General features: G+C 44.2%; 2 protein-coding genes across 2 annotated transcripts; both read right to left on the reverse strand.

Moving 5' to 3' along the window:
- Window positions 1-20,474: 20,474 nt before the first annotated feature.
- On the reverse strand, window positions 20,475-24,299 carry LOC138645859 (uncharacterized). Its single transcript, XM_069735364.1, has 2 exons — window positions 24,071-24,299; window positions 20,475-22,088 (listed from the first exon to the last, which is right to left on the reverse strand). Exon 2 carries the CDS (start codon window positions 22,069-22,071, stop codon window positions 21,175-21,177), a length of 897 nt encoding a protein of 298 aa, XP_069591465.1. The 5' UTR covers window positions 22,072-22,088; window positions 24,071-24,299; the 3' UTR covers window positions 20,475-21,174.
- A 14,827-nt stretch (window positions 24,300-39,126) lies between these two features.
- On the reverse strand, window positions 39,127-108,065 carry LOC138645860 (uncharacterized). The gene is made up of 6 exons (XM_069735365.1): window positions 107,911-108,065; window positions 51,101-51,264; window positions 50,793-51,006; window positions 45,232-45,332; window positions 44,133-44,270; window positions 39,127-41,214 (listed from the first exon to the last, which is right to left on the reverse strand). The coding sequence occupies exons 1-6, from the start codon at window positions 108,019-108,021 to the stop codon at window positions 41,127-41,129; spliced, it is 816 nt and encodes a 271-aa protein (XP_069591466.1). The 5' UTR covers window positions 108,022-108,065; the 3' UTR covers window positions 39,127-41,126.
- Window positions 108,066-144,179: the final 36,114 nt, after the last annotated feature.

Genomic DNA, 144,179 nt, shown 5'->3' on the forward strand with positions numbered 1-144,179 from the left:
AGTATATAAGGGGACAATACAAATATCTCGCTGAGGATCTGTTTATACCAAGGAAGGTGACGGGCACAAGGGGGCATTCTTTGCGTCTGGAGGAGAGAAGGTTTTTCCACCAACATAGAAGAGGATTCTTTACTGTTAGGGCAGTGAGAATCTGGAATTGCTTGCCTGAGGAGGTGGTGATGGCGAACTCAGTCGAGGGGTTCAAGAGAGGCCTGGATGTCTTCCTGGAGCAGAACAATATTGTATCATACAATTATTAGGTTCTGTAGAAGGACGTAGATCTGGGGATTTATTATGATGGAATATAGGCTGAACTGGATGGACAAATGTCTTTTTTCGGCCTTACTAACTATGTTACTATGTTACTATGTTACTATGTTACTATCTCCCTGCAGTAATCTCAGCCAGGTATGGCAGGCAGCAATAAGGAGTGGACTGATGCACAAATTAAATAAAAAGTGTGGACAAACAAACAAGATAGCTGTGCAGAAAGGAAGGAACAAGAGGATTTGTGCTTTGAAAAAAGCAGTTGGTTTGCACAGCGGCGTACACACAGCAATGCAGCTATCAGGGAGCCTTCTAGGGCAGCCCAATGAGCTACAGCGCTGAGGGGAAAAAAAAAAAAAAATGTAGCTTCCACTGTCCCTGCACACCGAAGGTGGTGTTGGGCAGTGGAAATCGCTACAGCACAAGCGGTTTGGTGGTTAATGGACCCTGCCTAACGCTATCCCTGCTTCTGACGAAGCGGCAGCAACCTCTCCCTAGGCTCAGATCAGCAGCAGTAACATGACGGTCGGCCGGAACGCCCCTTTATAGCCCCTGTGACGCCGCGGACAGCAAGCCAATCACTGCAATGCCCTTCTCTAAGATGGTGGGGACCAGGACCTATGTCATCACGCTGCCCACACTCTGCGTTTACCTTCATTGGCTGAGAAATGGTGCTTTTCGCGTCATTGAAACGCGACTTTGACGCGAAAGTCGCGTACCGCATGGCCGACCCCGCACAGGGGTCGGATCGGGTTTCATGAAACCCGACTTTGTCAAAAGTCGGCGACTTTTGAAAATGTTCGACCCGTTTCGCTCAACCCTACCTACTATTATTAAAAGAAGAAGCTAGATGGATACATTGCCTTCGCACCATGAGCCCAGCCAGCTTGAATGAAGGTTTTTCCTTCAGCGCTTTTCTTTAATTCCAGATCTCACTACATTAATATCTGTATTCGCTTTGTAGTTTAAAGCTAGAATGATCTCAAATTTATGATAACATATGGGTATATGATTTGATCTTTTTTGTTTTTAAAAGTGCACTATTATATTTGTCTTGTGTAGCTGCTTCTGCTTTGAGGACCTGACTAAAAAACTATTTATTATTTGATTAAGATTGAACAAGCTGATTTCTCAGTTTGGCAGACATCATGAATAATTCTCTCTTGTTTTTTTTAACTTAAAATAGGCTAATGACTGTGATTTAAATAATTTCCTCCCACTATACTCAGTATAATTTTAAAATATTTAAGGAAATATTTCTACTGCTGAATCCTATATGAACCTCTTTCAATATATGGAGCACTATGTGTTTAACATCTTGAAAGACGTATATGTAGGTTATGTGTAAGCTACATGTAGTCTATGGTTAAGCTATATATAAGCTACAGTGAGTACGGAAAGTATTTGTACCCCTTTAAATTTTTCACTCTTTGTTTCATAGCAGCTGTAAGGAAAACACACACGAGAGAGAGCTGGGGATAAGGATTTCCCCCTGCTGGCAACAATTTGTGACAGCGCTTACACAGTCGCAGCTCTCTGGCGATCCCATTACCCTCAGGTCAGTCAGGGAACTGCATCTAGGATAAGTAGTCACCAGAGAGGCCGCCCTATCACGTACTGGTTATCGGGGCACTCTGCAACGAGGGTGGTATAAATATCTTCAGTCCCTGGCCGGGAATATACAGGGTGTGCCATTTATATGGATACAGCTAAATATAATGGGAATGGTTGGTGATATCAACTTCCTGTTTGAGGCACATTAGTATATGGGAGAGGGAAAACCTTTCAAGATGGGTGGTGACCACGTTGGCCATTTTCAAGTCGGCCATTTTGTATCCAACGTTATTTTTTCAATGGGAAGAGTGTCATGTGACACTTTAAACTTATTGAGAATTTCACAAGAAAACCATTATGTGCTTGGCTTTAATGTAACTTTATTATTTCATGAGTCATTTACAAGTTTATGACCACTCATAAAATGTGTTCAAAGTGCGGCCCATTGTGTTGGATTGTCAATGCAACCCTCTTCTCCCACTCTTGGCACACTGATAGCAACACCGCAGAAGAAATGCTAGCACAGGCTTCCAGTATCCGTTGCTTCAGATGCTGCATATCTCATATCTTGACAGCATTGAAAATTGCCTTCAGATGACCCCAAAGATAAAAGTCTAAGGGGGGGGCAAATCAGGAGACCTTGGCACCATTCAACTGGCCCACGACGACCAATCCACTTTCCAGGAAACTTCATGTAGGAATGCTCGGACCTGACACCCAAGATGGTGCACCACCACTTTATGGGTGAGAAGTTCGAGTATTCCTACATGAAAAATTTCCTGGAAAGTGGATTGGTCGTCATGGGCCAGTTGAATGGCCAACAAGGTCTCCCAATCTGCTTCCTAGACTTTTATCTTTGGGCTCATCTGAAGACATTTGTCTATGCTGTGAATATACAAGATATGCAACATCTGAAACAATGGATAATGGAAGCCTGTGCTAGCATTTCTTCTCCAGTGCTGCTATCAGTTTGTCAAGAGTGGACGAAGAGGGTTGCAATGACAATCCAACACAATGGGCAGCACTTTGAACACATTTTATAAGTGGTCATAAACTTGTAAATAACTCATGAAATAATAAAGTTACGTTAAAACCAAGCACATCATTGCTTTTCTTGTGAAATTCTCAAAAGGTTTGATGTGTCAAATGACCCTCTTCATTTTGAAAAAAAAAAAGTTGGATCCAAAATGGCCAACTTCAAAATGGCCGCCATGGTCACCACCCATCTTGAAAAGTTTCCCCCTCCCATACACTAATGTGCCATAAACAGGAAGTTGATGTCACCAACCATAGCCATTTTATCCATATAAATGAACCACCCTGTATATATAAACCTCCGATATATCACTGCCAGGATCCCTCAATAACACAAGAATGGTATGCTGCCACCAGTTCCTCGTTAGATATAAGCCTGGTCTATTAACAAGCTTATATCGGGTCAGAAACCAACCCTAGTTAGCGTATAAGTACTAGCCGAACTTATGGACGTGGGAAATCGGGTTTCGAGATAAAAAAGCAGCCCAAAATTAATTGATATTTTATTTGCCAAAAGGCACACTAGAAACTACAAATATATACAGGATATTATACAGATAATACAGCCAGAAGTTCATATAAAAATTAGGGTACGGGTTGGGAATAGCAGTTAGCGTATGTGTCACATTACTGGTCCGTATATCTTGTTGATGGAGGGGAAGCTCTCTCTTCTGTCTCTTACTTCATCCTTTGGACTTACTCAGTGGTCCTCCGCAGCCAACCACACAGACGGACATACACTAGACCTTGTCTTCACCCTTCTCTGCTCTCTATCTAACTTCACCACCTCCCCTCTTTCTCTATCCGACCACCATCTGCTCACCTTCTCATCCCTGTCCTCCTCACCGGTCACCCATGTACAGAAACATGCGCACCCCAGCAGAAACCTCATACACCTAGACATCCACACACTCTCTGACTCTATCCTACCACTGGCATCCATATCCTCACTCCACGACACAGACAGTGCTGCTGCTCTCTACAATGCCACTTTTGCATCAGCTATTGACACGGTTGCCCCTCTCGTCCATGGCAGAGTGCAACGTATCAATAGACAACCTTGGCACAATAACACCACTAAAAAGCTCCAGCAAGTGTCTAGGGTTGCAGAACGGCATTGGAAGAAAACACACTCGCAAGATGACTTCACTGCATTCAAACAGGCAACACTCGCTTTTAAATCTGCTCTCACCTCTGCTAAACAGCCCTACTTCACAACCCTCATATCGTCCCTATCCTAGAACCCCAAACAGCTATTCAAAACCTTTAACTCCCTCCTCTGCCCCCACTGCCCCCTCCAACGTCCCTCATCTCTGCTGAGGACTTTGCCACACACTTTAAAAATAAGATCGACCAGACAAGGCAAGTCTTCATTGTTCAACCACCACAACCCCTTTGCATACCAGACCAATGCCCAAACCCCCTAACCTCCCTAGCAAACATCACTGAAGGGGGCTTAATTGTTTCCTCTCCAAATCGCACCTCACCACCTGGGCGCTCGACCCCATCCCATCCCCCCTCCTCCCCAGCCTCACCACCACACTTATCCCATCCCTAACCCACCTCTTCAACCTATCACTAACTTCTGGCACCTTCCCTTCTGCTTTCAAACATGCCACAATCATGCCTATCCTTAAAAAGCCAATCCTCGATCCAACTGCTATGTCCAGCTATCGCCCAATATCGCTGCTCCCATTCACTTCCAAACTCCTGGAGCAGCATGTCTGTTGTGAATTCTGTGGCAGAGCTCCCTCCTGTGGTCACAAGTGGTAATTCGGCTGATTCTCTCTGGGAGCTTCCGTTTGTGGAGGAAACTGGTACTGCTGCTTCTGAGTTTCCTCCCTCAGGTGATCTGGTGAGGTCGTTAGGTGCTTCTCTACTTAACCCCACCTAATGCTTTGATTCATGCTTCCTGTCAATGTTCCAGTGTTGGACTTGTGTTTCTCTGGATCATTCCTGTGGCCTGCTGCTCTGCATAGCTAAGTGCTTCTTTGCTATTTGTTGCTATTTTTTCTGTCCAGCTTGTCCATTTTGTTTTGCTGGAAGCTCTGGGATGCAAAGGGTGTACCTCCGTGCCGTTAGTTCGGTACGGAGGGTCTTTTTGCCCCTTTGCGTGGTTTTCTTTAGGGTTTTGTGTAGACCGCAAAGTTATCTTTCCTATCCTCGTTCTGTCTAGAATATCGGGCCTCACTTTGCTGAATCTATTTCATCCCTACGTTTGTCTTTTCATCTTACTCACAGTCATTATATGTGGGGGGCTGCCTTTTCCTTTGGGGTATTTCTCTGAGGCAAGGTAGGCTTATTTTTTCTATCTTCAGGCTAGTTAGTTTCTCAGGCTGTGCCGAGTTGCATAGGGAGCGTTAGGCGCAATCCACGGCTGCCTCTAGTTGTGTTTGGAGAGGATCAGGGATTGCGGTCTGCAGAGTTCCCACATCTCAGAGCTCGTTCTATTATTTTGGGTTATTGTCAGATCACTGTATGTGCTCTGACCTCCATGTCCATTGTGATACTGAATTGCCTATCATAACACATGTCCACTCTGAACTTTCCTCCCACCTCTCATCTAACTTGCTCTTTGACAATCTTAAATCTGGTTTCCGCCCCCATCACTCAACTGAGACAGCCCTGACCAAAATCACTTACAACCTACTTACCGCCAAAGCTAACAACCAATACTCTATACTCCTCCTTCTAGACCTGCCCTCTGCTTTCGACACAGTTGACCACTGCCTCCTACTACAGATCCTCTCCTCCATTGGCATCAAAGACTACGCCCTATCCTGGATCTCCTCGTACCTTTCCAACCGCACATTCAGCGTCTCCCACTCCCACACTACCTCCTCATCCCACCCTCTCTCTGTTGGAGTCCCCCAACGCTCTGTTCTAAGACCCCTACTCTTCTCAATCTATACACTTGGCCTGGGACAACTCATAAAGTCCCATGGACTCCAGTACCACCCCTATGCTGATGACACTCAGATCTACCACTCTGGCCCAGACGTCACCGCTCTGCTGTCCAGAATCCCAGAGTGTCTATCAGCCATATCCTCCTTCTTCTCTTCTCACTTCCTCAAACTCAATATGGACAAATCTGAACTCATCATCTTTCCTCCATCCCATAGATGTTTCTTACCTGACCTATCTATTGCAATCAACAACATCATGCTTTCCCCTGTACCGGAAGTCCGTTGCCTCGGAGTAACCTTTGACTCTGCCCTGTCCTTCAAACCACACATCCAAGCTCTGTCCACCTCTTGTCGCCTCCAGCTCAATAATATCTCCATCCATCCTTTACTCAGCCGTCAATCTACTAAAATGCTTGTGCATGCTCTCATCTCCTGCCTTGACTACTGCAACATCCTTTTCTGCGGCCTCCCTGCTAACACCCTTGCACCTCTCCAGTCCATCCTTAACTCTGCTGCCCAACTAATTCATCTCTCTCCTTGCTACTCCTCCACTTCCCCCCTCTGCAAATCTCTTCACTGGCTCCCATTCCCTCAGCATAACTAGTTCAAATTACTAATACTGACCTACAATGCCATCCATAATCTGTCTCCTCCATATATCTCTGAACTAATCTCCCGATATCTTCCCTCACGTAATCTCTGGTCCTCCCAAGACCTTCTTCTCTTCTCCACACTTATTCGCTCCTCATCCACCGCCTCCAAGACTTCTCCAGAATATACCCCATCCTCTGGAATTCTCTGCCCCAACACGTCCGACTATCAACCACATTTGGATCCTTCAGACGTAACCTGAAAACACATCTCTTCAGGAAAGCCTACAGCCTGCACTGACCCCGCTGCCTCCTCATCACTACCGGAGATACTGCCTCACCAACACCGGAGCTCCAGCAACCCTCAACCTATTGTCTCCTTCCCCATAATCCCGTAGAATGTAACCCTGCAAGGGCAGGGTCCTCGCCCCTCTGTATCAGTCTGTCATTGTTAGTTTGTTTACTGTAAGTGATATCTGTAATTTGTATGTAACCCATTCTCATGTACAGCACCATGGAATCAATGGTGCTATATAAATAAATAATAATAATAATATCCACAGGCACCTTCTTAGTTCCTGGTCCATCTCCACATGTGACATGACGTGGCTTCTATGGCAGGATAAGGACGGGGCTAAACATGTGTAGCTAGCTTTAAACACTTAGTGCACCCCCTCCCATATTTGCCACCGCCCCTCTGGGTTGGGCTGAATTCTCCTCCCTTGACCACCTAGCTGACCACACAGCAAGGGCTTCCAGTAGCTTCTTTTTGTGAGGTAAAACATTTCTGTGTCTGCTTGATTTATCACAGGAGCCAGTGTTTCTGCTGTCTATCAGAGCTGTGAGCTCATCGTAAATCATATTAGTGACATAAAAGTTCAGTGGGCACCGGATCTTGTACCTCAATTTTGGGACTGTAGCCATTTTAATAGTTTCATGTGTTGGAATTTTCTAGAATAGAATTTATTCTGCTTAATAGCTGCAATTGAAGACTCATTTTCTTACCACTTTGCATCATTTTAACTAATAGAGCACAATGCAATGGAAATTATCTTTCTGGTGTATTTATATTAATTATTTTATCTTAGGCATACATACCCTAGTTATAGACCATATTCCTTGATGTAATAGAACTTCACTTGAACTTATACTTATCTTGAACAAGAGTTGTTGGCACTTGTTTTTCCAAGCCGAATCAGATGGAAAAAAACCCTCAGTTTTGCGGTGTCACAAAATGTAGTACTTGCTTGCATTTGAGTCTGAGAACAGATAAAAGGAAGGCAGAATATTAAAGAAGCAGAGATGTAACTTTATGGGTACACCTGCAGACAAGGTAACTAGGTGCAGCTGTAAGAACATAAGCAAATGCAAAACATGTTTGACAAGTCATCTGAGGCAACAGTTTGCCTGGGAGGAAAACTTCAACAAGATAAAACAGAAACCAGAGAGAAAGCAGGGCCTGGAGACTTGCAGGAGCCTGCCATATTGCAGATGATAACAGGAAAAACTCAGGAATACCAAGACAAGATAAGCACTTGGAAGTTAACTGCTTCACTCTCAGGCAATTTTTACTTTTTTCGCTTTAGTCCTCTCCCCCTTTTTCCAAGAGCCTTAACTTTTTAATTTTTCCCGTCAATTTTAGGGCTTGTACTTTTGAATGACGCTATTGATTTTACCATATGGTGTACAGGAAAATGGGAAATGCTGTGAATTTGCAAAAAACATGCAATTCCACAATGTTTTTGTTTATTTACCATGTTCACTATATGGTAAAATTGACCTGGTAATATTATTTCAGAGGGTTGAACGAGTATGCAGATACAAACAAGTTCTTTTTTATTTAAGTGGTGAAAAAAGTTCAGAAATTTATTTGAGAAATTTTTTTGCGTTTGTTGCCATTTTCAGAGTGTAGCGTTTTCATTTTTTGAGATCTTGAACTGTGTGATGGCTTATTTTTTTGCGTCCTATGCTGACGTTTTTATTGATATCATTTTGGAGTAGATATGATGTTTTGATTGCCTCTTATTGCATTTTATTGCAATGTTGCAGTAACCAAAAATAACATAATACTGGTATTTTGATTTATTTTTCTCATTATCCCATTTACTGATCAATTTAATTTGCTTTATATTCTCATAGATCAGATATTGCTGAATGTAGCAATACCAAGTATGTGTTTTTATTGTTTTATTTTTAATCGGGCAAAAAGGGGGGATTTGACCTTTTTTTGCTTTTTTAATATTTTTTTAATTGTTTAAAAACTTTTTACTTTATGTAATAATCCCCTTAGGAGACTAGAAGTAGGGATCATCCGATCTCCTGTTTTATACAGTTGTGCTCAAAAGTTTACGTGCCCCAGCACAATTTTTGCTTTCTTGTCCTGTTTTCAGAGAATATGAATGATAACACCAAAACTTTTTCTCCACTAATGGTTAGTGGTTCAGTGAAGCCATTGATTGTCAAGCTATTGTGTTTTCTATTTTTAAATCATAATGACAAGCCAAACATCCAAATTACCCTGATCAAAAGTTCACATACCCTGGTAATTTTGGCCAGAAAACATGCACAGAAGTTACACAAAGGGGTTTGAATGGCTACTAAAGGTAACACCCTCACCTGTGACCTGTTTGCTTGTAATCAGTGTGTGTGCATAAAAGCTGAGTGAGTTTCTGAGATCCAGACAGACTCTTCCATCTTTCATCCAGCTACTGATGTTCCTGGATTTGCAGTCATGAGGAAAGCAAAAGAATGTCAATGGATCTACGGGAAAAGGTAGTTGAACTGTATAAATCAGGAAGGGGATACAAAAAGATATCCAAGGAATTGATAATGCCAGTCAGCAGCGTTCAAACTGTAATTAACAAATAGAAAATCAGAGGCTCTATAAAAACAAAACCACTGTCAGGTAGATCAACAAAAATGTCATCCACAACTGCCAGGAAAATTGTTTCGAGATGCAAAGAAAAACGCACAAGTAACATCAGCTGAAATACAGGACACTTTGAAAACTAGCGGTGTGGCTGTTTCAAGATTTACAATAAGGAAGCACTTGAAGAAAAATGGGCTGCATGGTCGAGTCGCCAGAAGAAAGCCATTACTGTGCAAAAGCCACAAAGTATCTCTCCTACAATACGCAAAACAGAACAGAGACAAGCCTCAAAACTTCTAGAACAAGGTAATTTGGACTGATGAGACAAAAATTGAACTTTTTGGCCACAACCATAAACGTTACTTTTGGAGAGAGGTCAACAAGGCCTAGGATGAAAGGAACACCATTCCTACTGTAAAGCACGTAGGTGGATCGCTGATGTTTTGAGGATATGTGAGCTACAAGGCACAGGAAACTTGGTCAAAGTTCAGGAAATACTGGAGGTAAATTTGCACTCATCAGCTCGGAAGCTGAGTATGGGATGTACTTGGATGTTCATACATGACAACGATCCAAAACACAAGGCCAAGTCGACCTGTCATTGGCTACAGCAGAACAAAGTGAAGGTTCTGGAGTGGCCATCTCAGTCTCCTGACCTCAGTATCATTGAGCCACTTTTGGAGAGATCTCAAGCACACAGTTCATGATACACAGTCCAGGAATTTACAGGAACTGAAGGCTTTTTGCCAAGAAGAGTGGGCAGCTTTACCATCTGAGAAAATAATCAATATCATCCACAACTACCACAAAAGACTTCAAGCTGTCAGTGATGTTAGAAGGGGCAATACACAGTATTAAAACATGGGGTATGTGAACTTTTGATTAGGGTCATTTGGATGTTTTGGGTTGTCATTATGATTTAAAAAGAGAAAACACAATAGTTTGACAATAAATGTCTTCACCCAACCAATAACCATGAGTGGAGAAAAAGTTTTGGAGTTATCATTCATATTTGCTTAAAAAAGGCCAAGGAAGTAAAACTTCTGCTGAGGTATGTAAACCCCAAGCTGTCATGACAACCCATCGGTGCCCCTTGATGACGTGACAGGGGTGCCGATGGGTAGGGGTTGTGATGCAATTCTGGCCGACAAGTGTTAAATGCATTTACTAAGAAGAAACTCTGTGTGCACTGCTATAGACCGGTGAAGAGACTAGGTACCCAAACCATAAAGTGCAATATGAAAAAAGTCTCGCACTCAACTTTAGTATATTTCGTAGATTTATTACTAGAGGTAGCACTGGAAACGTTTCACTCGTCTGCGGTGGACTCCGCGTCTGAGAGGACTATCCAAGCACCCCAGCGGCTTCACAACAGCCCGGGTCTCTTATTTGGCCGTACTAGGTGATAACCTCCATCCATCTACACGTAATTCTAAGTAACATTCCACTAGCAACTGCATCCTCCTCTCATCTACTACTATAATTTTCCCTTAAGGGGTCATCTCCTGCACCGTATTCAGGTTTGCATCCTAAATAAAAGGACTCTTTGCCACAAACTAGTTGGCACAAGCACGAGACTGATGAAAGCCCACTGTGGGGCTGAAACATTTCCAGTGCTACCTCTAGTAATAAATCTACGAAATATACTAAAGTTGAGTGCGAGACTTTTTTCATATTAAATGCATTTACTTACATAACTGCTGAAATACATCCATGGCTGTCAGAGGCACTTGATGGCTAATTAAGTCAGCCATCAAGTGAAGGGAAAGATGCGGGCTCAATGCTGCAGCCCACATCAAGCTTAAAGAGGTTAAAGGAATTTTACCATGAACAAAGTACATTTTAATTAATAAATCTTTGAATAATAATACGATTTACAATTTTATGTGTTTAAAAAACAATGTTCCTGTGCTGTGATCTTGTGAATGTGCCCCTACTACATAAAGTCGTTTTTCCGGTGTTCAACCAATGCAAAGTTGCTCCAGTGCATGATTGGAGCATATCACAGCTCTTGGCCAGTGGGAGTAGCATAAATTAAAATACTGACCATACAGCAGTGGCTTACAGATGCGTATTTTTGTGAATTATTACATTATCCTATCAGGAATGAGTGTTTCTGTTGATCACTCTGTGTGACAGCAGACTTTTCTGAATTTTCACAGAGCACACATGCACGCTGTCAGGATTCTCCGGTACTGACGGCAAGAGTGGGCAATCAAGTGACCACACATATTTTATTTGTATACCTCCTGCCACATTCCAACTAGACATATGCGGCCCATCTTAATATAAATAAATTGAGTGTGGCCAAGCATGTCTAGTAAGCACTTGACCACATTTATGCAAATTCCATACTTGCGATCTCATACGCACCTGCTCTCCCTGCTTTCTCCAGAGAATTCTGACAGAGTGGTGAATGCATGTTGTGAGGATTCAGAAGTCTGCAGTTACACAGAGTGACTGCAGACTTTCATCCTAAACCTGGACACCCCTTTTATATTTGGGGGATATATTGAAGTGAATTTTGTTCAAGGACTTCTTTAACGAAAGCTTACTGGATTTAATGGTTGTACTTGTTGTTAATGGATTTGTTTCTTTATAGTTAGTGTTGTTAACTGGTCACAAGATGTCACTATTGTTTAAGCATGGTTGAAAGACTGTGATATGCTTACAAGTTGTCAGAGGAGGGATTAATGTGAGACACAGGAAGAGGGAGTGCGGCCATCTTAAGCAGAGTCTGCAGCAATGAGGAATTGGAGATGATGTTCTGGATAGGGATCTGATAACATCCTCTCGTGAGAGCACTCCACTGAGTTAACAGCAGTAGCAGATTGGAGCTGAACTTGTCTGTGATCAGAACCTATCTCGATGCGAGGATATTCCTGCCAGGAAAGCTGTTAAGGAACAGAAGAGGTCATGATCTGAAGTAAGAGGTGCTTCTCACTGTTGAAGAGTTAAGCCACAAGCACCCTCGGCATTGCTCACCTGTTGGAGGAGCTCCGCATCTGCCTGTGTGTACTGATTGTTTTGTTCTGAGCAGACCCGGCGGTAAGAACACTAAAGCCCACTGCGATGCCGCAGTAAGTAACTGTGCACGCATCACGCTATATTTTGGCCCCTGAAGAACAAGGCTGGAATAATGCCAATAGTTAGGTATATTGCGTGTTCAGACCACACTACCTGCTGGAATCAGCAGCCAGAACTTCCAGATTTGTTGCTACGTTTTCTTTTAGCTCAGTAAGTAAGGATTCTATACTACACTTTGGTGCTGACACAGCACGCAACGAACCCCAGACAAGACTTGTGCTTCCTCTTTTTTTCCTGGAGGGAGAGTTTCTGTAGAACATTCTAATATGGAGCAGTGGCACAGCTCCAATAGACTTTGTCAATGGCAACTTTGCTGATATGTATATATATATGGTTAATTTTGGAGTATTCTCAATATAATTGACGTCGGACTATTCCTCTAAGTTCCATGAAATTATACTGAGGTAGGAGGGGAATATTTGGTTGAGAAATAGAAATACATATTTGGAAGATTGTAAGCACTGTGTTGAATCGCATGCGAGCAAATGCATTGCACTCATTTAATTAATCCAGTTTTCCAGGGTGTAACCAGGTAACGAGTGGCCAGTTCAGACAGGCACATCAACAGGTAAATATACTTAAAGAATACAGTAGATACAGTTCTCTTGGGTGCCGAGCTGTTCAGCACAGGAAATACAGCCTTCTGGAAAAGTGCAGTGTGTCCGTAAAGTCATGGTGCTCTTTTATAGTTTACATTTTGGCACCCTTTCTCTGGCCCAATCATATCAGACTTGTTCATGAGAAGAGATAACAAGAACCAATCAAACAACACAAACTCAATTAAGCTGTTGCTGAGCCCCCAGTCAGATTAACCCCTGATAAATTGAACTCTGATTAATACATTGCCAGGTCTATGACATCATGCAACCACAAGCTTATGCCAGCAGTGTGGTTTTCCATGCCAGTCGAGATGTGTAATGTACAGAGGAAAGTTCAGTGTGTTCTGTGGCTCGCTAAGTTTGAATCCGTGACCAAAGTGCTATGTGAATATTGGTGCGTTTATAACGAAGCGCCACCACATAGGAATAACATTGTTCAGTGGGATAAGCACTTGAAGGAAACCATCTGCAGTTTGGTGGAGAAACCCCATTCTGGTAGGCCATCAGTCAGCGATGAGTCTGTAGAGGCTATACGGGATAGCTACCTAAGGAGCCCTTAAAAATTTGTGCTTGCGTATGCTCGACAATTATACCTATGCAAGACTACAGTTCATAAGGTGTTAAAGAAACATCTCTGTTTTACTGGGTACAAATTGCGGCTGTTGCACACTATCAAACTGGTGGATAGACCCAAACGATGCCCGTTTGCTACAGATATGCTTCATTAGATCGACAATGATGCAAGATTTTTGAAGAAGATTGTGTTTAGCAAGGAGGCGACCTTCCATATCTGTGGACATGTTTATCGCCATAACGTCTGAATATGGGCTGCTGAACATCCTCATGCCTATGTTGAGTACAAATGTAACACACCTAAAGTGAACATGTGGTGTGGCCTGATGCATGATAATGTGATAGATATGAAACTGGGAGAGTTTTTTTATTTGGAGCAGATTTTTCATTTCTATCGATTTTTGTTGCTTTCCAGTGACTTGTCAAAAGTGCACCATGACTTTACGGACATACTGTATTTGTAGGATGTGTTTTCTTTGTGTGTTTATCAAAGCTGCGTAGAAATATCTTCATTACTCAGTAAATTAGTTGCGGAGATTGGACTGTGTGGAAATTGTTTCTTTTCTCGCTAGTGACTTCACACTACACTGTATCTTGAAGAACACTTTCGGTGCATGATATACAACTTGGTGTAGTCAGCAGGATACAGTGATCGTTGTGGACCGGAAAACTGCAGGAAACAGTTCCTCAAAGCTGGCTCAGGGCCCCTTTCAAGGTTTCCCAGTCCTGCAGGGTCAGCTTGACCCAGCGCAGCCTAGCCAACTAGACCAGATAGGAGATCAGCCTGGATTTATGCCAAAGATGTCCAGCCAAGGAAGACTCCAACAGTGGAGTGGAATGGCCGGGTGATCATGGATCTGATGGGGGTGGACTGCCAGACCTTGACTCCAGGACAACAAGAGCTTCTCGAAGAAACTTTCTGGAAATTTAAGGAGGCCTTCTCAAGACATGATAAAGACATTGGGTGTGCTACCGCTATTAAACATGAAATCCCTACCAGCGATGCTGCACCAATCCAAGAGAGGTATAGGCAAATCCCACTGAAGATGTACCAAGAGGTGAAAGATATGGTGTCCAACATGTTGGAAAATCAGGTTATTTAAGAGAGCTAGAGTCCTTGGGCTACTCCAGTGGTCTTGGTGCAGAAGAAAGATGGGTCCCTCCAGTTCTGTGTGGATTACCAGAAGCTGAATGTCCAGACTTTCCACTATGCCTATCCTCTTCCACAAATTGAAGAGTCTTTATCTGCTCTGACTCATGTGAAATTCTTCTCAATTCTTGACCTGATCAGAGGATACTGGCAGGTACCGGTGGCTGAGAAAGACAAGGTGAATCCCATGGGATTCTACGAGTTCATCAGGATTCCATTCTGCTTGTCCAATGCCCCAGGAACATTCCAACTGTTGATGGAGCTTTGTTTGGTGATCTCAACTTTGAATCGATGTTGATATATTTGGACGATATGATGGTATTTGTGGCCACCTTTAAAGATCACTTGCAGAAGTTGTGACAAGTCCTGAAGCAGTTGCGAGATCACAGGCTCAAGATCCCAGGAAGTATCAACTGTTTTAACACCGGATAAAATACTTGTGACATGTGATCACTCCAGAGGGGGAGCAGCCAGCTACCAGCAAGCTGGACATTGTCCAAAAATAGCCTCGGCCAAATACCCTTTTTTAGGTCTGGCAGGATACTATTGAAGGTTTATACCTAAGTTTGCCCATTTGGCTGGCCCACTAATTGAGCTACTGAGGGGCATGAAAGGGGAGCCCAAAAATTGACCCAACAAGTGGGGACCGCAGCAGCAAGAAGCCTTTGAAGCTTTGAAAAGGGCAATGACCAGTGTCTGATCTTGGCATATGCACGATCCGATGCCCCCTTCTTGCTGTACACAGATGGGAGCTTACATGGACTGGGGGATGTGCTCAGATGTTCAAGATGGATGCAAGAGAGTGATTGCTTATGGCATCCGGTCTTTGAGAGAGTCAGAGCGCAACCCCAACAACTATAGCTCCTTTAAGTTCAAACTTTTGGCATTAGTATGGGCATGACCAAAAAGATTGTGGAGTATCTGACAGGTGCTGAAGTGACTGTAATGATAGACAACCACTAGCCCACCTAGAAAATGTACCAATATTGCAACCATTTCCGATCGGGATGAGAGAAAGGCAATGCTGATGCACTCTCCTGAATTCTGATTGGATCGCCAATTCAGCATGTTGACAAGGAGCTAGAAGGCACTGAAACCCCGAATCTCAGTAGATTACCTGCATTCCAAAACCTGACACATTCAAGTGGGCTGGCTTCAGGGATTCCGGTAGTGTTGGGCAAGACCTTGGCTGAGTGGGGAAAAGTTCAAGAAGATTGTCTGAACCTACGGAGAGTGAAAGAGTGTGTCTGGATCAATGTCTGACCAGGGTCGGAGGAATAGGCCCATCTCACCCCAGAGGGTCAGAAGCTATTGAGACAGTGCGATAAGATGAGTGTTACTCAAGGACTGCTGTGTCGAGCTGTTTACCGTCATTGAGGAACAGTGGACGATTCTGAGAGATGCTATTTATAATACTGCTCTGGAGCATCTTGGATCAGTAGCCAGAAATAATTAAGATTGGTTCGATGAAAATGATGAGGAAATAAAGGCACTCTTAGAAGAGAAACATCAGCAGTACAAGGTGTATCAAAATGACCCCACGTCGTTAGCTAAGAAAGATGCCTTTACCAACATAAAAAGAAAATTACAGACAAGCTACACGAGATGCAGGATAACTGGTTTAGCAAGAAGGCTGATGAAATTCAGGGCTATGCAGATACCCATGACTAGAAACGCTTCTATGATGAGCTCTAAGCTGTATTTGGACCCCAGTCATCAAGCTCTTCATTTCTGCTTAATGCAGATGGAACTAAGCTGCTTTCAGAAAAGAAACAAATTCTGGAATGGTGGGCTGAGCACATTAATAATATTCTTAATCGCTGTCAATATCAATGATGACGCTATTGCTCGCTTGCCCCAGGTAGAAATCAACAAGGACTTTGATGTTCTTCCAAGTGGAGATGAAGTCAGGAAAGAAGTAAAACAACTTTCTTGTTGAAAAACACCCGTAAATGATGCTATACCTGCTGAGGTAAATACAGCTGGTGGCCATACTCTGATGCAAATGGTAACCAAACTATTCCAGTATATGTGGAAAAAGGAACAGGTTCCGCAACTTCTGAAAGATGCCAGCTTAATTCACATATACAAGAGGAAAAGTAATGGCCAATCTTGTGACAACCATCAAGGCATCTGCCTTCTGTCAACTGCAGGAAAGATATTAGCTCATCTCTTGCTCAACTGCCTTTTACATCACCTTGAGCAAGGCCTATTACCTGAAAGCCAGTGTGGTTTCTGTGCTAGACGTGGAACAGTAGATATGATCTTTGCAGCACACAACCTTTATGTAACTTTTGTTTATTTGACCAAGGCTTTCGACACAGTCAGTAGAGATGGCCTGTGGAAGATCATGGCAAAATTCGGCTGCCCAAGCAAGTTCATCTCAATCATCTGGCAGTTTCATGATGGCATGATGGTGAAGGTTCTGAATGATGGAGATGAATCTGAGGCTTTCCCAGTAACAAACGGAGTAAAACAAGGCTGGATGCTTGCTCCAACCCTGTTCAGTATGCTATTCTCTGCCATGCTAAGTGACGCCTTTAACAACTGTGACATGGTAATTCTGGAACAAACTGGGCTCTGCAGCGTTTACACTCTCCTGCTGAAAGTCCAAGCCAGGTGGGCAGGATATGTGGTCAGAATGCCTGACAGCCAACTACCGAAAAAACTGCTGTACGAAGAACTGTGCCAAGGAAAGCAAGCAGTTGGGGGGCAGAAAAAGCGCTATAAAAACCGCCTTAAAGTGTCTCTCAAAAACCAGGAAGTCAACACCAATGAATGGGAAGAGCTTGCCCTGGATAGTCCAGGTTGGCAGGGCATTATCACCTCAGGAGCAAGCGCAGCTGAAGATAGGAAAATCGTTAACACAAAAAGAAAGCCTGCTGTCCACAGACACAAGTAGAATCTGGTGTACTGACTACATCTGCTTCCTTATGTCAAGTATGTGGGCGAACCTTCAGGGCCCGGATTGGACTCATCAGCAACCTCCGGACCCATAACTACTAATTCTTTTCTAACCCTGAAGTCATCATCATCTTTGACTACGAAGGACGAACATCATCACAATCACTTACCATCGTAATTGCAGTACCGACAGCAGATAGTCATTCCAATGTCACTGGAGCCTGCAGCTGCCCGGGATGCCCATGAGAGAGACACCCATTTTGGAAGCCACAAGACATGTACAAATGGCTCAAGCCCGAACAACGGGCTCCAGTTCAGACCATTCAAACGTCTGCACCCTTAGAGATCCTGATGATTGACTATGTACAGATTGGGTACTCTGACATGGGACACTCGTACTGTCTGGTCATGACAGACCATATCACAAAATACGTGGTGGCCATATCCACCAGTGATCAGACAGCAAAGTCAGCCCCTGAGGCAGTCTGCAAATACTTTATGCAAGTGTTCAGGTGTCCACAGAGAATTCATTCAGACCAGGGAGAATGCTTCCAGGGCACCCTGATGACTGAGCTGTATCAGCTTTATGATGTAATTCGTTCCCTCATGACCCCATACCACCCCCAAAGGATCGGGGCATTCAAATGGTTTAACTGCACTCTTCTCCACATGCTGAGAACTTTGGAGGACAGTGAAAAGGCTCGCTGGCCAGAATATCTACCCAAGTTTATGCGGGCCTATAACAACAGGGTACACAGCACTACTGGCTACTCCCCGCATATGCTCATGTTCGGGAGGGCAGGCTGGGAAATCAAAGATCTCCAAATGCCTGATCCAGTGAGCCCACCACTGAGAAATGAAACCATGTCGGCCCAAGAGCATGGCTGGCCACTGAGGGCTGTGCACAAGGTTGTGGGTTAGTGTCTGAGACAAGTGCTACACCCCAGTTCAAGGCCCGTGCAGAAAGACGAGTATGTTCGGGTGATTGGATGATTCTTAAGGCCAAGAGGCCATTTGGAAAGTTGGATGTGCGGTGGGAAGCAATCCCATATGTGGTAAAAAAAATGGGTAGTCACGAACATCCCTGTCTTTGAGGTAAAGCTGGTAGGAACTGGGGGTCCCTCTCAGAACCTTCACCATAACATGCTGAAACGCTGTACCTTCAAGGAGCCTCTTCCCAAAAGGGAGGCACCTACACCTACCTAGAGTAGCAAAACCTCCAGTGGTTGACAGAAGGTGGGTGGGTCCAGTTCCGGTACCAGCAGAGCATTCGGATGTTGCTGGGCTCTCTCCAGAAGAGGAAGTTGTGCACATGGCAACTCCTTCTCCAAAGGATGAACTGACCATGTCTGATCCTATGACTCTGTGTAGATCAGCCAGATCTAATGCTGGTGTACCTCCACGGGAGTTGGAAGTTTCACCCCCAGCAGTTCGCCCCCAGCATTTCGCCCCCAGCAGTTCGCCCCCAGCAGTTCGCCCCAGGTACACTTCGCCCCCGAACATTTCGCCCCCAGCATTTCGCCCCCAGGATGTTTCGCCCCCGCACATTTCGCCCTCAGCAGTTCGCCCCCAGATGTTTCGCCCCCGGATGTTTTGCCCCCGTATGTTTCGCCCCCAGCAGTTCGCCCCCAGATGTTTCGCCCCCGGATGTTTCGCCCCCAGCAGTTCGCCCCCGGATGTTTCGCCCCCAGCAGTTCGCCCCCGGATGTTTCGCCCCCAGCAGTTCGCCCCCGGATGTTTCGCCCCCAGCAGTTCGCCCCCGGATGTTTCGCACCAGCAGTTCGCCCCCGGATGTTTCACCCCCGGATATTTCGCACCCAGCAGTTCGCCCCTGGATGTTTCGCCCCCAGTAGTTCGCCCCTGGATGTTTCAACTCCAGATGCTTCGTCCCCAAGCAGTTCGCCCCCGGATGTTTCCCCCCAGCAGTTCGCCCCCCGGATGTTTTGCCTCCAGCAGTTCGCCCCCAGATGTTTCGCCCCCAGCAGTTCGCCCCCGGATGTTTCGCCCCCAGCAGTTCGCCCCCGGATGTTTCGCACCAGCAGTTCGCCCCCGGATGTTTCACCCCCGGATATTTCGCACCCAGCAGTTCGCCCCTGGATGTTTCGCCCCCAGTAGTTCGCCCCTGGATGTTTCAACTCCAGATGCTTCGTCCCCAAGCAGTTCGCCCCCGGATGTTTCCCCCCAGCAGTTCGCCCCCCGGATGTTTTGCCTCCAGCAGTTCACCCCCAGATGTTTCGCCCCCAGCAGTTCGCCCCCGGATGTTTCGCCCCCAGCAGTTCGCCCCTGGATGTTTTGCACCAGCAGTTCGCCCCCGGATGTTTCACCCCCGGATATTTCGCACCCAGCAGTTCGCCCCTGGATGTTTCGCCCCCAGTAGTTCGCCCCTGGATGTTTCAACTCCAGATGCTTCGTCCCCAAGCAGTTCGCCCCCGGATGTTTCCCCCCAGCAGTTCGCCCCCCGGATGTTTTGCCTCCAGCAGTTCACCCCCAGATGTTTCGCCCCCAGCAGTTCGCCCCCGGATGTTTCGCCCCCAGCAGTTCGCCCCTGGATGTTTTGCACCAGCAGTTCGCCCCCGGATGTTTCACCCCCGGATATTTCGCACCCAGCAGTTCGTCCCTGGATGTTTCGCCCCCAGTAGTTCGCCCCTGGATGTTTCAACTCCAGATGCTTCGTCCCCAAGCAGTTCGCCCCAGATGTTTCCCCCCAGCAGTTCGCCCCCCGGATGTTTTGCCTCCAGCAGTTCGCCCCCAGATGTTTCGCCCCCAGCAGTTCGCCCACGGATGTTTCACCCCCAGATGTTTTGCCCCCAGCAGTTCATCCCTGGATGTTTTGCCTCTAGCAATTTGCTCCTGGATCTTTCGCATCCGGGAAAGAACTGCCTGAACTGAACATTGGCAGGTTTGCTTATCACTAATAATACACCATATGAGTCTAAGATATATAATTCTGATCAAATTAGTTTTTTTATTTTAAAACTTTGTTTTCTAGATGAGTCATTTTACAAACAGACAGGAAAATAGTAGGATTTCATTGGTTACTAAGGAGGTCGTGCCCCCTTGGTAGCAGAACGGATCCTGGCTCCCTATGATACATTCAGGGCTGCTTGTTCACAGCCCTATGCAAAGCTCCCTTTCACCCTCCGCTCATTTGCTCTTTCCTCTTGCCTGTTTAAAGCCATTACAGGATGGAACACACAGGGGGGCTTTGCAGAGGGCAGTAAACCAGCAGCCCTTTATACATCATAGGGAATATATTGTTAGTTGCATGCTCCTGTGCAGCCACACCCTCTAGAATCCATCCACAAGTACTGCTACTAAGGAGAAACAACCTCCTTAGCAACCACTGAAATCCTGCAGCACATGGAGCTTTAACTTGGATGAGACTTTTCACACAGAATTGAAGCTGCTGGAAGGTCTCCTTTGGAAATGAATATCATGGGCACAGGTACTATAACATAACATATTTTTTGTAGAGTTATGCTTTAACTGTATGTATAAAAACTGTTTAAACACGAAACATAAAAAGGTATAGAGGGGAAGGATTAGAGAAAAAGAGAAAATACAAATTACAGGTTATAATGCTTGAATTATTTTACAGCTAAGAACACTGCTCTCAAAACATACAATATGTGACCATGAACTAAAATTCAAAGCTGTAGGCAATGCCTCTCAGATAATCCATCAAGCTTCTATTACTGAAATCTTGCACGATACGTTTAACCCTTGCTGAAATTGCTGCATACTTTTTGTTTCTTGCAGCAATGGGATTTCCTGCTATTATCTGAATAATTTCAAAACTATGGAGCTCTTGCTGATGTTTCAGACAGTTAATGAACCGGTATATATTTTGGAAAAGAGTACCACATGTTTCTCGAAAGCTACGGTGCCATCCTTCGACATCATTATTTGTTCGCTGTTGATCATTCAATGTTCGCTCATACACATTCCAGAATTGAATTGGAAACAAAGGTGCTTGACGTCCTCTGCGATTCATTCGACCGATATAGCTGTCTTCAAAATAGTTAGCAATAGGTATTGCTTCTTGTGGAAAGTCAGGATCTTCCACCAACTCTTCAAATGATTGCACAACATTCTGTGGTGGTAGAAAGGCCAGGGCAGGTATCATGCGTATCCAACGGGCAAATTCATGGTCACCTTGGTATTGCATCTTGAGTCCTTCATTTTGAACTTTACGCCAAACCGACTGTGATAAGTGGAAAAAGCAACCAGTCTTCACAAGGTTGGGGAACTCACTTTCAAATGCCTGTATTGCAGCTAGTTCAAAATCCAACATCAGGTTGTCTGGCTGCAGTTCAGGCTGCAAGTTCTTCAGCTCTTGCAGCAACCTCTGGTATGTAGAACGCCTCTTGTCTGTCAGCAAGGTGTACACTAGCGGAACAACAAGGCCGCTGTGGACTCCATGGATTGTGTAAAGTTGCTTAAACAAGGCTGGTGTAGTGAAAAACATGCCATCAGCAAACCACTCTTTACTTTGTGCCAGTAGATGGAGATTGTCTCTTGTTCCAAATATCAACATACGGCTGTGTCCATTTCCTAATTTAAAATGAAAGTATTAGTAAAGGAAATAACAGAAAAAGTGTAACAAGCAGCAGACAGAGAATTTTGGGATAAATTCACAAAAAAAATATCCTAATCAGAAGCCTCTGTTCATATCTCACATTAAAAACTCACATTTTGCTCCAGATTTTCGGATTTCATAATAAAAAAACTGAAGCAAAATCTAGTGTGAAGGGGCCAACCAATAGTTTTTTACAACATATATTGTCCCAGTGGAAAATGATATATTTTTGTTTAAAATTAAAATTACTTCCAAACTTGAAATAGGTCACATTTTTAGGGTACCTTTAGACCCTTCAACTAGACGGCCGTTCAGCACGGCCGATCGCCGCCATGCTGAACAGCTGTCTAGTTGACAGCCGCATCCAGACGCGGCGTGCGGCTAGACGTCTGAATGAACGACTGGGAGGGCCGCCTGCCTGAATGAGGTGTTCCATTCAAGCGGATGGGCGCGCTAGTCGTCGGGTGGGCAGGGCGGACGTTCGTGACTATGCTGTCTCATTGAGAGGATTGTGCAGGATGCAAAAAACGCCAGTAAAATCACCAGTGTGCTTTTGGCCTAAGGCATAACTGAATGGTTCATTAGGCTGGGGTCATATGCAGCATTAATGTGTAAATCTCATCCACATGCTGATGAAAAAATTTTGTTTACAAAAATAACATGCAGTGCAGCATGTCAATGTATGCTGCCATTATACAAAGAAAATTCCAGCCAGTTAGATAAGAGGCTGAAATCCTACACTAAAACCTGCACCTAAATCCATAGAGTTAAGTGAAGATTTTGATACAGAATTAGGGTACCACAATACTGGCCACAATTGCAGGCACAAATAGATTCCTGTGGGATCTGCAGTTGCTACCGCAATTACAGCCGCTGCGGAGATGCCGCTCCGCAATCCCCTTCCATCAGTGGGCACGAGGCCTCAGGCTTTATCCAGACAAGCTGGATTTACAGGCGTATTCCGTGCTGTGTTTCCTGAAAGAAACCCGCCCTTTCATGTCTATGGTGCGGGTTACGGGCAGATTCCAGCTGGGGCCAGAAAACGCCCCACCGGCGGATCCCGTGCTTAACTTGCCCATTCAAGGGAATGGGCAAGAGGGAAACCTCCTGAAAAATGCCTGCAAACCACTGGAAAAACGCTCGGTTTAGGCAATAGCAAGGCATGGCCACGCCCATAGCAGAGCTTGGCCACGTCCCCTATTTGCAGAAGCGTTTTGCCAAAGCGCTTAAAAAGTGCTTGCAAGCAGCAGGCAAAATGCCTCTGCAAATCATGGCGTATCTCTCACCTGAGCTCCGGAGTTCAGCCCGACCTGTCCACGGATCTGCAGGACTGAACTACGAGAGCCGAGGAATCAGCCGGCGATGGCAGTTCAGCCCGTGCATGCCCCAGACAGGCGAGGCTGAACTCCGGGGCAGCATCCAGGACAGGTATGGCCAGTACAATGCTGCATATTTGGAATTAGTGCTGGCCGATCCGATCACTGAAGATCGTAATTTATTATGATTAACAGGCTGATCGTTATTTTAAATTATGATCCGATTTGTAGCCAGATCATGATGATGATCAGAATTAGAAATCGGAGTCCTCCGTAATCTGAAAACACTGTCCGGACATACATGCCCGATCAGTGTGCGTATATATATATATATATATATATATATATATATATATATATATATATATATATATATTTATATAGCTCTGGAGAATTAATCTTTTGGTATGATCAGCCCGATCTGATCCTATCTTTCCAGTGATCGGCCAACACTAGTTAGAATCAGTAGGCCTCACTACATTATATTACCCTCAAAGTTTCCCTTGAAGGCAAAAATCACATAGTATTTTATATCAGCACCTTACAGTCTAGCATTTTTCACATTTGTGCAAAATAAACTTTGCAATAATTATGCATAATGGAATTGTTTTAATACAATGTTAAATGGTTAAGTAGCTTACCAGAGTCATGCAGGAGGAACTGCTGCTGGACACCATCAATACTGATCTCCTGGAACTCCAGGGGGATAACAAGTTGATCAAGGGTTTGAGGTAACCTTGGGATATTGCCAAGTTGCCTTGCTAATCGTATTGTCCTCTTCAGTGATGATTTCCTTGGGAGAAGTGCTGCAACATTAGAATGGGCTGCTGAAACAACGTCTGTGAGAATCTGTTGTGGTGTCTCCTGTGTTGTCCTTGCCCTGGTGACTGCCTCATTAACAAGTCGGATTGCTTCAGGTCTTGCAGCTTGTGCTGCGTGACTGTGAAGATTGACTACTTTCACAACTTCGCCAGATTCTTCATTGGTCCAAACACGTCCCTTGCAAGTCGACCGTTTTTCACATACCCAGATGGAATGGACATCATCAGCGGTTCGTTTGGAAAATAAGTAAATGTGATTCTCATGGACCAACTTCCTCCTTCCACGTTTGGACAGAACTGAATTCATAGTTGTAGAAAGTGAATTGCTGTGGAAGCTGACTGATTTTTTGTGGCAGTACACTTCTCTCTTTGTGGAGATTTCAGACACTGCTATATTCTGATGTACAGGTGGAATAAAAGCTAGTCTAATGTAACTTGCAGGACATGTGACCTGCTACTTGTTACATCTGCAACAAAACTTGCAACAAAGCAGGTCAGTGCTGGGTCAGGTAAAAGTTCAAAATTGTTTAGATTTTAGGCCTCTTGCACACTGTAATTTTAGAGTGGTTTCACACTTGTGTTTGTGGCCGCCAGAGGTCAATCCGCTCTGGATCTGACATCCAGCTGACCCCAGGGCAATGCTGGCGGAATGCTGGCATTCCGCTCGCATTGCCCATAGAAGTGAACGGCTCGGTTCCGCGATCTGCAGCCGCCCGTTCGCTTTCATAATGCCGCATTCCGCTATCAGTGTCAGAATAAAAAGAAGAGCTTTTTCTTCTTTTCGTTCCACTGCAGGTTAGCGGAATGCAGCATCACAGAAGCGAACGGGCAGCCTGTAGTGCATATGTAGCGGAAGTGTAAAAGCACCCTTATGCTGCCACTGTTTTACAACTCCAAAGCACGTGCTTTACTGGCATTTTTCAGAGCGCTTTTGTGAGCGCTCTCGGTAATGACCCATAAGATACAGGCTATTGATGAATGCTAAGTGCTCAAAAATAGCTCCTGTAATAAAATAAAAAGAGGTGGCCGAAACAACACCTCGCTTTTCCAGCCATTGACATTCCTAATAGGAATATACTCACCCTCGGACGCGCCCTGCTTCTTTCCGGCAGCCTTCCTTCCTTCGAATCAGCCCTTCCAGGACCTTCGGTGACGTCGCGGCTTGTGATTGGTCGCGCGAGCGGTCACATGGGCGGCCTCGCGACCAACGACAAGCCGCGACGTCACCACGACGTCACCACGACGTCACCGCCAGGTCCTGGAAGCGCTGATTCGAAAGAAGGAAGGTTCCGGTTAGTACCAGGGCGCGTCAGAGGGTAAGTATTGCGATATTTTTTATTTTAATTCTTTATTTTACATTAAATATGGATTCTGATACCGATTTCCGATATTGCAAACATATCGGGAATCGGGATCGGAATTCCGATACCACATTCAGAAGATCGCCGACTTCATGGCGGACCCCACACAGGGGTCGGGTCGGGTTTCATGAAACCCGACTTTGCCAAAAGTCGGCGACTTCTGAAAGTGGCCGACCTGTTTCGCTCAACCCTAGTCATGGCAAAACGCCCACGAGCATTGCCACGACCAATCAGCGACGGTCACAGGCTGCCAGAAAAATGGCCGCTGCTTCACTGCCCTGCACTCACCGCTGACCGCTCACACAGGGTTAATGCCAGCGTTAATGGATCGCGGTGTACCGCACTCCGTTAATGCTGCTATTAACCCTGTGTAACCAACTTTTCACTATTGATCGCAGCATCAATAGTGAAAAGATGTAATGTTAAAAATAAAAAAAAATTTAAAAAAGTTATTCTCACCCCCTCCGATGTCGCGCTGTCCTCCGCGCCTCTCTCCAGTGCACGCTGTGCCTTCCGGTCCGAACGATGCTATGCGTCCAGGACCTGCGATGATGTCACGGTCATGTGACCGCAACATCATCGCAGGTCCTATGCTCAGACCGGAAGCCACTGCCAGCACTGCAGAGAGGCGCGAGGACTTCAGGGCCCGTGGCTGAGGTGAGTATATCTTTATTATTTTTTTTTTTTAACACGAATATAGTGCCCACATTCCTAGACTACGTGGGCAGTGCAATATACTACGTGACAAGTGCAATATACTATGTCGGCTGGCCAATATACTACATGTGTTGTGCAATTTACTACGTGGACTGTGCAATTTACATGCGCTGTCCAAAATACTACTTCGGCTGTCCAATATACTACATGGCCTGTGCAATGTACTACGTGGACTGTCCAATATACTACATAACCTGTGCAATATACCACGTGGCTGCACCTTCTAGAATACCCAATACGTTAGAATCGGGCCACCATCTAGTATATTCAAAATTGGCAATCTTCTTAGCGATTTTCCAGTGCTTAGCACTCGGGAAAGTGGCTACTGTGAAAGAGGTCTTAGGGCTAAAACACAAGGCCAAAATTCCCTGCCTAATTTGGGGCCAAAACATCTGGGGGGCAAAAAGCTGGGGATGAAACATCCGGGGGCAAACTGCTGGGCGCGAAACATCCAGGTGCGAAACATCCAGGGGCAAAACATCCGGGGGTGAACTGCTGGGGGCGAAACATCCGGGGGCGAACTGCTGGGGGCGAAACATCCGGGGGCGAAACATCCGGGGGCGAACTGCTGGGGGCGAAACATCCGGGGGCGAACTGCTGGGGGCGAAACATCCGGGGGCGAAACATCCAGGGGCGAACTGCTGGGGGCGAAATGTGCGGGGGCGAACTGCTGGGGCGAAACATCCGGGGGCGAAACATCCGGGGGCGAACTGCTGGGGGCGAAATGTGCGGGGGCGAACTGCTGGGGGCGAAACATCCGGGGGCGAAACATCCGGGGGCGAAACATCTGGGGGCGAACTGCTGGGGGCGAAATGTGCGGGGACGAAATGTGCGGGGGCAAAACATCCTGGGGGCGAAATGCTGGGGGCGAAATGTTCGGGGGCGAAGTGTACCTTGGGGGCGAACTGCTGGGGGCGAACTGCTGGGGGCGAAATGCTGGGGGCGAACTGCTGGGGGCGAAACTGCCTAAAACCGTACCTCCACAGTGCTATGCGCAAGACAAATTTGTATGGGGAGGGTTGCTGAGGATGTCAACCTCTAGTGGGGTGGCATGTGAGATATGTGCCGGCTCACTAGAGCCTTATAATTGAGTATACCTGTACTCACACCAGAATAATCTCTGTACTTGCTGTAAATGGATTTGTTTCTTTATAAGTAATATTGTTAACTTGTCTCAAGATGTCACCGTTGTTTATGCATGATTGAAAAACTGTGATATGATTATAAGATGTCAGAGGAGGGATTATAATGTGATTAATGTGAGACATAGGAAGATGAAGTGCGGCCATCTTAAGCAGAGTCTGCAGCAATGAGTAGTGGGAGAGGATGTGCTGGAGAAGGATCTGATAACATCCTCTCGTGAAAGCACCCCACTGACTTAAAAGCAGCAGCAGATTAGAGCCGAACTTGTCCATGATCAGAACCTGTCCGGATGTGAGGAAATTCCTACCAGGAAAGCTGCTAAGTAACAGAAGAGGCGGGGATCTGAAGTGAGAGGTGCTACACTCTGTTGAAGAGTTAAACTACAAGCACCCTCGGTATTGCTCACCTGTTGGAGGTGCTCCACATCCGCCTGCGTGCACTGATTGTTTTGTTCGGAGCAGATACCCAAAATTAAAGACCAAGAAAGGAGAATAAATTGATACACTTCCTAAATTAAGATAGCCCATAAAAAGGGGAAGTACAAGACCAAAAGTAAAACTAAGCAAAGTTTATTCATAATTAATTAAAATCAATAATCCTCAATATAAATAGGGAGATCGAACAAGGCAGGGTGAACTCCAAACAACCCACAAAGAGTAATAGTAACAACCACAAAAAATTATGTAAAACCAGAACACATGAGCTGCGCGCACAGTGCACAAGCCCGTAGAGACATGTTCACACCACCAAAAGACTTAAAAACACAAAAAAGCACAGTAAAACCAAAAAACACGCTGTCGCAAAAAAATCACAGTGAACAGCAAGCGCTAGTAAAAAGATGGACAAAACAGGGTATTTGGTTGATACGTTTTTTGCAAAAAATGTATATTAAACCGCTCTACGTCAAGGTATACCCGTATCAGAGCAGTCCTAACTAATGTATGTAATCCCTATCTGATGTATTTAAAACCTGGTCATATGTACAATACCTGTATGAGCAGGATTCAGAAAAGGAATGTCCATGTGAACACGCTGGACAGAACAGCTCCTGTGCGCACAGCTCAAAAAAAGAGGGGTGGAGGCCTCCCCAGTCTTGTGGACACAAGAAAACAATTATGTAAAACCAGAACACATGAGCAGCGCGCACAGTGAACAAGCCCGTAGAGACATGTTCACACCACCAAGAGACTTGAAAACACAAAAAAGCACAGTAAAACCAAAAATGCTCTGTTGCAAAAAAGGTTTTAAATACATCATATAGGGATTACATACATTAGTTAGGACTGCTCTGATATGGGTATACCTTGACGTTTGGTAGAGCGGCTTAATATACATTTTTTGCAAAAAACATATCAACCAAATACCCTGTTTTTTCCATCTTTTTATTAGCACTAGCTGTTCACTGTGATTTTTTTGCAACAGAGTGCTTTTGGTTTTACTGTGCTTTTTTGTGTTTTCATACCACAAAAAAATTGTAGGGACCAGTAAATCTCAAATGAATACAAATGTCCAGTGGTGTAGATGTATATAGGTATAACAGCAGGCTATGGGATATTAGGATAATTCAACTTCCAAAAGTGACAGTGTGCAAACTAAAGTGCAAGTGCATAACGAGTAAAAATGTCCAAATATCAAGATCTGAGGAGAAATATCCCATAAAAACTGAGCGTGATCAGTGCCATATTGCAAGGGCCAAATGCTAAATAAGTGGCAACACCACGTTGTTTTTACCCGCAGTATGAAGATTGTAGGGAGAGAGAGACTCCGATGCGCGTTTCGCTTGTCGCTTCTTCCTGGGGGATGGTAGCAGACCCGGCGGTGGTCAACTTTCGTAGCAAGTGAGCATTTCCGATACATACAGGTGATCAGATCATCTCCTGTATGTAACAGAGGCGATCAATATATTGCAGCTTCGAGACAATTGAAGCATGCAAAAAGTAAAAAAAAAAATGTTTTTAAAAATACTAAAATATAAAAAAATATATAAAAGTTCAAATCACCCCCCTTTCAACCCATTCAAAATAAAATGAAGAAAAAAAAAAATCAGACATACACATATTTGGTATTGTCAAATTCAGAATCGCCTGATCTATCAATATAAAAAAAGAATTAACCAGATCGGTAAACGACTTAACGAGAAACAAATTCAAAACGCCAGAATTACATTTTTTGGTCAACGCTACATTGCAATAAAATGTAATAACAGGTGATCAAAAGATCATATCTACACCAACATAGCATCAATAAAAAAGTCAGCTCTGCACACAAAAAATAGGCCCTCACCCAACTCCAAATCATGTAAAATGGAGACACTACAGGTTTCGGAAAATGGCGCCATTTTTTTTTACTATAGTTTTGATTTTTTTTTCACTACTTAAATAAAAAAGAACCTTGACATGGTGTCTATGAACTTGTAATGACCTGGAAAATCATACTGGCAAGTCAGTTTTAGCATTTAGTAAACATGGTAAAAAAATAGTGTGGAATTGCACTTTTTTTTGCAATTTCATAGCACTTGGTATTTTTTTCCCGTTTTCCAGTACACGATATGTTAAAACCAATTGTGTTGTTCAAAAATACAACTTGTACTGCAAAAAACAAGCCCTCACATGGCCATTTTGACTGGAAAATAAAAAAGTTATACTCTGGGAATAAAAGGAGCAAAAAATGAAAACTCAAAAATGAAAATACCTCCGGTCGTTTAGGGGTTCGCACTGCGCTGTATGCTAAATCCTCGACATCTGCACACTAGGCCGGGACTCCTGCCAAGCTTCTTCACGCTAAATCAGGAGTTCTGACCGAGACATCTCTGTGCATGCATGTAGTAAGGTTGCAGGAACATTATGATATTACTGTACAATGTGTGCCACAACCTTATGACTCATGTTCCAGGCCAGGACTTTCAAACACGACTAGATTCAAAATGTCAATGTGCATATACTTGAACATCCTGAACTTTGTCCCAACCCAGCGTGTGATGGCAGTAAAGACAGGTGCCAAGGACTGTATGGTAGACAGTGAGCAGCATAGGTGAGCTATGAGTTGAGTATTAGTTGTATTTTAACCTACATCTTCTATTAGTTATGCCATAGGGGCTCTCCAGAAACACGAGCATAATATGAGACATTCAATTTCAGGAGAATAATTTTGTTTCCAATTTAATTTCCCAGTAAAATCTGCACAATCTGGCGAATTTACATGTTGACATATCGGCCTTTTTCTACAACTTACATGATCGTTATCACTAGAATCTTTTCTGTTTTTTTCCATTTGGGAATCAGTCTATGTTCACATCACATCACTGAAAAAGAAAAATTGTAGCCATATTTGCAATACCATGTCCAGAGACAAATACACAAACAGAATGCAGCAGGTCCTCATGATAAAGTCAGCACAGGTGCAAAATACTAATAAAACAAACACAGGCTACTTTCACACATCAGGTTTTTACCGTCAGGCACAATCCGGTGAATTTTGAAAAAAACGTATCCGGCAAAAGTTGCCACCGGATCCGTTTTTTTCTCATAGACTTGTATTAGCGCCGGATTGCAACGGAAGTCCACACGTTTCATTTGTTTTTTGCCAGATCTGTCGAAAATTAGTTTTCCGGCGGCCGGAGAAAACATACAGAGGAACGTTTTTTCTGCCCGGCGAAAAAACGCACAGTGATGGTTCCAGCGAGAAACGGATGAAACGTGAGGTGAAATGATGAATCCGGCAACCGATTCCGGTTTTTCATGCATTTTTCCATTCAAATCATGCATTTCCCATCTCTCTCTCTTTCAAACAGGAAGTCCAAACTCTATCCCCGGATTTTTGTTGTTTTTTTTAAGCAGATCCAGCAAAAAAATGGATCCGTCTCATCAGTTTTTCACAATTTTTGCCTCATCCGTGTTTTTCAGAATTGGCCAGATTGTGCCTGACGGCAAAAAACTGATGTGCGAAAGTCGCCTTACTTTTTGATTTTGATGTGGATCCGCAGCGTTTTTGAAAGCACGGAATTGCATCAAATCCACAGTGTGGTACACAAGCAGTGTTAGCCAATGTGAAATTGACATTTGGTGTGCACATGCTGTGGAATAAAATGCGCAGAATCGCAGCTTTTTTTTGCAGCTTGTCAATTCTTTTTGTGGATCTGTTTCTGCACCCATTGACTTCCATTGTGTCAGGCCAATCCGCAGCAAAACCGCAGGCTTAAAAAAGATTGGCAGATGTGCTTGTGAGAAACTCTGCAGATCGGGAGGGGGAAGAGTGTGTGGGTGGAGTGTGGGAGGATACTGTGTGTGGGTGGAGAATGTGTGTGCGGAGAGGGAGTGCGAGGCTGTGCGGGTGTTTGTGTGTATCTGTGTGTGTATGCGGGGCTTTATGTGTGTGCGCATGTGGGTCTGTGTGTAGGCAGGCATCGTCCGATGGGACTACTAGTCCCATCTGGCTATGCCTGCTACAGTGACAGGAAGCCGGATGATGGGACAGTAATAGTCCCATTATCTGGCTTCTGTGTTCGTGTAAAAAAAAACAAATACACATACAGTATATACATATACACATACAGTACATACAGTACATACTCACCATACAGCTAATCCGAAAGCCCTCAATCACCTGTAAAAAAAAAAAATTAAAACTAATAAACCAACAGTATACTCCCTGATCCGATGTAATCCATTTAATAATGAGTGTCCCACGATAATCCCCTTTGGAGAGCTGTCACATTGGCAGATGCGACCGCTCTCCAGGGGCTCTGGGATACAATGACGGAAGATTTCCTTCTCACTGTATCCCTCTGCTGCTGTGAGTACAGTATAGTTCATACTGTCACTTGCGGCACCACTGCGTGGGAAAATTCTCATGCAGCAGTGCTGTAAAGTGAAAGGCCATTGAACACTCAGTGATAACACTGCAGGAGCCACTGTCTCCTGTCAGTGTGTCACTGGAGGCCTATAGAGCTGTCACATCTCCTGATGTGACAGCTCTATAGGGGAGTTTGTTGTGGGACACTCATTATTAAATGGACTGTGACAAACTAGGGAGTATTTCTGTTGGTTTATAATTTTTTTCTTTTTTTCCAGGAGATCAAGGGCGTCACATGGATTGGCAGAAAAATAAAGATGGCCAAACTGTGTGGTATTTTATTTCATTAAATGCTTTATTCTGCATGTGTTACAGATGCGCCATTTCTGGGGCGGTTGAGTGCTGGTGTTTGTAGCCGGGGGGCCTATATCCATGGTCCCTTCCTAGGCTATGAATATCAGCCCGCAGCTGTCTGCATAGCCTTTTCTGGCTATTAATTATAGGGGAATGTCATTTTTTGGGGGGTCCCCCTTTTTTAATAGCCAGTAAAGGCTAAATATACAGCTGCGGGCTGATATTCATAGCCTAGGAAGATCCATGGGTATTAATCCCTTCCCAGGCTATAAACATCAGCCCCTAGTCGCTGGCTTTCCCTATCTGGTGCAGAAAATTGTGCGGGAGACCACGCCATTTTTTTTTATAAATTAAACAGATATTGCATTTAAGGTCGGAGTCACACTTGTGAGAAACTCGCACGAGTCTCTCACATCAAAACCCGGCACTGCCGCCGGAATTTGGGATTGGAGTGTATTTCTATGCAGCTGAATTCTCCGGTCCCGAGTGCCGGTGGCAGTGCCAGGTATTGAGGTACGAGACTCATGCGAGTTTCTCGCAAGTGTGACCCCGGCCTAATGCAGATTTTGTGTGTGTGTGTGTCTTTATTTAACTCTTTATGTACCATTTTATTATGTTTATTACTAAACATCGGGCTTGGTATTATCTATCTATAGATATATCTATCTATAGATCTAAAATCAGAAAAAAACAGGCAGAACTCCAAAAATCAAAATGAAAGACCGTGGCTTTACTGATCCATTAGCAGCAACGTTTCCGAAGATTTCTCTGCCTTTCTCTGCCGAAATGTTGCTGCTAACGGATCAGTAAAGACACGGTTTTTCATTTTGATTTTTGGAGTGCTGCCTGTTTTTTTCTGATTTTTTACTTTGGAGGTTTAGACATCACCTTTAGGCTATATTCACACTTTGCGGTTTTTACCGCGGAACCGCCGCGATTTTGATGCTGCGGGTCCGCAGCAGTTTCCATAGCGTTTACAGTAACATGTAAACCCTATGGAAACCGCAAACCGCTGTGCACATGCTGCGGGAAAAACCGCGCGGGAAAGCAGCGGTTTACAACCCGCAGCATGTCACTTCTTTGTGCAGAATCGCTGCGATTCTGCACCCATAGGAATACATTGAACTGCTTACTTCCCGCATGGGGCTGTGCCCACGTTGCGGGAAGTAAGCGGATAATGTGCGGTTCCTACCCGGGGTGGAGGAGAGGAGACTCTCCTCCAGGCCCTGGGAACCATATTTGGGGTTAAAAAATAAAAAAATCATGTTATACTCACCCTCTGAAGTCTTCAGCGCTGCACGCGGCCGTCCGGTCAGAGTTGCTGTGCGACCAGGACCTGCGGTGACGTCGCGGTCACATGACCGTGACATCACGAAGGGTCCTTCTCGCACAGCATCTTTGGAACTGGACCGCCGGGTGCAGCGTCGAGGAGATCGGGACGTCAGAGGGTGAGTATAACCAATTTTTATTATTTTTAACATTACTATTGATACTGCATATTGCTGCATATGCAGCATCAATAGTATAGGCGGAAACCCGCAGCGGAAAACGCGGAACAAACCGTGATAAATCTGCAGGGAGAACCGCAGTTGTTTTGCCCTGCAGATTTATCAAATCCGCTGCGGGAGAACCCGCAGAAGGACAACGCAAAGTGTGAACATAGCCTTACAGGTTTTATTTTTGGTTTTTTTTTGGTCCCCTGATGTTCCTAAACATTGGAAACCCCCCACAAGTGATGGCATTTTGGAAACTAGACCCCTAAAGGAATGTATTTAGATGTGTGGTGAGCACCTTGAACCCCCATGTGCTTAACGCACAGGAGCATCTCACAAAATTAGAATATCACAAAAAACTTCATTTATTTCAGTTCTTCAATACAAAAAGTGAAACACATATATTAGTCATTACAAACAGATTGTTGTATTTCAAGTATTTATTTCTGTTAATGTTGATTATTATGGGCTACAGCCAATGAAAACCCCAAAACCCAAAAATCATTATCTCAGGTAAATTACAATACTTTATAACACCAACTTGAAATAACGATTTTAAAATCTGAAATTTTGGCCTACTGAAATGTATGTTCACTAAATACAGTCAATACTTGGTCGGAGCTCCTTTTACATCAATTACTATATCAATGCAGCGTGGCATGGAGGCCATCAGTCTGTGTCACTGCTGAGGTGTTATGGAAGCCCAGGTTGCTTTGAAAGCAGCCTTCAGCTCATCTGCATTGTTGGGTCTGGTATCTCTCATCTTCCTCTTAACAATACCCCATAGATTTTCAATGGGGTTAAAGTCAGACAAGTTTGCTGGCCAATCAAGCAGAGTGATACTGTTATTTTTAAACCAGGTATTGGTACTTTTGGCAGTGTGGACAGGTGCCACTGCCAAGTCCTGCTGGAGAATTACATTTCCATCTCTGAAAAGCTTGTCGGCAGAGGGAAGCATGAAGCGCTCTAAAATTTCCTGGTTTACAGCTGCGCCGATTTTAGTCATGATAAAACAAAGTGGACCTACACCAGTAGATGACATGCTTCCCCAAACCATCACTAATATTTTTCAATGCCTTTCCCACTTATTGGTGTAATTTTGGGACAGGTATGAATCAGAGTTTTTAACGCTTTTTTAACAATACAGAAAGACTTTGGTGCTATAATTCTGCAGGTAAAAATGCAACAGCGTTTTATTTTCATGCCTTTTTTTCAGAACAAGCCTACAGAAAAAATTCACCAAAACTGCAGTTTAGCAGAGCCTTCAGACCACAGAGGGCAGAGATTTCATGGAATCACATCCACTTTGCTTTGAAATTTGGACCGTGTTCATATGTAGCATAAATGCTGCATACTTTCTGCTGCTTTTTTTTTTTTTTGCACAAAAATTCTGCTGTTTTTAACTATCCAAGCAAAGTGGATGTGATTTCATGAAAGCTGTGCCTGCTCTTAGAATTCAACAAACAGTATTTTGCACTATTAAAAAGTAATTATTTATCTATATGCTTGTCTATTCACCTATTTTTACAGGTGTTTTTCCTTTCCCTTTCCTTGCCTTTCCCATTCCTTTTCTTCCCCTCCTACCAATTAAATGTTTAATGTTTTTGGATTTGTTTCCACTTTTCTCGTTTCTTTCGTAAATAAGAATCCTATTCTACACCTAGATTCCGACACAGCACAGAACAGACCCCAGACCAAACTTGAACTCCCTTTTGTTCAAGGACAGAGTGTTTCTGTGGAACATTATAGTACGGGGCAGTTTTTCAACTTCGACAGATTTTGTTCACAGCTAATTCACTGATACAGATGATTAATTTTGGAGTATTTTCAATATAATTGAGCACAAACTATTCCTCTGAGTTCATTGAGGTCACATTGTGGCAAAAGAGGGATATTTGGTTGAGAAATAGAAGTAAATGTTTTAAAGATTGTAAACTGCTGTGCTAAACCGCAGGCTACCACATACATTACACTCATATAATTGATCCAGTTTCCAAGCATTTTTCTTCAAAGTCAGCAAAATTTTGTCACAGATCGGTAAATCATTACATTTTCACTAATGCTTTTGTTATTACTTTGGCTAGGATAGTGGTGCTGTATGATGAGCAGGGGGACATGTGTGATGAGGGGAGGGGGTGTGGAAAGGTTAGAAGAGCGGTGCACTCTTTTTTTTCTCCACTTAACTTTATGTGTGTTGATTCCAGCAGCCAATCAGGGCTCAGATACCATCCACAACATCATGACACAAGGGCTTCTGTGATTGGCTGCCGAATTCACATGTTCCTGACTATATAAAAAGCGGACATCCTGTTTTGCTAGCGCCATTTTCTCAATGTCACAAAGCAGAGAAGCCGCTCCTGATAGTGCTGCAAGTGAACTTATCAGCTAGATTGGATCCTGTTTTCTGGGAAATTGATCTTCCAGCATCTAACTAGATTGAGCAAATACTGTGTTGCAGTCTCAGGAGGCCCCATTTGCCAACCCACATCATTTGTGATAAAACTGTATTTTAGTGACAAATCAGAAGGCCAAATTTCCACTTAAAAATCGTTATGCCTAATATATGCCTAATATTGGGGTGCAGCCAGGAGGCCCAATTTCCTAGTCTAAATCATTTATGATAAAACTGTGTTTCAGTGAGAAATCAGAATGCCAGATTTCCACTTAATAATAGTTAGGCCTAATATTGAGTTGCAGCTAGGAGGCCCAATTTGATCATTCATATTGATTGGGATAAACCTGTTTCAGTGAGTAATCAAAAGGCCAAATTTCCACTTAAAAATCATTAGGTCTAATATTGGGATGCAGCTAGGAGGCCCAATTTGCTAATTCAAATTGTTTGTGATAAAACTGTGTTTGAGTGAGAAATCAGAAGACCATATTTCCTCTTAAAAATCATTTGGCATAACAGTGTTATTCAGCCACACTATCTTAGAAAAAAAAATGTGATTGTTCATTTAGTGACAGGTGACTGACATGTGTGGGCCTAGGGTTGTGAAAAAGCAGGTTAAAAGAGGGAGGGTACATAAAATATGAGTGGGGAATAAGCAAGGTCATGGTAAAAGGGGGATTAAACCTGGTATTCGACTTGTTAGTAGGTTAGGTGTTAATATTAATGAAAGCTCCACTGAACTAAAACTGTCTCGTCCTATCAAAAGACTACTGACCACATCTGTTGCAGGATGGGCTACTCCACTTGCTCCTGATGAGACTCAGATACGAGAGGAGCATGTGGACTGCACTGTGGTGTCAGGGCAGGAAGAGGAGGAGGGTGACTTTCAGGGTGAGGAGTGTGAGAACAGAAAGGATGATGAGGTAGTAGATCTCACTTGGTGTGAACCCAGAGGTACGCAGGTAAGCAGCTCAGCAGAGGAAGTGGAGGAGGAGGAAGACGAGGAGGTTATGTTACAGCTTCCCACACAGACACAAAATAATGCAATTACGACCAGCACTGCATCCTCAGCCCCAACTCTGGATGTGGCCAGCACCAGCCATGAGTGTGCAATTCTCAGGGGCAACAAGGTCTGCCTAGTCTGGGCCTTTTTTGAGACCACAAAGGATGATCCCACTCACATGCCTTGCATGGCTCACATCCTTAACCTGATGGTACAGCAATTTCTCCACCACTATCCTGGCCTGGATGCGCTGCTGCAGAAAGAATGGTCACTGTGTGCTTATTTTTGATGATTGCACTGGTTTGCACAGGTAATTGATTTGCATCGCTGCAGAGTTCTTTCGACCTACTGATTAGCCGTTTAATTTGCTATGTTGCTAAGATGAAATTCCACTCTGCACATGTTGCAGCGACTGTGACAGCAGCGGCGAGCTCTGGTGCAGTATGTCCTTTTGCATAGCCTGGGCCAACGTAATAACGTAAAATGGATGTGGTGCACAGATGAAGGGCCTCAGCACCTTTCTGCACAGATTTGAAATGGCAACTAATATGGGTAGCACTTACAATGCCGTCATCAGCATCACTATTCCGGTAATCTACATGCTGGAGCACAATTTGAATAGTCTGCATGGGGAGGCGGTGGTCCCAGAGGAAGAGGTGGAAGCATAGGAGGATGCAGAAGGGATAACAATGTCTCAAATTTCTAGACTGTCATCGTACAGGCAGGTGCCATGGGAGGGTGGCTTACAGCAATCGACAGTAGCTCATGGTACCAGACAAACTGTTAGTGAATGTCCAGGAGTCGAGGAACAAATTGAGGAGTGGGTCAATTGATGCCACTTTTTATGGTGTCTACGGTCTACTCCTAATTTTAGCTGTTTGGGAAGCTTTATGTCACCTCTTAGGGTGTTGTGTATACAGTGGGTACGGAAAGTAGCCAGACCCCTTTAAATTTTTCGCTCTTTGTTTCATTGCAGCCATTTGTAAATTCAAAAAAGTTCATTTTTTTCTCTTTAATGTACACTCCGCACCCCATCTTGACTAAAAAAAAACAGAAATGTAGTAATTTTTGGTTGTCACTGTAGTGCACGACACTGGGGACATTGAGCAGTGGAGATAAGCAGTATTATTTTTTTTCTACATGTTTTGTTTATTATGTTGTCTAGTCTCTCAAGACCACAAAGCATAATAAGGAAAGCGGAAAATTGAATAACCTGGTAAAATCTGTACAATTCGGCAAATTTGAATCTCAAGTAATCAAGGAAGTCCAGCTTCATGGACTTAAAATCTTCATTTTTATGGGTGAGCACATAAAACATTATATAATCCAAGCATTAGTCCATGTTTGGAAATACGACACATTTTTGGCGCACAATGCACCTTTACTCATGGTTATTCGAAATCATGGTGATATCGAAAATGCCCTTAAATAGTTTGCCTTTCAGGTAAACAGACCGGTAACAGTCAGATGTTTTATTGATAATTTCATTTCACTTTTTCAATCAAGCTGATCTATTACCACCATGTCTTGATGAAGGAATATAGTCAAGAATAAAAATAAAAATATTTGTTATGTTTAAAACCATGGCAATAACAAAAACAAGAAAATGTGACAGGACAGGAAAAATTTAATGAATTTTATTGAATACAAATATATAAAAACATATAATAAAATCATATAATAAAATTCCAAATTACAGACACACAAATAACAAATTGGTGGGTGAGCTACTGTAGGAACCACATTGACATGAAAATTCAGTTATGGGGTGACACACAAAGGTATATATAAAGTGGGGGAAATAAGTATTTGATCCCTTGCTTATTTTGTCAGTGCCCACTGACAATGGCATGAACAGTCTAAAATTTTAAGGGTAGGTTAATTTTAACATTGAGAGACAGAATATCAAAAATAAAATCCAGAAAATCACATTGTATAAATTATATACATTTATTTGCATTTTGCAGTGAGAAATAAATATTTGATCCCCTACCAACCATTAAGAGTTCTGGCTTCTACAGACCAGTTAGACTCTCTTAATCAGCTCATTACCTCCATTAAAGACAGCTGTCTTACATAGTCACCTTTATAAAAGACTCCTGTCCACAGACTCAATTAATCAGTCAGACTCCAACTTCTATAACATGGGCAAGATAAAAGAGCTTTATAAGGATGTCCGGGACAAGATCATAGACTTGCACAAAGCTGGAATGGGCTCCAAAACCATAAGTAAGATGCTGGGTGAGAAGGAGACAACTGTTCGTGCAATAGTAAGAAAATGGAAGAAATTCAAAATGACTGTCAATCAACATCGATCTCGGGCACCAAGCAAAATCTCACTTCGTGGGGTATCCTTGATCATGAGGAAGGTGAGAGATCAGCCTAAAACTACATGGGGTGTACGTGTTATTGATCTCAAGACAACTGGGACCACAGTCACCAAGAAAACCATTGGTAACACATTACGTTGTAAAGGTTTAATTTCCTGCAGTGTCCGCAAGGTACCCCTGCTCAAGAAGGCACATGTGCAGGCCCTTCTGAAGTTTGCCAATGAACATCTGGATGATTCTGTGAGCGATTGGGAGAAGTTGCTGTAGTCACATGAGACAAAAATTGAGGTCTTTGTCATTAACTCAACTCGCCGTGTTTGGAGGAAGAGAAATGCTGCCTATGACCTAAAGAACACCATCCCCACTGTCAAGCATGGAGGTGGAAACATGTTATGGGGGTGTTTCTCTGCTAAGGGCACAGGACTACTTCACCGCATCAATGGGAGAATGGATGGGGCCAAGTACCATAAAATCCTGAGTGACAACCTCCTTCCCTCCACCAGGACATTACAAATGGATCGTGACAGGGTCTTCCAACAAGACAATGACCCACAACATACAGCCAAGGCAACAAAGGAATGGCTCAAAAAGAAGAACATTAAGGTCATGGAGTGGCCTTGCTAGTCTCCAGACCATAAAGCTATAGAAAATTATGGAGGGAGTTGAAGCTCCGAGTTGCGAAGCGACAACCTCAAAATCTTAATGATTTAGAGATGATCTGCAAAGAATAGTAGACCAAAATTCCTCCTGACGTCAGCAAACCTTACCATCAGCTACAAAAAGCATCTGACTGCTGTGCTTGCCAACAAGGGTTTCATCACGAGATATTAAGTCTTGTTTGACAGAGGGATCAAAAACTTATTTCTCAGTGTAAAATGCAAATAAATTTATATAATTTATACAATGTGATTTTCTGAATTTTATTTTTGATATTCTATCTATCAATGTTAAAATTAACCTACCCTTAAAATTATAGGCTGTTCATGTCTTTGTCAGTGGGCAAAGTTAGAAAATCAGCAGGGGATCAAATTTATGTTTCCGTCACTGTATATATGGTTAATTTAATGATTAGTTAAAGTATATATCATAAAGGCAGTCACCCAGCAACTATGACCATATGTAAATGGACATAGATGAATTATATATAATATCGCCTACATGTACACACTGTATAAGAAAATACATCAAATGTATAATATATAGTACAATATACTGTAGCATAGTATAAAATAGAGTATAATGACGCATTTCATAGTTGATTTGTCAGGTGGGTGTGTTATCAGGTCTCCATGTTAATGTTTGCAAGCAAAGACACAGTAGTGTTTCATATGAACATTCATTCTGACAGAATCAACCTCTTCTCCAAGTATATCTCGGAATCTGTAATGATAAGGTAAATTCAGCAACATCATGGAAATGTTGAAAATACTTTACATGATATGTGTACTTGGTAAACGTCATACTATGTTATGCTGTAAATCATTACAAAAAGAATCTTTATAAATTTACCCTGTGTACAGAGCAGATGGCGGGGTTTTAAGGGGGAGGGTGGTTCCTAAGTATAATTGTGTCCATTACAAGTTGCTAAATTCTCTTCCTTAACATGACATTTCTAATTTTACATTTTTTTTGCATACACCATCCTTAATAAGTGGGCTCACTGGAGAATGATGTGCCAAAGTGTTTAAGAAATGCATGCCGCTCAATGAATTAGGTGCATTTATTAATTGGAGAGCGCCTCCATTAGAAATGTACTCTGGTAATGGACTGCAGTACATTTCTGGAGTGAGTTACATGGCTAAAGAGGCTAAGTCAAAAAATAATTTGGACACTGAAAGTGTGTATAAATTTATCTCATTATTATTTTTGAATAATAATAAAAATAGGGTTTAAAAACGGAAAACACCATAGTGTTGCATAGGATAAATAGTACAATTACAGAAGATTAAATTATACTCCAAACTGCTACTGACCACCAGCTAACATACTGTGTGCACTGGCACAAGATTAGAGACGCTTGGATTTTTATAAAGCTGCAAAATTTGTATCTATCACCTGGCCATATAGTGGACAAGCCATAACCCTAACAGACTAATATATATATATATATATATATATAGAGAGAGAGAGAGAGAGAGAGAGAGAGAGATAGATATATATGTGAATAGGTATAGGAATAGTCCCGCAATAGTCAAGGAATTCTGCCCTTAATATGACAGTAACCACACTGTTGGCAGAAGAATGAATACTTAAAGAGTGTATTCGCACTGATAAATACTTATTTTTAGTAGAGAAATGCCCAATAAATATTGTAGCCAATGGTGGCATAGTATAATGGTAATAGCAGGTAGGGGATTGAAAAACACCATAAATATTACACCAATTCTGCATATACAGTTTTGCACAGTAAAGCGCCTAAAGGCATTCATTCTTAAAGATATTTAGTCTAAAAAATATTACCGGCCACAAGACATTACTAAACTGTCTATTACCGTATGAGGTATGCATTGTCCCAGCAATAGAGATCCTGGTGTCTGTCTTGGTATTCTGCCGATGTAGGCAGTCGGATGATGCGCAAAACTTTTTTTTTTTTTTAACTTTTTGCACGCTTCAATAGTCTCCATGGGAGACTATAAGCTGCAGTTTTCCAATTGGCTCTGCTACATACAGGCGATGATCAGATTGGCTGTGTGTAGCAGAATTGCTCACATGCAATAAGCGCTGACCACTGGGTGGTGCTCATAGCAATCCGGCAGTGACAACCATATAGGTCTGCTGGAGACCTCTGGTTGTCATGCTGACACATCAATGACCCTCAATCACATGACGGGGTCCCTGATGGGTAGGATTTCCAGCACACTTGCTGGAAGTGCGCGTTAAATCCCGCTGTCAGAGATTGAGAGCGGGATTTAACAGATTAAAAGCCACTGGTGGATCTCAATTCCTCCCTCGGGTGATAGAGGCACATGTCTGATGTTCAAAACAACTGACATGTACCGGGAAAGATGTGGGCTCAGCGATGGAGCCTACATCAAAGCAGGAGACACGACATGCGCAGTAATTGTGCGGCTCATGTTGTGAAGGGCTAAAGGCATAGTTATCCAGGACTTTTGCATTTTTTATTCTCTTGGGACTAAGAATTTGCAGGTTGGCTTTTTATATTAAAGGGAACCTGTCACCCCGAAAATCGCGGGTGAGGTAAGCCCACCGGCATCAGGGGCTTATCTACAGCATTCTGTAATGCTGTAGATAAGCCCCCGATGTTACCTGAAAGATGAGAAAAAGACATTAGATTATACTCACCCAGGGGCGGTCCCGCTGCTGGTCAGGTCAGATGGGTGTCTCTGGTCCGCTGCGGCGCCTCCCATCTTCTTTCCATGACGTCCCCTTCTGATCTTCAGCCACGGCTCCGGCGCAGGCGTACTTTGTCTGCCCTGTTGAGGGCAGAGCAAAGTACTGCAGTGCACAGGCGCCGGGCCTCTCTGACCTTTTCGGCGCCTGCGCACTGCAGTACTTTGTTGTGCCCTCAACAGGGCAGAAAAAGTACGCCTGCGCCGGAGCCGTGGCTGAAGATCAGAAGAGGACGTCATGGAAAGAAGATGGGAGGCACCGCAGCGGACCAGAGACACCCATCTGACCTGACCAGCAGCGGGACCGCCCCTGGGTAAGTATAATCTAACGTCTTTTTCTCCTCTTTCAGGTAACATCGGGGGCTTATCTACAGCATTACAGAATGCTGTAGATAAGCCCCTGATGCCGGTGGGCTTACGTCACCTGCGATTTTCGGGGTGACAGGTTCCCTTTAAAAGACTATCTTATGTTTTAAAATGGTTAAAATTGCAAAGTGCTTGTAAAAACAAGCTTATTTAACTTTTCATATAAAAAAACCAACTATTCTCAAGAACAAAGCGATTCATAATTTTGTAGTTTACAGCTTATTTCCTAGGTTACTGGACACCTATCCAATGGCTGATTTCCTAGATAGAGGACGCTCTTGTAAGCTGTTTGCTTTTCAGCTAATAAATACTGTTCTGAAGCTGGATGGATCACTGGATCTGGCCAGCTTTATTTCCCTTTGCCTCTGCTAACAACATCAAAGAGAACACAGTTCGGCCCAGCAGCTCATAACATGCCGCTAGTCAAAACGGTCAATCATCAGGAGCACGCCATTCCCTTGCTAGCAGGAAAAAAAATGGCAGGGTAGCAGTGCCCCCCTGCAAAAAAACATGAGACGTAATAGCAATCTATGAAATATAATGACCAAAATAAGGCTACAAAATCATGTATATATATTGTACCTTTTATTAATACGCATTATAAACTGCTCTGCTCTTTTCACATCTTTTTCTTTTAATTGCTGAAACATATAACTTGACTGAGTGAATCCAATCATTTCTGGAATAGTCAGTTGAACTTTGGCAGGTATATCAGTGATACTATAAGAGAAAAGAGATATAATTTATCTGGCAAAGTACAAAAAATGCATATTTTAATCAACAGTGGAAAATAATAACAATACTGAGAACAAAATATGTTTTTCCATTTGGTAACAAAGAACTTTATTCAGGCTTACTCACCATGGAATACTTCCCTATCTATTTAGCTCCCTGCTTCACTCAGTAAATGCTGACAATGCATACTTACTCAGAGCAGATGCCGACAAATTCTGCCTTAATTTGTATTATTTTAGTTTTACATCTCTTGGATTCTGCTTCAAAATTCTCTATAATGTACAGTAAAAAAGGTGAAAACCCCAACCATGTATAGCAGAAAAATGCCAACGGCGACTCCGGTTTCCCATCACACTCCAAAGACATACTGATAGGGAATTTAGATTGTGAGCCCCATCGGAGACAGCGATGATAATGTGTGCAAACTGTAAAGCGCTGTGGAATATGTTAGCGCTATATAAAAATAAAGATTATTATTATTATATTATTATGAAAATGTGTAGGGTTTTATCATCGTTTTTTCCTTCCTGCAATGCATTGCTTTAAATATGTTGAAATTCCATAGCAAAATACAAATTTAGTCACTTATTTCCACGAAAATCTGCATAGAAAATGATCTGTGGGGTCTAATTTCAGTCTGTCTCTTTTCTGTTTATGACACTGGGCTCCATGAGCACAAGGTACCATAGTGTGTCCATTGTCACAGAATCTTTAGCTTTTCAAAGGAAAGTTGAACGAAAATTCTTCTCAAGTCCTTAGATGTAAAACAGTTAGAGCAAATTAACAATGTGATTTGAAACAATTTTAAAATAAATAAAATAATTATGGAATTAAAAAATACTACATCTGAAGGGATCAGTATTTTGGTAGACCTATAAAAAGTGATTTATTTATTTTTTTTTACAAACTTTTTGCATGCATAGAAAAGTGGACATCAAAAACTTACCGTTGCTTGTCTTTTAGTGGAATGGCTTCATATAAATTTTGGTACCGACAAAGCATATCATCTGTTGAGTTATCAACTTGCTGGAACAATGTATCCCAGACCTGTAAATATTTAAAAAAAAACTTTTAGTAATAAAAAACGTTACTGATGTCTTTAACATGGATGAGATGTCCACAAACCTTTGTGGGTCCAAAACTTTGACAACATAATAAGCGCCCAATACAGCAGGTTTTTAAGCCTACGGCACAGGTCAACCCACCTTAGATCTATTGACATGCCACTTAAGTCTATTTCTTATTATGTTATTCACAAATTACCTATTAGATGTTACTTATACAAGGTTTAGCCTGTGCTATGATGCCAAAAATTGCAATTTAAAGTGGCACTGCACATGAAGTACAGGTCCTTCTCAAAAAATTAGCATATAGTGTTAAATTTCATTATTTACCATAATGTAATGATTACAATTAAACTTTCATATATTATAGATTCATTATCCACCAACTGAAATTTGTCAGGTCTTTTATTGTTTTAATACTGATGATTTTGGCATACAACTCCTGATAACCCAAAAAACCTGTCTCAATAAATTAGCATATCAAGAAAAGGTTCTCTAAACGACCTATTACCCTAATCTTCTGAATCAACTAATTAACTCTAAACACATGCAAAAGATACCTGAGGCTTTTATAAACTCCCTGCCTGGTTCATTACTCAAAACCCCCATCATGGGTAAGACTAGCGACCTGACAGATGTCAAGAAGGCCATCATTGACACCCTCAAGCAAGAGGGTAAGACCCAGAAAGAAATTTCTCAACAAATAGGCTGTTCCCAGAGTGCTGTATCAAGGCACCTCAATGGTAAGTCTGTTGGAAGGAAACAATGTGGCAGAAAACGCTGTACAACGAGAAGAGGAGACCGGACCCTGAGGAAGATTGTGGAGAAGGACCGATTCCAGACCTTGGGGAACCTGAGGAAGCAGTGGACTGAGTCTGGTGTGGAAACATCCAGAGCCACCGTGCACAGGCGTGTGCAGGAAATGGGCTACAGGTGCCGCATTCCCCAGGTAAAGCCACTTTTGAACCATAAACAGCGGCAGAGGCGCCTGACCTGGGCTACAGAGAAGCAGCACTGGACTGTTGCTAAGTGGTCCCAAGTACTTTTTTCTGATGAAAGCAAATTTTGCATGTCATTCGGAAATCAAGGTGCCAGAGTCTGGAGGAAGACTGGGGAGAAGGAAATGCCAAAATGCCTGAAGTCCAGTGTCAAGTACCCACAGTCAGTGATGGTGTGGGGTGCCATGTCAGCTGCTGGTGTTGGTCCACTGTGTTTCATCAAGGGCAGGGTCAATGCAGCTAGCTATCAGGAGATTTTGGAGCACTTCATGCTTCCATCGGCTGAAATGCTTTATGGAGATGAAGATTTCATTTTTCAGCACGACCTGGCACCTGCTCACAGTGCCAAAACCACTGGTAAATGGTTTACTGACCATGGTATTACTGTGCTCAATTGGCCTGCCAACTCTCCTGACCTGAACCCCATAGAGAATCTGTGGGATATTGTGAAGAGAAAGTTGAGAGACGCAAGACCCAACACTCTGGATGAGCTTAAGGCCGCTATTGAAGCATCCTGGGCCTCCATAACATCTCAGCAGTGTCACAGGCTGATTGCCTCCATGCCACGCCGCATTGAAGCAGTCATTTCTGCCAAAGGATTCCCGACCAAGTATTGAGTGCATAACTGAACATTATTATTTGATGGTTTTTTTGTTTGTTATTAAAAAACACTTTTATTTGATTGGATGGGTGAAATATGCTAATTTATTGAGACAGGTTTTTTGGGTTATCAGGAGTTGTATGCCAAAATCATCAGTATTAAAACAATAAAAGACCTGACAAATTTCAGTTGGTGGATAATGAATCTATAATATATGAAAGTTTAATTGTAATCATTACATTATGGTAAATAATGAAATTTAACACTATATGCTAATTTTTTGAGAAGGACCTGTATATGGATAGATGGCAGACCCATTGTATAATTTTTTCGGATGGTAAACTGATCGTATCTATAATATAACGCTGGGAGCGTCACTCTGTCCGAAGCCTTTATAGACTGCGCAGGCACAAGCGCCGGCGCAGTCTGGGCCTCACAGAGTGACGCTCCCGGGAGAACGCGGTATGCGTTCACACTGAACGCACACCGCGATCTCCAACAGAGAAGCAGGGACCGCCAGGAGGGTGAGTATCGGCTATATTCACCTGTCCTGCGTTCCACCGCTGAGCGCCGCCATCTTCCCGGTCTTCAGCCTGTGACCTTCAGTTCAGAGGGCGCGATGACGCGATTAAAGTGGTGGAACGCAGGACAGGTGAATATAGTAAGTGCTGGGGGGCCTGAGCTGGCGGCGATACCGGCTCCTGACCCCCACAGCGCGCCGTGTCCCCGCCTGCTCAGGCCCCGGGATGGGTGCAGCACATGACAGGATGGGGACGCAGGATGGGTGCAGCACATACCAGGATGGGGACGCAGGATGGGTGCAGCACATGACAGGATGGGGACGCAGGATAGGGACGCAGGATGGGTGCAGCACATGACAGGATGGGGACGCAGGATGGGTGCAGCACATGACAGGATGGGGACGCAGGATGGGTGCAGCACATGACAGGATGGGGACGCAGGATGGGTGCAGCACATACCAGGATGGGGACGCAGGATGGGTGCAGCACATGACAGTATGGGGGCGCAGGATGGGTGCAGCACATGACAGGATGGGGACGCAGGATGGGTGCAGCACATGACAGGATGGGGACGCAGGATGGGTGCAGCACATGACAGGATGGGGCGCAGGATGGGTGCAGCACATGACAGGATGGGGACGCAGGATGGGTGCAGCACATGACAGGATGGGGACGCAGGATGGGGACGCAGGATGGGTGCAGCACATACCAGGATGGGGACGCAGGATGGGTGCAGCACATGACAGGATGGGGGCGCAGGATGGGTGCAGCACATGACAGGATGGGAACGCAGGATGGGTGCAGCACATGACAGGATTGGGATGCAGGATGGATGCAGCACATGACAGGATGGGGACGCAGGATGGGTGCAGCACATGACAGGATGGGGACGCAGGATGGGTGCAGCACATGACAGGATGGGGACGCAGGATGGAGCAGCACATGACAGGATGGGGACGCAGGATGGGTGCAGCACATGACAGGATGGGGACGCAGGATGGGTGCAGCACATGACAGGATGGACACGCAGGATGGAGCAGCACATGACAGGATGGAGACCATATACCAATATAAATGCTCGCCACCCGGGCGTAGAACGGGTTCAATAGCTAGTTCAAATATAAGCAAATTATTCCCCACCTAAATCACTGTAGGAACAAAGGCCCATCACAGTCACAACATAAGAGGTTGTTACACACTATTTTAGAGAAAGAATAAGGGTATGTGTACACGTTCAGGATTTCTTACAGAAATTTCCTTACAAAAACCAGATATTTCTGCCAGAAATCCGCATGCGTTTTTTTGCGTTTTTTGCGTGGTTTTTTTGCGTTTTTTCCTAATGCATTAAATAGCTGGAAAAACGCGAAAAATCCGCAAAATTAATGAATATGCTGTTTTTTTTACCGCAATGTGTTTTTTTTCGCACAAAACAAAACGCATCATGTGCACAAAAATTGCAGAATGCATTCTAAATGATAGGATGCATATGCATGCGTTTTTATCGCGGAAAAAAGCAAAAAAAAACGCAAAAAAATCCTGAACGTGTGCACATACCCTTACAGTATTTTAACTATGAAAATTGTGTCTTCAGAGAGAAAGAGGACTAAAACTCTAGTGCTCCCTATTGGATGCAGCAATCCTAAAAGTCAATGTCAACCCTTTAACGAGCCTTGTTACATGACTTAGGATAAAAGCCAAACCAGAATCTCAATTTGCAGACACTGTGTTACAGGGTCTGGTTTGGCTGAGTGAGAGGCGTCTGACCGATATCCAAGAAGTATCATTTCTCCATGCGGAGATTGACATGCTAAGTATTTTAACTAAATATCCTGACGAGGCAGTAAGTGATAACAGCAAATTTATATTTGACATGGTGATTAACTCGCTACTTTACCTGCGAAAATTGCTGTAACTTCTAAAAAAGATGGTCTATCGTACTGAAATTTGCACTGTACACCCATTGGTTCATGAGAAACTGATGTTTCAAAGCAGGTGTTGAAAATGTCCACCGTTCGCATCCAAGCATGCCTGCCTGCGCCGTTACATATTGTTGAATTTATTCAGTATGATGTCTGGGTTCATAGCCTGAATTTCTTGCTGCTTGCTCTCTCAGAGTGTCTGTAATGTTCATGCTTGTTACTATACAGTCAACCATTCAAATAGCCCCAAAGGAAAAAAATACAGTGGTGTTAAATCAGGGGATTTTGGTGACCAAAGTTCCTTGGAGATTATTCTTTCATCAAACAAGGCTTCAACACACGATTTGGACGGTAGATTTCAACTTCCAAACTTCTTTAGAACCTCACTTTGGCACCTCTTTAAAGACTCAGCTTTCCAATAAATTTTCACAATGAAAACACGCACCGCCAAACTGTATCTGTACAATGTTAACAAATTAAGAAGGAATTTGGCAAGAGTGATGTGCAAATACCACACATAGACTTACTGCATTTCTTTCTTCATGTCAGTAATTTGTCTCGTAGTGCAGGCGATCGGTGGCGCGACTAGATGGCGAGACCACTTGGGGTGAGGATGTTTCTCGTTGCTGTAGCTGAGGTTCATTTCACTCTCACTTCTCGTTACCCAAAGTTTGTTGAAGTCTATGTGTCAGAACGGTCAACTGATTATTTTAGAAATTACAGCAATTTTTTCTGGTAATGTAAGGAGTGAATTACCCTGTACTATAAGAGTCTCACTGATTGTAGAAAAACAGCGATCTAGCACTGCTTCCATACACATTATGTGCATTAAAAGGCAATGAAAAAATTGTCAAGATTGTCAAGATACAGTAGCTAATAACCTGTCTTGATAATGCTTGCAAGGAAAAAGTCTATTTCACATTGTAGGTAGAAAAATAGGGAGTTCACCACTGCACATTAAAATATGCTTTATTTGAGGTTTCAAACAGAGTTTGTGGAGACAAAGTAGCTGACAATCGTTTTGCATGTATGGCTTGCTTCTTCTGAGTCACACGCAAAATGGTTGACAGCCACTTTGTCGCCACAAACTCTGTTTGAAACCACAAATAAAGTTAATTTTAAAGAACAATGAAAAGTGCTTTATTTTTATACCTACAATAAAAGTATATATTCTCCCTACATTGGTAAGGATTAGTGATAAGAGAATTTATACGATTTTATTTGAATTCTACTCGAATATACAGAAATCAGCAATTTTGAGAATACGGCTTACTATAAATTTGCTTTGCATGGATTTAACTAAATGACGGCTGTTTGCCTGTATGTAAACAGGTTGTTAAATTATCTTCGATCGGTTGTTATTTAATACTGCAAGTCGGTTGGTGTAAACCCATCTTAAGCTACCTCTGGCATCACTGCATTCAGGTCGTCTGACAAATTCTTGCATTCAAACTCAGCGATTGGTTCAAAAGCATGTACAGCCAAGCATCCTCTTGTCTTCAATACCCGAATTGTTTCGTCGAGAAATTTGTCTAATTTGAACCAATGAGCTGCAACTGCAACATGTACCAGGTCCACAGAATCATTCTTAACAGGCAATTTCTCAGCCGGAGAGACCCTACAGACAGGGGATAGAAGATTGTGAGTGTCACTTAGGCCATCTAATCATCTTATTATATCAGCAGAATTTAGAAATTCAGTTTCGTACTCACATATATGACACATTTTTTGCCAAGGTCATTTGTTTAGCCACACTTATTTGGGATTCACTGATGTCTAGTCCCAGGACCTGTTTGAAATGGGAAGCTAGAGGTAAAGTGTAACGTCCGGTTCCACAGGCAACATCCACCGCCATCTCAAGGGGTCGTCCATTTATCTTTAAAGAAGGGTAGAGTACATTACATAAAGTCAAATGTTTATTACACTGACATAGAGTGGGTGAAATAGCTATTGAACACGTCACCAATTTCCTAAGTAAATATATATCTGAAGGTGCTAATGACATAAAATTCTCACCAGATGTTGGCCACTCCCAGCCTAAAGAAAGCAGCCCACAGCCAACCCAGAAAAAGCTCATCTATTAGATGCACCAATTCTGGCACTTTGCCCTGCTCTTCTCACTTGCCCTGTGGGGGTGGCAAGTAGGGTTCAAATTTGTGGGGTTGATGTCACCTTTGTATTTTCAGGTGATATCAAGCCCAGCAGTTAGCAATAGAGAGGTGTCTATCAGAATCCTATCCACTACTAATCCCATTTTCTTATTGTCAGTAAAGAAAAACACCCAGAATAAAATCATTTATTTGAAATAAAAATACACATTTTTTACAAATATATTTAAAAAAAAAACAATTATACTCACCTTACACACATTCCATTGAAGCCCTGGCCCCCTGTAAAAAAAACCCCCAGAAAATGTTAAACAACAAAAATACTGTGATAAATTTCTTACGGTGAACTGTGGTGAACTCACTGAGTTAATTGCTGCAGCGTGAGAATTTTTCTCACGGTGTTAGCGGTGATGTCACTGCAGTTCATCAGTCCTGCTCACACTGAAGTGAGCTGTCAACACAGCCTCAGTGACCTGTGGTAACCTCGATGACATAGCTGCTAGTCACTGATGCTGAGCTTGCAGCAGCTCATTCTCCTGTGGTTTTCAGCCTGGATGATCACATCTTGGCACCATTCTAGTTGAAAACCAATTTTCGCAGACATGGGACAGTAAGTCAGACAGGTGAGGGATATTGTTGTTTTTTATTTTTCTTCAAAAGACCATGGCTTCAATGGAATGGGCATTAGGTGAGTATTTTTGATGTCTTTTACAGGGGACCAGGGCTTTAATGGAATGGGCTTAAAGTGAGTATAAGGCCATGTTCACACTATGCGGTTTTTACTGCGGAACCGCAGCGATTTTGCCGCTGCGGGTCCGCAGCTGTTTTCCATGCAGGGTACAGTACAATGTTACCCTATGGAAAACAGAAACCGCAGTGCACATGATGCGGAAAAACCCGAAAAAAACCGCGCAGAATTGCTGCGGAAAAAAAGAAGGACGATGTCACTTCTTTGTGCAGAATCGCAGCGATTCTGCACACATAGAAATGCATTGATCCGCTTACTTCCCGCATGGGGCTGTGCCCACCATGCGGGAAGTAATGCGGATAATGTGCGGGTTATACCCGGGGTGGAGGAGAGGAGACTCTCCTCCAGGCCTCGGGAACCATATTTGTATTAAAAAAAAGAATTTAAAATAAAAAATCATGATATACTCTCCTCTAAGTCTCAGCGCTGCACGCGGCCGTCCGGTCTCAGGTTTGCTATGCGATCAGGACCTTCGGTGACGTCGCGGTCACATGACCGTGACGTCACCGAAGGTCCTGGTCGCACAGCATCTTTGGAACCGGACCGCCGCCTGCAGCGCTGAGGAGATCGGGACGTCAGAGGGTGAGTATATCATCATGATTTTATTATTTTTAACACTACTATTGATGCTGCATATTGCTGCATATGCAGCATCAATAGTAGGGGTAAATCCCGCAGCGGAACCCGCAGCGGAACCCGCAGGACAAACCGCGATAAATCTGCAGGGATAACCGCAGCGGGTTTGCCCTGCAGATTTATCAAATCCGCTGCGGGAGAACCCGCAGGATAAAAAGGAACGTGTGAATGTGGCCTAAAGGTGTTTGTTATTTTTAAATACATTTGCAAAATGGTTTTTATTTTTATTTCAAATAAAGGACTTTATTCTGTATCTTTTTTTACTGAAAATACAACTATGGGGTTAGTAATGGATAGGCATCTTATAGACATCTCTCCATTACTAACTCATAAGCTTGATGTCACCGGAAAATACAAAAGTGACATCAACCGCACAAATGTAACCCCATTTTACACTGCCACTGGGCAAGTAGGAAAAACCTGGGCAAAGTGCCAGAATTGCTATTTTAGAATGGGGGGGGGGGGGGCAATATCCATGGCCCCTTACCAGCGTGAGAATATCAGCCCCCAGCTGCCTGCTTTAGCTTGGCTGGTAATCAAAAATGGAGGGGACCCCGCACTGTTTTTTAAATTATTTAAATAATTCTAAAAACGGTGCAGGGACCCCTCTATTCTTGGTAATCAGCCATGATAACGCTGACAGCTGAGGGTTGCAGCCCCCAGCTGTCAGTTTTGCCATGCCGGTTATCAAAAATAGAAAGACCCCATGTCTTTTTTTTCATTATATAATTATTGCGCAGGTGCCACCCTATGAGTACACTCATCAGCCGACATCTGAAAGCATGGGAACAGCATCTTTTTGACCTGTGGTAATGATCTTAATGGGGTCCTGGTTCGGGTACTGTTTTGGTACCTGAACCAAACTTTTTTTTAACTGTTCGGCCAAATCCGCAGGACCTGAACATCCAGGGGTTCACCCGTCACTACCCTCAACTTAATGTTTGGTTGCACACCCTTTGGAATAAATAACTGCAATCAATCACATCCTAGAACCATCAACAAGTTTCTTACACCTCTCACCTGGAATTTTGGACCATTCTTCTTTTGCAAACTGTTCCAGGTCTCTCACATTTGAGCGATGCCTTCTCGCAACAACAATCTTAAGATCTCTCCACATGTGTTCAATGGGATACAGATCTTGAATCATTGCTGGCCACTTCAGATCTCTCCAGCACTTTGTTTCCATCCATTCCTGGGTGCTTCTTGAAGTATGTTTGGGGTCATTGCTGTGCTGGAATACCTATGACCAAGGACTCAAACCCAGCTTTCTGACACTGGACACTACATTGCGACCCAAAAACCTTTGGTAATCTTCAGATTTCATGATGCCTTGCAATCAGTCAAGGCACAGAGTGAGAGAGGTAGGAAAACAGCCCTTAAACATTTTCAAATGTCCACCATATTTGATTGTAGGTGCTCTTTTCTTTGCAGGCCTCATTCCATTTGAGGAAACAGGAAAATGATGTGCTTTACCAAAAAGCTCTATCTTGTTCTCATCTATCCACAAGACATGGTTTACACATATACATTTTGGCAAACTGAAGTCTAGCTTTCAATGATTCTGTGTCAGCAGTGGGGTCCTCCTGGTTCTCCTGCCATATTGTTTCATTTCATTAAAACATCAACAGATAGTTTGAGGTAGCACTGATGCACCCTGAGCCTGCAAAACAGCATGCATTTCTTTGGAACTTGATTGGGGCTGCTTCATCTGGACTATCCTGCATTGCAACTTTTCATCAACTTTTCTCTGCCATCCACTTTCAAGGAGATTAGCTACAGTGCCACAGGTTGTAAACTTCTTGATTATGTTGCGCTCCATACACAAATGAATATCACGATCTAAGGAGATGGACTTGTAACCTTTAAATTGTTGATATTTTTCAGCAATTTTGGTTTTCAAGTCCTCAGATGGTTCTCTTCTCCTCTTTCTGTTCTCCATTCTCAGTATGGCACACACAGACACACAATTCAAAGATTAAGTCAACTTCTCCCATTTTTATCTGGTTTAAGGTGTGATTTTCATATTGCCCACACATGTTACTTACCATAGATGAGTTTGAATGAGCATCACATGCTAGAAACAAAGTTGTTTACCCACAATCTTGGAAAGGTGCCAGCAATTTTTTCATGAAAAAAGGGGGTGTGAGGGAGAGAAATAGTCAGCTCACCATGTGTGCAGTTCAGTTGATGCAGCTGGTTGTCTCACTTGGATTAGCCCAGGATTCGGCTTGGAAACAACCCAAGGAGGGAGGATTCCATTGAGACCACGATGAAAAGGTAAGTAAAATCCACAATTTATTAGTCAGATTAAAAGTAGAAAGTGTTCACATCATCCAGTGGCTGAGCCAAACCAATGCATTTCAGCTGATGAAAGCCTTACTCATGGTTACAATGTGTAAGCTAAAGCAATGGATATACAGCTCTGGCAAAAATTAAGAGACCACTGTAAACTATTTTTGAGTAAAATGTAAATTGTTCATTTATTCTATAAACTTCTGACAACATGTCTCAATACATTTTGGTTTTTTTTCTGAAAAGGAGAAATGGTCAAAATTAAAAAAAAAAACCCAGTGCGTTCAGTCCTCAAATTAGGCAAAGAAAACAAGTTCATAATCATTTAGAAACAACAATACTAATGTTTTATTTCAGCAAGAGTTCAGAAATCAATATTTTGTGGAATAACCATGACTTTTAATCACAGCTTTCATGCGTCTTGGCATGCTTTCCACCAGTCTTTCACACTGCTTCTGGCATAAAAATGTAAATAGTTCTTCGTTTGATGGCTTGTGACTATCCATCATCCTCTTGCTTACATTCCAGAGGTTTTCAATGGGAATTAGGTCTGGAGATTGGGCTGCTCATGGCAGGGTTTTGATGTGGTGGTGTTTTAATTTCTGCCAGAGATGTATATAAAACATGTGAAGACACATGATGAGAAAGATCCAATAAAAATGTAGAATGTAAATGAGTATAAGCAAACACCTGTAGAGACTCATTTACATGCTACATTGTTATTGGATCTTTCTCAGCATATGTCAACACATGTTTTATATATACAGGTCCTTCTCAAAAAATTAGCATATAGTGTTAAATTTCATTATTTACCATAATGTAATGATTACAATTAAACTTTCATATATTATAGATTCATTATCCACCAACTGAAATTTGTCAGGTCTTTTATTGTTTTAATACTGATGATTTTGGCATACAACTCCTGATAACCCAAAAAACCTGTCTCAATAAATTAGCATATTTCACCCATCCAATCAAATAAAAGTGTTTTTTGATAACAAACAAAAAAAACAACAAATAATAATGTTCAGTTATGCACTCAATACTTGGTCGGGAATCCTTTGGCAGAAATGACTGCTTCAATGCGGCGTGGCATGGAGGCAATCAGCCTGTGACACTGCTGAGATGTTATGGAGGCCCAGGATGCTTCAATAGCAGCCTTAAGCTCATCCAGAGTGTTGGGTCTTGCGTCTCTCAACTTTCTCTTCACAATATCCCACAGATTCTCTATGGGGTTCAGGTCAGGAGAGTTGGCAGGCCAATTGAGCACAGTAATACCATGGTCAGTAAACCATTTACCAGTGGTTTTGGCACTGTGAGCAGGTGCCAGGTCGTGCTGAAAAATGAAATCTTCATCTCCATAAAGCATTTCAGCCGATGGAAGCATGAAGTGCTCCAAAATCTCCTGATAGCTAGCTGCATTGACCCTGCCCTTGATGAAACACAGTGGACCAACACCAGCAGCTGACAAGGCACCCCACACCATCACTGACTGTGGGTACTTGACACTGGACTTCAGGCATTTTGGCATTTCCTTCTCCCCAGTCTTCCTCCAGACTCTGGCACCTTGATTTCCGAATGACATGCAAAATTTGCTTTCATCAGAAAAAAGTACTTGGGACCACTTAGCAACAGTCCAGTGCTGCTTCTCTGTAGCTCAAAAGTGGCTTTACCTGGGGAATGCGGCACCTGTAGCCCATTTCCTGCACACGCCTGTGCACGGTGGCTCTGGATGTTTCCACACCAGACTCAGTCCACTGCTTCCTCAGGTTCCCCAAGGTCTGGAATCGGTCCTTCTCCACAATCTTCCTCAGGGTCCAGTCTCCTCTTCTCGTTGTACAGCGTTTTCTGCCACATTGTTTCCTTCCAACAGACTTACCATTGAGGTGCCTTGATACAGCACTCTGGGAACAGCCTATTTGTTGAGAAATTTCTTTCTGGGTCTTACCCTCTTGCTTGAGGGTGTCAATGATGGCCTTCTTGACATCTGTCAGGTCGCTAGTCTTATCCATGATGGGGGTTTTGAGTAATGAACCAGGCAGGGAGTTTATAAAAGCCTCAGGTATCTTTTGCATGTGTTTAGAGTTAATTAGTTGATTCAGAAGATTAGGGTAATAGGTCGTTTAGAGAACCTTTTCTTGATATGCTAATTTATTGAGACAGGTTTTTTGGGTTATCAGGAGTTGTATGCCAAAATCATCAGTATTAAAACAATAAAAGACCTGACAAATTTCAGTTGGTGGATAATGAATCTATAATATATGAAAGTTTAATTGTAATCATTACATTATGGTAAATAATGAAATTTAACACTATATGCTAATTTTTTGAGAAGGACCTGTATATCCATTGCTTTATCTTACACATTGCAACCATGAGTAAGGCTTTTATTAGCTGAAACACATTGGTTTGGCTCAGCCACTGGATGATGTGAACATTTTCTACTTTAAATCTGACTAATAAATCTTGGCTTTTACTAACCTTTCCATCACGGTCTCGCTGGAATCCTCTCTCCTTGCATTGAACAATTTTTTTCAGGCCCAATTTTGGAGTTTTGTGTGAAATGATGATCAATTTGCTTTTTTCTCTGTTTTCGTGATGTTCCAATACACATAAAAACGGTTGAGAGGTGTAAGAAGCTTATTAATGGTTACAGGAAGTGATTGATTACAGTCATTTATTCCAAAGGGTGTGCAACCAAACATTAAGTTGAGGATTCCAACAATTTTGTCCTGACCATTTTAGGGGTTTTGTGTGAAATTACCATATTTTGTGGATTATAAGACACACAAATTTTGTGAAGAAAATAGGAGAAAAATGTTGCATGTTATAATTCGCTTTTGTGGTAGCTTCCCTTGGGGCAGTGGTGGTGTAACAGGGTTTCAGGTGGCAAAGTCAATGCTAGCAGCGGAAGGGGATGCTGCGGGCTCTAGGCTGGTACAATGAAATGTTCAGTGGTGTGGAGGCTGTCATTTTGTGACAGCATGGAAACCCGCACCTTCCATACTTTCTAATGCTGTGGACTCCAGAAAAATGTTCGCAATGTGCAGTTGAGATCTCAGGAGCTGAGATCTCGGGAGATGAGATATCGGCACCAATTTGCGCATTCGCAGACTGCGGCGGTCATTTTCACGAAGCCATCCGCATAGAAGAGTATGGAAAGTGCATGGCTCTGGGCTTTCACAAAATGTTGGCGAAGCCATCACACTGCAAAACACCTCGTCATAGCAGCGTGGGGCCTGCAGCCATTACTTGACGCCTGTCTCCACCAGAAGCTTTTGGCAGCAGTGACCCTGTGACCCCGCTCCCCAGCAGCAGATAGGCTCCACCACAGCTGCAATTTGGATTATAAAACAAACCCCCATTTTCTACCCAAATTTGGGGGAAAACAAGTGTGTTTTATAATCCGAAAAATATGGTATGTGTTATCATCTGGTGGTTTAGGAACAACATGAGACAAGCTCTGAAGGAGGTGGTATCTGTACTGACCGCAAACCCTGAACCTAGCAGCGCAACAAAAAATAGCCGTGGGGGGTACCTGACGCTCCCTAGACCCCTCGGCACAGCCTAAGATCTAACTTCCCCTAAAGATGGAAACAGGAAACCTATCTTGCCTCAGAGAAAATCCCCAAAGGAAAGATAGCCCCCCACAAATATTGACGGTGAGAGGAGGGGAAAATAACATACGCAGAAATGAAATCAGATTTTAGCATAGGAGGCCAGTCTAGCTTGATAGATAGGACAGGAAAGGATACTGTGCGGTCAGTATAAAAACTACAAAACAATCCACACAGAGTTTACAAAATCTCCACACCTGACTAAAGGTGTGGAGGGTAAATCTGCTTCCCAGAGCTTCCAGCTAACAGAAAAAATCCATACTGACAAGCTGGACAAATATAGAATGCACAGAACAATAAGTCCACAACATGTGGACTGAAATGAGCAAAGCCAGAACTTATCTTTGCAGAACTGGTCAGGAAACCAGGAGAATCCAAGCAGAGATGTGAATCCAGCCAGGAAACATTGACAAGTGGCACAGGCTGAAGAAAGAGCCAGACTTAAATAGCGGACGATAAGTGGAGGCAGCTGATGACAGCTAACTCCAAGGAGCAGCCATACCACTAGAAACCACAAGAGGGAGCCCAAGAGCAGAACTCACAAAAGTGCCACTTACAACCACTGGAGGAAGCCCAAGAGCGGAATTCACAACAGGTATGTCTAACCTTCAGGTGCTTCACAAGAACTAAAGCAATGTGGAATGAAAAAATGAACATTTTACTTTTTCCACAAAAAAATACTTTAGAACCAAAACTTTTTTTCACAAGGGTATCAGGAGGAAAAAATGGACTACAAAATTTGTTGTGCAATTTCTCTTGAATACACCTATACCTCGTATGTTGGGGAAAGCCACTGTTTTGGCGCATGGCAGGGCATAGAAGGGTGGGAGCACCGCTTGACTTTTTGAACCCAAAATTGGCTGGAATCAATGGCAGGCGCCATGTCGCGTTTGGAGACCCCCTGATGTACCTAAATAGTGGAAACCATCCAATTCTAACTCCAACCCTAACACAGCCCTAACCTCAACCCTAACCCCAGCATGTCACTAACCCTAATTTCAACCCTAACTAAACCCTAACCACAACCATAACATCACAACCCTAACTCCAACACAATCATACCCCCAACACAACCTTAACCCTAGTGCAACCCTAACCCTAGCTCTAACCCTAGCACCAACCTTAGCCCAAACCTAACCCTATCTCTACCCTCAACCCTAGCCCAACCCTAACCCTAGCTATAACCCCAAATATAACCCCAACCATAACCCTAACCCTAGCCCAACCCCAACCCTAGTTATAACCCCAACTATTACCCAACCATAACCCTAACACTAGCTCCAACCCTAACCCTAGCTACAGCTCTGGCAAAAATTAAGAGACCACTGCAAAATGTTCAGTTTGTCTGATTTTTCTCCTTATAGGTATTTTTTGAGTAAAATGTAAATTGTTAATTTATTCTATAAACTTCTGACAACATGTCTCCGAATTTCCAAGCAATAAATTTTATATTTTTTTCTGAAAAGGCAAAATGGTCAAATAAAAAAAAAACACAGTGCTTTCAAACCCCACTTATGTTCTTCAGGGTCTTGGCTAACCCCGGAAGCTGAGATCCATGAGATTTTCTGAAGCTGGGGGGTGCTATAACTTTATTTCTCAGCCCCGTTAAAAGGCGGCTCTGAGAAATAAGTCCCCTTACTGCTACCATTAAAAGGCATATTGGCGGTCGTTAAAGGGTTCATACACCCAGACCAGGTGAGTTTTGTACCAGGAATGGAAGCACGAGATGACACATTGAAAACAATTACACATGCTCAAAAATCCCTCTAATTATTCTATAGCGTGATGCTGAAAAGGCTTTTGATAGTATTTCATGGTCTTCTCTCTTTCAAACCTTGAGCCACATCAGTTTGGATCCTTTATTTACCTCAAAAATCTAAGCCCAAAGAGCCACCTTTTCCTTGTGCAGCGTTACTGCTGCACAAGGTGGCACTTTCAGATACAAACGTCTGGGGGGGGACAGGTTCCCTTTAATTTCAGTTGTAGTGTCAGCGTGGCGGTCGCAGGACACATTGCCGGATACACAGCTGGGGATCAGCTGACGTTACTGAAACCCAATAACACTGGGTCATGTGTTTTGACTGTGCAGATGGCACTTCTGAGCAGCAACTGGCGGTGTTGGAGCCCAGGGATTGCAGTTCAGGTGGTAGAAACATGAACGCAACAGGAGACCTGGATACTGTAGCCAACCAATTTTTTAATCTGGAAGAGGAGTTGCAAATTCCTGCAAGATCCAGGCCTTGTTCATTTTCAGAAAAGTAAGCCGGTCAACGTTATCGGAGGATAGTTGCATGCAACAGTCTGTTAGTACACCACCTGCGGCACTAAAGACGCGTTCGGATAATACACTAGCAGCAGGGCAAGCCAGCACCTCCAATTCATACTGGCTAAGCTCTGGATATGTATCCAGCTTAGAGACCCAAAACTTGAAGGGGGAAGAGCCATCTGGGAGTACACTGAGAGGGCATCTGATGGAACACCATCTGATGGAAACGTTGCCTCCTGCTGGCTGGAGCCGTCTGTGATGGTGTAGACATTTGTGGCGGGCACACAAAAGTTTGCCACAGTTGGGCCATACCTGGTCTTGCCTTGTGCTGAGGCACTGCTTCTGCTCCCTGTTTGTGCTGACCTTCCTCCGCTGCCTCGACGCACTGAGCTGCTTTGTAAAGCACTAGCAGCACTGCTCTCAGTTGGACAGGAGAAAATGATGGAATGCACCAGTGTGTCTATGTACTCCCGCATTTTACGCTCCCGGTTCAACGGTGTTATGAGGGTTTGTAAGTTGTCCCGGTAGAGCGGATCTAGGAGGGTGTATGTTAGGGCTAGCGGAACGCACCGAGTAAAGATAGATGTTTTATTGAAATTTATGTGTTCGCAGCCCGGGGTCTACCGTGCAGGAGAACCTGCTGCTAGCAAACGGCGGAACTATATGGCGGTATGAACTAACTCTGTTATTTCACAGAGTAGCCATGAAAGCAAAGCACTGCGCCCTGTTAGACTTCACAGAGGCACAGGCTAACTACCCAACTGAGAGCAGTCAATGGTCATGCATGAACACAAAACTCCTCGCCAGAGGTGCCAGCATTCTAGGGCCTTATTTCAGCCAGGTCCCTGAATACATACACACACAATCTCCTCGCCGGAGGTGCCAGCATTCTAGGGCCTTATTTCAGCCGGGTCCCTGAATACAAACTTTCATGACCACACCGGCGCAAAGTACATAACATAGAAAGATACTAGCGTATGGCCGTGCGGCCATTCGAGCCTTAAATAGTTGCAGCACATACAGGACCTTCCTAGAAGGACCAATGAGTGGCTGCCACAGAGCCTGAGCACCTACAGGACCTTCCTGAAGGACCAATGGCTTTAGCTGCAGTATCTGAACATGTGACCCTCGATCTCCACTGAGAGATCTTACTCTGGGCATGCTCAGAACAAGAAATGCAGGACTTAGTCCCAGAAGCGCCTGCTCGCCGCTGCCCAGCACTGACTTCAATGGCAGAAGCTGGAAAAGCAGCAGTAACTCTTTGTACAGAGTCAGACTGAGCGAGACGCTGAGACTGACGTCTCCGCTGAGCAGGCTTCACTGCGGCAGGAGAAGAATGGGAGACCGCAGCGGAGATGGCCTGAAATTCCCCCTGTTCAGAGGCGGGAACTCGACCCCTAACATTACCCCTTTCCTAGGTCCCCGCTCCTTGGGCCTCGCTTTGTTCGAAGGCAGCAATGAGCTGTGGAGCCCAAATGTGCTCAGCAGGCTCCCAGGACCTATCCTCAAGACCGTAACCCTTCCAGTCCACCAAATAAAATTTTTTGCCACGTGCCACCTTGCACCCCAAAATAGCGTTCACCTTGTAATCGTCTGTAGACTAAACCGATGTCCCTGCAGATGACTCAGAAAACCGGGACATGTATATGGGCTTAAGGATGGACACATGAAAGGTGTTGGTGATACCTAGGCATGGAGGAAGGGCTAGACGGTAGACCACAGGATTAACCTGTTCGAGGACCTTGAAGGGACCCAAGTAGCGAGGTGCAAACTTAGTGGACTCAACACGCAGCCTGATGTTACGGGTGGAGAGTCACACTAAGTCGCCAGGAGCAAAGGTCGGGGCAGGGTGCTGATGTGCATCGGCGGAGGACCTCATTCTCTCCTTGGAGGCCCGGATGGCAACCTGAGTGTGGTCCCAAATGTCCCGTGCCTCCACTGCCCAGTCTGCCACTCTGGAGTCAGCAGAGGACACGGGCATAGGCACAGGAACCCGTGGATGATGGCCCTAATTAAGGAGGAAAGGAATCTGACCGGTGGAGTCGGCTACAGCATTGTTAAGGGCAAACTCTGCCCATGGTAACAAGGATGCCCAGTCATCCTGCCTGGCAGAAACAAAATGTCGTAAATATGTGACCAGAGTCTGATTGGCCCTCTCAACCAACCCATTCGTCTCGGGATGATAAGCCGAGGAGAGATTCAACTCAATACTGAGTAGACGACATAGCTCTCTCCAGAATCGAGACGCAAACTGGAGACCCCGGTCACTGACAATCTTGTCCGGCATACCGTGGAAGCGAAACATATGCTTGATGAACAGTGCTGCCAGAGCCCGTGCAGAAGGTAGACGTGGAAAAGGCACCAAATGAACCATTTTGGAAAAATGGTCGGTGATCACCCAGATTATGGTGCAGCTACAAGACTTGGGTAAGCCCACCGCAAAGTCCATCCCGACCATCTCCCAGGGCCTGTCCGCCACCGGCAGGGGGTCAAGCAACCCAGCTGGCCATTGCTGAAGAGACTTGTTCTTGGTGCAAGAGACACACACCCAAACATAGTCTGCGACATCACGAGCCATATGCGGCCACCAGTATGTCCTCGCCAGTAACTCAGATGTCCTTTTGGAACCAAAATGTCCACCCACCCTGGACGAGTAAGCCCAAGAGAGAACCTCCAGTCGCAAACTGGATGGTACAAAAGTCTTGCCCTTAGGCACAGACTCTAGCGAAACCAGGGCCACAGTTCTCAGGCTCTCGGTGGGGACAATAAGCCGAGGCTCCTCTTCCTCCTCCACAGATGATACAACGGAGCGAGAGAGAGCATCAGCATGAATGTTCTTTTCCCCAGAAAGAAAATGGAGGGTAAAATGAAAGTGGGAGAAGAACAAGGACCATCTGGCCTGGCGAGAATTTAACCGCTGGGCTGTCTGCAGGTATAGCAAATTTTTGTGATCTGTGAAGACTTGGAAGGGAAAATGAGCTCCCTCCAAGAGATGTCTCCACTCCGAGAAAGCCAACTTCATAGCTAGCAACTCCCTGTCCACGATGGAATAATTCCTCTCTGCTGGTGAGAAGGTCTTAGAGAAGAAGAAGCAAGGATGCTTCTGACCTTGAGCATCCTTTTGGAAAAGGACTGCTCCAGCACCAACAGATGAGGCATCCACCTCCATTATAAATGGCTTATCTACATCGGGGTGATGTAGGATGGGAGCGCTAGCGAAATGTGACTTAATGGAGTTATAGGCCTTGGAGACCTCCTCAGACCACAATTTGGGATTTGCTCCCTTCTTGGTGAGGGCAACCAAGGGAGCTACCAAAGTTGAGAAGTGTGGAATGAACTGGCGATAATAGATAATGAACCCCATAAAGCACTGCACCGCTTTAAGAGAATGGGGTTCCTGCCAGTCCATCACAGCCTGTAGTTTGGCAGGATCCATAGCCAATCCCTGGGTGGAGATGATGTAGCCCAGGAAAGGTAAGGACTCCTGCTCGAACACACACTTCTCCAACTTGGCATAGAGGGAGTTTGCCCGTAGGAGGTCAAAGACTTTGCAAACATCTATCCGGAGGGAGTCAATATCTGGAGAGTAGATGAGAATATCATCCAGATAGACTACGACCGAGGTGGAGAGCATATCCCGGAAGATGTCATTCACAAAGTCTTGGAAAACGTCTGGGGCATTACAGAGCCCGAAGGGCATCACCAGATATTCATAATGCCCATCCCTGGTGTTAAAAGCCATCTTCCATTCATCCCCCTCACGGATGCGAATCAGGTTGTAAGCACCCCGCAGATCTAATTTAGTAAATACCCTTGCTCACCGAAGCCTATCAAAAAGCTCAGATATCAGGGGCAAAGGATACTTATTCTTAACGGTGATGGCGTTAAGACCCCTATAATCTATGCATGGACGTAGTTCCCCATTCCTCTTCTGCACGAAAAAGAACCCTGCCCCAGCAGGTGACACTGACTTCCTGATGAACCCTCTGGCCAGATTCTCTTGAATGTACTGAGACATTGCCTCCGTCTCCGGGAGAGATAACGGATAGACTCGACCCCGGGAAAGCTAGCACCAGGCAAGAGATCAATAGGACAGTCATAGGGGCGATGGGGCGGAAGGGTCTCCACTGCCTTTTTGGAGAACACGTCCGCATAGGACCAATATTGCTTGGGGAGAGAGGATAGATCTGCGGGTACCTCTGTAGTAGCAACCTGAACGCACTCCCTCTGACACCTACCCCCACAAGATTCACCCCATCCCAGAATTCTGCCTGAGGACCACTCGATATGAGGAGAGTGGTACCGTAGCCAAGGTATTCCTAACAGGACCTCATCAATTCCCTCAGGAATGACGAGCAGAGATATAATCTCCTGATGGGATGGCGACATGGACAGAGTAAAAGGGATGGTCTGGTGTGTTATCTGTGAGGGCAGTGTCGACCCATTCACCACTCGTACCATTACTGGTTGAGCTAGCATAACCAGGGGTATTGCGTGACGTTGGGCGAAGGCAGAAGACATAAAATTGCCCTCCGCCCCAGAATCCACGCAAAGCTCTACTGAGTGGGAGGATGAGCCTATAGTAATTGTCCCCTTAAAGGACAATTTGGAGGCAAACGTCGCCGTGTCTAGTGTACCTCCACCTACTACCACTAGATGCTGACGTTTCTTCGACCGCTGGGGACATCTGGTGGCAAGATGTCCTGACTGCTGGCAAACATGACAGACCTTGAGTGCACAAGCAGTCCGGGACTTAGATCCCGCTCGTGACATTTCCATGGCCTCATGTGACTCAGGGACCAGGACCGGAGACTCCAGAGGTTTGGTGAAGGTGGGAGCCAGCCGAAACCTCTGCCTACACTGGGCTCGCTGTAACCTCCGCTCGTTAAAACGGAGGTCAATACGAGTGGAGACAGCTATTAACTCCTCCAGTGTGGCAGGAATCTCCCTAGTGGCCAGAGCGTTATTCACGTGATCAGCCAGCCCCCTCCAAAATATGAGGATAAGGGCTTTATCTGACCACTCCAGCTCAGATGCTAAGGTATGGAAGTGGACGGCAAAATGGCTAACCAAGGACAAACCCAGAGTTAATGCCAGCAGTTGGAGCGCCGTGTCATGGGTGACTCTAGGTCCTAAGAAGACCTGTGTTAGAGTGCTCAGGAACAGCGGAGCACTCTGCACCACATGATCGCCACGCTTACATAGCGGCGTAGCCCATTCCAATGCCCTGTCTGACAAGAGAGATACAATAAATCTCACCTTTGCCCGCTCTGTGGGAAAACGTGCAGCCAGGAGCTCGAGGTAAATAGAGCACTGACTCACGAATCCCCTACAAGATTTACTATCTCCAGAAAATTTTTCTGGCAGCGGGAGGCGAGATAATGTCGGAACAGGGGTGGCAGTGGACAAGGTTGCTGCAGCCACACTAGCAGCCTGTACAGCAACTGCGGTAACATCCACAGCTGAGGTTGTGCTCTCGAGAGCCGCCAACCTACCCTCCAGCTGCTGGATATACCGCAAGGAATGCTGAATGTCCGCCATTTACTATCCAGACCCTGGCGCTAGTATTCTGTTAGGGCTAGCGGAACACACCGAGTAAAGATAGATGTTTTATTGAAATTGATGCGTTCGCAGCCCGGGGTCCACCTGCTGCTAGCAAACGGCGGAACTATATGGCGGTATGAACTAACTCTGTTATTTCACAGAGTAGCCGTGAAAGCAAAGCACTGCGCCCTGTTAGACTTCACAGAGGCACAGGCTAACTACCCAACTGAGAGCAGTCAGTGGCCATGCATGCACGCAAAACTCCTCACCGGAGGTGCCAGCATTCTAGGGGCTTATTTCAGCCAGGTACCTGAATACATACACACACAATCTCCTCGCCGGAGGTGCCAGCATTCTAGGGCCTTATTTCAGCTGGGTCCCTGAACACAAACTTACATGACCACACTGGCGCAAAGTACATAACATAGAAAGATACTAGCGCATGGCCGTGCGGCCAAGCGAGCCTTAAATAGTGGCAGCACGTACAGGACCTTCCTAGAAGGACCAATGAGAGGCTGCCACAGAGCCTGAGCACCTACAGGACCTTCCTGAAGGACCAATGGCTTTAGCTGCAGTATCTGAACATGTGACCCTCGATCTCCACTGAGAGATCTTACTCTGGGCATGCTCAGAACGAGAAAAGCAGGACTTAATCCCAGATGCGTCTGCTCGCCGCTGCCCAGCACTGACTTCAATGGCAGAAGCAGGAAAAGCAGCAGTAACTTTTTGTACAGAGTCTGACTGAGCGAGACGCTGGGACTGACGTTTCCGCTGAGCAGGCTCCACTGAGGCAGGAGAAGAATGGGAGACTGCAGCGGAGATGGCCCGAGATTCCCCCTGTGCAGAGGCGAGAACTCGACCCCTAACAGTGTACACTCAATAATCAGCCGTGTTGAGAATGTGGGCGATGCGGCGGTCGTTTCTCAGGCACTGCAGCATGAAATCAACCATGTGCTGCAGACTGCCAAAAGCCCAAGAAACGCTGTCCCCTGCTTGAGGAGTGATCTCTGCCTGCTCTGCATCACCCCACCCTTGCTCTACACACTGACTACTTGAGAATTGTGTAACTCCCTCATCTGGACTGATGTCTTCCTCCTCCATTGACTCCTCCTCATCCTCCTCACAAAGAGTCCCCTGCCTAGGCCTTTGTGAGGAACCACGTCGTGCTGACTGTCCAGAAGCAGATGGAATTGGTGACTCCTCATCCTCCACCACTTCCACAACATCATCGCTTAGCGCTTGCACTGTTCTTTCAAGCAGGCAGATAAGGGGGACAGTCACGGTGACTAGTGCTTCATCTGCACTCGCCATCCGCGTGGAATCATCGAAGGCACACAAAACCTGGCAGACGTCCTTCATAGTGGCCCACTCAGTGGTTGTGAAGTCTGAACGGAGCGCAGTGCGACTTCTTTGCGCCTGATGCAGCTGGTACTCCAACAACCGCTCCAACATATGTAACGTGGAATTCCACCTGGTGGGTAGGTCACATATGATGCGATGTTCCGGAAGGCGGAATCGGCGCTGCAGAGCTGCAATGCGCGATCTTGCCATGCTGGAATGCCACAAGTGAGCACACTCTATTTGAAAAATCCATTGTTTAAAATGTAAACCATGCAAACTATTAAAAACCAAAAAACAACTTTCATTTCATAAAGGAACTATCGATTGGAGAATCGAGAATTTTATATCCTGTGACACAAAAGGGGTTATTTATTCAATCAGATGCCCCTGTGATAAAATTTACATAGGAAGAACCAAGCGGGCCCTTCAAATTAGGATAAATGAACATATTAGGAATATTAATACAAAATTTGAAGGTCACCCGCTTTCCAAACATTTCCTGATCCATCATAAGGGGTTAATTCATGGTACTGTTATTACTGGCCTGAAAGTGGTACAGAAGTGCTGGAGAGGAGGCGATTTCATCCAACAAATGTCTAGGGAAGAGACTAAAATGATTTTTGAATTTGATACGCTAATTCCGAAGGGTCTAAATAGTGAAATTGAACTTTTTGCCTTCAACTCCTAATAGGGTCATGTGACCGCTGTGGGCTATATAGGTATACATCACCTGTATGGGACCACCCCTGATGAAGGAGCCCGTTGTCTCCGAAACGCGTAGGATTTGGTTCCATTAGCTTTCCTTAGCCTGTCACGTGAACATTCACGTGACCGTGACGTCACGAAAGGTCCTGCATCTGCAGAGTACCCAGTGGCATAGCCCAGCAGCGCTGATATACTTTTTACTACGCTCAAGCACAGGATTGTCTGCCGCCGGCCGGGGCAGTGCCTGCAGCTCGTAACTTTGAAGGCAACACGAGGTATTCACTTTACTCCATCCCCCTCTGGTAACCTAGCTGGACGGAATTACCAAGACTGCATGTTATCACGGCAGCCTTACTGAGCAAGCTTTCAAGCGACACATGGTATCCATTGGAATTCACCCCTCCTGGGCAACGTGAGTGGATTCGTCACGGAAGACTGCACCTTATATTGACAGCCCCACCAGGTATACATCTTACTTTTTACAGCGTTTTTAAATGTTTTTTATGATATATTTTTTTAACCATCTACGTTGGCTGGAGTACTCATTTTAGATATTTGTAACTCCCACTTTTTTTTTTTTTTTTTGGGGGGGATTTCATTTATTCAATTTATTTATATGGTCACTTCTGGTGGTCTTTATTCGAGACCCTTAGGGCGTAATATCCTGATTCTAGCGCAGATAGTTTTCTTTTTCTTTTATCACATTTATTGATTTTTTTACGGTTGGGTGGTACCGTTCTACTATCAGCTGCAGGTTTCAGAGAGGTGTGAGCACTACTGGTTTTGTTTTATAGATTGTCCTTACGTACCTTTAATACATGTGCCGTTCTCTTACCAAAACGTCCTTCTATCTACGGATGACTGGACACTTTGGGTCTTTTTGTTATACACAGAACCTTTTGCACAAATTATTTATATGATTGTATCAAACCTTTTGTGTCCTCTTATATATACAGTACAGACCAAAAGTTTGGACACACCTTCTCATGTAAAGATTTTTCTGTATTTTCATGACTATGAAAATTGTAAATTCACACTGAAGGCATCAAAACTTTGAACTAACACATGTGGAATGATATACTTAACAAAAAATTGTGAAACAACTGAAAATATGTCTTAGATTCTAGGTTCTCATAAGTAGCCACTTTTTGCTTTGATGACTGCTTTGCACATTCTTGGCATTGTCTTGATGAGCTTCAAGAGGTAGTCACCGGTAGGGTTGAGCGACCTTTACTTTTATAGGATCGGGTCGGGTTTCACGAAACCCGACTTTTGAAAAAGTCGGGTCGAGTGAAATCGGCCGATCCTATAAAAAAGTCGGGGTCGGGGTCGGACGAAACCCGAAACCCAATGCAGTGCATTGGGTTTCCATGGTTCCCAGGGTCTGAAGGAGCGGAAACTCTCCTTCAGGCCCTGTGATCCATATTTTAGTGTAAAATAAAGAATTAAAATAAAAAATATCGCAATACTTACCCTCTGACGCGCCCTGGTACTAACCGGGAACCTTCCTTCCTTAGAATCCGCCTTCCAGGACCTTGCGTGACGTCGCGGTGACGTCGCGGCTTGTGATTGGCCGCGCGGCCGCCCATGTGACCGCTCGCGTGGCCAATCACAAGCCGCGACGTCACCCGCGACGTCACCGAAGGTCCTGGAAGGGCTGATTCTTAGGAAGGAAGGCTGCCGGAAAGAAGCAGGGCGCGTCCGAGGGTGAGTATATACCTAATAGGAATAGGAATGGGGTTGAGACCATCAGTTGTGTTGAGCAGAAGTCTGGTGGATACACAGCTGATAGTCCTACTGAATACTGTTAGCTGTTTTTTTTAAGTAAAGAAAAACAAGTGGCCATCATTACTTTAAGAAATGAAGGTCAGTCAGTCAGAAAAATTGGGAAAACTTTGAAAGTGTCCCCAAGTGCAGTTGCAAAAACCATCAAGCGCTACAAAGAAACTGGCTCACATGAGGACCGCCCCAGGAAAGGAAGACCAAGAGCCACTTCTGCTTCTGAGGATAAGTTTATCCGAGTCACCAGCCTCAGAAATCGCAGGTTAACAGCAGCTCAGATTAGAGACCAGGTCAATGCCACACAGAGTTCTAGCAGCAGACACATCTCGACAACAACTGTTAAGAGGAGACTTTGTGCAGCAGGCATTCATGGTAAAATAGCTGCTAGGAATCCACTGCTATGGACAGGGAACAAGCAGTAGAGACTTGTTTGGGCTAAAGAACACAAGGAATGGACATTAGATCAGTGGAAATCTGTGCTTTGGTCAGATGAGTCCAAATTTGAGATCTTTGGTTCCAACCACCGTGTCTTTGTGTGACACAGAAAAGGTGAACGGATGGACTCTAATGCCTGGTTCCCACCGTGAACCATGGAGGAGGAGGTGTGATGGTGTGGGGGTGCTTTGCTTGTGACACTGTTGGGGATTTATTCAAAATTGAAGGCATACCAGCATGGCTACCACAGCATCTTGCAGCGACATGCTATTCCATCCGGTTTGCGTTTAGTTGGATCATCATTTATTTTTCAACAGGACAATGACCTCAAACACACCTCCAGGCTGTGTAAGGGCTATTTGACCAAGAAGGAGAGTGATGGGGTGCTATGCCAGATGACCTGGCCTCCACAGTCACCAGACCTGGACCCAATGGAGATGGTTTGGGGTGAGCTGGACCGCAGAGTGAAGGCAAAAGGGCCAACAAGTGCTAAGCATCTCTGGGAATTCCTTCAAGATTGTTGGAAGACCATTTTTGGTGACTACCTCTTGAAGCTCATCAAGAGAATGCCAAGAGTGTGCAAAGCAGTCATCAAAGCAAAAGGTGGCTACTTTGAAGAACCTAGAATATAAGACATATTTTCAGTTGTTTCACACTTTTTTGTTAAGTATATAATTCCACATGTGTTAATTCATAGTTTTGATGCCTTCAGTGTGAATTTACAATTTTCATAGTCATGAAAATACAGAAAAATCTTTAAATGAGAAGGTGTGTCCAAACTTTTGGTCTGTACTGTACATATAATAACGCCCTGCAATATAATATTTTACAATATCTATAATAATGAATTGTGTAGATTGTTATCTATATATTATACCTGGTTTTATTCCCCCGTAGACCTGCTTGGTGTGTGGTACTCTATTCTTATGTAAATGAATTTTGTCTGATATATAATAAAATATTGTATCTTGAAAGTACTCCCTACCTCTTTGGTTAAAATACAATAGGGGTAATATTGTGATAGTGTATCTGGAGTTGAATCATATTTAACTTTGAGAATTTGTGGTATCTAATGCAGGACAATGCCAGACCTCATGTGGCTGGAGTGTGTCCGCAGTTCCTGCAAGATGAAGGCATTGAAGTTATGGACTGGCCCGCCCATTCCCCAGACCTGAATCCGATTGAACACATCTGGTACATCATGTCTCGCACCATCCACCAACGTCACGTTGCACCACCGACTGTCCAGGAGTTGGTGGATGCTTTAGTCCAGGTTTGGGAGGAGATCCCTAGGAGACCATCCGCCTCCTCATCAGGAGCATGCCCAGGCGTTGTAGGTAGATCATACAGGCACGTGTAGGCTGCACACTGCTGAGCATCATTTCCTTGTCTTGAGGCATTTCCACTGAAGTTGAATCAGCATGTAACTTCATTATCCAGTTTGATTTTGAGCATCATTCCAACTCCAGACCTCCGTGGGATATTAGTTGTGATTTACATTGATCATTTTTAGGCTTTATTGTTCTCAACACATTCCACTATGTAATGAATAAAGATATACAACTGGAATATTTCATTCAGTGATATCTAGGATGTGGGATTTTAGTGTTCCCTTTATTTTTTTGAGCAGTGTGCGTACATCTCATTTTATGACATTTTCCCCTGGGGGGAGTGACATTTGTTTTGGTTTCAAATTAGTAATGGGCATCATAAAAACACCCTTGCACAAAAATTGGACTGGCTGTAGCAGCACAGAACATATTAACCCTGGTGATCTAGTGGTTGGGAATGATGAGGATGAGGATAAGGAGGCGGATAACACCAAACAGACCAAATCTGGAAGCGTATACTCATGTGTGGTTGTGAAAAGGTGCATGAGAATACACCTCGACAAAAAAGACAATGTATTAGAGGTTATGATTCACTGTTTTTACTTGGTGGTGTACAGAAGTCTTGCCCAATCCAGCTCTTGTTTATTTTTATGAGTCAGCCTGTCAGCATTTTCAGTTGACAAGTGGATGCGCTTATCTGTTATAATTCCACCAGTGGCACTAAAAACACCCTGTGACAGAACGCTAGCAGCAGGTGAGGCCAGGACCTCCAAGGTATAGAGAGCCAGTTCATGCCACATGTCCAGCTTGGATACCTAATAATTAAAAGGCACAGAGGAATCCCAGAGGACGTTTGTGCGATCTGCAAGGTACTCCTTCAGCATCTTCCCAAACATTGCACTTCTTGCGACAGCACCCCTTGCCTCTGTGGCGTCACGATGGGAGAGTCTGAGAAAACTGTCCCAGAACGTTGTCATTGTTCCCCTGCCTAAGCTGGATTGTACTTCTGACTCTCTCGCTTGGACTCCTTGGTTGTTCAACAAATGCTGCCAGCATTCTCTCATGGGAATTTTTTAATTAATTCTGCTACAAGGACCCTCTGGTAATGCAACATTTTTGTACACCTGTCTGCCTCTGGCAGAAGAGATTGAAAGTTCTCCTTGTAGCGTGGGTCTAGAAGTGTCACCAACTAGTAATGAGTGTCCCTGAAAATTGTAATAATGCGAGGGTCACGGGAAACGCAGCTCAACATAAAGTCAGCCATGCATGCCAGACTGCTAACAGGTAAGACTTATGTGCCTCACCAACAGGATGTCTGACCATGCTGTCTTCCTCCTCATCCTCCTCCTCCCTGTCCTCAGGCCATCCCCACTGAACAGACGGTATGACAGCTGTGCTTGTAGTACCATCTATAGCGTATGAAAGTAGCTCTTTTTCTTCCTTCTCCTCATTGTCTACCAATCCACATTGGGACGACATGAGGCTGGGCTGAGTGTAATCACCCTGTATGGTTCCTTGCTCCATGTCCTCGTGCTCTGCCTGTGATGCATCCTCTTTAATTGTGAGCAGAGAGGTTTTCAGAATGCAGAGAAGCGGGATGGTAATGCTAATTATGGCATAATTGCCACTCACCATCTTAGTGCAGTTCTCAAAGTTTTGGAGGATGGTACATATGTCTGACATCAATGTCCTCTCCTGAGGTTTTATGTGTGGAGTCTGAACTGAATATCGACAGAATTGTTGATGCTGGAAGTCAACAACTGCCCTCTTCTGCTCACAAATCCTTTCTAACATATGCAATGCAGAGTTCTAATGCGTGGGAACATCACACACCAATCGGTGAGCTGGAAGCTACAAATGCTGCTGAAGCAAGGCAAGGGCGGCTGAAGCTGTAGCTGACTTTCTAAAATGGGCAGACAGATGGCGTACTTCCACTAACAGATCCGGCAGCTCCGGGTAGCTTTTTAGGAAAAGTTGAACTACAAGGTTAAGCACATGGGCCAGTCAAGGTACGTTTGTGAGCTTACCTTTCCTCAGAGCCGCCAGCAGGTTCCGGCCATTGTCACACACAACCATGCCTAGCTGTAGGTTCAGCGGTGTCATCCAAATATCAGACTGATCTTTCAGCACTGTGCACAACTCTTAAGCATTGTGCGGTTTGTCACCTAAGCAGATTAGCTTTAGCACAGCCTGTTGCCGCTTGGCTGAGGCAGTGCTGCAGTGCTTCGAGCTCCTGACTGATGTGTTCATTTCAGAGATGGAGGCTGAAGAGGAGGAGGAGGAGGTGCAGGAGCTGTAGACCATGGGGGCAACCCTGCTTGATATAGGGCCAGCAATCCTCAGCATGGGGAGGATGTGTTACATCCCAAGGTCCGACTGTGTCCCGACTTCCTCTATGTTAACCCAGTGTGCTGTCAGTGAGATGTACCATCCCTGCCCACAAGCTCTTGTCCACGTGTCCGTGGTTATGTGGACTTTCCCAGTAACAGCATTGTTTAGGGCACGGGTAATGTTGTGGGACGCATGCTGGTGTAATGCCGGTATGGCACACCGTGAGAAATAGTGGCGACTTGGGACCGAGTGCATTGGGATGGCCTCCGCTATCAGGTTGCAAAAAGCTTCTATCTCAACGAGCCTAAAAGTTAACATTTCTAGTGGAAGCAGACAAGAAATGTGATAATTTAGTACTGTGGCCTGTGGGGTGTTGGCTGGGCATTTGTGCTTGTGTTCCAATGACTGGGGTATAGACAATTGAAGGCTGTGCTGGGACAAAGACATGGACTGGCTTGATGATGGTGCTGCTTGACTGTGAGCAACAAAATGTGCAGGACCAGAGATATCTTCACATGCACGGTGGACTGGGGATTGGCTTCTACGCAAAACAGTGGTGTCACCTGCAGATAGTGTTCCTGGAGCCTAGAGTTCGGCCCACAAAGTTGGGTACTTTGCTGCCATGTGCCTGATCATGCTGGTGGTGGTCAGGCTCATAGTTTTGCTACCTCTGCTGATGCGGGCATGGCAGGTGCTGCAAATGGTCTTTTTGGGTTTATCGGCAGAGTCTTTAAAAAATAACCAGACTCGGGAAGATCTAACAGTTGGAAAGGCAACTTCTCTCATGTTGGGGTTACGGGAAACGGATGCACGCTTTTTGTCTGCGACAACCACACTGCTTCTTCCTGCCTGTTGGGGTGATGTGCCTCCTTCCCCATGTATGCTGCTGTCCTCACTCTGCATGTCCTCCTGCCAGGTTGGGTCAGTCACTAGGTCATCCTCCGCCTCATCTTCCACACCCGCACCCTGCTCCTCCTCGTTACTTTCTGGCAATTGTGTCTCAACATTGTCCACCTCTTGTGACATTTTCCCACCATCGCCTTCATGTGACCTTGGCTGTTCAAATCATTGGGCATCGCTACATGCGATCTCATCTGGCCCCACTTCAAGTTGACCGGCCGAGAGTCCGGAATCTTGAAATGGAAAACTGACCAGCTCTTCGGAGTGTCCAAGTGTGGGATCCGTTGTCTCAGGGCACTCGGCATAGTGGGAGGAAGGAGGATCAGGGTGAGTAATATCCGGTCCACACTCACGGCTACTCAGACTTGACCATTCGGAAGACATGGTGGTGGTGGTGGCTAAGTGACTGGAAGCATTATCCGCTATCCAACCAACAACCATTTCACACTGCTCTGGCTTCAATAGTGGTCTGCTGCGATCCCCTAGAAACTGCGATCCCCTAGAAAGGTCGAGCGCAAAGATGTGGGTCTTTCTTGTGGCCCACTCTCAGCTTGGCCACGGCCTCGTCCTCTGCATGCACCATCAGCATCACATCCACTTCCCCATCCCTTGCCCCTTGCTGTGCCCATTTTAATTGGACTACTGAAATATTTGAAAAGCTCAATACAAATGGATTTATTTGGAGAAAAATTATATGTGATCAGTATGCCTGCAAATCTAAGATTTTTCCACCAGAGATACACCTGGCATCTGACAGAGATAACAGACTGGATACATTTTTGGATGTTTTTTGGTTATTTTGGAAAACAAAAAATACTGAGCAGAACAAGGCTAGCAGACAGAACTATGCAACGTATGCCTGCAAATGCATGGGTTTTGATACCACTGATACACCAGACATCAGCCAGAGATAAAAGACTGATCAAAATGCGGCCATGAATTTTTGGGCATACCAAAATTGTATCAATAAGTTGGTTATGCGTGTAGAAAAGCCGCGGAGACACCATCACGTGTTTCTCAACGCAAGCAATAAATAGCCAGGTCTTTCACAGGGAAGGAACAACCACGGGAAGGGCAGCATCCAAAAAGGAAAACCACCTATGCCAAAACATGGCATCCATCCACAGACAGCTGTTTCGGGGCATTTGCCCCTCATCAGTGTGGAGTAGGAAACTGGCTATGAGGAGCAGTGCCTAGGAAAAGGACTATAAACATAAGGATGAATGACCTCGGGGAGATCAAAACATCCAACACCACGGAGACACCATCACGTGTTTCTCAACGCAGTGATCCAGAACACTGCTCCCATCCTTTATGGGAAATATGCAAATGCATGTAGAAAAGCCACGGAGACACCATCACTCTCTGTGGTGTTGGATGTTTTGATCTCCACGAGGTCATTCATCCTTATGTTTATAATAAGTTGGTTATGACACCAAAAAAAAATTAGAGTACTAAAATTTTAAAATATTTAGCGCAATGATATGTGATGCCTTTAGCGTACAACTCACAGTGATAAATATAAGAACTGTAGCTAAATATTTTTGGGCCAGCTAAAGATTTTATGGGCAGCAAAATGTTGTCCAAAAATGTTGGAAGACACTACAAAATGTTAGATAGTACCAAAAAAAGGGACAGATTTATTTTTTGCACTCACTTCTGATACCTGGGACAAAAAAAAAGAAAATTTTAATTTCTTAGATTGCACCCTCTCCTATTGCAATGACCTGGCTGTAGTCTGCAGCGTCACCAAGCAAATACATGTAGAAAAAACGGGGCTATGGATTGCTTTAGAAAGAGTAGGCATAAGCTGCAAAAAAAATTGCCACAGATAACTGCAGCTAGATAGATATTAAATTATTAAATAAGCAGCAGCAGACAGTAATGGAGCTTTTTTAGGTATGCTGTGAGACCTATATACTCTCATACAGAGTCTGCAGGCCTTGCACTGATGTGGATATGTGCATATAGACTCCCCTGCCTACCTAGCACTGCAATCTCTGTACCCCCAAATTAGCCCTAAAAAGGACTTTTGGTTCCTCAGGATTTGTGGACTAAACACTAGCAGACCCACACTAACTCTTAAAAGCACGATTCTGACCCTATGTCAGCAGCAGCTCTCCCTACACTAGCTAAGTCCAGAGCAGAACGGCGCCAGGTCTCTTATACACCTGATGATGCTGTGCGGCCAGCCAATCACTGCAAGACCACAACAAAGATGGCTGCGGTGTTACAGTGTCTGGCAGACAATCCCTGCATGTTGATTGGGTCTCTAAAGTCCACCAAAAATGCAGGGTGGCGACCCGAGCTCCCGCCCAATAATCCCCGAAATACTTGTTGCTCGCCGAGTACACCGAGCATAGTGATACTTGGGCAAGTACCGAGTAGTGGCGAGCACATTCGCTCATCACTAGTGATGAGCGATTAGTAAAATATTCGGATTCAGGAAAATCAGCACAAATAATTTCTAACATCCGTGTATGTTATGATGCCTGCATGCCTTTCTGGCTGACATATGGTGTCTGGGAATTATGTTATCAGACTATTGCGCCGGTTTTGCGGATTTATAAGAAGACCTACCAAATCAAACCTAACTTTTTAAAGGGAAAAATGCTAAGAATCATTTTTCCTTCATAGTTGCATGCATATAACGCAAGAAAAAAAAATATTCCTCCCCTTTAGCATATGTTCATACGGAGCATTGGCTTTAGTTTTTCCTTCTACATTTGGGAGGTCCCTCCCTCATTCAAAATTGTTAGTTAGATAATGGAATACATATTCCCCATCACTTTACAGTGCCAGCTAAAACATGACCATTTGAATTTTGGCCTTCGCCCACCACCGCAACGTCCACCGCCATGTCATTATGTGGCCCTCGCTTGACATTTTCAGAGGGCCAGCAGATGGCGTGAAACCTAAGTTTGGAAATGGCCCTCAGTAGGGTTGAGCGAAACGGGTCGGCCAGATTCAGAAGTTGCTGACTTTTGGCAAAGTCGGGTTTCATGAAACCCGACCCGACCCCTGTGTGGGGTCGGCCATGAGGTCGGCGATCTTCTGAACTGGAATCGGAATTCCGATACCGATTCCCAATATGTTTAAGATATCGGGAATCGGTATCGGAATTCAGATTTAAGTGTAAAATAAAGAATAAAAATAAAAAATAATCCTTTCGATGACATCGCGGCTTGTGATTGGTCGCGTGAGCGGTCACATGGGCGTCACGTGACCAATCACAAGCCGCGACATCATCGAAAGGTCCTTCAAGCGCTGATTCTTAGGAAGGAAGGCTGCGGGTTAGAACCAGGGTGCGTCCGAGGGTGAGTATATTCCTAATAGGTATATAGCAATAATTTTTTATTTTTATTCTTTATTTTACACATTAATATGGATCGCATGGCCTGAAGGAGAGTTCCTCTCCTTCAGACCCTGGGAACCATTAGAAACCCAATGCACTGCATTGGGTTTCGTGTTTCGGCCGACCCCGACTTTTCTATAGGATCGGCCGATTTCACTCGACCCGACTTTTGAAAAAGTCGGGTTTCATGAAACCCGACCCAATCCTATAAAAACAAAAGTCGCTCAACCCTAGCCCTCAGGTGTCCTGGATCTTACATTTGGGAGGGCTCTCACTCCTACATTTGGGAAGTCCATCCATCATTGAAAATTATTAGCTAGATAGTGTAATACATATTCCCAAAAACTTTACAATGCCAGCTGAAATATGCCCATTTGAATTTTGAGCTTTGCCCACCACTACCACCATGTCCACTGCCATGTCATTATGCAACCTTTACTTGACATTTTCAGAGGGCTAGCAGATGCCTTGAAATCTGAGTTTGGTAAGGGCCCTCAGGTGGCCTTGCATCATACATTTGGAGGGCTCTCACTCCTACATTTGAGAGGTCTCTCCCTAGTTAAAAAAATTGTTAGCTAGATAGTGGAATACATATTCTTCATCATTCTACAATGCCCACTAAAACATGCCCATTTGAATTTTGGGCTTCGCCGGCCACTACCACCACGTCCACCGCCATGTCATTATGCGTCCCTCGCATCACATTTTCAGAGGGAAAGCAGGTGCTATAAAACCTGAGTTTTGTGAACTCCACAGTTCATTTTGGCCACCTGATCCCAATGGAGCCAATGTCATAGCATGTGAAGCCGCTGGACGGTGAATATAATACAGGAGTTGCGGTAGCTATATGCTCAATGTCAGTAAATTGGATTCTACCAGACACCAAAAGCATTAGAATTAAATTCTGAATACAGTGTATGCAAGCGAGGGCCTGTATTCTGGTCATGATTAGGGTTGAGCGAAACGGGTCGAACATTTTCAAAAGTCGCCGACTTTTGGCTAAGTCGGGGTTTCATGAAACCCGATCCGACCCCTGTGCGGGGTCGGCCATGCGGTACGCGACTTTCGCGCCAAAGTCGCGTTTCAATGACGCGAAAAGCGCCATTTCTCAGCCAATGAAGGTAAACGCAGAGTGTGGGCAGCGTGATGACATAGGTCCTGGTCCCCACCATCTTAGAGAAGGGCATTGCAGTGATTGGCTTGCTGTCTGCGACGTCACAGGGGCTATAAAGAGGCGTTCCCGCCGACCGCCATCTTACTGCTGCTGATCTGAGCTTAGGGAGAGGTTGCTGCCGCTTTGTCAGAAGCAGGGATAGCGTTAGGCAGGGTCCATTAACCACAAAACCGCTTGTGCTGCAGCGATTTGCACTGTCCAACACCACCCTCGGTGTGCAGGGACAGTGGAAGTTTTTTTTTTTTTTTTTTTCCCCTCAGCGCTGTAGCTCATTGGGCTGCCCTAGAAGGCTCCCTGATAGCTGCATTGCTGTGTGTACGCCGCTGTGCAAACCAACTGCTTTTTTCAAAGCACAAATCCTCTTGTTCCTTCCTTTCTGCACAGCTATCTTTTTTGTTTGTCCACACTTTTTATTTCATTTGTGCATCAGTCCACTCCTTATTGCTGTCTGCCATACCTGGCTGAGATTACTGCAGGCAGGGAGATAGTAGCTGCCTGCCATACCTGGCTGAGATTACTGCAGGCAGGGAGATAGTAATTGTAGGACATTCCCTGTTTTTTTTTTTTTTTTTTTTTTGGTGGGAGATTAAGATTGGCAATTTGGCATTTCTGCTAGAGTGCCATCCCTGTGTGTGCCATCTCTCTCACATAGTGGGCCATAGAAAGCCTTTTCATTTTTCTGTATTTTTTTTTGTGGGGTGTATAAATTCTCCCTGATAAAAATACAGTGGGAGATTAATATTGGCCTTTGGGCTTGTGTGCCAGTCCTGAGTGTGCCATCTCTCTCACAAATAGTGGGCCATAGAAAGCCTATTTTATTTTTTTTTGGGTTTTATAAATTCTCCCTGAAAAAAAGGGAGATTAATATTGGCCTCTGGGCTTGTGTGCCAGTCCTGAGCGTGCCATCTGTGCCAGCCCTGAGCGTGCCATCTCTCTCACAAATAGTGGGCCATAGAAAGCCTATTTAATTTTTTTTTTGGTTTTATAAATTCTCCCTGAAAAAAAGGGAGATTAATATTGGCCTCTGGGCTTGTGTGCCAGTTGTGAGCGTGCCATCTGTGCCAGTCCTGAGCGTGCCATCTGTGCCAGTCCTGAGCGTCCCATCTCTCTCACAAATAGTGGGCCATAGAAAGCCTATTTTTTTTTTTTTTTGGGTTTTAGAAATTCTCCCTGGAAAAAAAAAGGGAGATTAATATTGCCCTTTGGGCTTGTGTGCCAGTACTAAGCGTTCCATCTCTCTCTCTCTCTCAGTCAGTGGGCCATAGAACGCCTATTTTTGGTTTTATTTGTTTTCTAAATTCTCCCTGAAAAAATCATTTTATTTTATTTGGTTTCTAAATTCTTCCTGATAAAATCATATTTTTTTTATTATTTTTTTTTCTAAAGTCTCCCTGAAAAAAAAAAAAAAAAAAAAAAAAACAGTGGGAGATTAATATTGGCCTTTCTGCTTGTGTGCCAGTCTTGACTCCTGGGTGCGTCATCTCTCAGTCAGTGGGCCATAGAACGCCTATTTTTGGTTTTATTTGTTTTATAAATTCTCCCTGAAAAAATCATTTTATTTTATTTGGTTTCTAAATTCTTCCTGATAAAATCATATTTTTTTTATTATTTTTTTTTCTAAAGTCTCCCTGAAAAAAAAAAAAAAAAACAACCAAAAAAAACAGTGGGAGATTAATATTGGCCTTTCTGCTTGTGTGCCAGTCTTGACTCCTGGGTGTGCCATCTCTCTCTCTCTCTCTCTCTCTCTCTCTCTCCAATTGTGGTCCATAGAAAGCCTATATTTTTTTTCCTTGATTTGGGTTCCAAAATCTACCAGAGAAAATAACTACATCAATCATTGGTAGAAAAATATTGGCCTCTGGGCTTGTGTGCCACTCCTGACTCCTGTGTGCGTCATCTCTCAGTCAGTGGGCCATAGAACGCCTATTTTTGTTTTTATTTTTTTTATAAATTCTCCCTGAAAAAATCATTTTATTTTATTTGGTTTCTAAATTCTTCCTGATAAAATCATATTTTTTTTATTATTTTTTTTTCTAAAGTCTCCCTGAAAAAAAAAAAAAAAAGACAAACAAAAAAAACAGTGGGAGATTAATATTGGCCTTTCTGCTTGTGTGCCAGTCTTGACTCCTGGGTGTGCCCTCTCTCTCTCTCTCTCTCTCTCTCTCTCTCCAATTGTGGTCCATAGAAAGCCTATATTTTTTTTCCTTGATTTGGGTTCCAAAATCTACCAGAGAAAATAACTACATCAATCATTGGTAGAAAAATATTGGCCTCTGGGCTTGTGTGCCACTCCTGACTCCTGTGTGCGTCATCTCTCAGTCAGTGGGCCATAGAACGCCTATTTTTGTTTTTATTTGTTTTATAAATTCTCCCTGAAAAAATCATTTTATTTTATTTGGTTTCTAAATTCTTCCTGATAAAATCATATTTTTTTTATTATTTTTTTTTCTAAAGTCTCCCTGAAAAAAAAAAAAAAAAAACAACCAAAAAAAACAGTGGGAGATTAATATTGGCCTTTCTGCTTGTGTGCCAGTCTTGACTCCTGGGTGTGCCATCTCTCTCTCTCTCTCTCTCTCTCTCTCTCTCTCTCTCCAATTGTGGTCCATAGAAAGCCTATATTTTTTTTCCTTGATTTGGGTTCCAAAATCTACCAGAGAAAATAACTCCATCAATCATTGGTAGAAAAATATTGGCCTCTGGGCTTGTGTGCCACTCCTGATTCCTGTGTGCGTCATCTCTCAGTCAGTGGGCCATAGAACGCCTATTTTTGTTTTTATTTGTTTTATAAATTCTCCCTGAAAAAATCATTTTATTTTATTTGGTTTCTAAATTCTTCCTGATAAAATCATATTTTTTTTATTATTTTTTTTTCTAAAGTCTCCCTGAAAAAAAAAAAAAACAACCAAAAAAAACAGTGGGAGATTAATATTGGCCTTTCTGCTTGTGTGCCAGTCTTGACTCCTGGGTGTGCCCTCTCTCTCTCTCTCTCTCTCTCTCTCTCTCTCTCTCCAATTGTGGTCCATAGAAAGCCTATATTTTTTTTCCTTGATTTGGGTTCCAAAATCTACCAGAGAAAATAACTCCATCAATCATTGGTAGAAAAATATTGGCCTCTGGGCTTGTGTGCCACTCCTGATTCCTGTGTGCGTCATCTCTCACTCAGTGGCCCATAGAAAGCATATAGTTTGTTACATTTGTTTTCTAAATTCTCCCTGCAAAAAACTATTTTTTTTTTTTGGGGGGTTTCTAAAGTGTTCCTGAAAAAAATAAAAATAAAAAAAAAATAATAGTGTGACATTAATATTAACATTTGTGCTTCAGTGACAGTCCTGCGTGTGGGGCATCTCTCTAATTTGCAGCCACCAAAAAAAGAGTGTGTAACATTGGGCCTGATTTTCGCTGTGGTCTCACCAACCTGTAAAGGGGTAGCTAAATCATACTGAAGTTATAGCTCACCGTGTAAGTTGTGTGACTGCAACAAATAACGTTAGTTTGGTTACGTTTTTAAAACAATGAGGAAGTCTAGTGGAAGAGGTCGTGGCCGGGGGCGTTCATTGTCAGCTGGTAATGAGGGTAGTGGTAGTGGTGGAGCATCAGGTGGTCGTGGGGAAAAAAATATTGCACCTAAGTCTGGAGCTGTGGAGCCAGGTTCGTCGTCCGGCTACACAAGGCCTCGAACGCTCCCTTTTCTGGGATTAGGAAAACCGCTTTTAAAGCCGGAGCAGCAAGAGCAAGTTTTGGCTTATCTTGCTGACTCAGCCTCTAGCTCTTTTGCCTCCTCTCGTGAAACTGGTAAAAGTAAAAGCAGCGCGTCGTTAGTGGATGTTCACGGTCAGGGACAAGTCACTTCCTTGTCCTCTTCAGCAAAAACAACAACAGAGAAGAATGCAGCAGGCGACACAACGGGTTACTCCATGGAGCTCTTTACACATACCGTCCCTGGCTTAGAAAGTGAAGCAGTTAACAGTCCATGCCCATTACAAATTGAATCTGACATGGAGTGCACTGACGCACAGCCACAGCCAGACTACTATGCTGGTCCTTTGACTCAGACCACAACATTGCCCTCGCAGGGTGCTGATCAAGAATCAGACCCTGATGAGACTATGTTGCCCCATCACGAACGCTATACCACCGAACGACACGGTGACACAGACGAAGTTGCGCAGGAGGTACAAGAAGAGTTATTAGATGACCCAGTTCTTGACCCCGATTGGCAGCCATTGGGGGAACAGGGTGCAGGCGGCAGCAGTTCTGAAGCAGAGGAGGAGGAGGGGCCGCAGCAGGCATCAACATCGCCACAGGTTCCATCTGCCGGGCCCGTATCTTGCCCAAAACGCGTGGCAAAGCCAAAACCTGGTGGAGGACAGCGTGGCCATCCGGTTAAAGCTCAGTCTGCAATGCCTGAAAAGGTATCCGATGCTAGAAAGAGTGCAGTCTGGCATTTTTTTAAACAACATCCAATTGATCAGCGCAAAGTCATCTGTCAAAAATGTTCAACTACCTTAAGCAGAGGTCAGAATCTGAAAAGTCTCAATACTAGTTGCATGCATAGACATTTAACCACCATGCATTTGAAAGCTTGGACTAACTACCAAACGTCCCTTAAGGTTGTTGCACCCTCGGCCAATGAAGCTAGTCATCAACGCAACATCCCTTCCGGCAGTGTAGGACCACCATTTAGCGCACCACCTGCTGTATCTGTGCAGGTATCTTTGCCAGGCCAAAGCAGTCAGGGTCAGGGAATCACCAGTTTCGTAGTAGGAAACACTGCATCTAGGGCACCGGCGGCAACAATACCATCTCCCACCGTCTCTCAGTCTGCCATGTCCACCGGCACCCCCGCTAGTTCCACGATCTCCATCTCTCCAGTCCAGCTCACCCTACATGAGACTATGGTTAGAAAAAGGAAATACTTAGCCTCGCATCCGCGTACACAGGGTTTGAACGCCCACATAGCTAGACTAATCTCGTTAGAGATGATGCCCTACCGGTTAGTTGAAAGCGAAGCTTTCAAAGACCTGATGGACTACGCTGTACCACGCTACGAGCTACCCAGTCGACACTTTTTTTCCAGAAAAGCCATCCCAGCCCTCCACCAGCATGTTAAAGAGCGCATCGTCCATGCACTCAGGCAATCTGTGAGCACAAAGGTGCACCTGACAACAGATGCATGGACCAGTAGGCATGGCCAGGGACGTTACGTGTCCATCACGGCACACTGGGTAAATGTGGTGGATTCAGGGTCCACAGGGGACAGCAAGTTTGGGACAGTTCTGCCTAGCCCACGGTCTAGTAAACAGTTGTCTGTAGCCGTTCGCACCCCCTCCTCCTCCTCCTCCTCCTCGTCCTCCTGCAGAAGCAAGAGCTCGTCCACAGACCGCAGTCGCACAAACACTCCATCCGCACCTGCCACTGTTGCACACCAGGTCTCCCATTATGGGGCAGCTACTGGCATACGTCAGCAGGCTGTATTGGCTATGAAGTGTTTGGGCGACAATAGACACACCGCGGAAGTTCTGTCCGAGTTCTTGCAGCAAGAAACGCAGTCGTGGCTGGGCACTGTAGATCTTGAGGCAGGCAAGGTAGTGAGTGATAACGGAAGGAATTTCATGGCTGCCATCTCCCTTTCCCAACTGAAACACATTCCTTGCCTGGCTCACACCTTAAACCTGGTGGTGCAGTGCTTCCTGAAAAGTTATCCGGGGTTATCCGACCTGCTCCTCAAAGTGCGTGGACTTTGCGCACATATCCGCCGTTCGCCTGTACACTCCAGCCGTATGCAGACCTATCAGCGTTCTTTGAACCTTCCCCAGCATCGCCTAATCATAGACGTTGCAACAAGGTGGAACTCAACACTGCACATGCTTCAGAGACTGTGCGAACAGAGGCGGGCTGTTATGTTTTTGTGGGAGGATACACATACACGGGCAGGCAGTAGGATGGCAGACATGGAGTTGTCAGGTGTGCAGTGGTCGAAGATTCAAGACATGTGTCAAGTCCTTCAGTGTTTTGAGGAATGCACACGGCTGGTTAGTGCAGACAACGCCATAATAAGCATGAGCATCCCCCTAATGCGTCTGCTGATGCAAAGTTTGACGCACATAAAGGATCAGGCGTCTGCACCAGAGGAAGAGGAAAGCCTTGATGACAGTCAGCGATTGTCTGGTCAGGGCAGTGTACATGACGAGGTACCGGGCGAAGAGGAGGTGGAGGATGAGGAGGATGATGGGGATGAGTATATTTTTAATGAGGAAGCTTTCCCGGGGGCACGGGAAATTGGTGGCGTGGCAAGGCCGGGTTCTGGTTTTTTGAGGGACACAAGTGACGTAGATTTGCCTGCAACTGCCCCTCAACCAAGCACAACCGCAGATTTGACAACGGGAACTTTGGCCCACATGGCGGATTATGCCTTGCGTATCCTCAAAAGGGACACACGCATTACAAAAATGATGAACGATGACGATTACTGGTTGGCCTGCCTCCTTGATCCTCGCTATAAAGGCAAATTGCAAAATATTATGCCACATGAGAACTTGGAACTAATATTAGCAACAAAACAATCAACTCTTGTTGACCGTTTGCTTCTGGCATTCCCTGCACACAGCGCCCGTGATCGTTCTCACACGAGCTCCAGGGGCCAGCAGACCAGAGGTGTTAGAGGGGCAGAAATCAGAAGTGGCGTTGGCCAGAGGGGTTTTCTGACCAGGTTGTGGAGTGATTTTTCTATGACCGCAGACAGGACAGGTACTGCAGCATCAATTCAAAGTGACAGGAGACAACATTTGTCCAGTATGGTTACAAACTATTTTTCATCCCTTATCGACGTTCTCCCTCAACCGTCATTCCCATTTGATTACTGGGCATCCAAATTAGACACCTGGCCAGAATTGGCAGAATATGCATTGCAGGAGCTTGCTTGCCCGGCAGCTAGTGTCCTATCAGAAAGAGTATTCAGTGCTGCAGGTTCAATACTAACAGAAAAAAGGACTCGTCTGGCTACCCAAAATGTAGATGATCTAACCTTCATTAAAATGAACCACAACTGGATTTCAAAATCTTTTGCCCCACCCTGCCCGGCTGACACCTAGCTTTCCTATGAAAAGGTCTTGCCTGTGGACTATTCTGAATGACTTTTCCAATCTCGTAATTTTCTTCACCTGATTGTCCAGCATACGACATGTTTCCACCTCACGAAATGGCCAAACTCCCCACACGGGGCCGTGCTATCGCCACTTTGCGCTTGGACCCTTGAGAGTGCTGTTTGTCTGAAGAGGTGGGTGTGGCCGCTTTTGGTCGACGGCACTGCCACTGGGTCCCTCATAGTACAATAAAGTGTCTCTGGCGGTGGTGGTGCGCACCCAACGTCAGACACACCGTTGTAATATGAGGGGCCCTGTGCCTGTACCGCCGGCCACAAGACAGTTCCCCCCCCCAGCTCAAACAGTGCTCTACCACTAGCAAAATTATCTCTCACAGCTTCACCAATGTGTAGTCTAGGCGCTGACATCCTTCAATGCCTGGCACTGACAATACCATTGTTTTGACATTTTTGTTATGTTAGGCCTTCGAAGCCTGTCTGCGGTCCCTTCTTTCTACAACTACTACACTGACCAGGCCACTGCTGGCCGTGTTACCCTGGAACCAATTTAAAAGTGCCTACAGTCAGCCCAATTTTGTTATGTTAGGCCTTCGAAGACTGTCTGCCGTCACTCCTTCCACTAGACTTCCACTGACCATACACTGCTGCCCATGTACCCCTGGAACCAATTTAAAGTGCCTACAGCCAGCCCAATTTTGTTATGTTAGGCCTTGGAAGCCTGTCTGCGGTCACTCCTTCCACTAGACTTCCACTGACCAGACCACTGCTGCCCGTGTACCCCTGGAACCAATTTAAAAGTGCCTACAGCCAGCCCAAGTTTGTTATGTTAGGCCTTGGAAGCCTGTCTGCGGTCACTCCTTCCACTAGACTTCCACAGACCAGACCACTGCTGCCCGTGTACCCCTGGAACCAATTTAAAAGTGCCTACAGCCAGCCCAAGTTTGTTATGTTAGGCCTTGGAAGCCTGTCTGCGGTCACTCCTTCCACTAGACTTCCACTGACCAGACCACTGCTGCCCGTGTACCCCTGGAACCAATTTAAAAGTGCCTACAGCCAGCCCAAGTTTGTTATGTTAGGCCTTGGAAGCCTGTCTGCGGTCACTCCTTCCACTAGACTTCCACTGACCAGACCACTGCTGCCCGTGTACCCCTGGAACCAATTTAAAAGTGCCTACAGCCAGCCCAAGTTTGTTATGTTAGGCCTTGGAAGCCTGTCTGCGGTCACTCCTTCCACTAGACTTCCACTGACCAGACCACTGCTGCCCGTGTACCCCTGGAACCAATTTAAAAGTGCCTACAGCCAGCCCAAGTTTGTTATGTTAGGCCTTCGAAGCCTGTCTGCGGTCACTCCTTCCACTAGACTTCCACTGACCATACACTGCTGCCCATGTACCCCTGGAACAAATTTAAAAGTGCCTACAGCCAGCCCAAGTTTGTTATGTTAGGCCTTCGAAGCCTGTCTGCGTCCCGTTCTTTCAACTACAACTACACTGACCAGGCCACTGATGGCCGTGTTCCCTTGGAACCAATTTTAACTTGCCTACAGCCAGCCCTATGTTATTATGTTAGGCCTTCGAAGCCTGTCTGCGGTCACTCCTTCCACTAGACTTCCACAGACCAGACCACTGCTGCCCGTGTACCCCTGGAACCAATTTAAAAGTGCCTACAGCCAGCCCAAGTTTGTTATGTTAGGCCTTGGAAGCCTGTCTGCGGTCACTCCTTCCACTAGACTTCCACTGACCAGACCACTGCTGCCCGTGTACCCCTGGAACCAATTTAAAAGTGCCTACAGCCAGCCCAAGTTTGTTATGTTAGGCCTTGGAAGCCTGTCTGCGGTCACTCCTTCCACTAGACTTCCACTGACCATACACTGCTGCCCATGTACCCCTGGAACAAATTTAAAAGTGCCTACAGCCAGCCCAAGTTTGTTATGTTAGGCCTTCGAAGCCTGTCTGCGTCCCGTTCTTTCAACTACAACTACACTGACCAGGCCACTGATGGCCGTGTTCCCTTGGAACCAATTTTAACTTGCCTACAGCCAGCCCTATGTTATTATGTTAGGCCTTCGAAGCCTGTCTGCGTCCCGTTCTTTCAACTACAACTACACTGACCAGGCCACTGATGGCCGTGTTCCCCTGGAACCAATTTTAACTTGCCTACAGCCAGCCCAATGTTAGGCCTTTGATGCCTGTCTGCCGTCAATCCTTCCACTAGGCCTCCACTGACCTGTCTATTGCTGCCCGTGTACCCCTTGAACCAACATCATTAAATATAAAAAAAATTAATTTGATTAAAAAAAATAAGATCGTGTTGAGATCTCAAATGCAGACATTTTAACAATCAAAACAAACACACAACAAATATCTGGAACTGTACTACAAAGGTCCAACAGCTACAATTTCTTTCTCCTGCAAGAAGTTAACTGAAAGTTTTTTGGAGTTGTTAACACAGATATGGCATCCACCGAGTGTTGTCCTGTCGCGTCTCCTTTAAATTATTTCCAATAAGATGTTAAACTATTAATTTAATAAAATCAATAATTAAAAAAATAATTGAGTAAGTCAAAAGCACATTGCAAATAAACATTAATTACAAATCAAGAAGCATGGCGCGTCCGAGGGTGAGTAGATACCGAATAAGAATATAATCACCCTCGGACGCGCAATGCTTATTTACAACAGCCTTCCTTCCTAAGAATCAGCCCTTCCGTGGTGTAGAGAGAGGTTGTGTTACACTCCAAGGTGTTCCCCAGGTTGCCTTTCCTGAGCTTCGATCTTCCGGCTCTCGTTTAGTAGCTGTTGGAAACTACGCTGCATTAGGCCTACTAATTGTGTATGGGTGAAACAGTGGCGCATCTGCGGTCCCTCCTTCCACTAGGCCTCCACTGACCTGTCTACTGCGGCCCGTGTACCCCTTGAACCAACCTAATAAAATATTTAAAAAATTAATTTGATTATAAAAAATAAGATCGTGTTGAGATCTCAAATGCAGACATTTTAACAATCAAAACAAACACACAACAAATATCTGGAACTGTACTACAAAGGTCCAACAGCTACAATTTCTTTCTCCTGCAAGAAGTTAACTGAAAGTTTTTTGGAGTTGTTAACACAGATATGGCATCCACCGAGTGTTGTCCTGTCGCGTCTCCTTTAAATTATTTCCAATAAGATGTTAAACTATTAATTTAATAAAATCAATAATTAAAAAAATAATTGAGTAAGTCAAAAGCACATTGCAAATAAACATTAATTACAAATCAAGAAGCATGGCGCGTCCGAGGGTGAGTAGATACCGAATAAGAATATAATCACCCTCGGACGCGCAATGCTTATTTACAACAGCCTTCCTTCCTAAGAATCAGCCCTTCCGTGGTGTAGAGAGAGGTTGTGTTACACTCCAAGGTGTTCCCCAGGTTGCCTTTCCTGAGCTTCGATCTTCCGGCTCTCGTTTAGTAGCTGTTGGAAACTACGCTGCATTAGGCCTACTAATTGTGTATGGGTGAAACAGTGGCGCATCTGCGGTCCCTCCTTCCACTAGGCCTCCACTGACCTGTCTACTGCGGCCCGTGTACCCCTTGAACCAACCTAATAAAATATTTAAAAAATTAATTTGATTATAAAAAATAAGATCGTGTTGAGATCTCAAATGCAGACATTTTAACAATCAAAACAAACACACAACAAATATCTGGAACTGTACTACAAAGGTCCAACAGCTACAATTTCTTTCTCCTGCAAGAAGTTAACTGAAAGTTTTTTGGAGTTGTTAACACAGATATGGCATCCACCGAGTGTTGTCCTGTCGCGTCTCCTTTAAATTATTTCCAATAAGATGTTAAACTATTAATTTAATAAAATCAATAATTAAAAAAATAATTGAGTAAGTCAAAAGCACATTGCAAATAAACATTAATTACAAATCAAGAAGCATGGCGCGTCCGAGGGTGAGTAGATACCGAATAAGAATATAATCACCCTCGGACGCGCAATGCTTATTTACAACAGCCTTCCTTCCTAAGAATCAGCCCTTCCGTGGTGTAGAGAGAGGTTGTGTTACACTCCAAGGTGTTCCCCAGGTTGCCTTTCCTGAGCTTCGATCTTCCGGCTCTCGTTTAGTAGCTGTTGGAAACTACGCTGCATTAGGCCTACTAATTGTGTATGGGGTGTAGAGACAGGTTGTGTTACACTCCAAGGTTTTCACCAGGTTGCCTTTCCTGAGCTTCGATCTTCATGCTCTCGTTTAGTAGGTGTCGGAAAGTAGGCTGCATTAGGCCTACAAATTGGGTATGGGGTGGAGAGAGATGGTGTGTTACACTCCAAGGTGTTCCCCAGGTTTCCTTGCCATTGCTTCGGTCTTCCGACTCTCGTTTAGTAGTTGTAGAAAAGTACACAGCATTAGGCCTACAAAATGGGTATGGGGTGGAGAGAGATGGTGTGTTACACTCCAAGGTGTTCCCCAGGTTGCCTTTCCTGAGCTTCGATCTTCATGCTCTCGTTTAGTAGGTGTTGGAAAGTAGGCTGCATTAGGCCTACAAATTGGGTATGGGGTGGAGAGAGATGGTGTGTTACACTCCAAGGTGTTCCCCAGGTTTCCTTGCCATTGCTTCGGTCTTCCGACTCTCGTTTAGTAGTTGTAGAAAAGTACACAGCATTAGGCCTACAAAATGGGTATGGGGTGGAGAGAGATGGTGTGTTACACTCCAAGGTGTTCCCCAGGTTGCCTTTCCTGAGCTTCGATCTTCATGCTCTCGTTTAGTAGGTGTCGGAAAGTAGGCTGCATTAGGCCTAAAAAATGGGGAATGGGGTGGAGAGAGATGGTGTGTTACACTCCAAGGTGTTCCCCAGGTTTCCTTGCCATTGCTTCGGTCTTCCGACTCTCGTTTAGTAGTTGTAGAAAAGTACACAGCATTAGGCCTACAAAATGGGTATGGGGTGGAGAGAGATGGTGTGTTACACTCCAAGGTGTTCCCCAGGTTGCCTTTCCTGAGCTTCGATCTTCATGCTCTCGTTTAGTAGGTGTCGGAAAGTAGGCTGCATTAGGCCTAAAAAATGGGGAATGGGGTGGAGAGAGATGGTGTGTTACACTCCAAGGTGTTCCCCAGGTTTCCTTGCCATTGCTTCGGTCTTCCGACTCTCGTTTAGTAGTTGTAGAAAAGTACACTGCATTAGGCCTAAAAAATGGGTATGGGGTGGAGAGAGATGGTGTGTTACACTCCAAGGTGTTCCCCAGGTTGCCTTTCCTGAGCTTCGATCTTCATGCTCTCGTTTAGTAGGTGTCGGAAAGTAGGCTGCATTAGGCCTACAAATTGGGTATGGGGTGGAGAGAGATGGTGTGTTACACTCCAAGGTGTTCCCCAGGTTTCCTTGCCATTGCTTCGGTCTTCCGACTCTCGTTTAGTAGTTGTAGAAAAGTACACAGCATTAGGCCTACAAAATGGGTATGGGGTGGAGAGAGATGGTGTGTTACACTCCAAGGTGTTCCCCAGGTTGCCTTTCCTGAGCTTCTATCTTCAGGCTCTCATTAAATTGTGGTTAAATGGAACAACTGCATTTGGTGTACTAGTTGGTTTGGGGCCTACTATCGGTGTCTGCCACTCCTTGCTGTTCTCCTGGTTTCCTGTCCTGAAATACCATTTTCAGCCTCTCGTTAAGTAGTTGTTAATGTTAGACTGCATTTGGCCTACTAGTTGGGTTGGGGCCTACTATCGGTGTCTGCCACTCCTTGCTGTTCTCCTCCACTGAACAAAGCTGTGCCGCCTGTTTACTACGGTTGCCAATTTTGAACTGCATTTCGACTACTTACTGATTTGGCCCTACTCTCTGTGTCAGCCTCTCATTCCAGTTGTCCTCCACTGCAATGCCCCCTGGTTATTCCTGTGTTACCAATTTTGAACTGCATTTAGCCCACTTTCTTCTTTGGGCCTATATCTGTGTTTCCACTTCATCGTGCCCATTGCCCAGCCAGTGATAGATGAGTCTGCTGGTACATTGACCCATAACGCAACATTCCCCGTGCACGCTACACAACAACATTGTGACCCTGCTGAAAGTCAGGTTGCTCTTCCCGCATACCATACCACCTTACACGGGGACAAAGAGGAAGGTGCAGATGAAAGTGCAGGTTCCTTCATCAGGTGGGGGGAGGAATACTAGTTGGCGACGTCACTGGCACAGGGCCTCTCATAGTACGCAAAAGTGTTGCTGCCGGTGGGAGGCGCCCCCGCCGTGCAAACACACCGCTGTACTTTGAGGGGCCCTGTGCCAGTGCCAATGCCAACGAGTGGGCCCCCCCTGCTTGCACAGGTTCACAGCACTTGCAAAGTTGAAATACTTACCTCTCCCTGCTCCACTGCCGTGACGTGGTCCAGATTTCCTGGGCCCACTAATTACTTGAACCAGCCCTACCCCCCACAACTTTAGCCAAATGACCCCCAATTTCAAATGCCTTCCAATTATTATAAGGTAAATTACGCTTGACAAGCTTCATTAAGAAGAATGGATGGTTTTGACATTAAAATGGGCACTCTAGGTGTTTTCCTGGCCCCCACTCACTGCCGACTATGCTGCCCCATTGACTTGCATTGGGTTTCATGTTTCGGTCGATCCCGACTTTACGTCATAATCGGCCGATTTCACTCGACCCGACTTTGGACATAGTCGGGTTTCGCAAAACCCGGCTCGACTCTAAAAAGGTCAAGGTCGCTCAACTCTAGTCATGATATCACACCTGAATCCCATGTCAGGAACATGTGCAAGCCTCATTTTACTTGGAAGCAGCCTCCTCAAAGGAAAGAGACAGGAGTGCCATTGACCAATCTGCACAAGCCTACACACTTCTTCGGAAAACTACACAACCAGGCAGAAGAATGTATCTTTTGCATGTTATGAGCAACAATGTAGTAATTACAGGATATGTCCCAGAGATTGTCGAGGTCTGTGGAGTGTATTACTCACGTGACAGGCAGTGCTACAGAGCTCAGGTAAAGGCTTAAGTGTGGCAATGACCATGTTATAATATGTGCAAGTCCGGGGTCAAACTTGCAAGTGCTATGCGAGAAACTCACAGAAGTCTCTCGCATCAAAGCCCGGCACTGCCGCCGGCACTTGGGACCGGAGCGTTCAGCTGCCTGTATTCTGTATTCCCATGCAGCTGAACACTCCAGTCCCGAGTGACGGCGGCAGTGTCGGGTATTGATGCGAGAGACGTGTGCAAGTTTCCTTCATTGCACTCACAAGTGTGACCCCGGCCTAAGGCTGCGGCCTGAATAAGTCTGTGGAGCATACTCAAAGTTTTAAAGAACCCACTCGGCAGTTGTTATTTGTGAGGGCTGAGTAAAACTCTGACGGTCATTGAGAAGCTGGAATTCAGACACTGCCCTCTGCTGCTCTCTAAGCCTTGCCAAAATATGAAAGGTCGAATTCCAGCATGTGGGCAGGTCACAAATCATTCGGTGATGAGGCAAATTAAAGTGCTACTGCAGTGAAGCCAGACTGGCAAAAGCCTGAGATGACTGTTGGAAATGGGGGCTGACACATGGTACCTTGGCAAGCAAGTCCGGAAAGTCAGGGTATGTTTTTAAAAGACACTGTACAACCAAATTCAGCATGTGGGCTGCTATGGACCTGGTGGTTAGGAGCACCCGGAACGACCTGATGGTTAAACTCACACAGGACAAGCTCTGGGAAGTGGGAGCTCTGCTGACCGCAACCCCTAATCCTATCACACAACTAGAAATAGCCGTGGAGCGTACCTAACACGACCTAGACGCCTCTTCACAGCCTAAGAGCTAACTAGCCCTAAAGATAGAAAATAAAGCCTACCTTGCCTCAGAGAAATTCCCCAAAGGAAAAGGCAGCCCCCCACATATATTGACTGTGAGTTAAGATGAAAATCACAAACACAGAAATGAAACAGGTTTCAGCAAAGGGAGGCCAGACTTACTAAACAGACTGAGGATAGGAAAGGTAACTTTGCGGTCAGCACAAAAAACTACAAAAGACCACGCAGAGTGTGCAAAAAGACCTCCGCACCGACTCACGGTGCGGAGGTGCCACTCTGCATACCAGAGCTTCCAGCTAGCAAGACAAAATCATGATAGCCAACTGGACAAGGAAGCAATGAATAAATAATTAACTAGCAGGGACTTAGCTTCTGCTGGAGTAGACAGGTCACCAGAAAGATCCAAGAGCGAACTGAACCAGTACAAGAACATTGAAAGCTGGTATGGAGTAACGATCTGAGTGGAGTTAAATAGAACAGCCAGCCAAAGAATAAACTACGTCACCTGTGGAAGGAACCTCAGAAGCAGCAGCTCCACTCACAGCCACCAGAGGGAGTCCATGGACAGAACTCGCCGAAGTACCATTCATGACCACAGGAGGGAGTTTGAAAACAGAATTCACAACAGTGGGCCATGTATGGAATGTGTACCAGCTTGCAGGACTTTAAAGCTGACACCAAGTTATGCCCATTATCATACACAACCAGACATGGCTAGAGGTTCAGCGGGGAGAGCCACTGATCAGTCTGATATTTTATCCCTTTCAAAAGCTCTGCTGTGTTGTGAGCTTTATTACCTAAACAGATGAGCTTCAGCAGAGCATGCTGCCACTTCACCATGGCAGTGCTGTAGACCTCCAAGCTGTGGAATAATGGGGTGGCAAGTTTTGATGAGGAGGAGGAGAGACAGGAACAGGAATACAAGAAGACTGAACCCTTGTGGAAGTTGGGCCCGCTGTTCTTGGTGTGGGTAAGATGTGTAATGTCCAAGCCTCTGACTCTGTCCTAGACTCCGCCAGACTCACCCAGACTCACCCAGTGTGCTGTCAGGGAAATGTAGCATCCTTATCCACAAGAGCTTGTCCACGTATCTGTGGTTAGATGGACATTCCTGTGACTGTGTTGACCAGAGCATAGCTGATATTGTGTAAAAGATGCCTATGTAACATGAGGACGGCACCAAGAGGTTGTGGAAAGACTCAGTTCCCACAAGCAGAAATGGCAACATTTTTAGGGCTAGTAATCTGGCAATGTGTTTAGCAATATGGCCTGTGGGTGGATATTTCTGCTTCCTGTGAAACATCTGGGGCAGGGCTGAATGCTGCACTAGGACAACAAACTGAACGTGGTTGCTGACTGTTGGGTCTGTGCAATCACAGGATGTGGGCAGGAGGCATCAGCACCTGTTTCCTGGACAGCAGATTGGGAAGGCTGTAACACATAAGAAGGGGCAGTGGTTTCACCCTCAGACACAGATTTTGTACCCAGACGTTTCCCCTACCTACTAGGGTGCTTGGCTGCCATGTTCTTCTACATGCTGGTAGTGCTCAGTGCTCATCAGTGTTTCAATGTTCTTGCCTCTTCTCAGCTTAGTATGGTGGCAGATGCTGCAAATTGCAATTGTTTTTTCTGAAGAACTTTCAGAAAAAACTGCCATACAGGGGAACAACGCACCCTTGGCCTGTTATCTAGCCAAGTAGGAAGGCTTTGTCGAACAGTTGACTGAGTTCTCCCTCTGTTCAAACCACTACCTCTTCTTGCCTGTTTTCATGCTGTGGATCCATCCCTCTTTGCACTGCTATGCTCACTAGGTCTGACACTGTGCCAGGTTGGATCAGTGGCCTCGTCATTGACCACATCTTTTTCCAATTCATCAATCTTATCCTCCTTCTGAATTGTGATTTTAGGCTGACCTGATGGCAACTGTGCGTCATGATTATCCTCCATCTCTTCAGACATGAATTGACCTTCCCCAACATGGCTTTCTTCTACGCATGGGTGCTCAAATGTTTGTGCATCAGTGCACTCCACCTTCGTCTTACCCTCTTTAATGGTGCACATTGACTGGCCTGAATAATTAAAAGGGAATGTAAACAGTTCCTTGGAGTGGTCAGCGTTGGGGCTCACAAGTCTCCTGGACTCTTGACGGGGAGAGAAAGGAGGACCAGGTTGAGGATTCTGAGGCCAAGCCTCTTGGCTACTGGGACTGAACTGTGTGGACAACTTGGTGATGCTGCATGTCAACAGACTTGAGCCTTTGTCTGCCATCTGACCCACAACGTCCTTGCACTTGTCTGGGTTCAACAGTGGTGTAGTGAGCTGACTGAAATCTGACAGGAAGCTAGAACGAGATACAGTCACCTTCTGATCTGTCACACAGCCTTGGCGGGCACCACCACATCCATGTCCACATTAATTAAAGCCACACTTTCCCATATTGAATGCATTATAAAAAAAAAAACATTTCTTGGCTTTTTTTTCACTAGTACCCTCACAGAGGTGTTCTTTACAAATTCTCTCTATCTAGCAATGTGTGGGTATTTTTTTCAGATATCCGCTGTATTACACATAGTTACATAGTTATTAAGGTTGAAGGAAGACTATATGTCCATCTAGTTCAACCCATAGCCTAACCTAACATGCCCTAACATGTTGATCCAGAGGAAGGCAAAAAAAACCCAAGTGGCAAAGAGTAAGCTCCACATTTGGGAAAAAAATTCCTTCCCGACTCCACATACGGCAATCAGACTAGTTCCCTGGATCAGAGCGCTATCAAGGAATCTAGTGTATATACCCTGTAACATTATACTTTTCCAGAAAGGTATCCAGTCCCCTCTTAAATTTAAGTAATGAATCACTCATTACAACATTATACGGCAGAGAGTTCCATAGTCTCACTGCTCTTACAGTAAAGAATCCGCGTCTGTTATTATGCTTAAACCTTTTTTCCTCCAAACGCAGAGGATGCCCCCTTGTCCCTGTTTCAGGTCTATGATTAAAAAGATCATCAGAAAGGTCTTTGTACTGTCCCCTCATATATTTATACATTAAAATAAGATCACCCCTTAGTCTTCGTTTTTCCAAACTAAATAGCCCCAAGTGTAATAACCTATCTTGGTATTGCAGACCCCCCAGTCCTCTAATAACCTTGGTCGCTCTTCTCTGCACCCGCTCCAGTTCAGCTATGTCTTTCTTAAACACCGGAGACCAGAACTGTGCACAGTATTCTAAGTGTGGTCGAACTAGTGACTTGTATAGAGGTAAAATTATATTCTCCTCATGAGCATCTATGCCTCTTTTAATGCATCCCATTATTTTATTTGCCTTTGTAGCAGCTGCCTGACACTGGCCCCTGAATATGAGTTTGTCATCCACCCATACACCCAGGTCTTTTTCATTGACGGTTTTGCCCAGAGTTTTAGAATTAAGCACATAATTATACATCTTATTACTTCTACCCAAGTGCATGACCTTACATTTATCCCCATTAAAGCTCATTTGCCATTTATCAGCCCAAGCTTCTAGTTTACATAAATCATCCTGTAATATAAAATTGTCCTCCTCTGTATTGATTACCCTGCAGAGTTTAGTGTCATCTGCAAATATTGAAATTCTACTCTGAATGCCCCCTACAAGGTCATTAATAAATATGTTAAAAAGAAGAGGGCCCAATACTGACCCCTGTGGTACCCCACTGCTAACCGCTACCCAGTCCGAGTGTGCTCCATTAATAACCACCCTTTGTTTCCTATCCCTGAGCCAGCTCTCAACCCACTTGCACATATTTTCCCCTACCCCCATTATTCTCATTTTATGTATCAACCTTTTGTGTGGCACCGTATCAAAATCTTTTGAAAAGTCCATATACACTACATCCACTGGGTTCCCTTGGTCCAATCCGGAACTTACCTCTTCATAGAAACTGATCAAATTAGTCTGACATGAACGGTCCCTAGTAAACCCGTGCTGATACTGGGTCATGAGGTTATTCCTCTTCAGATACTCCAGTATAGCATCCCTTAGAATGCCCTCCAGGATTTTACCCACAGTAGAGGTTAAGCTTACTGGCCTATAATTTCCGAGTTCAGTTTTTGTTCCCTTTTTGAATATTGGCACCACATTTGCTATACGCCAGTCCTGTGGCACAGACCCTGTTATTATGGAATCTTTAAAGATTAAAAATAATGGTCTATCAATGACTGTACTTAATTCCTGCAGTACTCGAGGGTCTATCCCATCCGGGCCCGGAGATTTGTCAATTTTAGTGATTTTTAGACGCCGCCGCACTTCCTGCTGGGTTAAGCAGGTGACATTTAATTGGGAATTTTTATCACTAGACATTTTGTCTGCCATGGGATTTTCTTGTGTAAATACTGATGAAAAAAAGTCATTTAGCATATTGGCTTTTTCCTCATCCTCATCCACCATCTCACCCAGACTATTTTTAAGGGGGCCAACACTATCATTTTTTAGTTTCTTACTATTTATGTAGTGAAAGAATATTTTAGGATTATTTTTACTCTCTCTGGCAATGAGTCTCTCTGTCTCAATCTTTGCTGCCTTAATTTGCTTTTTACAGAATTTATTTAATTTTCTGTATTTATTTAATGCCTCCTCACTACCTACTTCCTTTAATTCTCTAAATGCTTTCTTTTTGTCACTTATTGCGCCCCTTACATCTCTATTCAGCCATATTGGTTTCCTCCTATTTCTAGTATGTTTATTCCCATACGGTATATACTGTGCACAGGTCCTATCCAGGATGCTAATAAACGTCTCCCATTTTCTTTGTGTATTTTTGTGTCTCAGGATATTGTCCCAGTTAATTGCACCAAGATCCTCTCTCATCCATTGGAAATTTGCCCTCCTGAAGTTTAGTGTCCTTGTAACACCTCTACTACACATCTTTTTAAAGGATACATGAAAACTTATTATTTTGTGATCGCTATTTCCCAAGTGACCCCCAACCCTTATATTTGATATGCGGTCTGTCCTGTTGGTTAATATTAGGTCTAGCAGTGCCCCCTTTCTTGTTGGGTCCTGAACCAGTTGTGAAAGGTAATTGTCTCTCATAGTTGTCAAAAACCGATTACCTTTGCTGGAACTGCAGGTTTCTATTCCCCAATCTATTTCAGGGTAGTTGTAAAAAGTTGTATTACACATGGCAACAGCAGATTCAGGAAAATTACAGTTAAATAGTCACGTTTGCATATCTTTGCAGGCTTCCCACCAATCACACAACTGCTAGATAGAGATACGCTATTTAAGCAATGGAAAATTAGTTTTTTTATATCACCTTTATGACACACACCAACAGCAGAGTAAGAAAAATGTATTTAACCAATAGAAAATTTGTATTTTTTTATATTGCTTTTTTGCACGTGCCAACAGCAGAGTAAGGAAAATTATTGTCACTGGTAAATAGTGACATTTGCGTAGTTCAGCAGGTATTGCGTCAGTCACACAACTGCTAGATAAATATTAGCTATTTCAGCAATAGGCGAGGAATATTATTTAGCAATTAGCTTTTAAAAAAGATTTTTACTATATGCTGGCACTGCCGAATATTATTTAGGTGTAAAAAAAAATTATATGCAGGTACAGAAGAATATTATGTAGCTCCAAAAATATTTGTTTAGTATATGATGGTAATAAGACATATTATTTGGCTCTAAAATGAGCTGCTTTTGTGTATTATGTTAGTGGATGAAACCCTGCTTATCTCTCCCTAATTCCACAGTGTGTTCCTACACTTTACCACACAATGCAAACTAGCAGAGATCTGCAGCATGTACTTGCAATGATAACACCCGGGTGCCTGCCTTTCCCTCATAGTAAATCTCTCCCTACGCTATGTCCACCTAACAGAGAGCTACGCTTCACTCTCAGTAGCTCTTAAAAGAGCTTTTTGTAATCACAAACTCTCTATATGATACTTTCACCCTCCCTATTCTCACACTGCGATCACACTCCGCTGTTTCCGGCTGTAATGTGCGCAAGAAGACGCCAGCAGGAATTAAATATTCCGTATGATGCTGTAAGGCCAGCTAATCACAGTAATGCCACACCAAAGATGGTGCCGGCATTACTGTGATTGGCAAGCAAGCCCAACATTCATTCGCTGCAAATAAAGTACTAAACATGGGGGGCAGGTCGCTTGAATATACTGAGGCAAATAGTAAATTGCTCGCTGAGTAACGAATAGCCCGGATAGCGTACTATTCATGTGAGCATCGAATAGTGACAAATGTATTTGCTCATCACTATTAAACACAATGTCATATTTGAACACAAGAGCATAGTTTGGTGCTTTTCTGCCTTTATCTGTACAGCTTATCCCCATTGAATATGTGCTCCATGGAAAATGCTATGTCTTGTGAGCTGTATGCTTGCCTTGAACAGCCATTAAAGGGTGATATATGTCAGCACTCGATGTCAGTGAAGCATGTTTTGAAGCCCAGGAAATGGATCTAAATGTGCAGCTTGAAACACTTAGTAGCATTGCAAACCTGGAGAGGTTTTTTAAGAGCTCACTGAGCTTGCGCTGGCTGGGGCCACTAATGTGGAGGAGGGTGGATGTGGGGAAGATCAGGACAGAGAAGTACATAGCTGGGTTACTGTTGCAAGAAGGGGTAGGGGGAAAAGTGCCAGGCGGCTCCTAGCAACCAGGAAAATGATTGCTGTGGGAAGAAGGGACATAGAAGTGCAGCAAAGGCCAGATAGATGTTGATGGTAGGGAATTCTATAATTAGGCTGACAGTCAGAATCATCTGCCACCGAGATCGTGAATGCCAAACGGTGTGTTGTCCTCCGGGTGCTCGGGTTCAGCATATTGCGGATCGGGTAGACAGATTGCTGGGAGTGGCTGGGAAAAACCCAGCAGCCATGGTACACATCGGTACCCATGACAAAGTTAGAGGAAGGTGTAAGGTCATTAAAAATTATTACAGGGAACTAGAAGAGAAGCTGAAGGCCTGGACCTTCAAGGTGATGTTTTCAGAAATAATGCCGGTGCCACGAGTGTCACTAGAAAGACAGCGGGAGTTTAGGGAGATAAATAAGCGGCTTAGAAATTGGGGCAAGAAGGAAGGGTTTGGGTTTATAGAGAACTGGGCCGACTTCTCTGTCGGCTCCAGATTCTACAGTAGGTACGGGTTGCATCTCAATGGGGAGGATGCAGCTGTGCTTGGGGAAAAAATTGTGAGATGGATGGATGAACTTTTAAACTAGGATCTGTGGAAGGGAGGGCAGATGTGCTAAAAAGGGTAGAGTAGATAGAGAGTATGACAGTTGGGATCATTGAGGATTTGTTGGGGTCTGGGACATACAAGGAACATAGGAAGATGAGAAGGAGTAATAAATGTGCTAATTGTATTAAATGTTTACTGGCAAATGAAAGAAGTCTTGCAAACAAAATGAATCAACTGGAGACTCTTATGTCAGCAACAGAATACGATATGGTGGGTATTACGGAGACCGGGCTGGACAAATGCCATGACTGTATGACAAGTAGATTAGGGAGACAAAAAGCGCATATAGGGTCTTATCCTCAGATTAAGTGCAGTTTTTAACAGGGAGCTGCTCACCTGATGGTATAAAGCAAGAGCATGTGTATATTGGCTGCTGCAGATCCACGGGCCACCTACGCGACCTTCTCTGAGATGTTGTGCAGGAAAGTTTGTGGATTAAATCCGCACTGCCACAATAATACAGATTCGAATGTAATGAAAAACTCTGGTGGTTTATTCAAAGCGTTTCAAGGTCTGTCTGACCTCTTCATCAGGAAAATACCACAAAGACTAACAGAACTGTTGACGTTACACTGCTTAAATACACTCAAATTTCATAAACAGGCGTGAAAAGGACCTCCTGACATGTGACATCCAATGTCAGAGCTCCTGGAGACAATAATAATTAGTTACATTAATACAAAATTATTTCAAATGGAGTACATACAGAAATTCTTTATCAGCCCAATAGATATTCTATTCATTTTCAGGTATAAGGTACCCATCTAAGGACGTAACTTCATTCTTAACCAGCCTTCTAGCTTTCTGCACCACAAATTCAATCAGGCATTTTTGCTGGTGCAGTGTATATATATGTCTGAATAAGTTCCACCATTCTCTTAGTAAAAATGAAGAATGTATATACTGCACCAGCAAAAATGCCTAATTGAATTTGTGGCGCAGATAGCTGGAAGGCTTGTTGAGAATGAAGTTGCGTCCTCAGGTGGGTTCTCTTCCCATATGTTTTTTTCCAATACAAATTTTGAAAAATGTGTTCTCTCTTCCCATTTTTTTCTTTTGTTCCTTTTAAACCTGAAAATGAATAGAATATCTATTAGGCTGATTAAGAATTTCTATATGTACTCAATTTGAAAGAATTTCATATTAATTTAACTAATTATTATTGTCTCCAGGAGCTCTGACATTGGATGTCACATGTCAGGAGGTCCTTTTCGTGCCTGGTTTTGAAATTTGAGTGTATTTAAACAGTATAACGTCAACAGTTCTGTATGTGTTTGTGGTATTTTCCTGATGAAGAGGTCATACAGACCTTGAAACGCGTTGAATAAACCACCAGAGTTTTTCAATACGTTCGAATCTGTATTATTGTTTCAGCACGGATTTAATCCACAAACTTTCCTGCACAACGTCTATGACTGTATGACAAACATAGTGGGTTACTCTGCATTTAGAAAGGACAAGAAAGTCAGAAAAGGTGGAGGATCTGTATTTTTATTAAATCTAACTTAGGACAAGTGATCAATGATGACACTGGGGGGAACTGTGACAATGTAGAGTCAATATAGGTAAATGTACATGGGGATGGCAATAATGGAAAGCTGCTAATTAGAGTTTGCAACAAGCCTTATAATATAGCTGAACAGGTAGAGGAGGGATTGATGCAGAAAATTAAAAAGGCAACAAATAATAATAGGGTCACTTTTATGGGGGATTTTAACTATAAATACATTCAATAGGACATAGAATCTTCTAGTTGTGCTAAAAGATGCAAGTTCTTATCCACAATTCAGGACAATACCTCTCTCAGCTGGTAGATGAACCGACCAGGGGAGGTAATCTCTTGGGTCTGGTTCTGTCAAATAAACCAGATACAATTTCAGATCTACAGGTCAGGGAGCATTTGAGATGCAGTTACCATAATATGGTAAGTTTCAAAGTAATTTTCAATCAAACATTCAAAAGGGGAAATGCAAAAACCTGGAACTTTAGAAGAGCTGATTTCAACAAATTAAGAGAAGAGCTTAATTGTAATTGACTGGGACCATCTCATGGTAACTGGGGATATCGACCATAAATGGGGCATATTTAAGGATGTACTACTGGAATCCGGTAGAAAACTTATACACTCTGGAAATAAAATGTCCAGGAATAAAAAGAAACCATTACTGATAAATAAGACACCACAAAGTTTACTCAGACTAAAACAAAGAGCATTCAAAATCCTGAAGGCTGAGAATACAGAAATAGCATTTCAGCAGTATAAAGATCTAAGTAATGCAAAAAATAAATCAAGCTAGCAAAGTTATTCACAGAGGGACAAATTGCCAAAATAAAAAAAATCCCAAATTCTTTTATAAATACATAAATGCAAAAAAGAAAAAAAAAGATGGTATAGTCCTGTTAAAAGACTATAATAAGATAATAATAGAGGACAATGAAAAAGCTGAGATTTTAAACAGGCACTTTTCATCCGTGTTCACCAATGAACTAACTGATATAATTAGTTTAACACAAGAAAAAAGTACGCCTGCGTCTGAGCAAATTAAACATTGACAAATCCCCTGGCCCAGATGGCATTCATCCACAGATACTGAGGGAATTGAGCTCAGTAATTAACAGATCACTGTATCTTATGTTATTAGACTCACTTGTAACAGGGGTGGTGCCACGGGATTGTAGGATGGCCGATGTGGTACTGATAAGGACTTGGGTATTCTGGTTACAAGTAAGATGATCAGCAGTACTTAATGTCAAGCAGCTGCCACAAAAAGCAAACTGTGGTCAGTACAAAGAACTGGCGCATGACTTATACCTTCCAAGGACCATACTAAGGACCATGATGGGTGGATGAAAGGTGATTCCGACATCTAAATAGGAAAGGGCTCTTTACAGTTGGAGCAGTCAGAATGTGGAATGCCCTACCACAAAAGGTACTAATGGCAGACATTCTAAAAGCTTTAAAAAAAGGGCTGGATGATTTCAATATACATATCATTGTGGGTTTTAGTTAAATTAGTGACAAAAAAACCAATTGCTGGAGAAAGGTTAAAGTTGATGGACCCAGTTCTTTTTTCAACCTATGTAACTATGTAACACCTTTTCTGGGGATGCTTTTCTTTGCAGCAAGTACTTTACTTGGAAATGACTGCTCTTGCACAATTATAAGAGCATCAATGAAGGCAGAGCTTTGTTCTTCTTCTGACAAGCCTCTAAGGCTGCTTTCACACATCAGTTTTTTGCCATCAGTCACAATCCGTCAAATGTTGAAAAAACTGGATTCATCACAGATTGTGAAAAATTGATGCGACAGATCCATTTTTTTCACCGGATCCGACTAGCTGATCCAGCTATTTGGATCTTAAAAAAATCAGAACATGCTCAGTTAAAAAAACGGAATCGATCGCCAGATTCCTTCATTTGACAGATCTGGCGCCATAGGCTCCCATTCTAGCAAACGACGAATGGCGACGGATTCATCGCTGTCCATTTTTTCGACGGACACAAAAAATGTTACTATGTCCATTTCTCCAGCCGCTGGATAAACAATTTTCGGCGGATCCAGTGAACGACGGATGAAACGTAAGGCCATCCATCGTAATCCATCGCTAATACAGACAATGAGAAATAAACTGATCTGGCAGCAGCAATCGCCAGATCTGTTTTTTTTCAAAATTCGCCGGAATGAGACTGACGGCAAAAGACTGATGCGTGAAAGGGGCCTAAAAAGCAAATTTTTTTACTACTCTCTCCTGGTATTCCAGGTATGTTCCCTGGTGACCTATGTCCCTTCAAATGACAAAGGAATTGTGCGTTGCTGTTAAAAGATTTAAATTTTAGAAAATATTTCAGTTATAAAATTAATTAAATGTTTTGTGACACTGAGTCACTTCTCATGGACAAGCTGTGAGGTGTGGACGTCAAGGAGTCCAAGGTCAAAAGCCTGAAGAGTATATCAAAGACAAAGGGATAAGACAAATGAATAGTCAGAGGCAAAGGCCAGGGTCACATAACTAAGGTTAGAGTGTTTGAAAGGCAAAATGGTAATACAAACAAGTACTCAAAAGACAAATCCAAGGTCCAGTAACGAAGAGCAGAAGAACAGAATACAGAGCACAGAGCAAACACACCACTGAGTAGGGCTACAACTGGAAAAGGTCTGACCACTGCCAGACAGCTAAATAGCCAGTCAATCACTCTGAACAGGTGACACCTGGAGGAAACCCCACAAGCCCAGCCAGATTGAGCAGCTGGGCTGTCATTCACAATACTGTCACCCCAGAATGCTCTTCTTCCTATAGGGTGGATGAGCTGTCACTCACAGTGTTCTTAGGCTTTTCTAATTATAAAAAGTCTATCAAATTTGGTGTCATCCAGAGGTGCATTGGAAGTTATCATTGTAATGGATATATTTTTGGATGGCCTCAAAATGTACATTAGGCATTTTATTGCAGTATAAAAGAATAGACATTTTCAGTGGAAACTTATTTTTTTTTTTTTTTTTTTAGTAAGGTCAATATTCAGCAACTCCCAATATTGTTTCATTTCAGCAGGGTATGTGGGCATTCATAAGGCACTTGCAAAAATAGAATTGGGATTCACCTAAATAAATTTCTGGAATTAGAGGCTAGTTTGATTAACAATTACTGGGATCAGCTCATCATAAAAAATAATTCTAAAATTTCAGTTTCTTCCAAGTGGTTGTCTGTACATGGACTCCAATGGATGCAGTAAACTCTGGTATTTGGGAAGTGAGACTCACTAGTTGACCCTGGGAAGGTTTTTTCTTTACAATAGCCTGGAGGTGGGAATTAGTATAAAATGGAACCTGTCTAATCTTAAAGCAGCATGATATGAAGCAGAAGGAACTGAGCAGATTGCTATATAATTTTGTGGGAAAATATTCATTATAAAATGTGCATTATATATTTAAACCTCTGCTCTTTCTGGGATTTTTGGTCCAGAGGGCGGTTTTACAAGTGACTGACAACTTTATGTGTACAAAGGGCATACAGAGATGTCTGTCAATCACTGATAGGACCGCACACTGGACCGAAAATCCCAGAAAGAGCTGAGGTTTAAATAATTAAAACAGAGGTTATGCTGAATCTTTTCTCGCAAAACTATAAAGCAATATATGCTGACCCTTGCTCTATAACATGATGGCTGCAGATTGCACTGGATTTTCATGGTGACAGATTCAATTTAATGAAAAGGAATGACGTCTTCAAAGGGATTGAACAGGGTTAGAAAGACATGGCTATTTTCATCCACAATCAGTGAGTTACCTATCACTCTCACCCCCATTTGCTTTAATAGAACATTGCCATGCAGTGCCAACTCGTGTGTATGTGTGCCACTGTTCCTAGAAAAAAGCATTTTTTTCTAAGGTCTCATTCAGACGTCAATTTTTTTGATGTGAGAGAAAAATGGAACAAGTTTCTTCAGTGTTTGTCATCTGAGTTCTATTAAACTTTGGTCCCAGTTTCATCAGTTGAGAAAAAAAAATACTCCACCTTCTCCTATCAGTCAGTGAAAAACTGATGAAATATCAATGAATCCTATTTCTGTATAACTCTTGTAATAGAGGCACACACTACTGAAAAGGAGAATGGAAGAATCCACCAGTTAATACAGTCATATATTTCCAGAAGAAGTAAAACTGGCAATGGTATAAAGCAGAGTTCAAAGAAAAGATGCTCCCGTATTGTTATTCTATGTAGAATACAAGTATTTAGTAAAACAGTTGTTTGATGAATGGTCTGAAATGTATAAAGAGGATTGAAATGCTTAATTCAATAGCTTAACTTCATATTATACTTACTTTTTCTTTCAAGTAGGATAAAACCATATTGACAATTTCATTTGAGACTGGGATCATATACTTTTGATAAATCAATGAAAATGCCATGTTCTTGTACAAGTTGACTGCCATGATAATCTGTGCTTGATTTTGTTGCTGCTAATTCTGGTGAAAAAAATCTGTCAAATGAGGTGTAACATTTATTGCAGTTGATAATGTTGACCATTTCACAATATTTTTCTTTCTGTGTAAAAATAGAATATGGTAAATAACAAAAAGTACCGTACATAGGGTTCAAAGAGCATGAGATAACAAAGAATCAGCGTGTATGCAAAACATACAATAAGTGCCAAAAATGAAAATTTTAAGTTTATTGCTGAAATGTGAGTGAACCATGGGAAGAAATAAGGATGTCAGTTGTCCCAACAAACATACTTAGGCTATGTTCACATACTGCGCATTGCTGCTCTCTGCAGTAAATTCACAAGTGGAGATGAGCAAATTTGTTCGTATTTGGTTCCGAATACGATCGGCATCGAATATTGTTTCTGCAATATTCTTCAAACACAGCCGAATGTCATTAGAGTAAATGGGAGTAGAAATTGCCGAATATTTTCGAAACTGATCATCAAACATACATTCGGCACAAATAGTGTTCAAATATGGCACAAATACGTCAAAATCAGATTTGGGGACAAAAAATCAACAAAGTTGCTCCTCTCTATTCACATGTATTCACAGTGCCTTTAACTATTTTACAACAACACACATATACTGTAGGTACGTCATAGGTAGTTTACTCCCCTTTGATACGAGCTCCGGCACTGAGCCCACACTTTTCCTGGCATTTGATCAACTGTCATGTGCCTTTAACATCCAAGGGATGAATCGCGCTACACTCGACAGCAGTGTGTAACTCAAGCATGCTAGAAGGGCATCATAAAACCTGACCATCAGTGCCCCTGTTATGTGATCATGGGGTGCTGATGTGTTGGTTTGACAGCAGGAGGTTCAGCAGGAGGTGATGATTTTTTTGCTACACATATCTGGGCTTAAGCCCTGCTATGTGCAGCACAAGCAATCGGAAGATAGCAGCTTCAGGTCTCCCAAGGGAACTATTGAAACAAGTAAAAAGTTAAAAGAAAGTTTCAAAAAATATTAAAAAACAAAAAAAAATAAGAAGTTCAAATCACACCCCTTTTACCCCATTCAAAATAAAACAATAGCTAAATAAAAATTAGACGTTTGGCATCACTATGTTCAGGAAATTCAAAAATACAAAAATAGGAAACAAAATCCTATATGATGGAAGAGTAATAGGGGTGACACAAATAACATGAGACTATCAGATGTGTTTCAAATTCAAGTGTGTTCTTAGACTTGGTTTAGGCCACTTCATTCTTGTATAGTTGGTTGTGAAAGTATTTGCCCCCTTTGGCTTTCTACCTATTTTGTTACATTATAACTTGTGTTTAAATATTTTTGTAATTCAATTTATGCGTGATGCATCCGCAATAAATAGTCTAAGTTTGTGAAGTGAGAGACATATAGGCATACATTCAATTTTTGGGATCAAATAACTAAAAATTGGCATGTAGATATGTATTCATCCCCTTTGCGATGAAGCCCCTAAAAATTTCTTGTGCAAGCAATTACCTTCATAAGTCACATGCTTAGTGAAAATAAGTTCACCTGAGTGCAATCTAAGTGTCACTATTCGTTATTTGCTTCACAATACAAAGAAACAGAATGTTCACAGTTGTATGCATCTTCTTTACATGAACTGATGCAAACCCTCAAAATAAACAATGAAATTCCAGGTTATGAGGTAGCAAAACACAAAAAATGCCAAGGAGAGGAGGGTGAATACTTTTGCAAGCCAATGTATATGTAAGCATTTGACTGAATGCAATGCATAGGCAAACACAAAGCGGAAGTAACCAGTTAAACTATTTATTTCCCTGATATGGCAGAAATTATGGTAAATATTTCAACAGCATGTAATGCCAAACAGGATGATTACAGCATGAAATATGCAATAACAAATGTACAAAGAATCCTCAGGCTCACTGTAGCTGCAATGGCAGTCTCTGGTTATACATTCTTATAACTTCTGACAAAGGGGATAATGCCGGTACTAGAGAAAGTCACTGTATTAACGCTTCTTCTAACACAGTGGGTCTCCAGTTCTTCCTGCTAGGCTGCAAGTCCTCCTGACAAAATCTAACAAAGCTCGCTGGGCTACCTTTGCTTCAATAGGTCCCTCCCCTGTCTTTTGTACTAGACCAATAGTTCATTACTGCAGGTGTTCAGCCCCGAGCAGTGTCTATTCTCAGATCTTCAGATCTTGACCGATGGACTAGGTCTCTTGTAACCGGTGAGATGAAGGCAAGGTCTCTGTTCTTGAAGGGCATAATCTTGACTACAGGTCTTGACTGATGCATGTTGGGTTTTCGGAACTTGACCGGCGTCGTCTGGAATCTGGAACTTGCTTGGTGTAGATCGGGCCTTGATCATTGTTGTGTGGATTCCTCAGCTTCTTCCTGGATACACGTTTTGCCCATTCCTTTACTTTGCGCCAAATCTTCTTCCGCTTTGGCACACTGGCCTTTTATATTGAGGAACTGGCTGGGTGCTCCTTTAAAACTCTTCCTCTTTGAAGTTCTACCTCTTCTGGTTGGCTCCAGAGGGTCTCGCAGCTTCTTACATTCTTCCTCCATTTTTCTTGCCAATTCTCAGGTGGGGAGAATCCCAAAATGCCTTGAGTTTACCTAAGGATAGCCCAATTTCTGTCAAAAGTTGTGCACACTCCTGGGTTTTCTGCTCAATCTTTTCCCAAATGAATTCATCCTGTGCGCACTGATTTTGGGAATGCCAGTGTTGGCGCGTTCTGTTCTCCACGGTTCCTCTTGTAAGGCTGTCTCCTGAACCTCTGGAGTTTCAATCGCTTGGTTATACTGATCATCCTCTGACCCATCCTTCAGCCCTTCTGAAGGCGATGCGGCCATCTCTTCTAGCCTCACAGGCACAGCAGCCTAGTCTTCCTTATCACTGATAGCTCTTCCCTGGGTAGTATCATGCGGTTTCTCTAGGTGCCTCATACCTGCAACCTCCTCGACTTCAGAAGACCATGAATGGATCATATTATGATGCAGTACTCAAATTAGAGTCTCTTCATTTTCACCAGGCCAAACTTTGTAGACTGAGTTATTAGGGTGGACTCTCCTTACCACTCGATGGGGTACTGCCTCCCAGCGGTAGTCTAGTTTGTTCTTGGGCCATTTGGCCCATACCAGCCCACAGTTTCCAAGCCGGAGCAGCTATACTTGTGTTGGTGACCTTTCCGAATGCTCCTCTTTTTGGATCTTCTGCTCATCAGCCACCTTAACTATTTCCTGGATAACACTGGTCTGCAAAAAAAAAAAAATTTTCTGGCATGGACTTTAAGAACAGTTTTAGACTAATTTGAATTCAAATCTGATCTTATAATTTCTCTATCACATCACGTTTTTGCGCTATAAGTATATAGCCCATTTTCATGAATTCCATGATAAATATAAGTAGTCTATGAAAAGTGCCGGTTTACACGGTTCACTAACGTAAATTTAGTTTTCATTTAGTCTCCCAATAAATGTGAGAATAGCTTTGTTTTCTTTGAACATGCATAATTCCCATTTGTGATGATAACACCCTTGTTTTCTGTGCTACTGGGACAGTAGAGCTACAGCAGAGCATTGGGTGAAAACTGAATGGCCTCAGCGACAGAGTTTGGCATCTGGCGATAACAATGTCACCCATGATCCTCTAGTGGATAGGAAGGACATTGTCTTTCCTCCCTTACACATAAAACTTGGATTGATGAAGCAGTTCGTCAAAACTCTCAATCACAGTGGAGAATGCTTTAACTATATATGTTCAACGTTTCCTGGTCTTAGTGAAGAGAAGAAAAAGGCTGGAATATTTGATGGACCTCAAATAAGAACACTCATGAGAGACGCAAATTTTATCACATCAATGAATGAGACAGAAGAAAGAGCTTGGAATGTATTTTGTAATGTGGTGCAAAATTTTCTAGGGAATAAGAAAGCAGATAACTATGAAGAGATTAATAGAAAACCAATCCACTGGTACATAAAGAGATATCTCCAGAGGGCAAATTGCCACATTGATAGACCTATATAAATATCTCAAGACACTCCAAACACCATAAATCCTACACAGAACCAAAGGAGTACATGTCCCAAGCAGTTTAAACTATTTCAATATTTTATTAATATATACACAATCAAAAGATCAGTATAAAACAGACCTGAAAAGAACAACATCAACTCATGTGGGGGAGGCACCACCACTGCAATAACAGAATGAATCAGTGAGCAAACCTAACAAGAGTGTAGTCCATATCTACTAATACCTATTACAACATATAGAGCCCATTTAATAGGACCGGATATAAGTGGATGTACCAAAGCCTCCATATACATAATAGGCAAAAAATTGCTCCATCTCCGCTATTCAATTAAGCATGGTACACAAAAAGTAAAGGGCTCCTTTAAAGGACGCTCAACTTACCCATAGTAATATCTTTTAGTGTGCGCACACACCAGGGGCTGCTGGATCTCATCCTGGTACCTAATGGCAGTCAGGGTACTTCTGGTAAGCACATGAAGGGTTGTGTGGCCCTCCGAAGAAATGCCTCCCCATACCATTACTAACCCACTGCCAAGCCAGTCATGCTAGAGGATGTAGCAGACAGCAGAATATTCTCCATGGTGTCTCCAGGCTCTGTCATGTTTGTCAAATGTACTCAGTATGAACCTGCTCTCATCCGTGAAAAATGTAATGACCAGAGGATAAGCAGGTTGCGAAGTCAGGAGTTAGACAGAGGTTGGTACACAGGAACAACAATATAGTTTGGAGGATAAACAGCAGATGGAAAGAAAGCTTGACTATAGGCTGGGAGCTCAATAAACTCGCAAGGAAGGTAGTGCAATGCCAGGTTGTTGTGTGAATATAGAAATGGATATTTTGAGTCCATGCTGAAATATAAAGAATGCATTCAAACCATGACAGTGCAGCATTGCTTGTCATATATTTACAGATAGACAATGCTCATAGTGACACAATCTTGAGAACTGTTTAATTATTGTCTAAAAGCTTTTACCTCACAAATAGTTCTATGTTTCTATGTTATATAATCCTTGATAGCTTTTGAATTGTGTGGGTTTATTGCTCATTGTCTGATGTTTGCTTGGTATCTCTGATTCATCTTACCCCAAAAGCTGGCCACTAGATGGCAAGGCTGAACCAGAGTTACAGAGTGTAAATCACTATATAAGGCCAGATAAACATGACTACGACAGGAGCAGAAAGTTGGATACCTATACTTATACGTGTACGGTGTTGTGATACCTGCATGAGTGGGGATGCCCATGCAGTGTTGTGAATTTTCCAGGGGTTCTCTGTCTTGGTGTTACTTCTCTGATATTCCAGGAGGATGATGTTTGAAAGCTCCTTGAAGATAATATGTGTATATGTACTTAATCTTTACATGTTTTTAATCTTTATATATACTTAACCTGTATGTACTTAAACTTTGAATGTTAAAATATACAAAAGTGTCCGCAATCATACTATTCCTTTAATTTTGTGCTTTGAAACAAAACTGTGTTATATCACAAGTAGTAGCCTTCACTGTATCCAAACCTTAGGGTACCGTCACACAGTGACATTTTGATCGCTACGACGGTACGATTCGTGACGTTCCAGCGATATCCTTACGATCTCGCTGTGTCTGACACGCTCCTGCGATCAGGGACCCCGCTGAGAATCGTACGTCGTAGCAGATCGTTTGAAACTTTCTTTCATCGCTGGATCTCCCGCTGACATCGCTGAATCAGCGTGTGTGACGCCGATTCAGCGATGTCTTCACTGGTAACCAGGTAAACATCGGGTTACTAAGCGCAGGGCCGCGCTTAGTAACCCGATGTTTACCCTGGTTACCAGCGTAAATGTAAAAAAACCAAACATTACATACTTACCTTCCGCTGTCTGTCCCCGGCGCTGTGCTTCTCTGCACTCCTCCTGCATCCTGTGTCAGCGCCAGCCAGCCGGAAAGCACAGCGGTGACGTCACCGCTCTGCTTTCCGGCCGCTGTGCTCACAGTCAGTGCAGGAAAGCAGAGCGCCGGGGACAGACAGCAGAAGGTAAGTATGTAGTGTTTGTTTTTTTAACTTTTGCGATGGTAACCAGGGTAAACATCGGGTTGCTAAGTGCGGCCCTGCGCTTAGTAACCCGATGTTTACCCTGGTTACCAGGGGACTTCGGGATCGTTGGTCGCTGGAGAGCTGTCTGTGTGACAGCTCTCCAACGACCAAACAGTGACGCTGCAGCGATCAACATCGCTGTCGTATCACTGCAGCGTCGTTTCAGTGTGACGGTACCCTTAGAGTTAATAACTTGGCAATACACAGGTTTAAAGCGAACCTGTCACCTGTTTTGGCCGCAATTAGATGCGGCCATTGCCTTTCAGGGCTTATCTACAGCATTCTATAATGCTGTAGATAAGCCCCCAATCCGACCTGCAAGATAAGAAAAATACGTTTTATTATTCTCACCTGAGGGGCAGTCCTGTGCACTCCAGTCCAAAGTGCTTCTTCATCGCTCCCCGGCATTGCGCTCCTGCACAGGTGTACTGACCTGTTGAGGGCAGAGTAAAGTACTGCAGTGTGCAGGCGCTGGCCCTCTCTGACCTTTCCCAGCACCTGCGCATTGCAGTACTTTGCTCTGCCCCCAACAGGGCAGATAAGTACGCCTGGGAAAGAGCACGATGCTTGGGAGTGAGGAAGCTGGAGGGGTGCATAACAAGAAGATGGAAGTGCCAGACCCAGACCTTCGACACCCATCGGATTGGACCGCACAGGACCACTCCCGGGTGAGTATAAAAAAAAGTATTTTTCTTATCTTGCAGGTTGGATCTGGGGCTTACAGTATATACAGCAATATATAATGCTGTATATAAGCCCTGAAAGGCAGTGACCACATCTTATAGCAGCCAAAACTGCTGTAAAGTTCCCTTTAAGTAGAGTGTTCAATCAGGAACAACACAGGTACTAGTATATGGGTTTGCAAGGAACTGGCCAGCGAGGAAAGAGCTGCTGCCTAGTGCACAAGAGCTGCTGGGTTCAAGTCCTGACAGAAGTCCCCTCCTTCTAGGATGGCCTCTGAACATCTCAGGCACTGGCTTCTCTAGATGTCTCTGATGAAAGGCTCTTGTAAGCTTGGTGCATTGATGGTGCCCTCTGGCTGTCTTGAACTATCTTCTGATCTGTAACCCCTCCATTGCACCAAATATTGTCTATAATCTACTCTTCTTCACCATGGATTTTTTCTGGTGGAGGAGTTGACTGAGTTCTTCCCAAAAACGAAAACGGGTTCTCACTGACTAGTTTGAGCAAGGATACATGGAACACAGGGTGAATTTTCAGACTGTTAGGAAGTTTTAAATGGAAAGCAACTGGGTTAATTTGGGCAGAAATTTGAAAAGATCCTATGAATTTTTGACCTAATTTAGAAGATGGTACATTCGTTTTGAGATTTTTTGTAGATAGCCAAGCCTTGTACCCACCTGAGGGCTAGGAGGGGCTTTGCTGTTTATTTGCTGTTTCCTTTGTTATCTTCTTGGGCCTTTTGTAACATCTCAATTAATTCTTCCTGAGCTTTCTGCAACTCTGTAAAGGTACCGTCACACTCAGCGACGCTGCAGCGATATAGAAAACGATCCAACCTAAACTAGATCGCTGAAGCGTCGCTGTTTAGGTCGCTGTAGAGACGTCAAACACAGCAACTCTAGAACGATGCAGGAGCGATCCAGTGACGTAATGGCGACTCACTTCTCGTTCTTGCTGGTTGTTAGCTCCATGTCAAACAGCCGGAGTGTACCGATCCGACACACATCTAGGGGCATTGCAGAGTAGCCAGATAGGCGTGTTTCTCCACAGGGAGACACCCAGGATGTGACGTCCCGGCGTCCCGGAATATAAACCGCGACTCTACAGCGATTCAGTCTTTCCATATTTTTGAGAGCTGCATCTTCACGTTTTGCCTTTCCAGCGTCCTGACCGATAAGACCCTCCGCCAGCTACGATCCTCTTTTCCCGGGAGCGTTCTGTCCGGAACACCATACTCAGTATACTGCAGGCGTCTTCATCGGTTCTTTTCTTGCTCATCAACAGTATGAAATATCTTTGAGTTGTTGTTTGTTTCTTCTGTGTATAGTTATGGCTATGCAGCAATGCTTATCTATGTACTAGGTAAAATGATGTATAAAACATCTCTGGCAGCCATCTTGGGCATCTGGCAAGCGGACGCACAAGATGGAGGCACTTTAGGATGCGGTTAGGGAACTCTTTTGCGCTGGCTGCCATTTTGTGCGCACACTATATGGAAAGGTAAACCAACTCTTTTGTGTCTGCCTTGGCTTGGCTGGCCCTGGCCTGCTCCGCTAGTTAATTAAATCAGCACACAACATAACAGTAATATAGAACATTTATTTTTAACAACTATAAAATAAAATGAACAAAAAATTCAAAACCTCCCACGGCGGTGGGCCAACAGATGTCGCAGCGTGTGTCCCTGCAGCTCTGTCGCAGCCTCCAGCAGGCGCGCTGAAGTTTTCTCCAGGTGCTTCTGCCTGGACAGCAGCTCTTTCACGGTGGGCGTTTCTGTGGATAGAAGAGGTCGGAGAACGGATGGTGATTACGCTGCAAATACGGCATGTGTGAACATACCCTGAGATTTACTACACACTCAATTTGGTCCTGTCACAGAGGGCGAGAACGTTTTTTTTCTCGCTGTCAAATGTGACATCCCACCGATAACCCCTCCCACTGTCTGTATACTTACGGAGAAGGGACGCCAGTTGCTCATCCCCGGAAGAGCTGCTGATCTCCTAACCCCTTGCTTGTGCCGCACTGACTAAGGAAGCAAATACATATCTGGTTAACAATTGAACACGCTGTGGGGAACCGCTCGCAGTTTTGGTCACTTACCAATTGATCCACTGCTCGCTTCTGGGGAGAACACTGCTGACCCGGGGGAAGAAAGCGAGTGGCGGAAGGGAGGTGTTGAGGATGGTGGAGGGGTGCTACTGCGCCTGGTCCTAACTGTATATGTAATGTATACAATATTTCAGCTCCCCTCTAATGTCCCATATGCAGTAATAAAATCGCAATGAATGATGGTTAACATACGTGATGGCCCGGGCTGTGGGCTGCCGCTGGTGGCGGATGAAGGGCCAGTGCTGGCAGGTGATGACTCCTGTTGCCGGCGCCGTCTCTCTACACAAAAATTAAAGAACCGCAATGTTTAGACAACAAAAGTACAGGGCTCCAGACTAAAAAAAAATACCTAGGCGCCATTGGCGGCAAAAGTTAGGAGCCAAATGAAATTTTGAGTCGCCAAATGTACGTACATATATAGAAAATAGAGATCACTCTTCCCAGTGATGCTATACTCTGCATTGTCTGGGGGCTCTGGTGTTCAATGCTCTGCGTGGCCTGGGACACGTATTATTGCATCACTAGGAAGCACCTCCCGGCAGCGCGTGTCTCCTGATTCCCCCCTCCTGGCAGCGCGCACAGGGTTGCCAACCTCCTCCTAAATGATTTCTGGACAATCTAGCTAAAAATTGCGGACATCCCAAAATTTTATATGTTTGTGGAGATTCTGGAACCCCTGACCTGACCATTTTTCACGGACACCGCTTTTTCCTCTCGGACAGTACGGACATGAGGAAAAAGTGGCATGTTTTTCGGGGAATTCCAGGAAGCGGATGCCGAATCGCCTCTCCATGAGGTGACCAATGCGGCGCAGCAACTCCTGCTTGTGGAGGTTCCTGTGGGCTGGTGCAGTCTCCAGGCCCTCGTAATCCCAGGCATACATTTTGCAAACGAAAAACTTCAGCTCTGTCTGCACCAGAGGAGCAGAACGCTGTCTCGCCGCCATTTTACCTGGAAAGACGCTGAACGGCACTGCCTAACCACGCCCAGAGGAGGTCCTTGACTCAGGCGTGATACCGCGCAATCCGCATCGCTATAGCGTCGCGGTTGTGGCACCGGCTCCTGAAATCACTCTTTGGCGTTCCCGGTTTCAAGCCGCAGCGCTCATCGTCCTGGTTTCAGCGTTTCAGTGTACAGTGATTTTAGGGTACGTTCACACATTGCAACTCAGCTGCATACTGTACGTCTGTATCTGTGCAGCTTATATGCTGCATAAATTGACATGCTGCTTATGAAAAATACGCATCTGCGTAAAGATACACAGCGTATTTTCGTATGCAGTGTGTGAACTACTGTTATTAGCAAACAAAGGGTGTCTATGGGGAACGGCAGTTGCGTCAACGCTTCTTATTAGCCCTGCGTATTTAACGGATGTATAATATGCGGCAAATACGCGATGTGTAAACGCTACCTTACAGTATTGGATGTCTTGTGTCAGTTTAGCAAATCATAAGTGCTAATTCTTTTTTTTGCTTTTTCAGGCTGCCATGTCTATTACAGATGTACCTGTGATTGTAGCGGCTGCGTTGTTGGTTGAAGCTCACCGCCAGCAGGAGGCTCATGCGCGGAACACTCATACTAAGCAACAGCGCCGCATGTGGACCAGACAGTGGCTGCAGAAGAGGAATCAATTGTCCCATATGGGCCTAATAAGGGAACTGCTGGAGAACAACCCGCATGATTTCAGGAACTGCCTGCGAATGTCAGAGGATTCCTTTAATGTGCTACTTGCTGCTGTGGAACCTTTTATCAGGCGGCAAAATACCAGGATGCGAGCTGCTGTCCCTGTGGATGAGGGACTGGCTGTCACGCTGCGGTTCCTGGCGACTAGCAGGTCTATGCAAGACTTGCATTACTGCGCAGCTATTTCCCGATCCCTGCTCAGCGTCATCATCCCAGAGACATGTAATGCAATCGTCTCAGCTTTACACCGCACTTACATGCCTTTCCCGGAGACCCAGGATGATTGGAAATAGATTTCTCATGGATTTCAGCAGCAATGGCAGTTCCCTAATTGCGGTGGGGCCTTGGATGGGAAACATGTCCGCATCACCCAACCACCACACTCCGGCTCATTTTTCTACAATTACAAGGGTTATTTCAGCGTTATTCTGATGGCCCTCGTTAATGCAAACTATGAATTTATAAGTGTGGATGTAGGGATCAACGGGAGAGTATCCGATGGTGGAGTTTTGGAGCACACTGATTTTGGGGACCGCTTGAAAGAACACAAACTGGCCTTGACGCCCAACAGCGACACTACTGAAAACATGAACTTTGTGTTTGTCGGAGATGAGGTGTTCCCACTGCATCCCAACCTTCTGAAGCCCTTCTCCCAGAAAACTCTGACACCAGAGCGACACATTTTTAAATACAGACTTTCCACAGCTCGATGCGTTGTGGAGAATGCTTTTGGTATTATGGCAAACCGATTTTGGGTTTTCCACAATGCACTCAACATGAAACTCTCGTCTATTGACTCTGTGGTGCTTGCCTGTTGCGTCCTGCACAACTTTCTACGCCGCCGTGATGCCAGTGCATACAGCCCTCCACAATATGTTGACTCTGTTGACCCTGCAAACGGAGATGTAACCAAGGGCAAATGGCGTCTCGACGAGCAAAGGGTTTCAGGCTTGGAAAGTCTTGGATCCGGAAGGAACTCTGATGATGCGACGATTTGCAGGGAGAAGTACTGTGACTTTTTCAATGGGCCAGGGGCTGTCCCATGGCTGCATCTCCAGCAGTAGCGCAACTGTTGCCATTAGTGTTGAGCGATACCGTCCGATACTTGAAAGTATCGGTATCGGATAGTATCGGCCGATACCCGAAAAATATCGGATATCGCCGATACCGATATCCGATACCAATACAAGTCAATGGGACATCAAGTATCGGAATGTATCCTCATGGATCCCAGGGTCTGAAGGAGAGGAAACTCTCCTTCAGGCCCTGGGATCCATATTAAAGTGTAAAATAAAGAATTAAAATAAAAAATATTGTTATATTCACCTCTCCGGCGGCCCCTGGACATCAGCGGGAGGATCCGGCGTCCGGCACGGCTTCTTTCTTCAAAATGCGCGCCTTTAGGACCTGTGGAATGACGTCCCGGCTTCTGATTGGTCGCGTGCCGCCCATGTGACCGCCACGCGACCAATCAGAAGCCGCGACGTCATTCCTCAGGTCCTAAAAGGCGCTCATTCTAGGACTTTAGCTGAGGAATGACGTCGCGGCTTCTGATTGGTCGCGTGGCGGTCACATGGGCGGCACGCGACCAATCAGAAGCCGGGACGTCATACCACAGGTCCTAAAGGCGCGCATTTTGAAGAAAGAAGCCGTGCCGGACGCCGGATCCTCCCGCTGATGTCCAGGGGCCGCCGGAGAGGTGAATATAACAATATTTTTTATTTTAATTCTTTATTTTACACTTCCGATACCGATACCCGATATCACAAAAATATCGGATCTCGGTATCGGAATTCCGATACCACAAGTATCGGCCGATACCCGATACTTGCGGTATCGGAATGCTCAACACTAGTTGCCATCCATTTCCTTGTACCATGTATTATGGAATACATTTTTTTGGTTGATGTGCTCTCGTGTACCATTTTGTTGATCACCCATGCAATTCCTTTTTCTGTCTCAATGTCTACATAAGTATATCTATGCACATACTCTAGTTCTGTAGTAAATATATGAATCCTGGGAGTCCGCAGCATCCTCTGCCCTAGCGCTTTCCTGATTTTCATATATATATGTATATATAATACATTCACTTATACATTATGTGACTATGTAAACAATAAATCTAAAGAAAAGAGACCATGTGAAGTTTATAAAGTTTATTGACATATTACACCAGTAACAAGTGAAAATTTTGGCCCACAAAACTACCAGTAAATGAAGGCCAAAAAAAAAAACAGCAGTGTGAACGCATGAAGTGCTTAGGAAACAGAAGTCTCTATCGTTTTCAGTCCAAGAACACTACAGATGTTGATAGTAGGTGTCCATCTCTCTGTAGTGGTGTGTGGCCGTAGAAGGTCCTTGCGAAAAGTCACCAAAAGAAGGGGGTGGAAGTGGTGTCCGGAACTGCAAATGATGTGGGGCCGGTCTGCGGACAGGAGTGCTGTGCATGGGCTCTTGCTGGTGTCCCCAATAAAACTGGCCACTGGGCTGACGGTCGCTGCTGGTCAACGTTGTTGTCTCAGTCAGTTTAGCAAAGAAGAAAAAAAGCCAGCTCACCAAGTAGCCACCGCAGGAGCACGGAACCCAACGCTGATCCACGCGGTCATCTCATGAAGAAAAGAAAAAATCGTTCCAGCTCCAAATAGTAAAATCCAAATTCCAACTTTATTAAGCTTGGGTTATTATGTTGCTGGCCAGTGCCAGGAGATCCACAGGTGTGCCCGCAGCCGTCTTTCTTTTGCGAGATAGGCGCTGTGGACGTGTCTGCTCCTCAACACAGGGGCTTATGGAGGACTGATGGGTCTCGTTATCGTTGCCTTCCGGTGTTTGAAGCTGTTCAGGAGGCACCTGCGAGTACAGGAAAAAAAAAGTCAATAACATACAAACACATCAGCCCTAGAGAGCCCCCACCTCCCCAACACCTCTATGCCCATCCGTGGGAAGCTATGAGGAACAGTTATCTAGGTAGAAAACCACAGGGGTTACAGAGCTGGGCTGAACTACTTTTGCCGGCTATACTGTACGAATGTGCGGAAGACACAAAATTTAAATTTATTTTTGACTTTTGAAATAAGACAGCATTTAAAGGTAGGGAAGGACTGTTTGGACATACTTATCTGAACAGGAAGTGGCAACTGTTATTATCTGGTGGATTAAACATTAAAAACGTGAATTATTATTATTGCAAACCGTGCAGTATCATAAACATACAAGACACAGGGCATGCTACAAGCAGGGAAGCTAGGGGGTACTTACATGCTCGTCAGGAGACTCAGGCAGGATCTCTTCAGCAGATGGTGCACAAAGGCTTGTCACGGTCTGGGACGGGCGAGGGATTTCCTGGTCCCGAGTGAATGCCAGCAGGTCATAGTACCACAACTTGGGCACATAGACGTCGTCAGTTCCGGCCCCAGACTTCACGGACTTTTCCACCTTGTTCACTTCTTTTTTGTAGACTGTGCGGAGAGCCTGGATCTTCTTCTGCACAATGCTTTCATCCACCGTCTCAGTGGGATGATGCTGCTTGTAGAGGGCCACCAGTTTCTCATACGCAGCTTTCTTCTTGTAGCGGTTGCTGTAATCAGCAGACTTGATCTTTCACAAGCAAGTCAGGGAGCGGTACATGACGATGAGTGCCTGAACAAACTCCTGGTCATTGGCAGACATCTGAAAGAAAGAAATAGTTAAGTTACAACAAGCAAGAAAGCGAACGCTCAAAATGGCTGCCAGCCAGTGCAAAAGCGTATTTGTTTACCTTTCCATAAAGCGAAAGCTCAAAATGGCTGCCAGCCAGCGCAAAAGTGTATTTGTTTACCTTTCCATAAAGCGAACGCTCAAAACGGCTCGTGAAGGGAAGAGTCATGTTAAACAATGTAAAAGGCTTATGAAGTTGTGTAGAATGCCAGAAGGGGGGAGTTTACAGCCCCTGGAGTGGAAGATTGTCTAGAAAAAAAAAGGTATCCTAGAAGATAATGGATTGTTGTCTACTGCTAGGGCATGAGAAAAAGTCTCTGAAAGTCTATATAGAGAAAATTGGGTAGAAGAGAAAAGGAATAAAAAGAAAAGAGTTTTGAGTTGTGTATTACAAAAATATATCCTGTGAGGGGCCACCACCGTATAATGGTGGCCCAGAGCCATGTGCTTAATCTGATGGCAGCCATTTTGTGGATGGGCCGTGTGCTTTTTCCTATTGTTAGCAGCCATTTTGTGGATGACAAATGTGTTAATGCTGGCAGCCGCCATTTTTGTGGATGACAAATGTAATTCTGATAGCAGCCATTTTGTAGATGGCAAATGTGCTATTTCTAATGGTAGCCATTTTGTGGATGGAAAATGTGCGATTTCTAGTGGTAGCCATTTTGTGGATGGTAAATTTGTTAATGCTGGTAGCAGCCATTTTGTGGATGGCTAATGTGTTCATGCTGGCAGCAGCCATTTTGTGGATGGCAAATGTAATTCTGACGGTGGCCATTTTGTGGATGGAAAAAGTGTTAATTCTAATGGTGGCTATTTTGTGGATGGCAAATGTAATTTTGGCGGTGGCCATTTTGTTGGTGAACATCTTAAGGCTACACGCCACATCACCAAATCCTTGTTACTCAGTAATGACCACTATTGGCCAATACTACAGCACAAAAGCGTATTTGTTTACAAACTTGCAAGCTCAAACAGATCTCTGCAGAGATGTAGTAGTATACATCACTCTACAATATATTTAACATAAAGCGAAAGCTCAAAATGGCTGCCAGCCAGCACAAAAGCGTATTTGTGTACCTTTCCATAAAGCGAATGCTCAAAATGGCTGCCAGCCAGCGCAAAAGCGTATTTGTTTACAAACTTGCAAGCTCAAACAGATCTCTGCAGAGATGTAGTATACATCACTCTACAATACACATAAATTAGCATTGCTGCATGGCAGATGAAACAAACAGCGCAAAGATATTACTAACCGTTGATAAGCTGAAAGAGATAGAGGACGAAGACGTCGGGAGTATGCAGAGTTCTGGAGTTCCAAACAGGATGCTCACGTGAGGCTCGGAGTTGGCGGAGGACGCACAAGTGATTGCAAAGGAGTAGAGTCGCGGTTTATATTTCGGAACGCAGCTACAGATGATCCAGCTGTGGCATATCAGCATTCACAGGGAGACGGCATCACAGCCACTCATTTCCGCCCAGCTAACAACCATTGTTCCTGCTGCAAGTTCCCTTCCAGGCTGTCGCGGCTGAGGGCGTCTCCTTTTATAATGTAACACGCGTACCTGGCTAGAAGGAGACGCTGCGACGCCACCTATGCTCGTTGCTGGCGTCGTTGCTTTTGATGTCAAACATGACGATACACGCCGACCTGGCGACGAAATAAAGTTCTGGACTTCTAGCTCCGACCAGCGATGGCACAGCGGGATTCAGATCGCTGCTGCGTGTCAAAAACAACGAGATCGCTATCCAGGACGCTGCAACGTCACGGATTGTTGTCGTTCTCTTTGCAAAGTCGCTGAGTGTGACGGTACCTTAAGTCTATCCATATCAGCAGGAACTTAAGTAGTAAATGGATGATTAGGAATAAATACTGGATGCACGCCATAGTTTGCAAAACATGGACTTTAGGATGTAGAACTGTGTTTGGAGTTATTATAGGCAAATTCTGCTGTTGGTAAACAGGCCAACCAGTCATTCTGCTGGTAAGAAATAAAACTGCATGGGTAGTGTTCGAGAGCTTGGTTAAATCTTTCAGACTGGCCGTTGGATTGTGGGTGGAAGGCAGTAGACAAATTGAAAGTAACTCCTAAAGCTGTACAGAAGTTTTTCCAAAATCTTGATGCAAACTGAATGCCTCTATCAGAAATTACATTGTCAGGAATTCCATGCAGCCTAAATATCTCTTTGACTTTCAATTCTGCAGTTTTTTTAACAGTAGGAATCTCTTTAGTTGGAATATAATGGGCCAACTTTGTGCGTCGATCTACCACAACAAGGATAACAGTCATTTCTTTAGAGGGAGGTAGATACATGACAAATTCCATTCTGATTCATCCCTAAGGCTTGGATGGAACTGGAAGAGGTTGAAGGAGTCCTAGAGGAGAAGATTGTGGTGTCTTGTTCCATGCACATGTGAAACAGGAGAAAACATATTTTCTCACATACTTACAACAATTAGGCTACCAAAAAGAATGAAGCAGTAATTCTTGCATTTTCATGACTTCAGGGTGTCCTACAAGTTTAGAATCATGGACAAGTTGCAGACTTCAAGTCGAGCAGATCATGGGACATATGTTTGGTGGTTTTGCATCCAAAACCCCTCCTTAAAAGAAAGATCGACATCTTTAGAAGGGCGGTTAAGAAAGAAAGTCAGTTTTGAATCCATCTTTAATCTGTGTTAAAAATTCTTTGTTGTCCAGTATTCCCCCAAAAGTCTTTGGATTTAGAATGGTACTGTCCGTGTTAAACCTCTCCTGAGGTTCAGTAAATATTATGTACAGAGCGTGAACCTTGCCGTTTCTTGAAACAAGCTGATGAGAAATTATAAAATTAAACCTGGAGAAAAATAAGACCAGATGTGCTTGTCTGGCAGACAAACTTTTAAGTTTTTGTGGTGAGTAAGGACAGTCACCGAATGATTGACCCCTTCCAAAAGATATCTACATTAGGAGTAGGCGACTTTAATAGCTAAAAGTTCTTTATTTCCAATGTCATAGATCTTTTCTGCATATGACATGGAGTAAGAAAGGAATGCACAGAGATGAAACTGCATCTTGCCTCCAACTCGCCTTGACAAAACAACTCCCACCGCAAAGTCTGTGGCGTCTACTTTGACAAAAAATGGCAGTTCAGGCTTTGGATGGACTAGTAAAGGTGTGGAAGTAAAAAGAGTCTTTAGTTTATCAAAAGTCACCTGTGCTTCTGGAGACCAGGGAAACACTTTGGCTTTCTTTTTGAGTGAAGAAATTAGTAAAATTATTTTTGAAAAGTTTTTAATGAATCATCTGTAGAAATTTGCAAATCCTATAAAGCGATGGACATCTTTTAGATTTTTTGGGGTAGGCCAGTCAACTACCGCTCTGATTTTGCTGGGATCCATTCTCAGACCTTCTGGGGAGATGACATATCCCAGAAATTGAGTCCTGGTTTGTTCAAATTCACATTTTTTTTTGTTTGATATAGAGATGATTCTCTTGCAGATACTCCAGGAGTAACTGGACATGCCTGTAATGCTCCTCCAAAGTTTCTGAAAATATAAGAATGTCATCGAGATAAACAACAACTATTTGATTAAAAAAAATATAAAAAAATATCAATAATGAAGTGCTGAAGGGTGACAAGGGTATTGCTAAGGCCGAAAGGCATAAACAGGTATTCAAAATGTCTATATCTAGTTATAAAGGCAGTTTTCCACTCATCTTATGAACAAATTCGGATGAGATTATAAACCCCTTTTAGATTGAGTTTAATAAAAATCTTGGCAGAACGCAGTCTGTCCAGCAACTCAGAAATTAAGGGGAGTGAGTAGCGATTTTTAATGGTAATCTTATTTATTTCCCTGTAATCAATAAATGGCCGCAGAGTTGACGCCTTCTTTTCTACAAAATACAAGAGTGTTCCAGCTGTCAAAGAAGAAAGTTGAATGAAGCCTTTCTCTAAATTTTCATCAAGGTATTCCTTATTACTTTCAATTCTTGTTCAGAAAGATTGTAAATTCACCCAAATGGAATGGATTGTCCAAGAAGAAATTTAATGGGACAGTCTGAAGAACCATGAGGAGGCAGTTGATTGGCTTTCTTCTTACTGCAGACCTCACTGAACTGGTACTAAGGTGGTAGATTATCGTAATTCTGATGAGAAATCTTGGATACTTCAATTTGTTTGAGAACAGATAAATTAGCGTGGCAATTGTTCTTATAGTACTCAGAGGGAAAAGTAATGGTCATCGATGCCCAGTTGATAGATGGGTTATGGACTGAAAACTAGGGCTTTCCTAGAATAACTGGAAATTTTGGAGAGGAAATAAGATGAAAACAAACCGCTTCATGAGGATTTGGTTCAATACAGATTTCAAGTTTCTGCTTCAAGGTGACCCATTTCCTCAGCTCCGCTAACTCAGAGTCGGACTGATATAGGTGCATCCACTTGTATTGGGGGTGGTCCAGAATTTGGGTAGGCCTGGATTTCTCTCTGAAATTCTGGATGGCTACTAGGCCACTGCAAACTGTTTGAAATGTCACAAATTTCCAAATTTCCAAACACCCAACTGACTGTGGGCCATTATGCAGAGCTGTTCCCACATTCTATTACATGGGCATCAAAGGTCTGCTCCAAAGATTCACAGAATCCAGAGGAGGAAAGCATCTGAACCGATGCCTAAAATGTTTTCATGTTGGATCCGAGAAAGACAAAGTAGTGTCAGAGCAGAATCCAGACCTTTGTCACTATATGTTAACCACAAAGGGTGGAGATGATCCTGATGAGACTCACATGCCAGAGGTGCACACGGACTGTACTGTGATGTCAGGGCAGGAAGATGGGTAGGGCGACTCTCAGGATGAGGAGTGTGAGAACAGAGAGGATGACAATGAGGTTGTAGATCCCACTTGATATGAACTCAGAGGTATGCAACTGAGTAGCAGAGGAGATGGAGGAGGAAGAGGAAGACAAGGAGTTTACATTGCGGCTTCCCACGCAGACATTAAGTAGTGCAACCACGACAAGCACTGCATCCTCTGTCCCAACTCTGGCTGTGTTCTGCACCAGTTGCCATTGTGTAGTTTGCAAAGTCCTGCCTAGATTGGGCTTTTTTGAGACTGCAAAGGATGACCCACTGGCAGTCCCATCAATCACATCAGCTGCTTCTTCCTCCTCCATCATCATGTCAAGTGTTCTCACGATGGTCTTCAGCCGCAGAAACTCCACTTGTTTACCCTTTACTAGGGTTGAGTGACTTTTACTTTTTTAGGATCGAGTCGGGTTTCGCAAAACCCGACTATCTCAAAAGTCGAGTCAAGTGAAATCGGCCGATCATCGCGAAAAGTCGGGGATCGACCGAAACACGAACCCCAATGCAAGTCAATGGGGAAGCATAGTCGGCAGTGAGTGGAGACCAGGAAAACACCTACAGTGCCCATTTTAATGGCAAAAACATCCATTCTTGTTACTGGAGCTTGTCAATCTTAATTTACCTTATAATAATAGTTAAGCTTTGGAAATTGGGGGTCATTTGGCTAAAGTTGTGGGGGGGTATGACTGGTTCAAGTATTTAGTGGGTCCAGAAAACGTGGACCACGTCACGGCAGTGGAGCAGGGAGAGGTAAGTATTTCAACTTTGCAAGTGCTGTGATCCTGTGCAAGCAGGGGGGCCCACTTGTTGGCATTGGCACTGGCACAGGGCCCCTCAAAGTACGACGGTGTGTTTGCACGGCGGGGGCGCCTCCCACCGGCAGCGACACTTTTGCGTACTATGAGGGGCGCTGTGCCAGTGACTTCGCCAATGAGTATTCCCCCCACCTGATGAAGGAACCTGCACTTTCATCTGCACCTTCCTCTTTGTCCCCGTGTAAAGTGGTATAGTATGCGGGAATGGGAACCTGACTTTAAGCAGGGTCAGATTCTGGCTATGTAGCATGCAAGTGGAATGTAGTGGTCTGGGTCAATGTACCAGCAGACTCATCTAGCACTGGCTGAGCAATGGGCAGGATGAGGAGGAAACACAGATATAGGCCCAAATAATAAAGTAGGTTAAATGCAGTTCAAAATTGGTAACAGGACTAACCAGGTGGCATTGCTTTGTTCAGTGGAGGACAACTGTAATGAGAGGCTGACAGAGTGAGTAGGCCCAAATCAGTAAATAGGCTACATGCAGTTCAAAATTGGTAACAGTAGTAAACAGGCGGCACTGCTTTGTTCAGTGGAGGAGAACAGCAAGGAGTGGCAGACACCGTTAGTAGGCCCCAACCAAACTAGTAGGCCAAATGCAGTGTAATATTAAAACTACTTAACGAAAGCCTGAAGATTGAAGCTCGGGAAATTAAACCAGGAGAACACCTAGGAGTGGCAGACACCGTTAGTAGGCCCCAACCAAACTAGTAGGCCAAATGCAGTGTAATCTAAAAACTACTTAATGAAAGCCTGAAGATAGAAGCTCTGGAAAGGAAACCAGGAGAACACCTAAGAGCGGCAGACACCGTTAGTAGACCCCAACCAAACTAGTAGGCCAAATGCAGTGTAATATTAAAACAACTTAATGAAAGCCTGAAGATAGAAGCTCAGGAAAGGAAACCAGGAGAACACCTTGGAGCGGCAGACACCGTTAGTAGGCCCCAACCAAACTAGTAGGCCACATGCTTTATATTATTAAAACTACTTAATGAAAGCCTGAAGATAGAAGCTCAGTTAAGGAAAACAGGAGAACACCTAGGAGCGGCAGACACCATTAGTAGGCCCCAACCAAACTAGTAGGCCACATGCTTTATATTATTAAAACTACTTAATGAAAGCCTGAAGATAGAAGCTCAGTAAAGGAAACCAGGAGAACACCTAGGAGCGGCAGACACCGTTAGTAGGCTCCAACAAAACTAGTAGGCCACATGCTTTATGTTATTAAAACTACTTAATGAAAGCCTGAAGATAGAAGCTCAGTAAAGGAAACCAGGAGAACACCTAGGAGCGGCATACACCATTAGTAGGCCCCAACAAAACTAGTAGGGCAAATGCACTGTAATATTAAAACTACTTAATGAAAGCCTGAAGATTGAAGCTAAGGCAAGTAAACCAGGAGAACACCTTGGAGCGGCAGACACCGTTAGTAGGCCCCAACCAAACTAGTAGGCCAAATGCAGTGTAATATTAAAACTACTTAATGAAAGCCTGAAGATAGAAGCTCAGGAAAGAAAACCAGGAGAAAACCTTGGAGCGGCAGACACCGTTAGTAGGCCCCAACTAAACTAGTAGGCCACATGCTTTATATTATTAAAACTACTTAATGAAAGCCTGAAGATAGAAGCTCAGTAAAGGAAAACAGGAGAACACCTAGGAGCGGCAGACACCATTAGTAGGCCCCAACCAAACTAGTAGGCCACATGCTTTATATTATTAAAACTACTTAATGAAAGCCTGAAGATCGAAGTTCAGTAAAGGAAACCAGGAGAACACCTAGGAGCGGCAGACACCGTTAGTAGGCTCCAACAAAACTAGTAGGCCACATGCTTTATGTTATTAAAACTACTTAATGAAAGCCTGAAGATAGAAGCTCAGTAAAGGAAACCAGGAGAACACCTAGGAGCGGCAGACACCTTTAGTAGACCCCAACAAAACTAGTAGGGCAAATGCACTGTAATATTAAAACTACTTAATGAAAGCCTGAAGATTGAAGCTAAGGCAAGTAAACCAGGAGAACACCTTGGAGCGGCAGACACCGTTAGTAGGCCCCAACCAAACTAGTAGGCCAAATGCAGTGTAATCTAAAAACTACTTAATGAATGCCTGAAGATAGAAGCTCTGGAAAGGAAACCAGTAGAACACCTTGGAGCGGCAGACACCGTTAGTAGGCCCCAACCAAACTAGTAGGCCAAATGCAGTGTAATATTAAAACTACTTAATGAAAGCCTGAAGATAGAAGCTCAGGAAAGAAAACCAGGAGAAAACCTTGGAGCGGCAGACACCGTTAGTAGACCCCAAACAAACTAGTAGGCCACATGCTTTATATTATCAAAACTACTTAATGAAAGCCTGAACATAGAAGCTCTGGAAAGGAAACCAGGAGAACACCTAGGAGAGACAGACACCGTTAGTAGGCCCCGACCAAACTAGTAGGCCACATGCTTTATATTATTAAAACTACTTAATGAAAGCCTGAAGATAGAAGCTCAGTAAAGGAAACCAGGAGAACATCTAGGAGTGGCAGACACCGTTAGCAGGCCCCAACAAAACTAGTAGGGCAAACGCAGTGTAATATTAAAACTACTTAATGAAAGCCTGAAGATTGAAGCTAAGGCAAGTAAACCAGGAGAACACCTTGGAGCGGCACACACCGTTAGTAGGCCCCAACCAAACTAGTAGGCCAAATGCAGTGTAATATAAAAACTACTTAATGAAAGCCTGAAGATAGAAGCTCTGGAAAGGAAACCAGGAGAACACCTTGGAGTGGCAGACACCGTTAGTAGGCCCCAACCAAACTGGTAGGTCAAATGCTTTATATTATTAAAACTACTTAATGAAAGCCTGAAGATAGAAGCTCAGTAAAGGAAACCAGGAGAACACCTAGGAGCGGCAGACAGCGTTGGTAGGCCCCAACCAAACTAGTAGGCCAAATGCAGTGTAATATTAAAAATAAAGCCTGAAGATAGAAGCTCAGGAAAGGAAACCAGGAGAACACCTAGGAGTGGCAGACACCGTTAGTAGGCCCCAACAAAACTAGTAGGGCAAATGCAGTGTAATATTAAAACTACTTAATGAAAGCCTGAAGATTGAAGCTAAGGCAAGTAAACCAGGAGAACACCTTGGAGCGGCAGACACCGTTAGTAGGCCCCAACCAAATTAGTAGGCCAAATGCAGTTCAATATTAAAACTACTTAACGAAAGCCTGAAGATTGAAGCTAAGGCAAAAAAACAGGAGAACACCTAGAAGCGGCAGACACCGTTAGTAGGCCCCAACCAAAGTAGTAGGCCAATTGCAGTTCAATATTAAAAGTACTTAACGAAAGCCTGAAGATTGAAGCTCGGGAAAGTAAACCAGGAGAACACCTAGGAGCGGCAGACACCGTTAGTAGGCCCCAACCAAAGTAGTAGGCCAAATGCAGTTCAATATTAAAACTACTTAACGAAAGCCTGAAGATTGAAGCTCGGGAAAGTAAACGAGGAGAACGTCTAGGAGCGGCAGACACCATTACTAGGCCCCAATCAAAGTAGTAGGCCAAATGCAATTCAATATTAAACCTACTTAACGAAAGCCTGAAGATTGAAGCTCAGGAAAGTAAACCAGGAGAACACCTTGGAGCGGCAGACACCGTTAGTAGGCCCCAACCAAACTAGTAGGCCAAATGCAGTTTAATATTTTAAAACACATAGGACGAAAGCCTGAAGATTGAAGCTAATGAAAAAAAAACAGGAGAACACCAAGGAGCCGCAGACACCGTTAGTAGGCCCCAACCAAACTGGTAGTCCCAATGCAGTTTTCAAATTCCAATAGGCTGAAAACCTGACAATTGAAGCTCAGCTTTTTTAAGAAGAGGACAGCTGTATTGAGTGGCGCAGACAAACACAGGTAGTAGGCCTTAAACCAAAAAGTTGGCTCAAAGCAGTTTAAAAAAGGTTACAGGGGTACACGGGCAGCATTGGTATGGTCAGCGGAGGACCGTAGACAGACTTACTAGGCCTAAAATAAAAAAAGTAGGCTCTATGCACTTTTAAATAGGTTCCAGGGGTACACAGGCAGCATTGGTGTGGTCAGGGGAGGACAATTGGAAGGAGTGTCTGACACAGTTAGTATGCCAAAATCATAAATTGAGGTTTATGTCTGGCGAAAATTTTTTTTAACAAATAAACAGGTGGCATACCTAGGTACAGGGGTGGGCTCCTCTGCTGACTTGCAGACAGTGGTATTTGGCACAAAGTATTAACTGGTGTAAATGTAGGACAGCGCCCCTGAATTTTTTTACTAGCATCATATATGTCAACAAATTGGTATTGGCAGTGCCATTGAAGGATTTAACCGCACAGACTAAACAGTGGTGGAGCAGTGAGAGATAATTTTGCAAGTGGTAGAGCACTGTTTGAGCTTGGGGGAAGGAACACTCTCTCGTGGCCGGCGGTACTGGCCCAGGGCCCCTCATGTTACAACAGTGTGTCTGACGTTGGGTGCGCACCACCACTGCCAGAGACACTTCATTGTACTATGAGGGACCCTATGCCAGTGCCGTCGCCCAAAAGTGGGCACACCCACCTCTTCAGACAAACTGCACTCTCACGGGTGCTTGCGCCAAGAGGTGACCACGGCCCCGTGGGGGGAGTCAGCCCATTTAGGGAGTTGTAAAAATGTCTTATGCTGGACATACAGCAGCTGCAAATGGAGAAATTGGAACAGTCAGTAAGACCAGTCCAAAAGCAAGACCTTTTTACAGGAAAGCTAGGTGTCAGCCTGGAAAGGTGGGGCAAAATAATTAGAAATCCATGATTGGTTCATTTTAATGAAGGTTAGATCATCAACATTTTGGGTAGCCAGACGACTCCTTTTTTCGGTCAGTATTGAACCAGCAGCACTGAATACTCTTTCTGATAGCACACTAGCTGCTGGGCAAGCAAGCTCCTGCAATGCATATTCTGCCAATTCAGGCCAGGTGTCTATTTTGGATGCCCAGTAATCAAATGGGAATGACGGGTGAGGGAGAACATCGATAAGGGAGGAAAAATAGTTAGTAACCATACTGGACAAATGTTGTCTCCTGTCACTTTAAATTGATGCTGCAGTACCTGTCCTGTCTGCGGTGATGGCGAAATCACTCCACAACCTGGTCAGAAAACCCCTCTGTCCAACGCCAATTCTGATTTGTGCACCTCTAACACCTCTGCCATGTTGCCCCCTGCAGCTTGTGTCAGAACCATCACAGCCGCTGTGTGCTGGGAATGCCTGAATCAAACGGTCTACAAAAGTTGCTTGTTTGGTTGCCAATAGGGTTGAGCGACCTTGACCTTTTTAGAGTCGAGCCGTGTTTCGCGAAACCCGACTATCTTAGAAGTCGAGTCGAGTGGAATCGGCCGATTATCGCGAAAAGTCGGGTATCGCCCGAAACACGAAACCCAATGCAAGTCAATTGGGGGAGCATAGTCGGCAGTGAGTGGAGGCCAGGAAAACACCTACACTGCCCATTTTAATGGCAAAAACATCCATTCTTGTTAAAGAAGCTTGTCAATCGTAATTTACCTTATAATAATTGGAAGGCATTTGAAATTGGGGGTCATTTGGCTAAAGTTGTGGGGGGTAGGGCTGGTTCAAGTAATTAGTGGGCCCAGTAAATCTGGACCACGTCACGGCAGTGGAGCAGGGAGAGGTAAGTATTTCAACTTTGCAAGTGCTGTGATCCTGAGCAAGCAGGGGGGGCCCACTCGTTGGCATTGGCACTGGCACAGGGCCCCTCAAAGTACAGCGGTGTGTTTGCATGGCGGGGGCGCCTCCCACCGGCAGCAACACTTTTGCGTACTATGAGAGGCCCTGTGCCAGTGACGTCGCCAACTAGTATTCCTCCCCCCACCTGATGAAGGAACCTGCACTTTCATCTGCACCTTCCTCTTTGTCCCCGTGTAAGGTGGTATGGTATGCGGGAAGAGGAACCTGACTTTCAGCAGGGTCACAATCTTGCTGTGTAGCGTGCACGGGGAATTTTGCATTATGGGTCAATGTACCAGCAGACTCATCTATCACTGGCTGGGCAATGGGCAGGATGAGGAGGAAACACAGATATAGGCCCAAAGAATAAAGTGGGCTAAATGCAGTTCAAAATTGGTAACACAGGACTAACCAGGGGGCATTGCAGTGGAGGACAGCTGGAATGAGAGGCTGACACAGAGAGTAGGCCCAAATCAGTAAGTAGTCGAAATGCAGTTCAAAATTGGCAACCGTAGTAAACAGGCGGCACAGCTTTGTTCAGTGGAGGAGAACAGCAAGGAGTGGCAGACACCGATAGTAGGCCCCAACCCAACTAGTAGGCCAAATGCAGTCTAACATTAACAACTACTTAACGAGCGCCTGAAAATGGAATTTCTGGACAGGAAACCAGGAGAACAGGAAGGAGTGGCAGACACCGATAGTAGGCCCCAAACCAACTAGTACGCCAAATGCAGTTGTTCCGTTTAACCACAATTTAATGAGAGCCTGAAGATAGAAGTTCAGGAAAGGCAACCTGGAGAACACCTTGGAGTGTAACACACCATCTCTCTACACCCCATACCCAATTTGTAGGCCTAATGCAGCGTAGTTTCCAACAACTACTAAACGAGAGCCGGAAGATCGAAGCTCAGGAAAGGCAACCTGGAGAACACCTTGGAGTGGAACACACCATCTCTCTACACCCCATACCCAATTTGTAGGCCTAATGCAGTGTAGTTTCCAAGAACTACTAAACGAGAGCATGAAGATCGAAGCATTGGCGAGGAAACCTGGGGAACACCTTGGAGTGGAACACACCATCTCTCTACACCCCATACCCAATTTGTAGGCCTAATGCAGCGTAGTTTCAAACAACTACTAAACGAGAGCCGGAAGATCGAAGCTCAGGAAAGGCAACCTGGAGAACACCTTGGAGTGGAACACACCATCTCTCTACACCCCATACCCAATTTGTAGGCCTAATGCAGTGTAGTTTCCAACAACTACTAAACGAGAGCATTAAGATCGAAGCAATGGCGAGGAAACCTGGGGAACACCTTGGAGTGGAACACACCATCTCTCTACACCCCATACCCAATTTGTAGGCCTAATGCAGCGTAGTTTCAAACAACTACTAAACGAGAGCCGGAAGATCGAAGCTCAGGAAAGGCAACCTGGAGAACACCTTGGAGTGGAACACACCATCTCTCTACACCCCATACCCAATTTGTAGGCCTAATGCAGTGTAGTTTCCAACAACTACTAAACGAGAGCATTAAGATCGAAGCAATGGCGAGGAAACCTTAGGCACACCTTGGGGAGGCACACACCGTTAGTAGGCCCTACCAAAGTTGTACCCCCAATGCAGTTTTAAAATTCCTAGAGGCTGAAAACAAGACTATTGACGCTCAGCTTTTTTCAAAGGAACACAGCTGAATTGAGTGGCGCAGACAGACACAGGTAATAGGACTTAACCCAAAAATGTGGCTCACTGCAGCTTAATAAAGTTACAGGGGTACACAAGCAGCAGTGCTCTGGGCAGTGGAGGACAATTTCAATAGTGGACCGCAGACAGACTTTGTACGCCTACTATTAAAAAAAGGATGCTCTATGCAATTAAAAATAGGTTCCAGGGGTCCACGGGCAGCAGTGGTGTGGTCAGTGGACGAGTATTGGAAGGAGGGACCGCAGACAGGCGTAGTAGGCCTAACATAACAAAATTAGGCTGTAGACACTGTAAAATTGGTTCCAGGGGTACACGGGCAGCAGTGGTGTGGTCAGCGGAGGAAAATTGGAATTAGGGACTGCAGACAGACTTTGTAGGCTGTCCCCTGTGGACCATGCATCCAACACATTAACCCAGTGCGCCGTAATGGACACGTAACTTTTTGTGGACATGCCTACTGGTCCATGCGTCTCTTGTCAGGTGCACCTTTCTACTGTTTGATTGCCTGAGTGCTATGACAATGCAGACTTTTTCATGCCGGTGGAGGGCTGGGATGGCTTTTCTCGCAAAAGAAATGTCGACTGGGTAGCTTGAACCGTTGCACAGCGTAGTTCATCTGGGCTTTCTAAATATAAAACAAAGAAAAAAAGGAGGCTACATGCACTTTCAGCTGGGTTCCAGGGGTACACGGCCAGCATTGGTCTGGTCAGTGGAGAACTATTGGAAGGAGTGACCGCAAACAGGCATCGAAGCCCTAACATAATAACACATTGCTGTTGGCAATTTTAAATTGGTTCCAGGGGAACACGGGCAGCAGTGGTGTGGTCAGTGGAGGCCTAGTGGAAGGAGTGACCGCAGACAGGCATCGAAGGCCTAAAATAATAACACATGGCTGTAGGCAATTTTAAATTGGTTCCAGGGGTACACGGGCAGCAGTGGTGTGGTCAGTGGAGGCCTAGTGGAAGGAGTGACCGCAGACAGGCATCGAAGGCCTAAAACAAAAAAATTGGGCTGGCTGTAGGCAATTTTAAATTGGTTCCAGGGGTACACGGGCAGCAGTGGTGTGGTCAGTGGAGGCATAGTGGAAGGAGTGACCGCAGACAGGCTTCGAAGGCCTAACATAACAAAAATGTCAATACAATGGTATTGTCAGTGGCAGGCATTGAAGGATGTCAGCGCATAGACTAAACATTGGTGGAGCTGTGAGATAATTTTGCAAGTGGTAGAGCACTGTTTGAGCTGGGGGGGAACTGTCTTGTGGCCGGCGGTACAGGCCCAGGGCCCCTCATATTACAACGGTGTGTCTGACGTTGGGTGCGCACCACCACCGCCAGAGACACTTTATTGTACTAGGAGGGACTCAGTGGCAGTGCCGTCGACCAAAAGCGGGCACACCCACCTCTTCAGACAAACAGCACTCTCACGGGTGCTGTCGCCAAGTGTCGATACCACGGCCCCGTGTGGGGAGTTTGGCCATTTAGTGAGGTGTAAACATGTCGTATGCTGGACAATCAGGTGCAGAAAATTACGAGATTGGAAAAGGCATTCAGAATAGTCCACAGGCAAGACCTTTTCATAGGAAAGCTAGGTGTCAGCCGGGCAAGGTGGGGCAAAAGATTTCGAAATCCAGTTGTGGTTCATTTTAATGAAGGTTAGATCATCTACATTTTGGGTAGCCAGACGAGTCCTTTTTTCTGTTAGTATTGAACCAGCAGCACTGAATACTCTTTCTGATAGGACACTAGCTGCCGGGCAAGCAAGCTCCTGCAATGCATATTCTGCCAATTCTGGCCAGGTGTCTAATTTTGATGCCCAGTAATCAAATGGGAATGACGGTTGAGGGAGAACATCGATAAGGGATGAAAAATAGTTTGTAACCATACTGGACAAATGTTGTCTCCTGTCACTTTGAATTGATGCTGCAGTACCTGTCCTGTCTGCGGTCATAGCAAAATCACTCCACAACCTGGTCAGAAAACCCCTCTGGCCAACGCCACTTCTGATTTCTGCCCCTCTAACACCTCTGGTTTGCTGGCCCCTGCAGCTCGTGTGAGAACGATCACGGGCGCTGTGTGCAGGGAATGCCAGAAGCAAACGGTCAACAAGAGTTGATTGTTTGGTTGCTAATATTAGTTCCAAGTTCTCATGTGGCATTATATTTTGCAATTTGCCTTTATAGCGAGGATCAAGGAGGCAGGCCAACCAGTAATCGTCATCGTTCATCATTTTAGTTATGCGTGTGTCCCTTTTGAGGATACGTAAGGCATAATCCGCCATGTGGGCCAAAGTTCCAGTTCTCAAATCTGCGGTTGTGCTTGGTTGAGGGGCAGTTTCAGGCAAATCCACGTCACTTGTGTCCCTCCAAAAACCAGAACCCGGCCTTGCCGCGCCACCAATTTCCAGTGGCCCCGGAAAAGCTTCCTCATTAAAAATATAATCATCCCCATCATCCTCCTCATCCTCCTCCTCCTCTTCGCCCGCTAACTCGTCCTGTACACTGCCCTGGCAAGACAATGGCTGACTGTCATCAAGGCTTTCCTCTTCCTCAGCTGCAGACGCCTGATCCTTTATGTGCGTCAAACTTTGCATCAGCAGACGCATTAGGGGGATGCTCATGCTTATTATGGCGTTGTCTGCACTAACCAGCCGTGTGCATTCCTCAAAACACTGAAGGACTTGACACATGTCTTGAATCTTCGACCACTGCACACCTGACAACTCCATGTCTGCCATCCTACTGCCTGCCCGTGTATGTGTATCCTCCCGCAAAAACATAACAGCCCGCCTCTGTTCGCACAGTCTCTGAAGCATGTGCAGTGTTGAGTTCCACCTTGTTGCAACGTCTATGATTAGGCGATGCTGGGGAAGGTTCAAAGAACGCTGATAGGTCTGCATACGGCTGGAGTGTAAGGGCGAACGGCGGATATGTGATCAAAGTCCACGCACTTTGAGGAGCAGGTCGGATAACCCCGGATAACTTTTCAGGAAGCACTGCACCACCAGGTTTAAGGTGTGAGCCAGGCAAGGAATGTGTTTCAGTTGGGAAAGGGAGATGGCAGCCATGAAATTCCTTCCGTTATCACTCACTACCTTGCCTGCCTCAAGATCTACAGTGCCCAGCCACGACTGCGTTTCTTTCTGCAAGAACTCGGACAGAACTTCCGCGGTGTGTCTGTTGTCGCCCAAACACTTCATAGCCAATACAGCCTGCTGACGTTTGCCAGTAGCTGCCCCATAATGGGAGACCTGGTGTGCAACAGTGGCAGCTGCGGATGGAGTGGTTGTGCGACTGCGGTCTGTGGACGAGCTCTCGCTTCTGCAGGAGGACGAAGAGGAGGAGGAGGGGGTGCGAACGGCTACAGCCAACTGTTTCCTAGACCGTGGGCTAGGCAGAACTGTACCAAACTTGCTGTCCCCTGTGGACCCTGCATCCACAACATTCACCCAGTGTGCCGTGATGGACACGTAACGTCCCTGGCCATGCCTACTGGTCCATGCATCTGTTGTCAGGTGCACCTTTGTGCTCACAGATTGCCTGAGTGCATGGACGATGCGCTCTTTAACATGCTGGTGGAGGGCTGGGATGGCTTTTCTGGAAAAAAAGTGTCGACTGGGTAGCTCGTAGCGTGGTACAGCGTAGTCCATCAGGGCTTTGAAAGCTTCGCTTTCAACTAACCGGTAGGGCATCATCTCTAACGAGATTAGTCTAGCTATGTGGGCGTTCAAACCCTGTGTACGCGGATGCGAGGCTAAGTACTTCCTTTTTCTAACCATAGTCTCATGTAGGGTGAGCTGGACTGGAGAGCTGGAGATCGTGGAACTAGCGGGGGTGCCGGTGGACATGGCAGACTGAGAGACGGTGGGAGATGGTATTGTTGCCGCCGGTGCCCTAGATGCAGTGTTTCCTACTACGAAACTGGTGATTCCCTGACCCTGACTGCTTTGGCCTGGCAAAGAAACCTGCACAGATACTGCAGGTGGTGCGGAAAATGGTGGCCCTACACTGCCAGAAGGGATGTTGCGTTGCTGACTAGCTTCATTGGCCGAGGGTGCTACAACCTTAAGGGACGTTTGGTAGTTAGTCCAGGCTTGCAAATGCATGGTGGTTAAATGTCTATGCATGCAACTTGTATTGAGACTTTTCAGATTCTGTCCTCTGCTTAAGGTAGTTGAACATTTTTGACAGATGACTTTGCGCTGATCAATTGGATGTTGTTTAAAAAAATGCCAGACTGCACTCTTTCTAGCATCGGATACCTTTTCAGGCATTGCAGACTGAGCTTTAACCGGATGGCCACGCTGTCCTCCAACAGGTTTTGGCTTTGCCACGCGTTTTGGGCAAGATACGGGCCCGGCAGATGGAACCTGTTGCGATGTTGATGCCTGCTGCGGCCCCTCCTCCTCCGCTTCAGAACTGCTGCCGCCTGCACCCTGTTCCCCCAATGGCTGCCAATCGGGGTCAAGAACTGGGTCATCTATTACCTCTTCTTGTAGCTCGTGTGCAACTTCGTCTGTGTCACCGTGTTGGTCGGTGGTATAGCGTTCGTGATGGGGCAACATAGTCTCATCAGGGTCTGATTCTTGATCATTACCCTGCGAGGGCAATGTTGTGGTCTGAGTCAAAGGACCAGCACAGTAGTCTGGCTGTGGCTGTGCATCAGTGCACTCCATGTCAGATTCAACTTGTAATGGGCATGGACTGTTAACTGCTTCACTTTCTAAGCCAGGGACGGTATGTGTAAAGAGCTCCATGGAGTAACCCGTTGTGTCGCCTGCTGCATTCTTCTCTGTTGTTGTTTTTGCTGAAGAGGACAAGGAAGCGACTTGTCCCTGACCGTGAACATCCACTAACGACGCGCTGCTTTGACATTTACCAGTTTCACGAGAGGAGGCAAAAGAGCTAGAGGCTGAGTCAGAAAGATAAGCCAAAACTTGCTCTTGCTGCTCCGGCTTTAAAAGCGGTTTTCCTACTCCCAGAAAAGGGAGCGTTCGAGGCCTTGTGTAGCCAGACGACGAATCTGGCTCCACAGCTCCAGACTTAGGTGCAATATTTTTTTTCCCACGACCAGCTGATGCTCCACCACTACCACTACCCTCATTACCAGCTGACAATGAACGCCCCCGGCCACGACCTCTTCCACCAGACTTCCTCATTGTTTTAAAAACGTAAACAAACTAACGGTATTTGTTGCTGTCACACAACTTACACGGTGAGCTATAACTTCAGTATGATTTAGCTACCCCTTTACAGGTGAGTGAGACCACAACGAAAATCAGGCACAATGTTACACACTCTGTTGTTGGTGGCAACAAATGAGAGAGATGCCACACACGCAGGACTGTCACTGAAGCACAAATGTAAATATTAATCTCCCACTGATTTGTTTTTTTTTTTTTTTCAGGGAGACTTTAGGAAAAAAAAAATAATAGAATAAAATGATTTTTTCCAGAAGAATTTAGAAACCAAATAAAATAAAATGATTTTTTCAGGGAGAATTTAGACTTTAGGAAAAAAAAATAATAGAATAAAATGATTTTTTCAGGAAGAATTTAGAAACCAAATAAAATAAAATGATTTTTTCAGGGAGAATTTAGAAAACAAATAAAACAAAAAAAGGCTTTCTATGGCCCACTGAGTGAGAGATGACGCACACAGGAGTCAGGAGTGGCACACAAGTCCAGAGGCCAATATTTATCTCCCACTGATTGATGTAGTGATTTTTTCAGGTAGATTTTGGAACCCAAATCAAGCTAAAAAAATAATAGGCTTTCTATGGCCCACAATTGGAGAGAGAGAGAGATGGCACACCCAGGAGTCAAGACTGGCACACAAGCAGAAAGGGCAATATTAATCTCCCACTGATTTTTTTTTTTTTTTTTTCAGGGAGACTTTAGGGAAAAAAAATAATAGAATAAAATGATTTTTTCCGGAAGAATTTAGAAACCAAATAAAATAAAATGATTTTTTCAGGGAGAATTTAGAAAACAAATACAACAAAAAAAGGCTTTCTATGGCCCACTGAGTGAGAGATGACGCACACAGGAGTCAGGAGTGGCACACAAGCCCAGAGGCCAATATTTATCTCCCACTGATTGATGTAGTGATTTTTTCAGGTAGATTTTGGAACCCAAATCAAGCTAAAAAAATAATAGGCTTTCTATGGCCCACAATTGGAGAGAGAGAGAGAGATGGCACACCCAGGAGTCAAGACTGACACACAAGCAGAAAGGGCAATATTAATCTCCCACTGATTTGTTTTTGTTTTTTTCTTCAGGGAGACTTTAGGAAAAAAAAATAATAGAATAAAATGATTTTTTCAGGAAGAATTTAGAAACCAAATAAAATAAAATGATTTTTTCAGGGAGAATTTAGAAAACAAATAAAACAAAAAAAGGCTTTCTATGGCCCACTGAGTGAGAGATGACGCACACAGGAGTCAGGAGTGGCACACAAGCCCAGAGGCCAATATTTATCTCCCACTGATTGATGTAGTGATTTTTTCAGGTAGATTTTGGAACCCAAATCAAGGTAAAAAAATAATAGGCTTTCTATGGCCCACAATTGGAGAGAGAGAGAGAGAGAGATGGCACACCCAGGAGTCAAGACTGGCACATAAGCAGAAAGGGCAATATTAATCTCCCACTGATTTGTTTTTTGTTTTTTTTCAGGGAGACTTTAGGAAAAAAAAAATAGAATAAAATGATTTTTTCAGGAAGAATTTAGAAACCAAATAAAATAAAATGATTTTTTCAGGGAGAATTTAGAAAACAAATAAAACAAAAAAAGGCTTTCTATGGCCCACTGAGTGAGAGATGACGCACACAGGAGTCAGGAGTGGCACACAAGCCCAGAGGCCAATATTTATCTTCCACTGATTGATGTAGTGATTTTTTCAGGTAGATTTTGGAACCCAAATCAAGGTAAAAAAATAATAGGCTTTCTATGGCCCACAATTGGAGAGAGAGAGAGAGAGAGAGATGGCACACCCAGGAGTCAAGACTGGCACACAAGCAGAAAGGGCAATATTAATCTCCCACTGATTTGTTTTTGTTTTTTTTTCAGGGAGACTTTAGGAAAAAAAAAATAGAATAAAATGATTTTTTCAGGAAGAATTTAGAAACCAAATAAAATAAAATGATTTTTTCAGAGAGAATTTAGAAAACAAATAAAACAAAAAAAGGCTTTCTATGGCCCACTGAGTGAGAGATGACGCACACAGGAGTCAGGAGTGGCACACAAGCCCAGAGGCCAATATTTATCTCCCACTGATTGATTTATTGATTTTTTCAGGTAGAATTTAGAACCCAAATCAACCAAAAAAATAAATAGGCTTTCTATGGCCCACTGACTGAGAGATGGCACACACAGGAGTCAAGAGTGGCACACAAGCCCTGAAGCCAATATTTTTCTCCCACTGATTGATGTAGTGATTTTTTCAGGTAGATTTTATAACCCAAATCAAGCAAAAAAATAAATATTTTTTTTCCCACGACCAGCTGATGCTCCACCACTACCACTACCCTCATTACCAGCTGACAATGAATGCCCCCGGCCACGACCTCTTCCACCAGACTTCCTCATTGTTTTAAAAACGTAAACAAACTAACGGTATTTGTTGCTGTCACACAACTTACACGGTGAGCTATAACTTCAGTATGATTTAGCTACCCCTTTACAGGTGAGTGAGACCACAACGAAAATCAGGCACAATGTTACACACTCTGTTGTTGGTGGCAACAAATGAGAGAGATGCCACACACGCAGGACTGTCACTGAAGCACAAATGTAAATATTAATCTCCCACTGATTTTTTTTTTTTTTTTTTTCAGGGAGACTTTAGGAAAAAAAAAATAATAGAATAAAATGATTTTTTCCAGAAGAATTTAGAAACCAAATAAAATAAAATGATTTTTTCAGGGAGAATTTAGAAAACAAATAAAACAAAAAAAGGCTTTCTATGGCCCACTGAGTGAGAGATGACGCACACAGGAGTCAGGAGTGGCACACAAGCCCAGAGGCCAATATTTATCTCCCACTGATTGATGTAGTGATTTTTTCAGGTAGATTTTGGAACCCAAATCAAGCTAAAAAAATAATAGGCTTTCTATGGCCCACAATTGGAGAGAGAGAGAGAGATGGCACACCCAGGAGTCAAGACTGGCACACAAGCAGAAAGGGCAATATTAATCTCCCACTGATTTGTTTTTTGTTTTTTTCAGGGAGACTTTAGGAAAAAAAAATAGAATAAAATGATTTTTTCAGGAAGAATTTAGAAACCAAATAAAATAAAATGATTTTTTCAGGGAGAATTTAGAAAACAAATAAAACAAAAAAAGGCTTTCTATGGCCCACTGAGTGAGAGATGACGCACACAGGAGTCAGGAGTGGCACACAAGCCCAGAGGCCAATATTTATCTCCCACTGATTGATTTATTGATTTTTTCAGGTAGAATTTGGAACCCAAATCAAGCTAAAAAAATAATAGGCTTTCTATGGCCCACAATTGGAGAGAGAGAGAGAGATGGCACACCCAGGAGTCAAGACTGGCACACAAGCAGAAAGGGCAATATTAATCTCCCACTGATTTGTTTTTTTTGTTTTTTTCAGGGAGACTTTAAAAAAAAAAATAATAGAATAAAATGATTTTTTCAGGAAGAATTTAGAAACCAAATAAAATAAAATGATTTTTTCAGGGAGAATTTAGAAAACAAATAAAACAAAAAAAGGCTTTCTATGGCCCACTGAGTGAGAGAT

The sequence above is a fragment of the Ranitomeya imitator genome, chromosome 7, assembly GCF_032444005.1.
Source record: "Ranitomeya imitator isolate aRanImi1 chromosome 7, aRanImi1.pri, whole genome shotgun sequence".
Classification (NCBI taxonomy): Eukaryota; Metazoa; Chordata; class Amphibia; order Anura; family Dendrobatidae; genus Ranitomeya; species Ranitomeya imitator.

What these genes read in the sequence shown, in the direction of transcription:
- LOC138645859 (XM_069735364.1), bottom strand. Translation starts at nt 22,071, where the DNA reads ATGTTGATATTTGGAACAAGAGACAATCTCCATCTACTGGCACAAAGT.
- LOC138645860 (XM_069735365.1), bottom strand. Translation starts at nt 108,021, where the DNA reads ATGGCAGTCAACTTGTACAAGAACATGGCATTTTCATTGATTTATCAA. An exon ending in TGAATGCAGTGATGCCAGAG is followed by an intron (nt 45,333 to 50,792) that starts GTAGCTTAAGAT and finishes AAATATTTACAG; the next exon opens with GTCTGGGATACATTGTTCCA. An exon ending in ATAATGCGTATTAATAAAAG is followed by an intron (nt 41,215 to 44,132) that starts GTACAATATATA and finishes TTATCATTACAG; the next exon opens with ATTCCGAGATATACTTGGAG.